At 50.5% G+C, this 108,108-nt stretch overlaps 3 protein-coding genes and 1 long non-coding RNA gene across 5 annotated transcripts; 3 read left to right on the top strand and 1 right to left on the bottom strand.

Moving 5' to 3' along the window:
- The first annotated feature begins 2,666 nt into the window (after window positions 1-2,666).
- ALDH3A1 (aldehyde dehydrogenase 3 family member A1) lies at window positions 2,667-11,363 on the top strand. Its single transcript, XM_042915978.1, has 11 exons — window positions 2,667-2,683; window positions 5,024-5,190; window positions 6,610-6,841; window positions 7,271-7,356; window positions 7,576-7,784; window positions 8,367-8,484; window positions 9,201-9,342; window positions 9,940-10,106; window positions 10,404-10,503; window positions 10,944-11,074; window positions 11,177-11,363. The coding sequence occupies exons 2-11, from the start codon at window positions 5,029-5,031 to the stop codon at window positions 11,189-11,191; spliced, it is 1,362 nt and encodes a 453-aa protein (XP_042771912.1). The 5' UTR covers window positions 2,667-2,683; window positions 5,024-5,028; the 3' UTR covers window positions 11,192-11,363.
- A 21,368-nt stretch (window positions 11,364-32,731) lies between these two features.
- Window positions 32,732-52,030, top strand: LOC122206770 (multidrug and toxin extrusion protein 2-like). Its single transcript, XM_042916257.1, has 17 exons — window positions 32,732-32,926; window positions 33,880-33,981; window positions 34,251-34,319; window positions 35,064-35,212; window positions 35,940-35,982; window positions 39,427-39,471; window positions 39,705-39,802; window positions 40,230-40,327; window positions 41,302-41,415; window positions 42,145-42,212; window positions 43,725-43,833; window positions 44,778-44,853; window positions 45,284-45,353; window positions 49,464-49,596; window positions 49,669-49,763; window positions 50,427-50,529; window positions 51,494-52,030. The coding sequence occupies exons 1-17, from the start codon at window positions 32,732-32,734 to the stop codon at window positions 51,712-51,714; spliced, it is 1,788 nt and encodes a 595-aa protein (XP_042772191.1). The 3' UTR covers window positions 51,715-52,030.
- Window positions 52,031-54,676: 2,646 nt separating this feature from the next.
- On the bottom strand, window positions 54,677-77,384 carry ALDH3A2 (aldehyde dehydrogenase 3 family member A2). Of its 2 annotated transcripts, none has more exons than XM_042915213.1 (11): window positions 77,295-77,384; window positions 77,007-77,168; window positions 74,453-74,684; window positions 72,830-72,915; window positions 70,833-71,041; window positions 69,110-69,227; window positions 67,127-67,268; window positions 64,988-65,154; window positions 62,362-62,461; window positions 58,307-58,542; window positions 54,677-55,043 (listed from the first exon to the last, which is right to left on the bottom strand). In XM_042915213.1, the coding sequence occupies exons 2-11, from the start codon at window positions 77,157-77,159 to the stop codon at window positions 55,029-55,031; spliced, it is 1,458 nt and encodes a 485-aa protein (XP_042771147.1). In that variant the 5' UTR covers window positions 77,160-77,168; window positions 77,295-77,384; the 3' UTR covers window positions 54,677-55,028. The 2 variants fall into 2 exon arrangements, with proteins under 2 accessions (XP_042771147.1, XP_042771148.1); XM_042915214.1 differs by having other exon boundaries at window positions 77,304-77,352.
- Window positions 64,132-65,202, top strand: LOC122206228. Its single transcript, XR_006196389.1, has 2 exons — window positions 64,132-64,285; window positions 64,383-65,202. It is a non-coding gene; the product is annotated as an uncharacterized LOC122206228 (long non-coding RNA).
- Window positions 77,385-108,108: the final 30,724 nt, after the last annotated feature.

The following is a 108,108-nucleotide window of genomic DNA, read 5'->3' on the forward strand; positions in this document are numbered from 1 at the left end:
GAGGGAGAGAGAATCCCAAGCAGGCTCCACACTGTCAGCACAGAGCCGGACGCAGGGCTGGAACTCACGAACCGTGAGATCAGGACCTGAGCCGAAATCAAGAGTCTGAGCCACCCAGGCGCCCCAAGAGCTGCTACTTCCGACAAAAGCAACAGCTTCCAGCATTTACACGAAACTTTCCGTGTGCCAGGCCCCGTTCCCGTCGTGCCACACGGTCATGGTTGTCTGCACTCGCTTTTTCCAGTCGCTTCCATGACTCTCCTCGGGGAGGTCAATTTCATGCTAAGAGATGAAGGAGGAAATGAGACGGATGAAGGCGGCTTAGGGGCAACGAAAGCCGCAGAAGAGCCTCACGGAAGGCGGGTGGAGCCAAGGACCAGGAAGGGGGCGACCCGGGGGTGGGAGGGTACTGGTGTCTCTGTTTCTTTTCCCCGCACCCGTTTGCAGATGAGGAAACTGAGGCCCAGAGACATTGAATCACTTGTCTAAGGACATGCCGCTGGTGGTCAGCAATCCGGTGAACAGTGGAGCTGAAAAGCAGAGCTCGCCAGGGTGGGGGCCAGGGCGGTCAGGGAACTGGCGAGTGGACAAGCGGGCTGTCCCTCCGGGGAGCTGCTGTCATGATGAATCACCTCCAGCAGTCTTGGGCCTCGAAGCCTGCCCTCCACTCAGTATCCAGTTCCCGGGAGAGGCTGGGGGGACCCACGCTCCCCCTGGCGAGGCTGCAGCAGAGGGAGAAGGTGTCACCTGTAAAGATGATCTGGCATCACCGCTGGAAAAGCAAGGGGAGGGTTCCGGGTCGGCACAAGAGGCCTGATGTGCCCCCCCGGCCCTCCCCATCTCGGAGCACGCCCAACTTCTGCCCACCGCCCAATGCAGGCTCCCCAGGCACCTGATCCGACTGGTGTTTCCTCCTGCCATTCTGGAAGGTTTCCCATTCTGTCAGTCTAGTTCGGGGTCTTGGAATTCCTTGCCTGCGTCCCTCCCGCACACTGTGGCCTTCGGTCCGGACCTCATCGAGACTGTGCCTTATCCAGACGGATTCTCGGAAAACAAGGTCTGATTTTGATAAGCTGTGATGAGCTCCTTCGTGCCCACCGAACCCACAGCCTTCCCACAGCCCACAGGCCTCCACGAGTCCCCTGCCCCTGGAGCCCCGTCCATCCCCTCACCTCCTGGGGCAGCACCATACACATCACCACTGCTTATTATTAGCTGCAGGGGATGCATGACCTTGTTGACTGCCTCTGTGCCTTCGCTTTGGCTGTTCCATGCCCTTTTGTTGTTCCTTGCTTGAATAGCCCTCATTCAGCACAGATGCCATTTCCCTCCTGCGTCAACTTCGTCTGAGTCACGGTCAATGTCTTTTGCATCCAGTTGCTACAGTTGCCATACGGTTTTGAAATTTCCTGTTTTGCCCCATCATTCGGCAGGTATCTCTTGACCACCTACTGGGTGCCAGACATCATTCTAAGGTGCGAGGATGACGGCAGGGAGCAAACCAAATTCCAGCCGGAGGGCGGCAGGTAGCAAACGAAATAAGCGACAAATGAGTAGCATGTCCGTGGGCAATAAACGCCCGGGAGAAAAATGAAATGGAGGAAGAAGACAGAAAGTGATAGGCTGGGCTGGTTACCGTTTTCCATGACACTTGAGCGGAGCTGTGTGTGGATGTCAAGGGAAGGGCCTCCTAGAGAGGGATGGGAGAGGAGCAGGACACCCTCAGGCCACCGTGGAGACCTCGTGTTTTCCTCTGAGCGAAAGGGGAAGCCGGGGCACCCGAATGCTGGCTGGAAAGGGGCCTGCAGGTGGGGAAGTTTGGCAGGAAGTGTGGTAGGGAGAGACCAAGAGTCTGCAGCAGCGGGAGAGGTAAGAGACGCGACAGTAGGTGACATCCACCTGATAAAGGTGCCCCTTTAGGTGGCACAGAGGACATGCCCAGCAAACGTCTGGCAAATGGCTGAGGGAGGGGCTTCTAGATTCCTTCCTTCGCAAGCGTCTCTGGTTTCCTGGGCGACCACATGGTCATGATGGGTTCTTGGCATAAGCTCTGCTCTTCAACAGGAGGGCAGATGCGCGCATCAGTGGGGCCTCACGGAGAAAGTCCCCAGCCTGCGGTTCCTCGGGTGGGACACCTCTACCTCGAAGGGGCCCTGACACCTGTGCGCATGGGCGGAGAGGTGAGGGGGACAAGAACGTGCCCATGCACTGGTGCGTGTGGGGGTGGCTGCGTGCACGCACACTCACCATGACTCGTAGCTCACCCTCTGCTGACCTTACATAACAGGGCAATTGGGACAATAGCCTCTGGCAAGTGAATTTCGGAAATCTGGAAGAGGTACATGCCAGGCTGAATCAATCATGGCCCCCTTGCCCAGGGCAAACACAGAGGCTCCTTTTGAAGCTTGGATGTGCGCCCCACCCAAGCCTTCACAGACGCATTCTTGCATTTCAGAACAGAAAAAAAATAAACAACCCAAGGCCTAATCCCCAAAGCTGGGGCTCATAGGAAGGAGAGGTCCGTTAGCTACAACCCCTATTTGAATACTGTTTTGTTCTTGTTACACAAACTTCCTGGGCAGGGACTCCCAGACCACGTGGGCTGGAAGAAGGGTCCTTAAAAGTGTCCCCTCTAGGCTGCTCATTCCAGAAGCTCAAGGCGCTGGGAAAGGCTGTGTCAAAGGTAATCTTCTCCCCTCCCTTCCTCCCACCCCGTGCTTTTTTTTTTTTTTTTTTTTTCCCCCTAGGTGAGAACACCTAGTGTCTTTCGGCCTCACTTTGCCCGGCTGTTAAATGGACTCCTAACAGTTCCTTCTTCCCCGGGGCGCTGCTGTGGAGTTTTTGTGAGGATCGAAAGGGAGGACTGAGGGGGAGCCATCCTCGGGGACGTCTGGGGGCAAAGGCGGCACAGGTGAGACGGTGGCAAGCGGAGATGTGGGAAGGCAGCTGGTCCCGGGAAAGGAGCTCCAGCTGCTTCCGGCTGTGCCAGGTGCAATGTTAGACGCCCTCCAGCTCCGTGAATCGCTAATAACTGAGAGGCAGCGCCATTATTAACTCTGTGCAGAGGGGGCTCCTTCCCAGAGACCACATGGTTCTGAGTGCTGGACCAAGTGCCCACCCCGTCTCACTCACCCACTCCGCCCTGGACCGCCCGGCCTTGGGGGCCGCTGGCCAGAGGCTGATGCTCTGGTTTGACTACCTGAGGCTGGGGAGGGAAGCAGGACCTTCCTGCGAGGCTGTGTGGCTGGGGTCGTGGTCAGCAGGAGCGCCCTGGATGCCAGCAGGGGCCCCTCCTCTCTGTGCAGAAGGCCTGGGGTGGGGCTCAGCACCATGGAGAGGGGAGGCAGTGGGAGATCCCAGAAACCACGGGCTGGAATTCAAGCAGGATTACACGCACACACACAGAGCTATTTCCACTTTGCCAAAAAAAAAAATTATATATACCATATATGCATATATTTACATGCATATATGTATATATGTCAAACATATGCATATATAATATATACGGCATATATATATATATATATATATATATATATATATATTTTTTGCAAAGTAGAAATAGTCTTATCGTGGTTTTCTTCCTGTTATTAGCAGTTATGCGGTGTCTGAAAGAGGTGGGGTGTCTCCGGGAAGACGGAAAGAAATTGCTGAGGGAGAAGGGAGAAGGGAGGCTTTTCTCTGTGCCCTTTTTGTATCTTTTACTTCTTCCACCACGAGCATGTGTTACCTAGTCAAAAAGTTACAAAGCATTTTTAAAAAATGCAAGCTCATTGCCAAAGAAGTCAAACACCGCGGAAGATGGAAGCGAAGGTCACCGCTGATGTCACCCCCGTCTGTGGTGGCCATGTTGGGAGCCACCCTTCTAGTCTTTTCTTGCGTGTTCAAGAGCACGCACACACACGCACACACACGCACACGTGCATACCTAGTGTTCCTGCTGCCCTGCTCCCGGTTTTCTTTCTTATGCCTCGTGCCTCGGATACATCCGGCACAGGCAGCCAGTGCCCTTATGAAGGTGCAGAAACATCCATTTTGCCTCCCTCCTAAATCCTGCACAAGGGGCCATCACCCAGGTGCTGTATGGCTCGTTTCAGTCGCTGATGGACGTTTCGGATGTTTCCAGTATTTCTCCGTTATATAAAGACTTGATGACCTTTCTCATTCATGCTTAGGAACGCTGTCATTTCCATAGGCTCCTGAATGTGGACCTACACTCTCAAAGGGAAATAACGTTTTAAAGGCTTTTGCTTAGATGCAGCCGAACGGCCCCCAGAAGAACCAGCCCAGTGTGCCAGGACGGTTTCTCGCCCTGGTAGCAGGGATCCCCTCCACACGTCCGTGTGCAACTCGGAGGCCCTGGGAGACGGGAGACTTCTGCTGGCGTGTGCCCTGTGTCTCACGGGTGTTGCGGGCACGCACTGGTTTAAAGGCCAAGGCTGGTTCCACCCGCAAAGCAGCTAATGCTTTTGCGAACAGAAAGGTGGTGCTGGTATGCTGATGCTGGGCTTTCTTTAATCAGCTCGGGCATGGAATCCCAACCCGGGCCAGCCAATCTAATCCGGAGTGTGGCCTGGCTGGGTGTGCGGAGCTCTTGGAGTGTGCGGGGGGGGGGGGGGGGGGGGGGGGGGGGGGAGTGTCTCCGGCTCTGCAAGCGGGTAGCGGTGGGGGCGGGGCTTGAGAGATGCTAGGAAGGGCCTCCCCCACCTCTGCACTCGCCTCCCTCCGCACACTGCCAGGATCTCACCGTGAGCAGTTAGGGTCGCATGCCATTGCTTCCTGGCCCTCCGTGCAGATGCTTTGTGATCAGTTCAGGGGCCAGGGGGCCCAGACGGCTGGGCTAGGGAGCTGAGAAGGCAAAAGAATGCCGTTTCCCCAGCTCTCCTGGGGGATCGTTCTCTTCTTACTAAAGAAACGCGGCGGAGGGGCAATGAGGATGCTGCCTCTGCAGCCCCCAGGTCCTGGTGATGAGGGAGGCGGCCGTCCTCCTCCCCGGCTCCAAGATGCTCTCTGTCCCCAGGCACCATGAGCAAAATCGGCGAAGTCGTGCAGCGGGCCAGGGCCGCCTTCAACTTGGGCAAGACGCGCCCGCTGCAGTTCCGGATCCAGCAGCTGGAGGCGCTGCGGCGCATGATCAAGGAGCACGAGAAGGACATCGCGGGCGCGCTGACAGCGGACCTCCACAGGGTGCGCCAGAGCGTGAGACCCCCCCCCCTTTGTAGCCCTGTCCTGGGGACACGACACCCCGAACGTCGGGTCTCCTCATTCTCCCAGCCCTCAGCCCCACGCAGGGCCACCTGGGTTCCCCTAACCAGAGAGCATCCCAGCTTGGCGTCCCAGAGGGCCCTCCCTCCCCGTCCATCCCTCACCCTGAGCGAAATCAGACACCTCCAAATTCTCAACCCCTTCGCCTTGCTGCCCCCAAGTCGCCTGGCCCTGCCTCCACCCGTTCCATTTTTGCCTTGGAGGAGAGCAGAGCGACGCTCGAGCTCATGCCCCTCCTGTTTCAGAGTCCTTTGCGGCTGTATTTTTTTTTTTAACTTCTTTTTCTTTAAGTTTATTTATTTATTTATTTATTTATTTATTTTGAGAGAGACAGAGAGAGCAAGCAGGGGAGGGGCAGGGAGAGAAAGGGACAGAAGATCCGAAGCGGGCTTTGTGGTGACAGCAGAGAGCCGGATGTGGGGCTCGAACTCACAAACCCTGAGATCATGACTTGAGCTGAAATCAAGAGTCCCAGGCTTCACGGACTGAGCCACCCGGGGGGCCCCGCTGCTGTATTTTTTAAATCTCTGGTTCCTCATCTGAAAACAAAAGCTTCACGACTTCTGCGTTGCTTCTCACAGCCAGAGTTCATGGAAGTGTTGTATTTTCCTGCTGTCTGCTCCTCCTTTCCCCTCAGCCCTGCAGCATGGCTTCCTCCCCACCCACTCCAGGAGGATCCCTTGAAGGCTTGGCCTGCTCCCTCCCTCCCCTGCTGAGAGGTTCTCCTGGATTTTTTCCTCTCTTTGGCAGCCTTTAACCTGTACCCATTTCTTCAAGGTGGCCTTCTTAGGGCTTGTCCTGAGTTCAAGTCTCATTTTAATCTATAAGCATTCCTGGACCCTCCTCAGCTCGCTCCCCCCCCCCCCCATTAATGACCTTCAAATCACCCAGGTCTGAGGTCCTTTTAGGCACCATGAATTTGGCATGTGCAAACTGCCCGGGGCCCTCCACACTGTCAGAAAGGGGCCCTCGCAGACCCACCACCCCAGCGGCAAATCCTCAGCTCTGCCCGCAGCCCCACTGTGCCTTCGGTGGCCCGGACCCCTGGCCTGGGGAGCGCACAGTGAACAGCCCCATCACCCTGGCAGCTGAACATGCCAGGCTGTGTCCAACGTGCCCACCCAGCATGTGAAGTACTAAAAATGCCCCCATTTTCGAGATCTGGAGACTGAGGTTAGGACAGGGTGGGCAGCTGGTTCAGGGTCACACGTCTAGGGCCCAGTGAGCCAGGACCACGGGCAGCCCCGGTGACTCCCTGAGCAGAGGCCTGGCTGCACGGCCCTGGATCTCTGACCGGGGAGCTCACACGGAGCCCCCCCCCGCCCCCCCTCGCCACCGCAGAACGAGTGGAACGCCTACTACGAGGAGGTGGTGTATGTCCTGGAAGAGATCGAACACGTGATCAAGAAGCTCCCTGAGTGGGCTGCGGACGAGCCCGCGGAGAAGACTCCGCAGACCCAGCAGGATGAGTGTTACATCCACTCGGAGCCCCTGGGCGTGGTCCTCATCATCGGCACATGGAACTGTCCCTTCACTGTCACGGTCCAGCCCATGGTGGGCGCCATCGCTGCAGGTACTCGGGCTCTGTCTCGGGAGGGCGTCAGGAGGGATCACTGCCCCAGCCCAGTGGAGCCAGAGATGGGGTGGGGCTCAGGGAGTGGTTTGATGGGTCTGAATTTCCCCAGAGGCTTCAGGGAGCAAACTCTTTAGCCGGCCCCCCTGGTGCCCGAAGCCCGGCCTGGGTGGCTCTCAGCTTGGATGCATCTGGGCTCACCAGTCCCACCAGTTGGGACCAGCTCTGCTCTCCCATCAGGGCCCAGGCCCTTCCCTCCCTTCTCTTCCCCCTCCTCCCGCATCTGAACCACCGCAGAGGGCGGGTGGTGCAGCTTCTGTGGGCGCCTGCCCTCCGCTCTTCTGTCCGTTCCGCCAAGGACGCAGAGAACGGAGGGGCTCCTGGCGTGGTCACTGGGAGGGCAGGGCCCTGACTCTGCGTGCTCTGCAGGGAACGCGGTGGTCATCAAGCCCTCGGAGCTGAGTGAGAATATGGCGAACCTGCTGGCCACCGTCATCCCTCAGTACCTGGACAGGGTGAGGTGCTCCCCAGGTCTTTGGGGGTTGGGAAATAGTGAATTTTTGCAGCAAGGGGCTAAGCCTTGGGTTGGGGCCAATGACAGCCGGCCTCTCCCATTGAGGTGAATGGAGTCCCGGGGTCAGGAGAGGGGGGTCTGTTTGGTGATGGCCGGGTGGGCGGGGCGAGGAGGAAGTGCTGTGGTCTTTTCTGAGCCCCGCCTTCTCCTTGCACGGAAGGATCTGTACCCGGTGATCAATGGGGGCATCTCTGAGACCACAGAGGTCCTCAAGGAGAGATTTGACCACATCCTGTACACCGGGAACACCGCTGTGGGCAAGATCATCATGATGGCCGCAGCCAAGCACCTGACCCCCGTCACCCTGGAGCTAGGGGGCAAGAACCCTTGCTACGTGGACAAGGACTGTGATCTGGATGTCGCCTGCAGGTGAGTGGCCATTCTGGCTGCCGTCCAGCTCACGCAGACCACAGTTCTGCCGTGAGGGACACAGACATCGTCCCTGCCCTCACGGTGTCTGCGGTCTTGGGTGGGAGCTGGGGGTGGGGGTGGGGTACCATACCCACAAAAGAGGTGCAAGGCAGTCTGGGAAGGCTTCCAGCAGGAAAGAGGCCGAGCCAGAATCCTTTCACATCCCACGTGCGTGGCCTTCCAGGGTGTGGGGACCCCGAGCAGAGATAACACCTGGCCATGCAGGGCTCAAGGGCATGGACAGAGAGGCACCAAGGTTGCCCACCCCAGACGTCTCCCAGAAACCCCCCACCAGTCATTGATGAGGTCAGCACGTGTGATGCCATCGGCCCCTGTAAACACGTTCAGGGACATGCGTCTGCTCAGTCCAGTGTCTAGAAACCAGTGGGACCTTAGGGAGCCTCTGGCTTCTGGGTACCTGAGAGCTCTCCCCCAGTGCTCAGCCCCTCCTACCTTGACCCTGAGATAATGGAGTAAGATGTTTGTCCGAGGGAGCCTCCCATGCCTCGCGGGATGCAACCTAATCTGGAATTTTCACAGACGCATCGCCTGGGGGAAATTCATGAACAGTGGCCAGACCTGTGTGGCCCCGGACTACATCCTCTGTGACCCCTCCATCCAGAACCAAATTGTGGAGAAGCTCAAAAAGTCCCTGAAAGTGAGTGTTGGTCCCTGGGGCTGAGTGAGAAGCTGCAAGGCAGTGAGGTGGGTCTAGACTTTAGAACACACTGGATTTTTTTTTTTTTTTTTCCTGGTCATCAAAATAATCCACACTCACTGTAAATAATTTGGAAAAGGTTATAAAAGGGGGCGCCTGGGTGGCTCAGTCGGTTAAGCGTCCACCTTCGGCTCAGGTCACGATCTTGAGGTTCGTGGGTTCAAGGCCCGCGTCAGGCTCTGCGCTGACAGCTCGGAGCCTGGAGCCTGCTTGGGATTCTGTGTCTCCCTCTCCGTCTGCCCCTCCCACGCTCACGTTCTGTGTGTCTCTCTCTGAAAAAGAAACATTAAAAGAAAGTTTTCAGAAAAGGTTATAAAGGAATAAAACGTAAAGAAACAGAAGCTCCAGCTAGAAACCCACCGCCTCGACAATCACTGCTGCCTTCCTCGTACGTCCCACACTCTTCCTTTCCGTGAAGACACACATTCGATCTTCTGACAACGTCCACACAACTGTGCACAGATTTCTTTCAAATAATGCTGTCTCGCAGCTGTTCATACGCTGTGAAAGTTTGGAGCACTGCAGGTGTCATGACAGCTCAGCAGTCCTGGGCTAGATGGTGCCCCTGGGTGCTCCCAGGCCAAGGTCGCCCCTCAGCCAATGGCCATGATGAGGGTCCACGTCCTCACCTGAAACCTGTCACCTCTTGTCCGCAGGAGTTCTACGGGGAGGATGCCAAGAAGTCCCGTGACTACGGAAGGATCATTAACTCCCGGCACTTCCAGAGGGTGATGGGCCTGATGGAGGGTCAGAAAGTCGCCTACGGAGGCACTGGGGACGCGGCCACCCGATACATCGGTGTGTGTGCTCGCCCTTGGTGTGTGTGTGCGTGCCCGCTGCCAGGGTCCCCGCAGGTGGACAGCTATCCCTGAGGGGCAGACGCGATCCAGTGGGCCTGGCGGGGGAGGGGGTCGGGGGATGCTCCGGGGGTCTCGGCAGGCAGGGACTGGGCACGACTCCCGGGAAGCCTCTCCCCAGCCCAGAAGCCCTCTGCCCACCAGGCCCAGGCGGCATCAGCAGGGGGTCTGAACGGCAAGGCCCCGAGTAACGAGTGCCCAGCTGGAGGGGCCCCCCCCAGTGCCCAGGCTTGAAGGTCACCCGATGCGACCCCACTCGGCCCCCAGCTTGTCGGAGACTGAAGGGCTCTGGCAGGGGCTCAGGTGGCCAGCGGGGCACAGTGCCCGCCCGCTCCAGATGTGGACCCTGGGTTTCCCCCACGTGTAGGTTAATCCACAGTTCTCTCCTTGGTCTGCTGTGATGGAGCCCAGGCGGGGGGCGGGGGGGGGCTCACCCGCGCCCCACCCGAATCCTGTACAGGAATTGAAGGAAGAAGCTAGGTGCCTGGGCTTGCAGAGGCCTCTGCACCCGCTGACTCTCGCTTGTTTCCCGTCCCAGCCCCCACCATCCTCACAGACGTGGACCCCCAGTCCCAGGTGATGCAGGAGGAGATCTTTGGGCCCGTGATGCCCATTGTGTGTGTGCGCAGCCTGGAGGAGGCCATCCAGTTCATCAACCAACGGGAGAAGCCCCTGGCCCTCTATGTGTTCTCTCTAAATGACAAGGTAGGCCTGGGGTGCCCTCCTCCCAGGGTCCTGCGGGGGGGGGGGGTCCCGACACAGCACTCGCGTGAACAGGATCCAGGGGTCCACGGGCCCAGGTTCAAATCCCAGCGTCACTGCTTACCGCTGTGTGATCTTGGGCAAGTCACTTAACCTTTGGGAGCCTCTTTGTCCTCCGCTCTGAAACCAGTCCATCGACTTGACCCCCAAGGCTCTGGGATGTGCCCAGACAGAGTGGGGAGGGGCCTGGGGGGTCGGGGAAGGAGACTGAGGCGGGGGTGGGGCCGGCTGCTGTTGCAGGTGATTAAGAAGATGATTTCGGAGACCTCGAGCGGTGGCGTGACGGCCAACGACGTCATTGTCCACAACTCTGTGCACTCCCTGCCTTACGGGGGTGTGGGTGAGTCTGGGGCTGAGCTCGCTGCCTGCCTGCCCCCTCCAGGTGTCCCCCCTCCACAGCCCTGGGTTGGGAGTTCAGGAGGGACCAGAGCAGCCCTGGGCCTCAGACCCCCACTAACCTCTCCTGTGTGGGCCTCTGGCTCCGGCCGGCACATCTATCAGCCATGTTCGACCTTGAGACCCTAGAGGGTCCTAAGGGTCACCTGGTACACCACCAGTCCTGCTTCAGGGAGGCCCTGAGAGAGGGGACATGGCCCGGAGATCCCACAGCTGAAACAACTCTTCTGAGCACCTTCTGTTGTCCCCAGCGTGGACGTGTCCCTTAGGGCATCCGCCAGGGATCGGCCACCCCTGGGAGGCTCAGAGAAAGGGCACGTGAGGCTTGTCGGCAGGGTCTGGGGGTCTCGAGCCACCGGGGGCTGAGCCAGCTCCTCCCCGCAGGGAACAGCGGCATGGGGTCCTACCACGGCAAGAAGAGCTTTGAGACCTTTTCCCACCGACGCTCTTGCCTGGTGCGGCCTCTGCTGAACGATGAGTCCCTCAAAGCCAGATACCCCCCAAGCCTGGCCAAGGTGAGAGGTGGGGGCGGAGACCGTCGGGGAGACTCGGCTGCTGGGAGCCCCTGGGCCCGCGCAGGACACGGGCCTCACTGCCCCCTTGTGTCCTCTTCGCAGATGACCCGTCACTGAAGTGCTGCTCCTGGCTGGCCTCGCCGCGCCGCACCCCTGCCCCTCTGTCCAGCCCTGGGAGAACTGCTCCCGGAGCCCCCCTCTTGCTCCCCTGAGGATCACTGCATGCCCCCCCTCCCATCTGGGCCCCGGGCCTCACTTCCCCAAGTCCCCGCCCCCTCGCTGGACACGTAGAGACCAATAAAAGTTCCCCAGCCGGACCAAGGAGTGTGTGCGCCTCCTTCCTTCGCAGCCCCCGCATCCTCCCCGGTCCCGTGCCCCTGCCCCAGCCAGTTCTCATCCCGACTTGCACTGAAGGCCTCCCCAAAGTCCCGCGTTGGCCCCCAGAGCCCCGAGGCAGGAGCCACTGGTGTCCTGGAGCCATTTATCCTACATCTCGACTTTGGGAGTGAGCTCCGTTTCTGGTGTATCCAGCGAAGGGGTGACCGAGGGGGCTGTCTTGATGGCAAGTGGCTCGGAAACTGGAGGCCAAAGTGCTCCTCTCACATTGGGTTTGGCACCCAGGGCAGGGGTCCCTCGGTGAGACCATGCAGGGGTCAACACGAAACCTTGGGTGATTTCCGAGCGCAGCTCCTGGGCGGAAGCCCCCTAACCCTGTTCCCCCCCCGCCCCGCCCCAGGACCCACAGTGCCTGACAGTTCTTGGTCAGGGAGCGCCTGGGCCCGGGGGTCTGGCCTCGGAGGCCTGAAGAGCTGGGACAGGGTCCGGGGAGGATGGTCTGAAGCAAGAGCCAAGAATCAGCCCAACCTGGCCAGCAGGTGGACAGGGGTAGGTGGGGGAGAAACCTGCTGAAGCGAACTGGGTTCATGGCAGGCTGGCGCCCCCTCCTGGCGGCAGGTCGCAATGACTGGGGCTGGCCCCTCTCTGGGATGAAGGTGGTGATGCTCACAGGAGCCTTGACTGTAAAAGCATGGCCGTCCTCCCCGCACCACCCCACCCCCCACCCCCCGCCTCCGGTGCCAGAACGTCCTCGCTCCCAACAAAGGCCAACCCTCCACTTGTCCCAGGGCCACCTGCCTCTCTCCACCTTGCCTGCTCCTGACCTTGACTCTCATCGTTATCCCCCTTGGAGCTCCCCTCCATCACTGGTCCCCTTTCTGTGCTGGATCATTCCCAGCCTCTGATATCTCACATCTTATTTCTCCTCCCCCCCCCCAAACCCAAATACAACCTCAAATAAAAGCCCTTAAGCTGTTACCTGGGCTTCATCCCCTCCACTTGAGGGAAGCGGAGGGGGACCAGGCAGAGCGTGAAGTTTTGTACTGCTTGGATGTTCACTGGGTGCACCATTTCCTTATTTTTCAAATATCCAAACAATTTACTCATGCAGCCCAAATCCTCCCCGGAACCTCTGCCCCTCTAATTAGTGCCTCCTTTCCCCACTCTCCTGGGTTATCTGCTCTCGGACAGCCCAATGCTTCCACAGAGCCAGCCAGGTGAGCCTCTGTCACCTCCACTCCACCGAAACTGCTCTCGTCTGGGCACCGCCAACTCCCAAGTGGGCAGACTCACCGTCCCACTGCCCAGCCAGCCTTCCCAGCCCCGCTGCCCGGTCACCCCTCCTTCCAACACCCCTCACCTCCAGGGTCCTGGGACTCCATGCCTCGACTCCCCTCCTACCCTCTTTCCAAATTAAAGCCTCCAGTTCTGGCTCTGAGCTCCTAATCCATATATCCAGCTGCCTACTGACATACGAACTTGGAGTCTTTTTTTTCCCCCCATGTTTATTTATTTATTTTGAGAGGTGGGAAGGAGAGACTCCCCAGCAGGCTCTGCTCTGTCACCACACGGCCCGACGCAGGGCTCCATTCCAGGAACAGGGAGCTCATGACCGACCCGAGCTGAAATCAAGGGTCGGCCACTTAACTGGCTGAGCCACCCAGGCGCCCCTGAACTTGGATTCTTAACACAAACGTATTGCTAGCAGGCCTAGGACAGAGCTCTTGATTTTCCTCTCTAAGCCAACATGGCCTCGTCCCTCAGAGGACGGCTCAAGCCTAAACCTGGGAGGCATGCAGACTCCCTGCTTTTCTTTAGGGCCAAGACCTCAGCAAGGCCCCCCGGGGGGTGGGGAGGTGGGTGACCTCCAGGTACCGCCCAGGTAAGTCCTGCTCTGCCTTCTCACCATCACACTCCTGGTCTGGGTACTGCAGAGAGCCTCCCGAGTGGTGTCCTTTCTTTTGGTCTTGCTCCCCTCCGGTTCATTCTTCCCTGAGCACCCAGAGGAGATTCCTAGACCAAAAATCAGACCATGCCGCTGCCAGGGCAGATAATTAAAAATAAGAGGCTTCATCCCCTCCTGTCAAAAATAAAGGAACAGGTTTTTCTCCCTTCCGTTTGCTTACTTCCGAAAACTTGTCAGGGTATGTTCTTTCTCGGTCTCTTTGAAACCTGCGTAAGTCTTTTTAAAAGCTAAGAAAGCCTCCAGCCAGCCTCATAAGCGGGGCGCTCTTCTTCCTTCCCAAGGACCTGGGAGCGACCTTTTTGAAAGGGGAACAGCCAGCGAAACAGCGCCCCCTGTCTCCCAACGTAGGAGCCGCACTTTGCCAGCACCTGGCTCCAAGGCGCAGAACTACCTTCCTGTCGTGAAGATAGACGTTTGTCCTCCGGATGAAGCCAATTAGTTAACACAGATAGTGTCCCCGAATACCAGCCGAAGTTAGGATGACCCTTGTGAGACGAATGGTGCTGTGAAGTCCTCTTACTGGAGGCCTAGTCATCCTTCATCTTGAGAACGTGTGTGATGGAATGTTCCACCCGGCAGCGTAAGGGGGGTGGGATTCCTTTTCGTCTTGGCCACGTCCTAGCGGATCGCCTGTGGGGTGCCTCACATTCTGCTTTATTTTTTTTTTTAACTTTATTAATTTTGAGAGAGCGAGACAGAGGGAGCACAAGGTGGGGAGGAGCAGAGAGCGAGGGAGAGAGACAGAATCCCAAGCAGCCTCCGCACTGTCAGCACAGAGCCCGGCGCAGGGCTCGAACTCCCGAACCGTGAGATCATGACCTGAGTCGAAATCAAAGAGTCAATCAAAGAGTCTGTTTGCCTCTCAAAAATAAAGAAAACTAAAAAAAAACCTTTTTTTTTTTTTTTTTTTTTTAATGCGAGCACTGACCTTTGTTGTAGTCACCGTATATCCCTGGAGGCTAAGTCAGTGACTAGCTCATAGTAGGTGCTCAACAAATATTTCCGTGAATGAATTTAAATGACGTCATTGGGGTTTGGTTGCTCCAAATTCCCATTCTTCCTGCCATCTTCTCATCTGAAATTACCTTACTTTAGGTGACTATAAGCTCACATGAGCCAACTGTAGAGTAAAACAGCCAGAAACTGAAAACATCTTAACAGTAGAGACAACACCCTGGGGGCGCCTGGGTGGCTCAGTCCATTAAGCAACTTATTCTCGATTTCCGCCCAGGTCACCATCTCAGGGTTTGTGAATTCGAGCCCCACGACGGGTTCTGCGCTGACCGCGCGGAGCCTGCTTGGGAATCCTCTCTCTCTGCCCCTCCCCTGCTCATTCTCTCTCTCTCAAAATAAATAAATAAACTTTTTAAAAAATGTTTATTTATTTTTGAGACAGAGAGAGACAGAGCATGAACGGGGGAGAGACAGAGAGAGAGGGAGACACAGAATCGGAAGCAGGCTCCAGGCTCTGAGCTGTCGGCACAGAGCCCAACGCAGGGCTGGAACCCACGGACTTGGAGATCATGACCTGAGCTGAAGTCGGACGCTTAACCGACTGAGCCACCCAGGCGCCCCTATAAATAAATAAACTTAAAAAAAATAATAATCAAAGACCGATCAAAGACCTGATCAAAGACTTCGGGTCCCTTGTCTTCCCGGAGGCATCGCTCTGATAAGTGAGAGAGCAGAGCCAGGGGTGGGGGGAAGGAGGAAGCCCACTTCCTTCTCTCCTTCACCAGCACCCACTGGCAGCCCCACGCAGTAAGGCTTGTGAGCCCGTTTATAGGTTAGGAAACCGAGGTTCAGGAAGCATTGTCACTTGGTCTCACTTCACTGTGCCCAGCCACAGGTACCGCGTCCCCAGGCACCTGCTCTTTCCTGATACTACAGAAATGTCACCTGCAGTGACATTTTGAGTGGCTCCCTAAAACCCTTGCAGCAGGAGCTGTGGAAAGAGCTGGAAATACCCAACTCAGACAAGAGAAGCCTCGGGGCTTCCAAAGACTTGATCCGTGTTATTCCAGAAGGAAGCTTTACAGCAGACAGGAAAAACCCGGATTCTCTTTCTCCTTCCTCTCCCTTTTCTCTCCATTCTCCTTCTCCCCTTCTTTTTTGCTATCATTACAAAACTTACCACGGACCATGTAACCTGTCTTATTCCAAATGTCCCAAACCCAACCCATACTGGTCGAATTTGAACCCAAGAGAAAAACAATTGGAAAAAAAAAAACCCACAAAAACCTGATCTTGTCCCAACACCATGATTCAATCTATTGTTGTTCTTTCTCCTGGTTTTCTTGGATGAAGAAATGAGCTGGAAAATAATATTTGCACAATTACAATTCAACCTTCCCAAACAATTGCCATTGTCCCGAACACAAATGGCCAAGAATCGTCTCAACGCACATGTTACCAAGGAAAATCAGGTGACATTTCCAGCTTACTGGTCGCAATGGGCACCTGTCACCTCCCAATTCCTGGCCCCGTAGCCACATTAGCAAAATGATCCTTTGGTTCCCTTGTTTGGCTGCTTCTAGCGTTTAGAGTCTCAGATCAGAAAATCATTGTGTTCTAGCCATAGCCTCTTCCAAATGATAAAGTTTTGTTGTTATAAAACGGGAAGAGTTCCTTCATGCGTTCATTCATTCAACGAACATTGAGCGGGCGGTGTTGGGTGGTGAAAGAAACAGATGAGGTCTGTGCTCTTGACCTTACGGTTGATTGGAGTGTCTTAGTCAGGGTGGGCTGGGTTATGCTGGGGTAACAAGTTAACTGCCGAACTTGTGGTTAACACATCACCTCCACTCACATGCTGTTGGCCAGAACCACTCACACGGTTCTGCCAGGGTGAAGAGTCGTCTCTGTTTGTTGAGCCGCCAACGGTCGGCCACGTGGCTGGGGACAGACAATAAATGCATGAAGCAACAGACAAGGAAAACACCTGGGAAAAGGCGGCGCTGCGCAGATAATGGAGAACCTTCTGGGCCTTTTAAGGGTGACCGGTTAAGGGCGCATCGCACACCCCTTGTCATGGACCCCAGGGACCTAACCGTGACCTGCGGTGGTTCTTGTCCCTCTCCCTACCCCCAGGTTGGCCCTGTGTCATCCTGGGCCTTCCCCCTCCCCACACCATCTCCAGGGCCCTGCACGCCATGGCCAGGGCTCCCCTCTGGGTCTCCTGCCACGTCTGAGGTCAGGCGATGGGGAAACCCACCATAGTTCCCTCAGGGAGTCTGGGAGGACGGCAGACGGCGGTGGTGGGCGCCCGTCTCCAGCTCTGATTCTGAGGTCCCCTGGGCCCTGCCATTTCTGGGGGCCAGCGTCACCCTTGGGCCAGCCCCTTCTCGGAGTGCCCTGCTTCTTCAGGAACTGCTTCTCTGCAGTCACCGTGACTGGTTTGGACCGACGGTGCAGACCGCGGTGACCCCAGCAGACTCACTGTCGCCTGGGGAAAGTCCACCCCTCCCTCTTTGTAACAGAATCCCTGTTTCATTCAGATGTTTGCCGCCTCCCCCCCCCCCCCCCCCCGGGACAGGTGACTTTGTCCTCAACTCAGAGACAAATACCAAATAGTTGAAGCCAATAGTTCTCCAACTCTGGGGGCATGCTAGAATATTACAATTTTCGGGACTTCTGAAAAGATAGTAACGCCTGGGATCGTGAACTTAAAAAAAATTTTTTTAATTCTTTCTTTTTTCCTTTTTTCCCCCAAGTTTATTTATTTTTGAAAGAGAGTACACAAGCAGGGGAGGGTCAGAGAGAGAGGGAGAGACCCAGAATCCGAAGCAGGCTCCAGGCTCCGAGCTGTCAGCAGAGAGCCCGACGCAGGGTTTGAACCCACAAACCATGAGATCACAACCTGAGCAGAAGTTGGACATTCAACTGACTGAGCCACCCAGCGCCCCTTTTTATTATTTTTTTTAAGTGTTTATTTTATTTTTGAGAGACAAGTGATCAGGGAAGGGGCAGAGAGGGAGGGAGAGAGAAGATCCAAATCGGACTCTGAGCTGACAGCAGAGAGCCCAATGGGGGGCTCAAACGCATGAACCTCGAAATCACGACTTGGGTGGAAGTCAGCCACTCAACCAACTGAGCCACCCAGGTGCTCCCTAATTCTTTATTTTTCAATATTTGCTACTGTTTATTTTATTTATTTTGAGAAAGAGAGGGAGTGGGGGAGAGACAGAGAGAGAGAGAAGAATCCCAAGCAGGCTCTGCACTGTCAGCACAGAGCCTGACACGGGGCTCGATCCCATGAACCATAAGACCACAACCTGAGCCGAAATCAAGAGTCGGATGCTCAACCGACTGAGCCACCCAGGGGCCCCGTTTTCTTCCTTCCTTTCTTTCTTTTTCTTTCTTCTCTTTCTTTCTTTCTTTCTTTCTCTTTCTTTCTTTCTTTCTCCCTTTCTTTCTTTCTCCCTTTCTTTCTTTCTTTCTTTCTTTCTCCCTTTCTTTCTTTCTTTCTTTCTCCCTTTCTTTCTTTCTTTCTTTCAAAAAAAGCAGTGTGAGGTTCACATCACATGGAGTATATAGTACAGAGATTTCCCATAAGCCCCCTGCCTCCACCCATACACAGCCTCCCCTGTATCAATATATGCATTTGTTATGACTGATGAACCTGCACAGGCATACCATTATCATGGATCCTGAGCTTTGATTCATGTTCCAGGGTGCAGCCTGGGCATTAATATGTTTGGGGGGTTTTTTTGTTTGAGTTCCCCAACTGATTCTAATATACTGTCAGGGTTGAGAGCCCCGACGTAAGCCAATAATGAAGTGTGTTTTCCCAGCCGATGACTGATTCAGGATGAACATGGGATCCAGTTGTGGGCGAGAGGGTCTGAGAGGAGGTCTACTGGGGGATTCTGGGAATAGTTTCTTCCCTGATAAAAATAGAAGCACACGAAGGAATGGCTTCTCTTCTTAGAGGTTGGTGTGTCTGGATGTGACATTTGGAATAGTGCAGCCATCTTGTGACCAGGAGGACAGCCCCCTCCCCCACCCCCCCCCATCCCCCGAGGCTAAGCAGACCTACCAAGAAGGATATGGCAGAAGGATGGGAACAACTTGGCTTTTCAAAGACATCATTAGGCTACTCTAGATACCCTGTTGTTGGAGTCTGTGTTATATGTGATAGCAAATTGTCCTTAAAACAATTTTTTTGAAGAGTATTTGCACTTATTCACATTTGAAAGCTTGGAGGGAATCAACCATTTTCCCCACAACAGTCTCCAATCACTTCCCCTCCCCTCAGCTGGTGTCCATCTCTCTCCTCTTGGCTCTCTGTCCACTCCTTGTTCCAGTGTCTTCCAACCGGGTCTGGCTTGTTCCCCTACCTGAGACTCCTGCTTGTAATTTCCAGCAATTTGTCCCTCCCTCATCACCCCTCCCTAGCCCTACAAGCAGGTGCCAGCGGAGCCTCCCGATTCTAAACACCCATCCCCACTGGCCGCTCACTTAGGCTGCTGCCCCCAAACTCTGTATCCTGTGGGGTGCCTGAGTGGCTCGGTCGGTTAAGCGTCTGACTTCAGCTCAGGTCATGATCTTGCGGTTCGCGAGTTCGAGCCCCACGCCGGGCTCTGTGCTGACAGCTCGGAGCCTAGAGCCTGCTTGGGATTCTCTGTCTCTCTCTCTCTGCTCCTGCCCTTCTCTCTCTCTCTCTCTCTCTCTCTCAAAAATAAACATTAAAAAAAAGAAAGAAAGAAAGCTGCCAGCAGGAAGCAGAAATGGATGCTGAGAGCCAGCTGACCTTGGGCAGCACTGGGAACTTGGGGCAGATGACTGAGCCCCTGCAGCCTGTTTCTTGGGGTTAGCACTTAACTCGTAGGATTAGTGTGAGGGTAGGATGAGTGATTGCAGGGAAAGCACCGGGCCGGCTGCCTTGTGAGGGGCTGATTAATTTTAGTTATTACTTTTGCTGCTTTCTCCTGGGGTTCCCCGAGCCTGGGCCAGTCCCTTTATTCGCGAATAGGCACTGGAGATCACTGGCACGGTGGAGTTTGCAGGGAGGAGAGACAGAATGGCCCTGAGAGGGTGGCCCAGCAGTAGCCTTGGACAACCAAGGCCCTCGTTCAGCACTAGCCTCTCCCAACGCCCTGCCCTCCCGGCTCCTGCTGGCCGCACGCCAGGCCAGCAACTGTTGTCTCTCAGGCCAGGGGTGTGATATAACCCGCATCTTTGACTTTGTTTGTACAAAATCTTGAAAACACCGGTTGGGTGTGGCTTTCACTGCCGAATTCCTTAGAGGCGATATGGGTTGTTTGGGCAGGCAAAGCAGCCACGTGTGCAGCAGCTGGCCAGGCTCAGAGCCAGAAGAGGACAGGCAGATGCTGGCAGTCTCTCGCCGGCCACTCCCTTCTGCGAGATCCAGAATGCGGAGTGCCTGGGGGCAGCCCCGCGCCCTCCCGACCCCCCCACCCATCCCCATGCACATCTTCCAACCATGCTCACTATCAGACAGGACCCTCTGCCCCTGGTTCCTGCCTGGCCCTCAAGTTCTCTACCCCTCTGCCAGAGGCCAAGTGATCTGGGAGCTTGCTCTAGGCCTCTGTCCATTCTTCAGACTGGCTTCAGCCTCTTGGCAAAGCAGAAGGAGAGAGAGAGAGAGAGACAGAGCATGAGTGGGCGAGGGGCAGAGAGAGAGGGAGACAGAATCGGAGCTGTCAGCACAGTGCCCGACGCAAGGCTCGAACTCATGAGCCGCGAGATCATGACCTGAGCCGAAGCTTAACCGACTGAGCCACCCAGGCGCCCCTGACCCAGGCTTTTAAATAGCAAGATGGGGAGAAAGATCACACCCCCTGTTCCCTCATATGACAATGGTGCCCCACAGGTGCCAAGCTTCTGGAACAACTGCCTCATCCATGCTGGGAATGCTGCCCAGGCCTGGTCCCAGGGTGCTACGTTCACAGAACATCTTCCCTTTGAGTCAGGGCCAGACATGAGCTCACAAGTCCTCATGTGATCTTCTGATAAATAAATGTTCGTGCTGGTGGCTCTTTCGTTTGAAAGACAACAGCTCTCTGTTCCCCTGAAGCTTGTCTGCCTAGTAGGAGTTTACAGGGTCGGGGACTGGAAGAAACTAGGATAACAACTTCTCTGTGTCGGGAGGGCGAAGGAGTGAGACCACAGAAGGCCCAGCACCCACTCCAGCTGTGCCCTGGCTGGAGGAACATTCCAACACTGAGTTCTTTTTCAGAGAACAGGCCAAACAGCTGCTAGACAGAAAAAAGTTTTCTCCCCTTTTCTGCTCCAAAGCCGTGCCCAGTGTGACGAGGTTTGGAAGGTGACCGCAGGACAGACGAACCATGACTCCTGTATCCCAGGCCCAGGGCAGACATCACGAGTTAATCGGAGCACTGTTTTCCGCTGAACCGTCTGTGGTTCTCCGTGCAGCCGGGAGCAGGCCGGAGAAAAGCTCTCACCCCGGATGTAGTAGAAAGTCATATACTTCAGTATAAAACAGATCCAGCCTCCCATTCCGGCCCTGCCACTTTATTTGAGCAAGGACTTGGCTTTCGTGTTCTTATCTGTAAATCAGAAATAAGCCTATCTACCTGGCAAGGTCGGTAGAAGATCAAATTCGGTAACGGGTCCAGTGCTGCTCGACCGTGCACGCATGTTCCAACATGGGACGCCTGTTTCTACACGCACCCTGACATCGACACATACGCTCCTACACTCCACACAAACATAGTCTGCGTGAAATCTGTAGGGATGAAAGGCCACACGCACAGCTCACGTTTTCTCTCTCGGATCTTCCTCTCCTCCTCCGCTTCTCCTTCTCCAAAAAGTGTGTACCGCCCATCACAACATTTGTTATGCAGATTATGCAACCTACTTAAGAAACCCGAGAAGGGCTCTGGGCTGTCAGCACAGAACCCAAGGCAGGGCTTGAACTCACGAACTGTGAGATCATGACCTGAGAGATCATGACCTGTGAGATCATGACCTGAGAGATCAGACGCTTAACCGACTGAGCCACCCAGGCGCCCCACCAGAGTCTATGTTTTTGTGTTTTTTTTTACCATATTACGAGTCAAGGACCAGATTTTAAGAAAGAAAGAAAAAAGTCCCTAATATCTATTAAATGTCTACTATGTTCCAGGCACTTCTGTGTACGTTAGCTCGTTGACTTCTTGTAGCAACACTTTCTGTGAGGTTTAGATTTTTTTCATTTTTAATTTGTGGCAAAAAAAATACACACAACATAAAATTAGTCATCTTCAAGGTTTTAAGGTGTTTCGTTCAGTAGGGTTACGTATTACGTATTTTTGTGCAACCGATCTCCAGAACCTTTTTTTTAGCTTTGCCAAACTGAAACTCTATCCCCACTAAACGACTTCCCATCCTCCCCTGCCCCCAGCCCCCGGCACCCACCATTTTTTTTTTAATTTTTTTTAACGTTTATTTATTTTTGAGACAGAGAGAGAGAGACACAGCATGAACGGGGGAGGGGCAGAGAGAGAGGGAGACACAGAATCGGAAGCAAGCTCCAGGCTCTGAGCCATCAGCCCAGAGCCCGACACGGGGCTCGAACTCACGGACCGCGAGATCGTGACCTGAGCTGAAGTCAGACGCTTAACCGACTGAGCCACCCAGGCGCCCCCGGCACCCACCATTTTACTTTGTGTGACTTTGACTCTGCTAGGTAGCTCGTAGAGGTGTATCATTTATTTTTTTTAATTTTTTTAATGCTTATTTTTTTTATTTTTGAGAGAGAGATAGAGTGTGTGCGGGGGAGGGACAGAGAGAGAGAGAGACAGAGAGGGAGACACAGAATCTGAAGCAGGCTCCAGGCTCTGAGCCGTCGGCACAGACCCTGACGTGGGGCTCGAACCCACGAACCGTGAGATCACGACCTGAGCTGAAGTCAGACGCTCAACCGACTGAGCCACCCAGGCGCCCCAAGGTATCTCGTTCATGTTTTTGAGACTGACTTGCTTCATCTAACATGGTGTGTGTTCAACATTTGTAACGTTCACCTGTGTCGTGTGGTCTGTGTCAGAATTTCCTTCCTTTTTAAGGATGAATGACTGCCCATCGTAGGTGTAGACTGCGTTTTGTTTGATCCTTTATCCCTCAGCGGACACGTGGGTTGTCTCCTCTTCGGGCCATGATGAGTAACGCTGCTGTAAACAAGGACCGTATAAGCATGTTTGAGTCCCTGCTTTCAATTCATTCGGGTCTACACCCAGAAGTGGAATGGCTGGACCGGGGGGTCATTCCGTTTATGTCACACCTTGTCAGGAAGAACAAACCTGACGAGAATCAGTGCCTTGCCCACATTCTGCGGACGTGGCAGAATCAGGATTTAACCCGCCTGATGTAACTGAGCTGCCCTTACAGACTTCCCTGTCTCCGGTTGAAAGACAAAATGAGGCCCGATTAAAAACTGGGAAGAGTGTAGTTGAGTCGAAATCTACTCGAATCAGGCAGGGCCAGACCCGAAATGCTTAGGAACACTCCAGACGGGAGCCCCGGGGAGAGCCTCGTCCTTAGGTTTTGACTTCTTAACCTTGAAGCATGTATAGGCTTGGGGTTTGGTTTGCTTAAATGGGCTACGAAGACATTAGACTTAGGTCTAATGTTGTGCTCGTTTCGTTGAAGTGACGCTGCCCTGAGCAAACAGTGGGGTTCAACGAACTACGTCATGAAAGGGGGACGGGAGTGAGGGAAAAGTAGGGATGCACTCTTCCCTCCCAGGCTGGCATGCGACCTGACGGGTCAGGAAAGGTCTTGCTAGGTGGTTGGGGAGCCTCCTTGGCCCTTCATGGGCAAGACCCATGTCTCTGCCTCATTGGGTCTGCTCTTCTCTTTGCTCCTTCCAAATCGGCTGCCTCTGCCGCCTAGGGCTCCGGTGACCCTCTTAGCTTGGGATTTCACACAGCGGTGCCCAGGCCTAGCAGGTGCCAGCTTCTCCAAACTTACAGGTCTCCGGCCACCTTCTTCACCAGGAACCTTCGGTCAGGCCCAAGTGCAAAGTCCCAGGAGAGTGAATCTGAGTGGCCCAGCCTGGAGGCGATCACGTGGCACACAGGACCACCCCCTTCCGGGCACTGTGAGGGGGTAGGGGCCTGGTGTCCCCTGGGTGGCCTCTCTCTGGGCGAGGTCCACGAGCTGCCCCTGCCCACCAGCGTGACCGGGCAGTGTCCCCCGGGCTCAGTAATCCGGGCCATCTGCGCACAGGCTGGGCTGAATTACGGCTTGTTTTTACATAAAGCCAAGTTTATTCCCACCATTCGGCCGCCTGGAGCCAGGGCCCAGCTTCCTGTTTGCGCTCCCGGCTGGGTCACGCTCTAGCGCCCGAGGCAGGTGCACTGGCTCGGCCTTGCTTTGACCTCAGAGAGCCCCTTGCGTGAGGCCAGTCCCAGTCACTCCCTGCTTGTGGACAACAGTGGTCCCTAGTCCCCCGGCAGCCCTTGGGAGGGATCTCCGCAGCCCTGCGCCCAAGCCTTCAGGCCCTGCTCCCTGGATGGCTCCTGCTGGTGGCCAGACAGACCCCGTCCGGCAAGGCCGAGGAAGTCCCTGGGCTCCTACAGCACAAACAGCTGCTTCCTGACCATGAGGTTCCCCCTAGGATAAGCCTTTCTGGGAGCTGAGATCTCTGAGCCCACCAAATCCTCCAACGGGGGGATCCCTCCCTCCCTCGCTCTCTCCTGTTCCAGGGATTCGGCACATTTCAAAGGTGTGGGTGCTTCTGTGATTCCTTAAGTTCGAAGCTGAGGAGGGATCTGGGGCAGAGCAGACACGTCCTGGGGGAGAGGGAAGTGGTGGGGAGCAAGGGGGAGGCCCAGGGGCTCCAGCGCCCGGCCCCTCACCCACGAGCAGCCCCCCAGCTGTCCCTTCTGATGCCTCAGGGTACGGAAGGTCTGACGCCACTTCCCAGACACGGGGGCGTGGGCCTTTCGACCTCCTACCCCTTTTCTTCACATACCAGGAAGAGGCCTTGACTTCACCCAGGGCAGGTGCTAGAACAGTCCCTGGCATGTAGAAGAACTCAAGGGGAAAAAAAACGTGCTTGTCAATGAACGTGCCTCTGGGACGTTCTGTGCCTCTGTGCCTTTGCACAGAACAGCTCCCGGGGCTTGTCTCCCCGAGACGGGAATTTTAAAAAGCACAACTCCTGAGGGTTAGATTCGGAAATTGTGGAAATTTCTAAACAAGGAGGACCCAGGTGAGTGAAGGGCAAAGGAGAAATCTTGATTCACACCAGCACCGCCACCAAGGGCCTGGAATATTGAGGAAGGAAAGGGTGGTCCTGGCCTGGGAGACGTGAATAGCCCTCTCTCCACCTCCCTCTCTCTTCTCTGCCCTCTGGAAGCCTTGTGACAGCCCTGGACTGGTCTCACCCCTCCGCTCTCTCTCTCCGAGGAGTTGCTCATCCTGACAGGCAGAGGACTCTGGTATCCTGGCTCGGGATCCTGCAGTGGCACCAGGAACGTCCAGATGTCTGGGGCTGATGTTCTGGAGGGCCTCCCGCCAGCGAAGCACCTCGCTGCGCCCCACAAATGGGGCCGCTCGCCACCCCTCCTTCCCTCCGCCCCCTCCGAGTGCCCGCTTCTGCTCCTTCTGGTCCTGGGCTCCTGGTGAGCTGGCCTGGCCTGGCCCTACCTGCTGTCTCTCCGTCCTTCAGGACCTCCGAATGCACCTGCTGGGCCTGGTGGCACCAGGCGGACCTGGGGTTTGAATCGGGTTCAGCCCGGCCCCAGTGTGGACTTTGCCTGGTTCACACAATCTGTCAGAGCCTCTGGCCCCGCGCCAGGCATGGGGTCAACCCCCCTGGGGCTGTCAGTCCATTCAGCAGCTGACTCTTGATTTCGGCTCAGGTCATTATCTGGTTTTGTGGATCATGGTTTGTGGGTTCGAGTCTTGTGTTGGGCTCTGTGCTGAGAGCCTGGAGTCTGCTTCAGATTCTGTGTCTCCCTCTCTGCCCCTTCCCCGCTCTCACTCTGTCTCTCTCTGGCTCTCAAAAATAAATAAACATTGAACAAAACTAATAAAGAATAAACAGCTTTATTGAGCTATAGCTCACCCCTTTCGAGTGTATAATTCAATAACTTTGAGTGTAGTCACATTATATTCACAACTGGAGAACGCTGTCATCACCCCCTAAAGAAGCCCTGGACTCCTTAGCTGTCACCTCCCCTTCCCCCCTCCCCTCCCCCAGCCCCTGGAAATCGCTTCCTCTTCTGGATATTTCATCTAAGTGGAACGGTATACTATTTGGTCTTTTGTGACTGACTTCTTTCACTTTGCCTGTTTTCAAGGCTCATCCACAATGTAACAGGTGTCTGTACTCCATGCGTTTTTATGGCGGAATAAAATTCCAGTGTTGGCTGGACCTCTCTTTGTTCCTCCCTTTATCAGCTGATGCACGCCCGAGTGTCTCCACTTTTCGGTGGCTGTGAAGGATGCCACCACTGTGTTCTTAAACTAAAGGTGCATGGCGGGGGGAGGGCATTTTCCTTAGAAATCTCAGCAAATATTACCTTTTTAAAAATTTTATTTATTTTATTTCTTATTTTTTGAGAGAGAGAGAGAGAGTGCCCAAGCGGGGGCAGGGGAGGGGCAGAGGGGGAGGGAGAGAATCCCAAGCAGGCTCCACACTCATAGAGCCCGACACGGGGCTTGATCCCACGACCACAAGATCATGACCTAAGCCAAAATCCAGAATGGGATGCTTAACCGACTGAGCCACCCAGGCGCCCCTTGTCTACTGTTTTTCATAGACTTAAAAAAATTTTTTTTGATGTTTTATTTTATTTATTTATTTTTAGTTTAATGTATTTAATTTAATTTTTTTTAATTTCTTTTTAAACGTCTATTTATTTTTGAGACAGAGAGAGACAGAGCATGAACGGGGGAGGGGCAGAGAGAGAGGGAGACACAGAATCAGAAGCAGGCTCCAAGCCATCAGCCCAGAGCCCGACGCAGGGCTCGAACTCACGGACCGCGAGATCGTGACCTGAGTTGAAGTCGGGCGCTTAACCGACTGAGCCACCCAGGCGCCCCTAGCTTAATGTATTTTAATAGCAAACTTACAGGAACAGCACAGAAGACAGACAACATTAAAAACATGTACTTGCATGTAGGACAACTCAGAAAGGTATAGTGAATGGATGGCATCTGCCGTATGATAAAAATGCTACAAACACCATTTAGGTGCCGTCAATAAGAAATTTACTTGTTTTAAAAAAAAAAAAAAAATCCAACTGCTGGCATTGTCCAGAAAAATGTAACAGGTTTATTTATAATTGTTATAAAGTTGAACTGCTGAAACGTGTTCACTGAAGCATTCCGACTTGCATTCATGCTTTATGTCCCCGCATTTGTATTAAAAATTCACAGACAGGGGCGCCTGGGTGGCTCCGTCGGTTAAGCGTCCGAGTTCAGCTCAGGTCATGATCTCACAGTCTGTGAGTTCGAGCCCCGTGTCGGGCTCTGTGCTGACAGCTCAGACCCTAGAGCCTGTTTCACATTCTGTGTCTCCCTCTCTCTCTGCCCCTCCCCTGTTCATGCTCTGTCTCTGTCTCAAAAATAAACGTTTAAAAAAAATTTTTTTTAAATAAAAATTCACAGACAAATGAAAATGGAAAAACTGCCAATACCTGATTTCTGTCCCCAATTTTTCCATTTGTAATCACATACTTCGGTACCTTCTGACCCCATGGGGGGAAAAAAAAATAGATCTAACGTTCAGAACTACCAACAATGGGAAGAAGAGAAAAAAAATTTTTTTGTTTTTCAAAGAATGAAATGTTTTCCATCGGAGTGGATTCTTAAGCACGTTCTCCGCGTATGCCGCGCGCTGGCTGGATGTCTTTTGGCATAACTGTCACACGTTTGGCACGGATGGGCACACAGGTTGGTGTCTTCCAAGAGGCCCAACGGGTAGGCCTCCCTTGCCTCCTGCAAAGCACCGATAGCCGCGTTCTGGAAGCGCAGGTCTGTTTTGAAGTCCTGAGCAATCTCTCGCACCAGACGCTGGAAAGGAAGTTTGCGGATCGGAAGTTTGTCTAATTTCGCGGAGTGCCGCGGTACCAGGCCCGTAACGATGAGGTTTCTTCACCCCTCCAGTAGAGGGCGCACTCTTGCGAGCGGCTTTTGCAGCCAGTTGCTTCTACGGTGCTTTACCCCCCGGGTCCATTTGCGGGCAGTCTGAGCCGTGGCGCTGATACCTCCTCACTTAGCCCCCTTCTCCTTCGGCTGGAGCTCGGCGAGCTAGAGGCGGCGCTGGCGTTTTATTTATTTTTTTGGGGGGGAGAGACAGAATGGGAGCAGGGAAGGGGCAGAGAGAGAGGGGGAGACACAGAATCCAAAGCAGGCTCCAGGCTCCAAGCTGTCAGCACAGAGCCCAGCTCGGGGCTCGAACCCACGAACCGTGAGATCCTGACCTGAGCCGAAGTCGGTCGCTCAACCGACTGAGCCACCCAGGCGGCCATAATAGACTTTACTTTTTACAACATTTTTATGTGTATATAAAAATTATACAGAACATGTAGAGTTTTATTTCCACTCTCCATCTCCCCCAGTTTCCCCTATTATTGATTCTTTGCAGGAGGACAATACATTTATTATAACTAAGGAACCAATGTTAGTACATACTATTAATTAAAGTCTGTAACTTACATTAGGGTTCACTCCTGATGTGTGTTCTGGGGGGTTGGACAAATATACAAGAACATGGATCCACAATTCTACTATCATACAGAATAGTTTCACTGCCCTAAAAGTCCTCCTTCCCTGCCGTTCATTCCTCCCTCTCCCCTAAGCCCTGGCAACCACAGATCCTTCTACTGTCGCCATAGTTTTGCCTTTTCCGGAATGTCCTATAGTTGGAATCTTACAGTAGACAGCTTTTCCGGATTGGCTTCTTTCACCTAGCAACCTGCATTTAAGGTTGCTCGGTGTCCTTTCATGGCTTGAGAGCTCATTTCTGTCTAGTGCCGAATAATGTTCGTTTTTATTCCTGCAAACGTTTTCCCAGTCGGAAATGTCCCCACCATCGTTGGCTCCTGGAGCCTGGCCCTTGGCAGGGCCTAGGTGGGGGCCTCGCTGTGCCTGCTGGGGCTTTGACAGCTGGCTGTGTCCCTCTCCCTTACCTGTCAGGACTGGGCTCTAGGCGTTTCTGTGGGGAAGATGCCCCGTGAAGCTTTATGGGAGGAGGGAGGGGGGAAAGAAGGAAGGGGTGAGGCCTGGAGGGAAAAGGTGCTGGGTGGAGGCAGAGAGAGAAGGAGGCAGCTGCCTTGGGGGTGCCGGGGTGACCTCAGGCATTTTGGTCAGGCAGATGTTGGTCACCGCTCAGCTGGAGGCCTGGGGACAGGCAGGAGGCTGACCTTATCCTTCCCAGCTGTCCTTTGTTCTGAAGATGTGTGGAGCTGAGGGACCAGAAGGCCAGAGTCCCCACTCTTCCCAGTGGATAAGTGGGAGTCCTCCAGTCACAGGGCAGTGAGAAGGGGTCAGAGAGAGAAACTCTGGTTCCCCGGCCTGGGGGGTGCGGGGCTCCGGGCAGCCAAAGGGCAAATAACAGGTTCAGGCCTGGTAAAGTGTAACCAAGTGAAGAAAGGTTAACAGAGGCTCCAACATCCACGGTATCTGGCAGGACCCCCCCCCCCCCCCGCCCCCGGCCAATCAGTTACCCGACGGCAGATCCAGGGACCGGGCCCACCCCCAACAGGACTCGTCCTCCAAGTGCTGTGCTGGCATTTGCTGCTGCTGGCCTGTGGCAGGTGCGGGGGCCTGAGCCGCCCCCCCCCCCCCCGAGTTTTCTGGGCCATGTGCGTTGTCCGGGCCAGTGGCTTCTAGTGCAGTTCTAGACGTGTCTCCTTACCCCATGGCTGTGAGTTGAGCCCTTCTTGTGAGCCCTCCAGGTGCCTTGCGAACAGTGGAAACCAACTTCAGGCCCCCCACTCCTTGGTTGAAAGCCTCCTTAACCTCGGGGGTGTGTTGCAATGTCTCCCCCTTCCCCTTCTTCCTTTTCCCGCCTCCTACTGTTCCCAGGACTTTGTGAGCTTAGGTCCTTCCTCCCTGTGGGGGGTCCTGGGCAGGCCTGAGCCCCCCTCCCCACTGTGTGCAGGAGACTTTAATCTGTTCCACGCTTGCGGTGGCGGGGGGGGGGGGTCGGGGGGAATGGGCTGGACAGGGGAGAGGAGACAGGAAGAGCAGAGACGGGAGGGGGGAGGGAGCGAGTGTGCCTTTGGAGAGTCACAGCGGCGACAGCTGGTCTGCCATTCTTCCCATCGGGGAGCAGAAGCCGTTAGGTCTGGGCAAGCCCTGTGATTAGCTCTGGCCAACGGGCAGAAGTGACCCGTGTAACTTCCCAGGCTGTGTCTTGACATGAGCGTACTTTCCTCCAGGCACTTCTGGAATGTTCTCTGCTCAAGCCAACCCCATGTGGTGAGAAGCCCAGGCTGCCCAGGGAGGCCCTGTGAAGGAAGATGCAAGTGGGCAGTATGCCAGCCTCAGCAGAGCGGGCTACCGACAGCAGGCACCCCCTTCTGGAACTGTCCAGGCTGGGCCGGGCCGGCCCTACCAACTTGTAACCAAAAGAGCCAGCTGATCCCAGCAGCCTAGTAGACTCGTCATACAAATGGTGGCTGACTTAAGATGGTAAGTGTGGGGCTCATTTCCTATGCAGGACATGCGGGTGATTTATCTGTACAGCAGCCTGTCTTTGGGGGAGCCCCCTGCCCCATCCAGGGGGCACAGCTCACCCCTTGCCACCCGCTCCTCTTCCCTTCCCAGCACTGGCTGGCTCCTGCTCCTGTTTCCCAGAAATTGGCCTCTGGGACTGAAGGTGTTGGAGTTGAGTCATCTCAGGGGCTTGTCTTAAAAGCCCTGGGTCCAAAGATGCCCTGATTCTCTTGTTTTCACGGCTGGCTGCTCAGCTTTCTTCAGCCAATCATCACAGGCCAATAATTATTCCCTGCGCATTCCCTCCCTCCCCCTCCCCACCTCCTCACTCTTCGGGCATTATCTCAAGTCAGCTCCTCCTGTTTCCACCAGAGAACTGTGATTGACCCCGAAACTGAAATTGATGCGAGGGAGGACATTGTAGGTCACCACGCCCCTGGGAGGAAGGTCACCAGGGAAGTAACAGGCTCCGCGAGGTCACCAGGGATTCATGGTCCTGATACCGGGAACTGAACTGCTGATCGATGTGGTGTCTGCTTATCTGAGGCCGCAGGGGATGCGGGACAGGAGGGTGGCACACTGATCCCCGTGGTGCTGGACAACTTGGCGGGGGGGCGCCGACACCCCTGGGCTCTCACCTCCCTGGGGGATGGCGCTCCACATTGGCTGTCGCAGCTGGAGTCCCAGAAAACCAGACTGGGAGGCTGAGTCTGCAGGTGGCTGAACAGACACGCAGCAGAATTTATGGGAGGCGGTGGGGGGGGGTTAATAGTGGGGTGTAGGGTGTTCCTTGAAAAAGTCTGGAAGCACAGTCACGTGGGAGCATTTGGAGGACTCTTCCTGGAGGAAGCAGTTCCCACCGTGCCCCTGGGCCTGAGGCAGCGACCCTGCAATGCCACCGGGGCCCTAATGCCTTGTTCCTAACCACCCCCCCACCCCGGCCTGGACACCCACCCAGGGCCTGAAAGGAGTGTGAGAAAGAATAGCTTTATCCAGAAGGAAATGTAGGAATTATTAGCTTATGCAAAAATGCTGGGGAATATTGTGGGAAATGCTTTGGGGACGCCCCACCAAGGAGCTGCCTTCTGGAGAACGAGCTGGCCCTGACCTGCTGCGGCTTAGTGCCCCACTGGTCTGCACGGATAAAGCCTGACCGGAAGCAGTCGGAAGGTGCTGGACGCAGGCCATTTGCACCAAATACCTTCCATCCTGGTGGGGGCGGGTTTGCCTTCATTAAACCAGACTTTGGATTTAGATTTGCTCGCCTGCCCCACACCCACGGGGTTCACGGAGGGCACCCCCACCCCCATCGCTGGGGACTCCCACAAAACATGGATCTGACCACAGAAGTCACTTTGCTGCTGCAGGAGTAAGGCAGTGGACTTAGGCTGGCGGGGTCACTGCTCCCGCCACATGGCTCCCTGTCTGGGGACAGCAGGTGTCAGAAGAGACTCCTGAGGCCCAGGTGCCCTGAAGGAAGGTTTTTGGCCGCCCTCTCAGAAGCGGAAGCCAAACCAGCCAAGAAGGGGCCAAAGGTGAGGAGAACCAGAAAAGGCACTCGAGGATCAACAATATAAATACCGGTGATGAGTTTATTACTAGGGCGTTGTGGTGGCTTTTACCCGTTGCCCTGCCTTTTTTGGGTCGTATCCTAATAATTACAATGGTAATAAAACGTCTTCTCTTTCCCCTTTGTCCGTGGCAGCTAACTTTACTGTTTAGTGTGCAGGTTGTAGAAATTTGCGCTAGGAGCTCGACAGAATGAGGGAAGGAATATCCATCACGCAGCAGGTGCACAAGCCAGGGGAGCATTTGGGATTCTGCGCGAAGACCAGGTCTGTGTGTGCATGTGGGGAACGGCGAGTGCGCAGGGTGTGTGCGACGTGGGTTGGAATGCACATCTTTGGTTTGTTTTCATCCTCACTCCTCTCCTTCGGCGGGGGGCGGGGGGGGGTCTGCTCCTCCCTCCCTCCCTCCCTCCCTCTGTGCAGCTCGCACATCCTGAAGCCTGATCCAGGACTGGGCCAAGTACGGTGGTAGTTATGAGCCTCCCATGGTCTGGTCTGCCCTGCTTGTCCTTGGTAGGTCGTAGGCCACCCCTGCGTGGAAGAGAAAGAAGGTGAACTGGTCGGGCCAGAGAGGAACCTGGAAAAAATGGAGGGTGAGAGGGGTGAGCGGTTTGCCCAAGTGGGGTCACCCTGGCTCTCGGGGATTCTGCCCAAAGGGATGGTGGGCAGAGGCAGGGCTGGGGGTCCCTCCCCAGGTATCCTAGCTCCTGGTTCCAGGCCGCTGCCCCCTCCCACCATACGACTCCCGGGGCAGAGCTCTGGACGCTGCCCACCTGGACGGAATCCAGGTTCTGCTCCCTGCCTTTCTGAGTCTCCACTGTTTCATCTGTGAAATGGGAGTCGTCACGGGCACCATCATGCCGAGGGGTAGCATGCCCAGTGCCTTAGCGCAGCCCATCCGGGCCCCGTGTGCCCCCACACTGCCCCAAACCTCCTCCTCCCGGGGCTTTGCAGCTGACCGCCCTGGGACCGCCCTGGGACCGCGGACACAAGGCCCCCACAGGCACCAGCCTGGGTGACTCCCAGGTGCCCAGGACTCTATCCTGTCCCCCTCTGGTGGCAGAACCCAGGGACGCTGGGCTTGTGTGATAGGCTGCCGCAGCGGCCCCTCCTCCTGCCCCTTACTCATTAGCCAGGCTGCAAAGTAGCATGGGCTTGGCTGGGCAAGGCTGGCTGCAGGAGCGCTCAGGCATGCAGGGTGGCCGGCAGCCCAGTCTTGAACTGGACAGCGTTCGGGACACGGTCCCCCCAGACCGAGGGGGCTGTTGCCCTGCCCTCCGCAGGCTGGTCCCTGTCGGCTTTGGGGCCGAGGTGTGGACGCTCTTTGCCCTTTCCGGACCCCTGGTAAGTAGACGATGTGAGGGGCAGGCAGTAAGGCCGGCGGCAGCTGCCGTCCAGGTGTGACAGGGCTATGCCAGGAGCCGCTCACACCTGTCCCCAGGAACTGCCCACATTGACCATGTCCAGGCTGCACCAGAGGTCACCGCCCACAGCAGGTGACTACAGGACAGCCGTCCGTGGACAGGTGCATGGTGTGGCAGTGGGGCCTGACCTCGCTCAGCAGCCCCACTCAAGGAGGGACAGGTGTGTCCTCCTTAGGAAACAAATGGGAAGGCTGGGCTAAAATCCCTAGGGTGACGAATGAGACCCATTCATGCAGGAGTCCAGGGGCCTCTGCTACAGGGGGAAGAAGGGAGCCTCTGCCCATTTTATGTCCCACGGGAAAATTGCTTTAGCTACCCTTTTTTTTTTTCTGACCACAAAGACGAATCAATATGGGCACCCCATAAAAGCTGCAGATACAATGCGGGGCGCCTGTGTGGCTCAGTCAGCCAAGCGTCCGACTTCGGCTCGGGTTGTGATCGCACGGTTCGGGAGTTCAAGCCCCGCATCGGGCTCACCTTTTTGCGTGTATGTGACCTGACCAAATGATCGGTAGAGGGTTGGATGCTTGAATCAAGCTCTCTGGGCTCCAGGCTCTGTGTGTTGCTGAGTGCTTCTTGTGCATTCCTGCACTTTCAGGCAGGGAAACCGGAGCCTGGAGGTTAACCACAGAGGTTAACACAGCTGCTGACTCCAGGACGGGAGCAAGACTCGGGTCACCTGACTTCCAGCCCCGATCCCTGTGTCTGGCTCAGCCACAACGCCAGCTTCCTTGGGGCGGGGGATTGGCCCCAGGGCCCTGTGGTTTTCTGTTTTGTTTCGTTTGCAGGGTGTGAGGCCCCCACAGGACCTGGAGACGCCTCTGTGTGGGGCTGGGCTGTACAGGGCCCTTGAGCCTGGCTGCTTTTCTCTAGTTCTTGTTCCAGGTGCTGACTTTCATGATCCACATTGTGAGCTCGGTGTTTTGTGGGCACCTGGGCAAGGTGGAGCTGGCGTCAGTGACCCTCTCCGTGGCCGTGAGTATAGCTCCCTGCTCCGTTCCGCCCCCAGAAGACAGCACGAGGGCTGACAGCTGCATTCAGAGCTGGGACCTGGGGTGGGGGGGGCCTCGCTCAACGGCACATGGCACGCGCAGGCCGGGCCTGGCCAGGAGGGGGCAGTGTCTCTGACTCAGCTGCAGGTCAGATCTGCTGGTGGGTGGCCTCCCCCAGATGGAGGGTCCCCTCCTAGGGTCCCCTCCTTGGGCCCTGACAAGCCCTGTGTTTTCTCCTGTGCGTGGCTCCAGTTTGTCAATGTCTGTGGAATTTCCATAGGAATAGGCTTGTCTTCAGCCTGTGACACCTTGATGTCCCAGGTAGGTGTGCCTTTTGGAGTCGGGCGATGGGGTGCCCATCAAACAGGCGGGGGTTGGGGGGGACACGGCTGGTCCCGGCCTGCCTGCAAGGATTGTGTGCCATCAGGGAATTAGACCCTTCATTTTGAAAGAGTCTGAGCAGATGGGCTAGAGAGCCATGGAGGGAATGGGGCAGAAGCAGTTCCCTGACCTCACGTGTCAAATGCTGAGGGTGCACAGAGTGGACCCTCCTGCCCCCGGGGTGGGGGTGGGGGGGTGCCACAGCCCAGCGGGGCTCAGCTTTCCTCGGGGGTGGGGGGGTCTGGACTCATAGTGGGCCCGGGGACCTGGGCTTGGTCCTGGCTGCCCCTTATCAGCATGGAGACTTGACAATGCTCTCAGAGCTTCCCTGAGAATAACGCCTTCCTACTTAGGCGCTTTTGAAGAACCGGGGACAACGGGTAGACAGAGCCTGGCGTGGAGCTAGTGTTCAGCAAGTAACCGCTATTATGATTCTACGAGCGGGCTGAGCCCCTGCAGAGGAAGCCCCTCCCCGCCCCCCCCCCCCCCCCCCCGCCAACCATGCTGCAAAGGGGGCCAAATGCCTGCTACCGAGGCGTTGACAGGTGCCTGTTGTGTCCTGGGTCCGTCCCCACGGCACCAGCACTGGCTAGGAGGTTGATGCCCTGGCTGGGCTCACCCAGGGGACAGACAGAAGGCACTGAAGGTGTGAGCAGCTTGACCCAGGGATGGGCTCTTTTGCAGAGCTTCGGGAGCCCCAACAAGAAGCACGTGGGGGTCATCCTGCAAAGGAGCACCCTGGTGATGCTTCTCTGCTGCCTCCCCTGCTGGGCACTCTTCCTCAACACCCACAACATCCTGCTTCTCTTCAGGCAGGACCCAGCCGTGTCCAGGTACTGCTTGGCTTCTGCCGAGAACCCGGGGAGGGACCCCACCTCCCCCCCCCAACCATGCTGCCAAAGAAGCCATGCCCTAGGCCCCCGTGCTTCTCTGGGTCACAAGCCGTCACAAGTGCAGCTCCTATGGGGAAGGTTCTTGGTTTTTGGACTCTCCCGCCCGGCATGCGATTCCAGCTGTGACCAGCAGGGGGAGGATACAGGGCCAGTTTTAATTCAGGAGGAAAGGCAGAAAAATGGATGGGATTTGCCTGTCCCAGCAGGTAGCTGGGGCTTCCCAGATGCTTTTGGAGACTTGAAGTGTGCACTATACCGTCTTCCAAAAAAGAGACAGAAGGGCTGAACCAAGTTCAGATGAATCACACCGTTTATTAGTAATCTTAGAAATGTCCCCTCGTGGGAATAGTGTTCATTTTATAGGACGGGCAAGTCATTTGCTTATTTTTTTTTAAGTTTATTTCTATTTATTATTTATTTTGAGAGAGAGAGAGAGAGAGAGAGAGAGAGAGAGAGAGAGAGAGGAGAGAGCACAGGAGGGGGCAGAGAGAAAGAATCCCAAGCAGGCTCCACACTGGCAGCATGGAGCCCCCACACGGGGCTCGAACTCACAAACTGTGAGATCATGACCTGAGTTGAAACCAAGAGTTGGACGTTTAACCAAGTGAGCCACCCAGATGCCCCGGGCACAGCCTGGTCAGTCCCGGAGCTTCTGTTTCCTTCGCAGGTTAACTCAAGAGTACGTGCTCATCTTCATCCCGGCACTTCCGGTAAGTGTCACTGTCCACGGAGCTGGGAGGACGGTGGACTTCCACCCCCCTAAACTCTGGCTTTTTCTTTGCCGCCCCACGTGCTGGGGAAGCCCGTGAGCCCGCAGCGACTTTCCGCTGTGCCACTGAGGCTGGCCGAAGGGACAGCAGAATTGCAGTCCCATTCCGTCCACGCAGATTGGACTTTCAAGACGTAGCATGGCATGTTTTTTGATGAGAAAACCATTCACTGGAGAAACTGTGGGAAAGAAAACATTTTAATCGCTTCTAATCCTGCCACCCAGAGAGACTCTAGGGTCAGATCCCTTCCCGGGATTATTTCTGCGCGTGGACGCGTGGGTTCAAACACACATACACGTGTACAGTTTGAAAGAGGGTCAATGTGCGTAATATTGTGTTATTACCTGCTTTCCCCCTGATATTAGTCTCTTGATACGATTAAATTGCCTCCCACAGTATCCATTTCAGAGGCTATGCACTATCCTACAGTGTCATGATTTATCAACCAATCCTAATTTGTCAGGTATTCAGGTTGTTTCCAATATTCACTATCGGAAAGAAGATTGTGCTAAGCGTTCTTATAGAAAAATCTTTGGGGGCGCCTGGGTGGCGCAGTCGGTTAAGCGTCCGACTTCAGCCAGGTCACGGTCTCGCGGTCCGTGAGTTCGAGCCCCGCGTCGGGCTCTGGGCTGATGGCTCGGAGCCTGGAGCCTATTTCCGATTCTGTGTCTCCCTCTCTCTCTGCCCCTCCCCCGTTCATGCTCTGTCTCTCTCTGTCCCAAAAATAAAAAAAAAAAAAAAAACGTTGAAAAAAAAAATTAAAAAAAGAAAAAAAGAAAAATCTTTGTATCTGTAACGATTTCCTTCAGGTGCATCATGGGAATTGGTGTTGTTCTGTCAATGGCTTCTGATACCAATTTGTATCAGAAATTTTTACCCCCACTAGCAACACTCTTGTCAGTGTACTATTATTCAAATATTTTTCGCGGGGCGCTTGGGTGGCTCAGTTGGTTGAATGTCCGACTTCGGCTCAGGTCGTGATCTCACATTTGTGGATTCAAACCCCACTTGGGGCTCTTTGCTGACAGCTTGGAACCTGGAGCCTGCTTCAGGTTCTGTGTCTCCCTCTCTCTGCCCCTCCCTCACTTGCTCTGTTTCTCTCTCTCTCAAATATAAACATTAGAAAAAAAAATTTTTTTTTTAAATTTTTTCCCAACTAGGAACAGTTTTCACATGCGTGTTATTGCTAATGAACATTTTTTCATGTATTTTTTTCATCATTTTGTTTTTCTTCTGAGAACTGTCCAGACCCTTTTTTAGTGGGTTAATCTTTTCCTAATTATTATAACTCTTGTTAACTAGTATCTTAACCCTTTGCCTGTTAATTTTTTTTTTTAAGTTGGTCACTTGCCTTCTAATTTTTTGATATTTTTGACCTAAAGAATTAAAAAAAAATTTTTTTTTTAAAGTTTATTTATTTGAGAGAGACAGAGCAAGCAGGGCAGGGGCAGAGACAGAATCCCGAGGAGGCGCCACACGGTCAGCTCAGAGCCCCATGTGGGGCTCGAACCCATGAACCGTGAGATCATGCCCCGGGCGGAAACCAAGAATCTGATGTTTATCCGACTGAGCCCCCCAGGCACACCCTTGACCTCAGGAATTTTTAATGTATATGTAACAGACCCATAAATCCCATTCTTTAGGAAGTCTTTGATGAACTTAAAACCACTTAACCCATTGCAAGATTATATAAACATTTTGCCCATATTTTCTTTGAGCCCTCTCGTGGCTTTTATTTTACACTTCAGATTCTAATCTACCTAACACACTTATAACTAAGACTAATTGTTGCCTGTTCTCCCCATTCTCCACTAATTCGTTAAATCCCAGCTAAGCAATGCATCTAGTCAGGTCGGTTTCTGAGATTTCTCACCTGACCCCGTGGCCTGTATGTCTGCTCTGGAATCCATTGCTACTCTATTTGATTTATTGAATCAGTGACACGTGTCACTCAGTGACACGCGTCACTAGCTGGCAGTGTTGTGTCTTTGGAACAACAGCTCCCCTTTACCCTCTATGACACCAGGGGGTGGGGTGCTTGAGGACCGATCAGGGAAGGGTGAAGGTGGGGTGCTTTAAAGCATGCCAAGGCCTGGCAGGAGGAACCCCGGCTGCACCCGCCTGCCTGAGAGGCCAGTGCCATGACCCCTCTGGGGTCTGGTCAGGTCCAGATTGCCGTTGTATTATGGAAACCACCTGCAAAGGCCAGTCTGTCTCCTCCAAGGGTTTGCTAGAGCACATACTTCAGCCCTTCAGACCAAGGTGATGGTGTCTTGCCAAACAGGGCCACCTGGGCTGGGTCAGGGGAGAAACCTCCTAGAGCGTCAAAACTGTGGCAACGCCTTTACCAACTGAAGCAAGTCCCTGCCTTAAAATGCTGCTGTAAAACTTACCAGTAAAGTAATAATAAAAATGACAAACGGGATTTACATAACGCTTACCTAACATTTGGAATGCTTAAATGGGCCATATACTGTTTTATAGGTATTTTCTAATATTAACTTTAAATATATATGGATACATAGCATACACACATTATCATCCCCGTTATAGATGAGGACACTGAGGCACAGAGAGGTTAAGTGACTTGCCTAAGATCACACAGCTCGTAAAAAGCAGAGCCAACCCTTGAACGCAGGCAGTCTGTTCCAGCTCATGCTCTTAAGCCCCGTGCTATACTGAGGAGAAGCAGAAGGGAAAGGGAAGCAAAGGGAAGGGGTGGGGTAGCAGGGCGCAGGCCCCGGGACAGGCTTTGGCAGAGGACAGAAAGGGCAGGGGCAGCACCCCTGACATGCACACACTGACACGCAGGCCCTCTCTGTCCTCCCCGGACAGGAAAGGTCCTGCCACCCCACGGGGGCTTGAACGCCCTCAGCAGGGCCTACCGGTGGCCACACTGCCGGGTCCCCATCTCCCTGCCCAGCCCAAGGCCTCTCCCTCCAGATTCTTGGTTCCAGCAGCCAGAGCCAGGCTCAAGGGCAGTCACAACCCGCGGATTTGGACTCTGATGGGCCCTTCTGTGCACGGGCCCCTGGGTGGCCTTCCTGAGCTGATGCAAGGTCCCAGCCGGCAGCAAGGAGGCCTGTTAGGCGCTGGGCCTCTTACACAAGCCTTGTGAGAGCCAACGCTGCTTGCGTATCTCGTCTGCGGTGGAGCCCGAGCCTTGAGGGGGCCTCTCCCCATAGGCAGGGCCAGAGCGCACCTGAGATGCTAAGTGGGCTTCTGCCCACCTGTGGGGTCCCAGACCTATTTTGGTGAAATAACTGCCCCTCACTCAGGTACCAGGGAAATACCTCCTGATGTTCATCATGTGCTTGTTTGTTTTGCTTTTTTGGTAGTCGTTGTTTATGCGCGTGTCTGGTTTTTTGTTTTTATTTCACACAGGCGATTTTTCTTTACAGCCTGCTGGCAAAGTATTTGCAAAATCAGGTACGGGTCCCTGGCCAGAGGGGCGACCCCTGCCCCAACACACTGCCCCATTCCAGTGAGAAGGGGTGCCTGGGGCTTTTCCCCTTTCGGCACCCTCTGTGAACCTACTGACCAAGGCCCAGTAACGAGCCGCGTGTCCCCAGCCTCTTGCCAACCCCTGGACGTCCCCGGGCTTGTCCACACCCCCTGGCCCTGCCCCCCGCCCCAGCAAGGCCAGTGGTTGTTTATTTCAGGGAATCGTCTGGCCCCAAGTCCTCAGTGGCATTGTGGGCAACTGCATCAATGGCTTGGGCAACTACATCCTGGTTTCCGTGCTGAGCCTGGGGGTCAGGTGAGCACCGGGACCACTGGGCTGCAGGGGCCCACCAGGCACCCCACCCTTGACGGGGGCAGGTCAGTTGCCATCCCTGCCTTGCCAAAAGGGCAGAGGCTGCCCCTGCCGTCCAGAAGTGGGGTGTCATGAGGAAATGGGGGGCTGGTCCCTCAAGTTCTGGGGGACTCCCCACCAAGGAGACAAGGAGAGGAGCCCTCCTCATCCCTGCCCCAGCCCCCCAGGAGAAGCCGAGCGTTGGGACTTGGCAGGGGGACTCAGGGACACTGTACTAAGGTTCCTGGGTGTGGCTGATCTCTGGATGGGGGTGCTGGCTGCGCCATGCCTGGGCCCCCTTCCCTTCCATGCTGGCTTCAGGGGAGAAGTCCCCTGCCCCCAGGGCCAGAGTCGGCCCCTGGCCCCAGCTCGGCTCTCTCTCCTTTCCCAGGGGCTCTGCTTACGCCAACACTATCTCCCACATCCTGCAGACCATCTTCCTCTTTCTCTACATTGTGCTGAAGAAGCTACACCTGGAGACGTGGGCAGGTGTGGGGGACACCCTGCCTTTGGGGGGCTGAGCAGACCAGCAGCAGGCAGGACCCCGGCTCGGGCATGGGGTGTTCACTTGGCAGGTGGACGGAAGGCCCGGTGGGAGCCCCTTTGGAGGAGCCTTGTCTCGGGCTTGCCTCCACTTCCCTTCAGGGGCTCCTTCCCCTTTGCTCTACCCCTCAGCACCCCTACCCCCAAAGGCCCAGGTGCCCCCCATCCAATGTGATACGGTGCAGAGCCCTGCTGGGGACAGCCCCCAGGGGGCTCTCTGGCCAGCTCCCTGATCGCAGGTAAAACCCTAGGTGTCAGCAGTGGGCTGAGTGCTCGACATTTCTGACCCCCAGTTACTCCACACCACCTTATAATCCCCATTTTACTTACCTGGAGGAGATGGAGTGAGGGTAAACAATTTGCTCAAAACGCCAGAGGCGGCGCCCGGTGAGGCTGGACTCAAACCCGTGCCCCTGCACTCCCGGTTCTGAGCTTTCCTGCCTCCTGAAAGCTAACTCTGTAGACTGTGGGGTCCGCTTTCGGGCATTTGCGGACCAGCCCCTCCGGACGGGGCCTCATTCACAGGGCAGGGAGTCCTGTGTGGCCACTCTGCTCTCCCTGTCCGCACGGCCCTATCTGCCCCGAGAATCCAATCCTTTGACCTTGACCTCATGCCATCCTCCCAGCAACCCCTCTGGGGCGTCTGGGCAAAGAACTCAGATTTTCAGAGGAGGGAATGGAGGCCAGAAAGAGCAGGGTAGTTGCCCAAGATCTCGTGGTGTCACGGGTGGAGCGGGCGACCTTCACCCACGCCTGAGGCTCCCATCCCGAGCCACCCGGTGGCAAAACACAGGAGGCCTGGGCGTGCGGAGCTGAGCCCGGGAGTGGGCGGAGCCAAGGGCTGGCAGGGGCTCGGGCCAGTGGGTGCGCATGCGCGATGGGCTCCCTGCTCAGCGCTCCAGCGGGGCTTCTGTTCCTAGGCTGGTCCGGCCAGTGCCTGCAGGACTGGGGCCCCTTCTTCTCTCTGGCTATTCCCAGCATGCTCATGGTGTGCATGGAGTGGTGGGCCTACGAGATCGGGAGCTTCCTCATGGGTATGTAGGGGAGCGCGGCTCGGGGAACCGTGTGGGCAGCCCGGAAGCCCCCTCTCCGGATGGGTGGTTTGGCGGCCTCGGCCAGGTCGGGGCTGTTGCTCTCTCCAGGTTGTGCGCTCCCAGAAGGTAGGCCTGGGCTTTTCATGTCAGGAACCCAGCATGGCCCTGGGCCTGGCCCTGGGCAGGTGTTGGAGTCAGTGGGGGAAGCGAGGGACGGAACCAACGTGGGTGTGAGCGTGCAGGGGCCAGGCAGGCGTGGGGGGCTCTCCCCTGACGCGCCTGTGCTCCCCGGAGCACCTCGTGCAGAGTCCACGCAGCCCAGGAATCGCAAGGCCCTGTGAGAGAATGGCCCTGAGAGAGCACCTGGTCCAACCCTTGCCCCTCATTTACAGATAGGTAAACTGAGCCCCAAGAACAAGAGACTGCCCGGAGTCCCAGTGGCAGCGCTGGGACCCAAACTTGGGTCTCCTGATCTTGGTCCAGGTCTCTTTTCTCTCCATATGCCATGTACACCAAGGACTTTCAACTTGAAAGTCAAACCATACCGGGAACGAACAGCCCGTAAGAAATTCCACCACAGCTGGGTGGGATTTTCCTGCCAGGCTGAAGGCCAAAACGGGAACATTTTCTGTTGCAAAGCTGCCCTTGGAAGTCATTTGCTCCTTGGCCTCCAAAGCAGAGGGGAGTCCTGTTCCGTGTCCGTGAGCTCACCGCGTGTCTCTTCCGCAGGCCTGCTCAGCGTGCTGGACCTCTCCGGCCAGGCCATCATCTACGAATTGGCCACCACAGTCTACATGGTGAGTATCTTATGGCGGTAACTTCCGCACGCCCTCCATGCCGGCCCGGCCCCGCTGACGGCCTGGGGTGTCACAGAAGAGGGGCAGGCTGTCCCCCTAAAGGCCATCTCTCTCTCAGATGACCTCCTTGTGCCCATTAGGTCCGGGCCCTGCCAGACACACACAGGTGGCCCCCAGCTGCTCCACCGAGAGCAATACTGAACTCCCATGATGTTAGAATTTTTAAATTAATCAGTGCCACTTAAAAACGGGAATATTTCAGGGGCGCCTGGGTGGCGCAGTCGGTTAAGCGTCCGACTTCAGCCAGGTCACGATCTCGCGGTCCGTGAGTTCGAGCCCCGCGTCAGGCTCTGGGCTGATGGCTCGGAGCCTGGAGCCTGTTTCCGATTCTGTGTCTCCCTCTCTCTCTGCCCCTCCCCCGTTCATGCTCTGTCTCTCTCTGTCCCAAAAATAAATAAAAAAAAAAAAAAAAAAAAAAAAACGTTGAAAAAAAAAAAAACGGGAATATTTCACATCATAATCTGAAGTTTTGCATTTTCTTGGAAAACGGGACATTCCGTTTAGCAGCAGGCCCACATTCCTGCAAACCCGAGTCAGCGAGAGCTCGGTGACCACGTCCCTGGCTGGGGGGGTTCACTGCTGTCCCCCCCCCCCCCCCCCCCCCCGCAGCCCCATAGCTCCCTCCTCTTCTTACAGAGACATGAGTTGTCCCATGTGACTGCGTATGCCTCTGCCAGCTTCCTGGGGACATGCAGACTGCGACCCCTTGGGGACATGCAGTCTGAGTTTAAGGAAATGATTCACAAAAGTCTACACTTACAGCACTAAGGTATAAGGTGCTTAATTTTACAAAGGGTTTTCCCAGAATTTTGTTTTTCTAACAGGGAGCTTTTCTGGCATACTTAAGACCACATTCAACTCTTAAAAATGCACTTACTTACGAGGTTTTGGCAACACATTGATTCTGGTTGCAGGGCCAGTCTGGCTGTGATTTGTTTTTTAATTTTTTTTTTTAATGTTTATTTATTTTTGAGAGAGACAGAGACAGAATATGAGTGGGTTAGGGGCAGAGAGAGAGGGAGACACAGAATCGGAAGCAGGCTCCAGGCTCTGTCAGCACAGAGCCCGACGCGGGGCTCGAACTCATGAGCCGTGAGGTCATGACCTGAGCCGACGACGGACGCTCAACCAACTGAGCCACCCAGGCGCCCCTGCCTGTGATGTCTGATGGTGCCGGTGGGGGCAGGACTGACGGGCTTGCTGAGGGTGCCCCCACCCCATCTCCCAACCTCAGCTGTGAATGCCCTCTCTCCTCACGCTGCCTTCCTGGGATCCATCCTGTCTTCCTGCTTTCCTCCAGCTGGCCCCCTGATGGAGGGTTAGAGGGCTGTTCCCCCTGGCCCCCTCTGCCGCCCCCGGCACAAGCCTCTTCCTGGCTCAGGATCCAGCCCCCCAGCCCCTTCCAGGGGCAGGAGGTTGATTCTACTGATGGTCCCTTATCTCTGATCGCAGATTCCCCTGGGGCTCAGCAACGCCGTCTGTGTCCGTGTGGGGATGGCCCTGGGAGCTGCAGATACAGTGCAAGCCAAGCGGTGGGCCCAGTCAGGCATGCTTTGCACAGGTGGGTGGAATCCTCCGGGGGTGGGGGCGGGGCTTGGGAAGTTGGAGCCTGGGGCAGGGGACAAATCTGCAATACCTGGCCCAGAGGAGCCCCAGCTGAATTGACGCCACCCTCCTACCCTCCCCCCGTCCCCACCCCCACTCCCTCCTCTTCCCCCCCACCAGCAAACCTCTCTTGTCCTGCATTCCTTCCCTGCTGCTGTTCTTGGGTTCTCCCAGGGACAGGTCACCAGTTTCCACCTTCATGTGACCCTGTGAAGTCCCCTCCTCCCCAGACTTCTGCCTCCATGTCCAGGGGCCTTCTGCAAATTTGCCTTCCCAGCATCCCCAAGGATCTCAGGACCTGCCCCATCCCACCCCTCAGGACCAACCGATCTTGTGTCCCCTTCCCGGGCTCTGCTTTCTGAGGCTGACAGATTCAGATCAGCTGTGGACACCAGTGGTTCTCAGGCTTTAGACTATCAGAATCAGCTGGAAAGATTAGAATCAGATTGGCAGGCCTCCCCCCCCCATGGAGTTTCTGATTCAGTAGGTCTGAGATGGGGTCTGAGAACCTCCATTTCTCTTTTTTTTATGTTTATTTATTTTTGAGAGAGAGAGACAGAGCGTGAGTGGGGGAGGGGCAGAGAGAGGGGGAGACACAGAGTCCGAAGCAGGCTCCAGGCTCCGAGCTGTCAGCACGGAGCCCGACGCGGGGCTCGAACTCACAGACGGCGAGATCATGACCGGAGCCAAAGTCGGATGCTTAACCGACTGAGCCACCCAGGCGCCCCTGAGAACCTCCATTTCTAACAAGTTACTAGGTGATGCTGTTGCTGCTGGTCCCGGAACCCCACTTTGAGAACCACAGGGGGAAAGGCATTTCCTATGCCTTCCTGCCTTGCACTGGCCTAAGCTGCTCCTCCAGGGGTTGGGGGCAAATGCTCTTCCTTTGGTCTCTTCCAGGCGGCACCTCGCTGGTTGTGGGCATCGTGCTGAGCACCCTGAAAAATAAACTGGGGCGTATTTTTACAAATGATGAGTAGGTAATCAGTTTTCTTCACTGACTTCTGGGAAATGTCAGAGTGGCTTGCAGCTGGTCCTCAGAGATTCGTCACCTGGCTGGCTCAGCACCAGGTCCAGAGGAAGCAGGACCAGCCGCGACTTTGCTCTTGCTGGGAAGAAGCTAGCATTGATGCTTCTCCCCCCGGACCACGGCCTCTGTCACTTGCTGGTCCGTAGACAGGATGCCGAGGTTAGGCAGTACAACATTGCGGGGCTCTCCTGGAGCTTAGGGCTCCATGCAGAAACTTAGGGCTGGGAGTGTCAGGTTTGTGTGTGTGTGTGTGGGGGGGTAACTACTTCCGTTCCAATCATTTTTAGGAGGAGGCACAACAGGGAGGGCGTGGGTCTCAAGAACGCAGTGATGTCTTAATGCTCCAAATGAATGTTCTTTCCGGTTTCTCCCGCAGACAAGTCATTGCCCTGGTGAACAAGGTCTTGCCAATTTACACCGTCTTTCAGCTCTTTGAGGCCATCTGTGTGAGTACTGCCCTGATGTGAAGCCTGACTCTCCTGTACGAGTCCATGCTCACGGGCCCTCCCTGAGGCCTCGTCGGGCTGCGAGGATTAACCCATTCAAACATGTAAAGGGGGATGGGGCGCCTGGGTGGCTCCGTCGGTTAAATGTCCGACTTCAGCTCAGGCCATGATCTCACAGAGGGTTCGAGCCCCGAGTCCAGCTCTGTGCTGACAGCTCAAAACCTGGAGCCTGCTTCCGATTCTGTGTCTCCCTCTCTCTCTGCCTCTCCCCTGCTCATGCTCTGTCTCTCTCTCTCTCTCTCTCTCAAAGATAGATAAACATTAAAAAATAAATAAAAGTTAAAAAACTTGTAAAGGGCTAACTCTGTAGTAAGTGCCCAAGGTGTCTGCTTGGATTAATTCTATTATTATTCAAAACAATGAATCCCCTTCTCTTCTGCAATTCCAACAAGCCAAAAGACGCATGCGGATTGGCAAAAAAAACAAAAACAAAACAAAAAAAACACCTGAAAAATTACACCCACATAAACTCACAAATGTGGATGATGTGAATTTTAAAGAGCATGACATAAAACGAGAAAACACTGAAGTCTCCTTTTATTATTTTTTTAATTCATTTATTATTTTGAAAGAATGTGCATGTGCACAAGCGGGGGAGGGGCAGAGAGAGCGATGGGGAGAGAATCCCAAGTGGGGTCCACATTGTCAGTACGCGGCCTGATGTGGGGCTCAAACTCACGAACCTCAGGATCATGACCTGAGCTGAAATCGGATGCTTAACCGACTGAGCCACCCAGGTGCCCCCAAATCCTCATTTTATTTTTATTTTTTTTAATTTTTGAAATTATGTGTGTTTATTTGGAGAGAGAGTACAAGTGGGGGAGGGGCAGAGAGAAAGGGAGACACAAAATCCGAAGCAGGCTTCAGGCTCTGGGCTCTGAGCTGCCAGCACAGAGCCCAATTCAGGACTTGAACCCACGAGCCGTGAGATCATGACCTGAGCGAAGTCGGACGCTTAACTGACTGAGGCACTCAGGCACCCCTCCCCTTTAAATATTGGACAGAATTCACCAGTGAAGCCATCTGGGCCTGGGTTTCTGTCAGAAGATTTTTAAATTAATTCAATTTATTTATTTGTCTCTTCACTTTCTATTTCTTGAGTTACTTTCAGTAATCTGTGTCTTTCAAGTAACTTATTTACTTCAACTAAATTTGTCTAATTCTCTGGCACCAAGTTGCTAATAGTATTTTCTTATAATCTTTTTCTGTATGGTCAGTAGTAATGTCTCTTCTTTCACACCTGACTTTGGTCATTTGGGTCTTCGCTTTCTTATTTTCTTGGTCTTATTTTACCAAGGTCAAATCCTTGGCAAATGTTCATCCTTTTTGTGGATATTATCAAAGACCTAAAATTTTGGGTTTCGTTGATTTTCTGTGGTTTTTTTCTGTCATCGATTTCAGTAATTTCCCCTGTCATCATTATCCCCATCCTTCTGTTTTATTTGGGTAGAGTTTGCTCTTCCTTGTTTCTTAATGTGGGGTATTAGGCTCTGGATTTGAGGCCTTTCTTCTTTTTGGATATAAGCATTTACGGCTGTGCATTTCTAAGCACCGTGGTAGTGGCACGTACTAAATTTGATATGTCGTTTTATTCTTCGTTCAAAATATTTAAAACTTTCTCCTGCTACTTATTCTTTGTGTTAACCAAATGTTGGGGGCATGCCCATTTTTCTTTCTTGTCGGCGTCTCTAATTGAATTCTCTTGTGTGGCCTTGCACAGCCCCATCCCAGAGAACGTCAAAGCGTGTGTGACCTTTCTCTGAGGCCTCTTGTCGTATTTAGGAATTTGCCTGGACTATTTATTTCTGTGAATCCTGCCTCCTCTACAGCCTGGAGCTGCGATCTCTACTCAGTTTTGTTTTCTGGGTTTTTCTCTATGCTTATTTTAGGCTTAGCTTCCTAGGGGTCACACCCTTTTGTCTGCACAGCTCGGTGTTGAGGCAGTTGTTGGTCGGAGGTTGTGTTCAAACACCTGACAGCTCGTGAGGCTTCCGTTCTCTGCCGAAGGATCTGAATGTGCATGGGGGCTGTTTTCGAGTCTGCCCGGCTCTTACTTCCTTCTGGGTTCTCGCGTGTCTCTTCCGTCCACATGCACAGGCTCCATTGTCCACGACGTGTGGGAGGCTGGGGCCTGCCCTGGTCTCCGCTGTGTGCACACACAGCCTGCAGTCAACTTGGAATATGTGTGGAACGTATCGAGCTCCCTCTCCCCGCCACCCGGTTGTTTCGCCTCCCTGTTAAATCCCTGCCTAGCGCACCGGTCCGCTGCCTCTCCCAAACAGACCCAAACCTTCTCAACCGCACAGACTGGTGGGGCCACTGGCCCTTCCTGGGTGCTTGCCTCTGACGTTGTCACCGTGACTCAAAATGCTTTAAAGGGCTTCTCAACCTTGGCACTGTGACATTTCGGGATGGAGAATCCTTGGTTGTAAGGGGGCCGCCCTGTGCCCTGTAAGGTGTTTAACAGCATTCAGGGCTTCAACCCTATGCAGGTAGCACTCCTCGGGTTGTGACAACCCAAACCATCCCCCGACACTTGCCAAGTGTCCCCTGGAGGGCGAAAGTCGCCCCCGGGGTTGAGATATACTTGTTTAGAGCTCATCAATCATAATTTGGGAGAAGTCTTCTTCTAACCAAAAGATATCTTTTATGTCAAAATATATAACAATGGGAAACGAACATGCCACATTCAGAGTTCAAGAGGCACACACCTCCCATCCCGAATGCATTACCTCTTTGCTCAAAAGTGTGAAAGCAAACCACAAAATACTCCACATCCTTCGTCTTTTTTTTTTTTTTTTTAAGCTTATTTATTTTGAGAGAGAGAGAGAGAGAGCGGGGAAGAGGCAGGGAGAGGGGGAGAGAGAGAGAGAGAGAATCCCAAGCAGGCTCTGTGCTGCCAGCACGGATCCCAGTGTGGGACTTGAACCCACTAACCGCGAGATCATGACCTGAGCCGAAACCAAGAGCCGGATGCTCAGCTGACTTGAGGCCCCCCAGGCGCCCCGCTCCACATCCTTTATCTTAACAAAATGAAAATAACCGAATAGCTATTCGTCAGTAGCACTGCCCAAGCATGAGCTGTGCCTGTCGCTCTTTAGTTCATCAGCGCTGAGATCAGGCTGGGAGGATGACCCTAGGAAAATAAAGCAGGGTTAGTGCTTTCTCCAAAGTCGTTCTTGTCCGTGAGCATTACGGGGACAGGAGCAAGCAAGGACTGCGTGTCTCATCTGGAGCAGATGACGCCTTTGTTTGCCACGTGCAGTATCCAGAATGATGGCCCCCCCCAAAGATCTCCACATCCTGATCCCCAGACCTGTGAATGTCGGGTGGCAAAAGGGGACTTTGTAGATGTGACTAAGTGAAAGGTCTTGAGATGGGGAGATTATCGTGGATTATCCAGATGACCCAAAGTAATCGCAAGGGTTCTCACAGGCGAGAGAGGGGAGGGAGACAGAAGGAGATGGAAACACCACGACAGCCGCAGAGGGTGGACCGATGCCACCACTGTCTGGGGGCCGGGAATGCAGGGCGGCCTATAGAGGCCAGAAAAGGCAAAGACACACAAATTCTCCGCAGGGGCCTCCAGAAGGAACCCGCCCTGACTAGAGGGCGGTGAGACCCATTTCAGACTCGTAACCTCCAGGACCAGAAACCAGTGCACGTGTCTTGTTCCAAGCCACTAATCTACAGTAATTTGCCACAGCAGCACTGCCAAGGCAACACAACTCTGTGTGACGTCAGTCCAGCCTCCGGGGCCAGCTGGTGGTCGGTTTCCAATTTTACCTTGAGTTTCTAGAGAGGCAGTCCTAGTGTGGAGGGGAAGACGGGGCCTCTGGAGTTGTGTTCAAGACACAACCACTCTTGTGCAGCCGTGGGCAAGTGACTTGCCCCGACTCGGTCTCCCCACGGATGGGGACAAGAGCACCATCGTTGGGCTTAGAGTGAAATCAGGCCGTGCGACATGAGTGGCTTAGAAGGGAGCCCGCTGCAGGATCCCTGCCGTCAGGCTCACGCCCACCTCTCGCCCCTTTCTGCCTCCCCTCCCAGTGCGTCTATAGCGGAGTTCTGAGAGGAAGCGGCAAGCAGGCCTTTGGAGCCGTCGTGAACACAGTCATGTATTATGTCATCGGCCTCCCGCTGGGCATTGTTCTGACCTTTGTGGTCAGAATGGGAATCATGGGTATGTGCTGCGAGGGAAAGTGGAGGGAGGCCTGGGAGGACGCTGTCCCCATTTGTCACTTGTCTCCCCCAGGCCTCTGGCTGGGCATGCTGGCCTGCGGCCTCCTGGGAGCTGCTGCGTTTGCTGTCTACACCACCCGGATGGACTGGAAGCTAGCTGCAGAGGAGGTGAGCGTGCAGAGATGCTCAGAGCACGTCAGGCCTCAGCAGCAGTGACCTGTGGGATGAGCTGGGAGGGCGGGGGGTCACGGAGGGGCCCCCTCAGCCTCAACATCTCCGGGCACCGTAACTGGACCCCAGACAGTGCCAGGATACGGTCTAATTTCAAGGAGAGGCACACACACCAAAAAGCTTCCACAGCCAGCCCAAGCTGCTTGAAACCAAAGCAAAGAGCTCAAACTAGTCTGAACCCGGATGAGCCCCCAAGAGTGTGTGCCCGACTTTGGAAGGGGGGGAACACCATCACTCTGTCCAACATCCTCTTGGCCAAACATTTTTTTTTCTTTTTAATGTTTATTTTTGAGAGATAGAGCACGAGCAGGGGAGGGGCAGAGAGAGGGAGACACGGAATCCAAAACAGGCTCCAGGCTCTGAGCTGTCAACACAGAGCCCGACGCGGGGCTCGAACCCACAAACTGTGAGATCCTGAACTGAGCCGAAATCAGACGCTTAATTGACTGAGCCACCCAGGCGCCCCTTGGCCGAACTTTTTAAACAGGGGAGGCCCACGCCTGCTTCTCAGACACAGTAACGGTGACAGCTCGGTCTGAAGGCAGAGACGGAGGGGGCGGGGGGGGTGCACTCTCACAGACCCCGAATCTGCTCTTTTAGGCCCAGAAACATGCCGGACTGCTGCCGCAGAGCACTGACAGCACGGTGGCCACGGTGGCCACGGTCCCCCGACCCGGGCCTGCAGAAGCCGTCACCTCTTCAGGTAACGTCGCAGTGCTTCAGCCAGGTGGGCCCCACTGCCAGTGGCAGCCTCTTCCTCGTGTGCCCCGGACAAGTACAAGTCCAAGCCTCCGGTCCTCCTCTTGGCACAAACATGGTGTTCTAAGCGCCAGGAAGACGACACCACTCCCTGTGACTCAGAGGCCCCACGTGAAGCACGTCACGTCCTTAGCCTCGTGAGGCAGCCAGCTGTAGCCCCATCCTCGGGTGAGGGAGCCAGGCTGAGAGCTTAGGTCTCTCCCCCGACAATGGTCCCGCAACTGGAAAAGGTGAGACGATCCCAGTGTGGGCCCGTCAGACTCAAGGGCACGTGCTCACCACGGAAGCCCAGCCCGGGCCAGAAGGCCACATCCCGGCCTACGGCAGCTGGGTCTCGGCCGGTCCGCCTGGCTGGACCGGCTGGTGGGGGGGCACTTCCCCTGCCTGCCTCTCTGTACCCCATCAGACAGGCGGGCACCTCTGGTGTATATCCAGCGTGTCTGTGATGCAGCGATGGCCTCGGCCCGAGGCGCAGGGGCCCTCCCGTCCCGGGCTGGTGAGGGGCGCCAGGTCTGGGTATCCGCAGCCCAGAGCCCTCACTTATCCGGTGACCTCATCTCCCCCGGGGCCCTGCCATCGTCAGCGCAGCAGCGAGCTAGCTGACAAACACTCCGGGAGCCTAGAGCGTCACGAGAGACAAAGGTGAGGTCCAACCGTCTGAGCGTTTAAGACGTGCTCCGAAGGCACGTGTGGGAGTGACACCCCATCGCGTGTCATCACAAGGCTCAGACGGGAACGCGCCTCACGTGATCTTACGAGCAGCTCTCTCTGCGTCACGCTCACGTGTTGAGGTGTTTTCCCACATCATTGCACCCAGCGTGACAAAGGCAGCCGGGCTTCCTGGTTCCAAGGCCACAGCTGTCTCCCAGGCCCCCGGCGCCGCTGACTGCTCCCGTTTGCCTCCGCAGTGGCCACGGGTGCCTCTCCTGGCGTCACCCTGACAACGTATTCAAGGCCCGAGAGCCACCTGGACCTCTTCAGGGCTCCGGAGGCAGCCCAGGCCCTTCCAGCTCCGGCCAGCAGACTGTCAGCCAGACAGCTGGCCATCCGCCGCGGGGCCGCCCTGGGGATGGCGTCAGGCACGCTGACGGCCGGGCTGGTCGTCCGGGTCCTGACTGCCAGACACTAGCCGAGCGGCTCGGAGACGGAAAGGAGGCCAAGGGTGGCCGCACCCACAGGCCTCCACACCGGTCCCCCTACAACAGCACCCTGGAGATCCAGTGCGGGTGGATGGACACTTTGGACCGCATCTCAAAAACAAAACCTTCGGCCGGCGCCTCGTGTGACGTGACGGTTCTGTCGACCTGGCCTGCTCTGCTCTGCTCTTTAAGAGGACGTCAGCCGACCGCAGAGGGACAATCCTGGGGTTGCTTCAAATCGGGAGATTTCAAATCAAGACACAATGTAAAAAACCAGTTACCCAATTAAAAGCTACATATTTCCTAGGTGAGTCTGCCGCCCCCCCGTCTGTTCACAAAGCCTTTGAGAAGCTTGGACAAGGGGGCCCACGGGCCCTGCATGGGCAGCCCGGTTCGCCACGCCTCCCATGTGCCCTGTGCCCCGTGCCCCACGGGCCCCTGCAGATCCAGGCACTGGCAACCCCGAAGGGGCAGGTGGCCGTCCACAGACCCTTCATTCCATCAGCATTGTGCCGATCACAGACCTTGAGAAACCCTTGTTTTTACAGCAGCGATGGGGTAGAAACAAGAGTAGCAAAACCAGATCGATCGCTTGGCCATGCAGCCTGGGGGTGAATGCAACGCAGACCCAGATTTCAGGCTGCTTGTCTTTGTGGCCTGGGACTGCCGAATATTTTCAGGCTGCACGCTGTCATCCAAAGTGGAGGCAGTCTGGCCTCCGCTGCCACAGTCCCTTAGGCATCAGTGGCTCTACACACGTTCACAAACAAAATGATCAAAGCCAATTAAAAAAAAAAAAAAAAGTACACACAGGATGTAATCCCTGTTTGAAGAGTCAACGTGAATTCATGTTGTTTTCGGTACCTGGTGACAGTCCAGGCCTCCCGCTCACAGGGAGGAAGAAGCTGATACCCTCGTCCGTGACACAGACACCTTAGCTTCTGGCAACCAAACAAAACGACTGAGGACGGGGAACAGAGAAGCAATGCCGTCGTTTCCCCAGAGGTGCTCTAGGGTTGAAAAAGGATCGCGAGAAAAGGGTTCCACGGTCAAGGAAGTTTGGGAAACGACCCCCACTAAACGCCACACGGGTTCTACAGGACTCGGATCCTTTGAGATGCTAGTGTGCTTTACAAATGCTGACACACAGGATGGGTGGTGGGATCAGTGTTTGTGTAAAACCTTATGGAATTAGTGTTCCTGGAGTACTCTTACGGAAACACTTGGTTTAGACTGGCAAATGGGGATAGGAGGGCTTAGCTGGAAAAACCCTAAACTCCACAGGTGCTTTAAAAAATAAAAACCTGTAAGGGACAGAGAAAGCAGAGCTGGAGAAAATCTTCTTGGCTAAGAATTTCAGGGAGAAAGGACTTAAAGTTGATGAATACCACCTCTGAACAGATGAAGGCCAAAAATGGATTTATCGTTGGGGCAAAATTTCCGGCCAAAGAATGGTCTCTATCGGGACATAAGAGGTTCCCCACTAGGAATCTTAAAATTCATGCCACTTTTATCAAATATGACGTATTTATTTTGCAGCAGAACATAGTAGCAGACAAGCCAGTGATTTAGCGTAACTAGAAATCACAGGGCACAATTTAATGTGCTAAACGAAAGCTCCGTATTGAAATTTTGTCTAAGGTATTTCGTGACCGATTATCCTGACATCTTAAACTAGCCTAGTGATTGACACGGCATCCTGTGATGAAGACAGTGAACTTCAGACAGCCTCCCTGGGACAGATTCATTCAAGGCAGCTGATTACACATTCTCTAAAGTGAATTACCTTCTCTCACTTGTGGGGGGCGGGCAGGGAGAGTGAAGGCACCGTAGCCAGGAGTCACCAGTGCTTGGCAGGGAGGCTGCATTCCACAGGGCTCCTTCCCACCCTGGCTGAAGTCCCTCAGGTCCCAGCCATGCTCAGGAGATCCCCTTCCTGTGTCCTCTGTCCCCTTCTCTTCCAGCGGGACGCCGTGGCTTACACAGTCCTTCTCCAAATGTTCCACCGTCAGCCCCCCTGAGGCTCTCAAGCTCCACAGTCCAGAATATCCAAGGCCTCTGGCCCGTGACAGGAAATGGCTTTCCACATTAAGTCCAGAAAGCTGAATTTATTCAAAAAGGGATCTCTCTGAAGTTTAAAAAAGTGAAATTTATTTGCATTGTGCTACGGAAATAAGAAACTTAAAAGATCTGTCCTTGAAGATCCACTGACTTGAAACTTTTAAGATCCTGAGAGTGTTTTGGTTTTTTTTTCAACATTTATTTATTTTTGAGAGAGCGTGAGTTGGGGAGGGACAGAGAGGGAGACACAGAATGTGAAGTAGGCTCCGGGCTCTGAGCTGTCAGCACGGGGCCCAACACGGGGCTCGAACTCACAAACTGCGAGATTGTGACCTGTGCTGCAGTCAGACGCCCAACCGACTGAGCCACCCAGGCGCCCCTGAGAATAAGTGTTGTTGTAAGTAATTTTATTACAGCATAATAAAAGTGCCAGTTAGGTTTTATAAGATGCAGAATTCTACAACTCCTGCCCAGTAAGAATGACGGGTGATACTTGCATGGAAATTGGCAACTGTCTTCCCTGGAAGCCCTGGGATCTGCGGGAAGTCTTGTGTGGCGTTAGTTACAGAAGGCATCTGCGGATGGCCACAAAAGACTGTCACAAACCAAATACAAGAGAGGGTGGAGAATGGACGGGAAAGGAGGAAGACCACTGGTCAGACAGCACGTTTGACAGGAGGGCTGGCTCCGGAAGGTCAAGTCCTCAAGTCCCAGTGGGTGAGGGACAGGGACCTCCCCCCATCCCCAACACACAGATCCGGTGCCTCAAACCTCAGGCAGGGCTGGGAAGATCTTTTCTCACCTCTGCGGGCTGCAGAGGGCTGTTGATACCCCGGGCAGGGAGGAGCCCCCTGGAAGCTTCACAGAGTGATGGCAGAAGGCGGAGGGGGGGGGGGGGGGAGTAACAAGTCACTCAACAGGTTCAGAGACTCCTTTTACATCTCCCTGGGAGTCAGCCTAGTACCTTCTCCGCCCCCACCCCGCCCCCCACCGCAAGCTGAGGAACACAACGTAAAAGACGTTCTCTGAGTGTACCCCCACAGTGGGGGAAGGCTGGGGGGGGGGGTCAGATGAAACGGGAAGTTTTATTAATGGCGAGTGGCAATGACTTGCAGGCTTGATTAGGGTGCATTTGCATATTTCCTTCCTATTTTTGGCAGGATTTCAAAATGACTGGTTCGTTAACTATTTAAGAGAGGAATAATTCAGTACAGGCAACTAGGAGGTTGAACAGGATCTTTCTTCAGTAGTATCCCGCCTAGAGAGAGGAGAAAGGAAGCCAGGTTACTCTGCTGCTGGTTTAAAACCCCCACGCAACCGGCCCTGGAACACGAACTCAGTATCGGGACTCTATCAAATGCCTGCTATTTTAAGAGATGCTTGAATGTGCCGTATACAAAAGGTCCCTGTGTCCCTAAGAAGGTGAGTGCAGTCTGGGCTGATAAAAGATTAGGGCCTTCCCTGCAAAGCGACAGTAACAAGGTGGCGACGGAGGCAGTGTTGTCTGTTATCAGCGAGACAACAGCAGGGTTGACACAGGAGTGGAAAATACTCATTTACTATCCTCCTGTTGTGCGTGGGGAGCTGAAGTCTCTACGTGAAGTCTGAAAATGGATCAACACTTTTGTTTCTAAAGTCCAAAGTAGTAGTGAATAGAATCCATACCGACTGAGCCCAAAGGAGTTCCGGCAGCCGTCTCAAGAGTTTGTCATATTTCATTTTCAAGGGCCTAATGACATCTATCAATTTTAAACCTTCTATGCTTTTCAACGTTTTAACACCCATACCTCCTGCAAGGCTTTTGGTGGCTTAAGCTTTATAGGAACTTTGTGTAGACGTGTAGACACACACACACACACACACACACCTTTTAAATGTTTTCGGAACACTCCTTTCCACTCTGAGACTGACCTGTTCCCTTTAGACTAATAATCACTACTTTCAATTTCCCATTTAAAAATGTTCCAAGACCATCCTCACTGTGGTAAAGAGAGTCAATGAAATCACATCCAAGCATGTAACAGAATCACCAAGTGCAGAAAAGCCGTTTCAGAAAAAAAATGACTGCAGTTGGAATAAATAAAGACTCCTCAAACAAAAGCACAATTTGAGCTTAGAATCACTTACTTAAAATAAGAGGTGATTTGAGAAAGAGGACAGAGAGGCTCAGAGACAAGCAGCAAAGAGGGAAAGAAAGCCAGATCCTGAGCGGTCTCACACTGAATCCAAAGCGGTGTGGACCACGAACACGGCAGCTGACGGTAACGGGAACCGAGGAGCGCCCTGGGAGATCGCCGTAGACTGCCCTTGTCCTAGAGACGAGCAAGCCAAGCGAGGCCCCAAGGCGGGCTCAGAAAAGGCCTTGCTCAGAGTCAGAAATCTGCTGATCTCAGAACCAGGAATTAAAGCCACATTTTGTTGTTACCAGGTTCCATGTTTTTACACACTGCTGCCTCTCGAGATCTTATCAGAGAGAGGCTTGCCCGCCACACCCTTTTGGGAGTTCACGCGCGGGCTACCCGGCCTGCCCCCGCCTGCCTGGCCCAGCGCCCTGCGGCAGTGGGAACCTTCCTGGGTTAGAGGGGGAGCGCAGCCAGCCTCCGAATTTGCCACGGCGCTACAAAGTTCCATCCCCGGGAAGAAGGTGTGTGTCAGGCTGGGGACTGATGTCCTGGGATCGGAGATGACAGGCAGGTAAGGGCCAGAGAGCCGAGCACACCTGGGACCTCAGGACGATGCGGAGGCAGGAACAGAAAGCCTCCCAGCTGCAATGTTTTGATTCGCTCAGTCTGCCACCATGAATTCTAAAGCCAAACTTCTTGTTAAACACCGAAACAACGCAGAACCAAACGGGACTCGGAGAGTTTTAGAAGACAGGCCTCAAATTATAAAACAGAGCGTTCACTGTGTCCGTGTGCTTCTTACAGATCTGAGCTGGTCAGTGGGCACGTCCTCTGGGAGGGCTGAGTAGACGGGGAGGAGGGGGGAGGAGCTCACGTGACTCCTCTTCTAGAAACGACGCATGCTTCGTCTAGACCCAGCAGGGCCATGTTACCTCCACCTGCACACGTTTTTTAAGATCCCCGCAAACCACCCCCGCCCTTTCAACGGTATGGGTAAGTTTTGATGCCCTGGGATGCTGGGCCAGGCTCCAAAAGGTCTGGAGACAGAGAGGTGAAACGCTGGTTCGATAACCCCTAAGCCTCTAGCTATACAGAAACCACTAAAAGAAAACACACCCCCGCCCGGCCCACTTTACAGAGACAGAAAACAAGCGGGTCCCACCTCACTCTTAGCAGACAGAGCTGGGTCCCGAGTCCTGCTGCTCCCATCACTGCTTACTGGACGACAGAGTCTGAACTGCCAGAAAAATCAACAGGGCCTTTCTCCTCAGCACAGCTTGGTGTTTCTGAGAAAACCCAAACGAGTTCAAATGCAACTGGTATTTCCAGTTCCACCAAAGCTGTGACGCTCGCTTAAGACAGGCCACCCCCCTTTTTGACCTTGAAACAAGAACACAGACGTGAACAAGCCATCTTCATTCAGCGCTCGAATCTCGCCTCTTTTCCGAGGCTGCTGACCACGAGTGTTGCCGCTATTTTCAACGCATCCCGTCAGCTGGCTGGCCGAGGGCTCCAGGGACACGGTCGCCCTGCCCTACTCCACCTTAACCTCCAAAATCCTGGCTCTGTTCCCTCAGCCCAAGGATATGCAGACCGCCTCGGGACGCCAGCTCTCAGGAGGGCCGGGCGGTGAGCCCGTGTCTACGATAACTAATCGCCAAAGACAGAACGTACGTGGCAGAGTTAACTTTGGAGGAAACACATTCCACGCCTCGCTCGCCAAAGTTGTCCTACCACTGCTATTGCCCGCCGTGCAATTCTCTCCTTCGTCTCCACGGCCTGCTGACCCCAGGCACACTCGAGAACACGACTGACACGGACATACGGGAGGGAGGCAGAAGGATCAGAGGGCTGAACAGCTCAGAGTGTGACAAGTTCTACGGGGCCTTAAACTTTTTCTTTTTATTATTATTATTAATTTATCTTTGAGAGGCAGAGCACGAGCAGGGGAGGGGCAGAGACAGAGAGACAGAGAGACAGAATCAGAAACAGGCTCCAGGCTCTGAGCTGTCAGCACAGAGCCTGACGCGGGGCTCAAACTCACGAACTGCGAGATCGTGACCCAAGCCGAAGTCAGACACTCAACCGACTGAGCCACCCAGGTGCCCCCACGGGGCCTTACACTCTTAAACCAGAGGTCGGCACACTTCTGGAATCGTTTAGGTTCTGCGAGCCACACGGCCACCTGTCCCAAGGACTCAACTCTCGCTACAACGAGTCAGTGAGGGGTTGTGGCTGTTCTTCTGGCAAGACGGGCCGGCAGGCTGCGAGTTCGCGGACCCTGTCCCAGACTCGAGGTTAATTTAAGAGACGGAGTCGGATTTCTACAATCAGAGGAACTCCTGGACAGAAGACGCGCATCCGGCAGCCACGTGGGACCAGAGAGGCGGGGACTTACCTTGACAAGCACAGCCGCCACGATGCCCAGGAAAGCAAGTAACAGGAGACCGAGCTTTCCTTTGTTGAAGCGTTTCAGGAGGAAAAATTTGGCCCAATCCACCTTTGACTGGCTGTTGGGAGGGTACCTGAGCTTGTTAGGACCTTCCCTCTTTAAAGTTTTCAGTAAGCAGGGACGTTGATGCGAGAAAGTATCAAAACTATGTTTGCCGTGGTAAGCGCCCATCCCACTGGAACCTGAAAGAGAGGAAGGCAAAACAGGCTCTGCTGGAGGTGACACAAGCCACAAGAAAGCCACAAAGCTCCTGCCGCCGGGGACGCCCCCCGCTCGCTTCTCAGCGTGAGTGGCTCTTCCGGGAAATTGCTCCCAGCGCCCCCAGGACCCCCGGCAAGGTGAACCTCCCTGTCAGGCCGCTTTCCGGGGCGCCTGGGTGGCTCAGCCGGTTGAGCGTCCGACTCGGTTTCGGCTCAGGTTATGATGTCGCGGTTCGTGGGATCGAGCCCGGCGTCGGGCTCTGTGCTGATGGTACAGAGCCCACTTGGGGTTCTCCCTCTGTCCCCCTCTCTCTGTTCCGACCCCCCTCACGCTCTCTCTCTCAAAACAAAATAAACATTAACAACAAGACAAAACAGGACGCTTCCCAGGAGTCGAGCCAGGACCCGCTGCTCTCCGGCAGTGGCTGTCACTGATACCAAAGACCACACTGTGTTCGCTCCCGCCACAACCCCACTGTACAAAGTCACCATCGCCCCCAGTTCCAGGCAGGGAAAGGGAGCTTGGCCGCTCAGGTAACCTGCCCAAGGTGGGGAGTGCAAAGCCAGAACGCTCAGTCCAGGTCGGCTGGACTCCTCGGCACTGTGTCCTCTCTTCCTTCTGTTCCATGTGGCTCTGCGTACCCACAGTCCTTATCCACCCACTAATGTCCTCAAAGATGCGACAAAGTAACAAAGGCAGGATGACAGGGTTCCCGCTGCCGGGTGAGAGCTAATACGCAAGTATAAACCTCTGCCTTCTTTTTTTTTTTTTTTTTAACGTTGATTTATTTTTGAGACAGAGAGAGACAGAGCATGAACGGGGGAGGGTCAGAGAGAGGGAGACACAGAATCTGAAACAGGCTCCGGGCTCTGAGCTGTCAGCACAGAGCCCGACGCGGGGCTCGAACCCACGGACCGTGAGATCATGACCTGGGCCGAAGTCGGACGCTTAACCGACCGAGCCACCCAGGCGCCCCAACCTCTGCCTTCTTAAAAAGCCATGCCCTGTGACAGTTTTCACGTCCTTATCGTGGGTGCTACGTGGCAGCTACATACGTATGCCACGAGGGTATAAGGCACAGACGAATGGGGCCACGAAGCACTTTACTGGTACTTTACAGGCTGCTGGGACGTCATTTAGGGGCAACCAAAGGTGCGGAGAAATCTGGCAATATACGTCAAACGAGATGCATTTTTAAGGAAAACTCGAAACTGTCAATATGTTAATAGTGTTTGTGCCTGGGGGGCGCCTGGGGGGCTCAGTCGGTTCAGCATCTGACTCTGAGTTTCAGCTCAGGTCATGATCTCGCGGTTTGTGACAACACCGTGTGACATTTTCTCACATCGGTATGCTTGTGCGTCACGAGTTTAGTAACTGCACGCTGTTCCAGCCTACGAATGCCGCCTTAGGGTCTCAGGATTCCACACTTTTTGTGGGATGATTCTGATGTATTTTTGTGCAGTTTCTCATTATTTCCTTAGGGAAGAGGTCTAAGAGTGTAACTGCTGTGTTACAAAGGCTTGTAAAGTGAAATGCTTTTTTCTCCCAATTCTAAAAGTAATACAGGTTTTAAGGGGAAAAGGGCCAAAACAAATAAAACACTACAGAATGGGCATAAACATACAGGCATAAACACTATTTTTTTTTTAAGTTTGTTTTGAGAGAAAGAGATTGCGCTTGTGGGGGTACGAGTGGGGGAGGGGCAGAGAGAGAGAGAGAGAGAATCCCAAGCAGGATCTGTGAGGCAAGTGCAGAGCTGGATGTGGGACTTGAACTCATGAAACTGTGAGATCAAGACCCGAGCTGAAACTAAGAGTCGGACGCTTAACCCACTGAGCCACCCAGGCGCCCCAAAGGTTATCTCTAAATAGTGGGGTATGGAAAATCTGAGTATTTATTCTTTGGGGTCTTCTCTCTTTTCTTAAGAAGCCTATATTCCTGGGGATCGGGACATGATCTTGCGGTTCGTGAGTTCAAGCCCCACAAGGGGCTCCGTGCTGACAATGTGGAGCCTCCTTGGGATTCTCTCTCCCTCCCTCTCTCTCTGCCCCCCTCCTCCTCTCACTCTGTCTCTCTCTCAAAAATAAATAAACTTTAAAAAAAATTAAAAATTTAAAAATTAAAAAAAAAAAAAACGAGCGAAGCCTGTATTCCTTTTGTATTTAACAGGAGAAAGAGTTTGTTTCGTTGTAAAGAAGAAGAGGGTACGATCAATGACACTGAATGCCACCTAGTCAAGTCAAGTTGGGACTGAACAGACGTCACTCGACTTGCACTCGGGAGGCATCAGTGACTCCGGGTGGAACAATGAGAGTCTTCGGTGGGAACCGGGACCCCGTGGGGCCCTGAGGAACGGGAGACTGGAGTCGGAGTGAATCCTCTAAGAATCTGGGCAGTAAAACTCGAATCACGGCAGCCCCGGTCCTCCAGGCTACCCTTCCTTTCCTTCACCACCTCCCCACTACGACATACTCAATCCATCAGGCAAATCCTGTTGCCCGACTCCCCGGATCCACTCAGCCCCCTTCCCCAACCACCCAAGTCCAAGCCACCACTCGCGCCAGCCCGGACCCCTGACCCGCCCTCTGCCCACTCGCCCCTCGCGTACGCCGGCCCTGCGCTGGGTACTGCCGATTCCTTCGCCTCCTAGGAAGGGACACGTGGCCCGCGGCGGAAGCAGGCCACGGGAGGAGCTGGCCTCGACTGGGAACAGGTAGTCCGGCTAAAATGAGCCATTTCATTCCCAGGGACGACTTCACTTCTGCTCTTACAGAGGGACAGAACACAGCAGAGCTTTCGAGACGGCAGCTTTTGTTGTCTGCTTTTTATTACGAGAGTTCCTCCGATGCGCTCGTTATTTGTGATTCTTCGATGACCTATTAGAGAGGCCTACCACCTAGCTCCTGAAGGAAAGATACAGAGTTGAGCCGTCATCTCTGGCATCAAAGAGGCAGGCGGGTCGCAGCCCAAAGGGCATGTGTCCACGGAGCTTCACTGAGAATACTTCCTGCCCGTCTTCTCTAGAACACAGGACATCTCGTGCTCTTCTCAAATCACGAGACAATTTGAGGACAGGCTAGTCCCCACACCAGGGGCTTGGGGAGCAGTGCAGGTGGGGACTGAGGACTACTTAATGCCACCCTGAGCAGACAGCAAACGGACATCAGAGACCCCAGAATGCTGCCTGCCCTTGGCATTCTGAACCTGTCATTCACGACCTCATCTTGAAAAAGACAGATGGAGGGGCGCCTGGATGGCTCAGTCGGTTAAGCGTCCGACTTGGGCTCAGGTCATGATGTCGCCATCCAGGAGTTCGAGCCCCGCGTCGGGCTCTGTGCTGACAGCTCGGAGCCTGGAGCCTGCTTTGGATTCTGTGTCTCCCTCTCCCTCTGCCCCTCCCCCATTCACACTCTGTCTCTCTCTCTCAAAAATAAATAAAAACACTAAAAATTTTTTTTTAATTTAAATAAACATTAAAAAAAAAAAAAAGACAGGGGAACCTTATCAATTAATTTGAGACCTGACTTCCGGCCAAAAAAAAATCCCCTAAGTCTAGGGAAAGGACAATAACTGAGTAAGAACCAACATACAAGTAAGTCAACAAAAGGAGCAGAACAGTTCCAGACTGTGGTGAGTGCTAAGGGTGGAAAGTGGGTGACAGGACACACAGTCACCCCTCGGCAGGGGGCCTGGCAGGGTGGCGTCCCCCGGGAGAACACCGTCGAGCGGGGACCCCAGACCGCCAGGGCAGATGATGCGATTTGCCGTCTACGCCACGGAGGGCAGAGAGGAACACTCACCCACTCCTCCAAAGGGTAAAGAACTGAGCATGAAGTGCATGACGACGTCGTTGGCCGTGACGCCACCGCTGGACGTGCTGTCAATCATCCGTCTGATGAGCTGCGGAACAGAACAAAGGCTCCGGGTCAGCAGCATCTGGGGGACCTGCACTTGCTGACTTCACACGCTGGCACGACTACTCGGGTTTGGGACACTGTGCCAAACGTTCCCGAAGATGTAAACAACTTAACGGGCTGTTCAATTTAGCAAACGTGTCATCAGTATCTTAACTTCTTAGATGCACGTCTCGTCCTTCGAGGGAGGCGGCACTGAACCAGTCCTGCTCACTCCATCACGGCCCAGAGCAGGACTACCCAATGTAGCCACAAAAGTCTTCGTTTAGAAGGGACAGTGCGGGGGCGCCCGGGGGGCTCAGCTGGTTAAGCGGCCGACTCTTAATTTCGGCCTGGGTCGCGATCTCACGGTTCGTGGGTTCGGGCCCTGCGTCGGGCTCTGTGCTCACAGCGCGGAGCCTGCTTTGGATCCTGTCTCCCTCTCCCTGTCCCTCCCCTCCCTTCAAAAATAAATAAATTTAAAGACATCCGGATGGCCAACAGGCACATGAAAAGATGTTCAACGTCGCTCCTTATCAGGGAAATACAAATCAAAACCACACTCAGATATCACCTCACGCCAGTCAGAGTGGCCAAAATGAACAAATCAGGAGACTATAGATGCTGGAGAGGATGTGGACAAACGGGAACCCTCTTGCACTGTTGGTGGGAATGCAAATTGCTGCAGCCGCTCTGGAAAGCAGTGTGGAGGTTCCTCAGAAAATTAAAAATAGACCTACCCTATGACCCAGCAATAGCACTGCTAGGAATTTACCCAAGGGATACAGGAGTACTGATGCATAGGGGCACTTGTACCCCAATGTTTAGAGCAGCACTCTCAACAATAGCCAAATTGTGGAAAGAGCCTAAATGTCCATCAACTGATGAATGGATAAAGAAATTGTGGTTAATATACACAACGGGGTACTACGTGGCAATGAGAAAGAATGAAATATGGCCTTTTGTAGCAACGTGGATGGAACTGGAGAGTGTGATGCTAAGTGAAATAAGCCATACAGAGAAAGACAGATACCATATGGTTTCACTCTTATGTGGATCCTGAGAAACTTAACAGAAACCCATGGGGGAGGGGAAGGGAAAAAAAAAAAAAAAGAGGTTAGAATGGGAGAGAGCCAAAGCATAAGAGACTCTTAAAAACTGAGAACAAACTGAGGGTTGATGGGGGGTGGGAGGGAGGGGAGGGTGGGTGATGGGTATTGGGGACGGCACCTTTTGGGATGAGCACTGGGTGTTGTATGGAAACCAATTTGACAATAAATTTCATATATTGAAAAAAATAAAAAATTAAAAAATTAAAAAAAAAAATTAAATTAAATTAAAAAAATAAATATTTTTTTTTTTTTTAAATGAAAAAAAAGAAAGGACCGTTCAGACTACATATCTGGTTGTTAAACATTGGTAAGATTTCCCTATCTCTGTTCTAAATCATGGCATACAATTAATAGATGCTGTTCAGTTTTTGGGAACTGCAAAGAGCTGACATTCTAGTTTTGAAGAAATGGTTGGCCTGAGACCAGAACAGGCATGATGACACCTGACTGGGAAATTTTGCCTCGCTGCCTAGGTGAAACTCACCAACAAGCGCTTGAGAGTTCTAGAATGAATGTCACAATGGCCTGTGGTCAGCACAATCCCATTGTGGGAAGAGCACCTCACTGACCTGCACCCTGACCGGCAGACTTTCTGCTTCAAGGTTCCTATCCACGTTACCTACGGTCCTTTAAAACGTCATGACCGTCGTCAATAACCCATTTTGTATTGAGCCCCATGCATCTGATCTCACTTCACAAAGCTTCATCTCCGCGGCACAGTAAGTAGGCTCTAGAAGCTGCCATGAGAGGCTCTCCTGAAAACGTGTGGTCTGTGAACTCCTCAGACCTTGACCGATCCACATCTCCCCTTTCTAGATTTCCCTCTTCTCCAGAGGGCTCGAACCTACTTGCCCACCTTGAAGCCACTGTCCCTCTGCAAGAGCCAGTCCCCTTCCGATGCAAACGAACAGGCCCCGCAGCAAAGCGGCTGCCCAGTGCCTGCCCTGGCTACAGTATGACGCGCTCCCTGGGCTGGTATGGTTGCATCGCTCAAACAACAAAGGGATACCGCTGGAAAGACGGAAGTGTGAGGTTTTGCAACCATTTCCACGGCCGCGCCAGAGATCGTGGTGCCACATGGCCCACTTCAGTGGCTGCAAATGCCATCGGGGTGAGAGACAAAGCTCTTACACAGGAAAGCGCTGTGGGTTAACGGCAGAACACGCAAGTCTTCCAATTCCAGGGGAGATGTTTGCGAGTCAAAGAACTTGTGACACAACCCTGAAGACTCCTGCTGAACCCCAGAGAGTATAGGAAAGGTTACAGCAACAACCCCAGAGCCTCATTACCCAAGACGGCAAGCTGCGACTACAGCCTCACTTGGTGGAACTCTGCTGGAAACCGTCGTTGCTTTGTGGCAAAGAAGGGACACGGCCTGTGGTGGCGGCTTCTGCCAGGGAGCCGTTCTCCGCAAAGTTTACCTTCTCGTTGTGAGAAAAGATGTAGAAGGCCAGAGGCTTTTCACGGTTGTTTATGAACTTTATGGCTTCATCGGCATTCCGCACAGGCACTATTGGAAGAATTGGTCCGAAAATTTCTTCCTGCATCACCTTGGTTTCGGGATCGACGTCGGTAAGGATCGTTGGTGCTGAGAAAAGAAATAAGCAAAATGAAATCCTAAAGTAGAAGACAGGAATGCCAAACTCTCATCCTCTGTTTCGCTGGGTCACCTATCCATCCCCTTCCCATTCCTGCCCAAGTATTAGCTATTGAGGAAAGAGTCCCGAGGACGCATGTGGATGAACCGTGCATGTGTCTCCGAGCGTGTGCATCAGGGGATCCCCATGCAAACCGAGAGAAAGATCCACACACCTGAGTATATTCATACTTAACCCTGTTCATAGCCATATTCCTATGTACCAGGAGGTTATGTTTCCACCTTTCTGTGGACAGGTCTTTTTGGGAGTGTAGACAGCCCCTCTGTGGATCAAATCAACACCGCTTCTTAATTCAAGTGCTTTCACACATATGATCTCGTTGACCTTATTTCAACTCCGTTAGAGAGGTTAGGAGAATGTATTTAAAATGGCCAAGGCTCCCTTAGTTCAGTGTTCTATCTGCTGTGGGGAAGGGACGCAAGGAGGGAGGGCAACATGGATGCTGACGAAGCTTTGCAGAGTGTCCGGGCGTCCACACGAGGTCAGTCCCCAACGAGCAGTGCTCCAAAAGACGCTGTAAACAAGCTGGGTCACCAATGAAAAGGGAAGACACTCGACAATGACAAGCTTGCTCTCTTCGCTTCCCCCTAATTTCCTGCCAGGATACCCTGGCAATGCGGCAGAAGATGGCTGCTGCCAGCACCTTCCGGGGGGACCTATGCGGCTACCCCAAATCCACTGCCCGCTGCTGCCCGGGCTCAGAGAACCGTTTCGGTTTGGGTATCTATACTCTCCACATACCCATGTGCTCAGGTAAGGTGACCCTGACGCCAGGTCAGGGGGTGGTTCCTAACTGGTTGAGCGAATCACAATAGACCTTTCCTCCTGCCACTGATTGGCCTGGGAGTGGGCAAAAGCAATGGCTGATGGGAGAACAGAAAGACGAAAGAATTGGGGGTTTTGAGGCCATTACTGGGCCACCAAATGAACAGGCCAGAAGTGCCTTGGGATGGCTCATGACCAGAGAATGTACTTTTCCTTATTGTTTTAAGTCCTTTAAGGTTTTAGGGTTTTCTGGTGACGTGCAGCATCCGACCTACTAAGAAGGGATAAGTAAAGCTATTTGGGGCAGCTTTTTTTTTTTTTGCCAAGTAAGTATCTCCGTAATCCCCAACATCTTATGTTATTTTAGAGCAACATGTTTAAAATTCGATAGCAACGGGGTGCCTGGGTGGCTCAGTCGGTTAAGCGTCCGACTTCAGCGCAGGTCACGATCTCGCAGTTCATGAGTTCGAGTCCTGCATCGGGCTCTGCGCTGACAGCTCAGAGACGGGAGCCTGCTTCGGATTCTGTGTCTCCCTCTGTCTCTGCCCCTCCCCCACTTGTGCTCTGAATTTCTCAAAAATAAACATTAAAAATAAATTAAAAATAAAATTCAACAAGACATATTCATGGCAAAGAATAAAAGAACACAAAAACAGAGTACACAAGTAATAAGGTCCAGCACAACAGATCAACACATTATTTCTGCACTTGATCTTAGCCAAAAGAAAGCAATTCAACACATTATTTCTGGAAGCGAACCGTGACTGGTTACTTGTAAAATTGCAGTTAAGTGATTTCCTTCTTTGTGCTGTTGTTTTCCCAGCCAGAATCCAGAAATAATCACACGGAGTTCTATTTTGCTTCTCAGGGTTGTTAGGTTACAGGTTGTAGGAGGAAAACAAACCAACAAAAAAACAGATGAAACGTGTAGAGGCAAAAAGCCAGTGCATCACAGGTGGTGTTATTTATAAAGACGTAAAACCCTCTTGAAATGGGTTAGGAAGCAGTATACCAGACCACAGTCTATAATCTTTGATTAAACGTTATGTATCTAAGGGCTTATTTAGTATGGGTAAAGAGCGTCAATAAAAACCATCAAACTGCACATCCCCACAGCAAAAGGTGAATTTCCATTACCTATATAGCGTGTGGCCTCGTCGGTCTCGCCACCAAAGGCTATCTTTTGTCCTTCAAGCAAACTCTGTATCCTCTTAAAATGGCGAAGATTGATGATCCTTTCGTAATCAGGGGATTCTTTTATATTTTCTCCATAAAATTCCTATTGAAAACAACAGCATTTAATTGCCACAAAAGACCCATGTGTCAATTTCCTTAATAACTATAAAACCCGCTCATGCCCCCAAAACTGATCTGGGGGGCCTGATCTGATATCCTCACCCTCCTCCCTCAAGTAATAGTGCCTAAGCTTTCTGGCAGGTCAAGGACACGTGCACAGACCTAGGACTCTCCATAGTTTTGGGGCTTCATGGTGATCCCTCGCAGACCCCCGGGGGGCTGTCCTGGGGGATGAATGTGGGTGTAGGGGGAGGTCTGGCTCTGAGTCAGGGCCACCCATTCGTTTACAATGCGACTGTGGCCGCCCTCCTCCTGCTTATTGTAACAGAAACCCGTGGCCTGCTGCAAAGCCTAAAATATTTACTATTTAGCCCTTTACGGAAAAAAGTTTGCTGAACTTTCTGCTACTGCACTATTTTATATCTTCTCTGGACTGGTATTGCCAGCAGTCACAGGTGCCATATGAAAACAAAATCACATGACTGGCACCAATTACGTAAAACAAACACAAAATTACTGAATTGCCACATCACTTCGAGGCTTTGTGAACGCTCTCGATGTGCTCTCCAATCACAACAAGCGTTCACCCACCCTCCAACCAAATGCCCTCAAGCCTGGGTGGCAGCCTGCTGGTGCCAGTTCCTGTGCCCCAACTCCGGAGCCACCAATGATGCTGTCAATGCTGGCTGTACCTGAGGGTCACGTCGACGAGACCCCAGACCAACTGAGTCACAGTCTTTGCAAGGTGAGGAGCAGAAACTTTTCGTTAATTAAACGGCTCCCTGGTGAACCTCAGTTACGAACCGCTTAAGAATACAAAGCCCGCAAGGCAGGCAGAGGGGAGATCTTTCTTATTCCTCTGAAACCGAGTTCATTTCCACCCTCAGCTAAGCACGTCTTCAACCTCCAAGGGCTTTCTGTGCCATAGGTATCCTGAACCCCACGCTGCCGCCCCACATTCCATGTTCTCCTTGTCTGGCCCCATCTCCAGTCCTAGCTCTCACATCCAATTCCCCCATCGACACCTTCCACCCCTCGTGCCTGGATCACCATTCTTCTTCTAAACTTCCCGGCATATACGCTTTCCATTGTCTGATCGTGTGTGTTACCCTTCAGTGTTCCTGATCCTTCCTTCCAGTGCTCAGTTAGCATCTGTTGAGTGAACAATGACTGTCCCAATAATTTCTTCCACTCAGGGGGCTTAACGACCCCTTCCGACGGGTGAGCTCGGTCACCCCAAGCCTTGCTTCCAATCCAAATCCTACATTTCTCTGATGCTTAGCTCAGATCACTACCATACAGCATTCCCTGATTCCCTCTACAGAGAGCTTGAGTTTCAACACCCCGAAAGACTGATAACCAAGTCAAGAGTATTCTACCAACAGGTACTGGATAAACTATCCCCTCTAAACTACTGGTCTTCCTACGCCCCCTCACGCACAAGAACGGATAACCTTAATCAGCAATGGCCAATATGCCGAAGGACCTCTGGGTGCACTTCAAAGAACTGGCAACATTCTCTCAAAACCACAAAACACAGTTATTTACTCTTTTTTTCAAAGCATGTGCCACAGCTAACCCGTGGTTTCGTCAACAAAACTAGCCAGTTGATGTGGGTTAAATGCCAACTTAACCTGGCTACTAGCAGACCCTTCTGTGAAAGGTGCACGGGGCGTTTTTCATAAGCCCACAAATGAATGCAGCCACATGTGCTACTGGAATTTTCCTGGGGGGGAGGGGAAACAGGGGTGCTGCCTGCAAAGAGCTGATTTGACTCCATTATCTTAACGGAACCAATGAGATCAGATGTGTTAAAACACAAACCTTCACGGTTTCCTTAATCTTCTGCACAATTTGATCCTGGAGGGATGGTTCGCAGAGAACGTAGTCAGGAGCAATGCAGGTCTGACCACAGTTCATGTACTTCCCCCACGCTATGCGCCTGGGGGGAGGTGGGGAAACCAGAACATCCATAAAATCCAGCCTACTATGCATTTGACACACTTTTGTATTGTTTGAGTATTTTGCAACTAGCATGCACTCACAGATTTACTTAATACTCTTTATAAAGAATCAAAATGCTGGGGCGCCTGGGTGGCTCAGTCAGTTGAGCATCTGACTTCGGCTCAGGTCATGATCTCGCGGTTTGTGAGTTCGAGCCCCGCATCGGGCTCTGTGCTGACAGCTCGGAGCCTGGAGCCTGCTTCGGATTCTGCGTCTCCCTCTCTCTCTCTGCCCCTCCCCTGCTCTCACTCTGTCTCTCTCTCAAAAATAAATTAACATTAACAAAAATTTAGAGAACGAAAATGTTGTAAAACTCATCTCTAAATCAGTTGGTTGGAACTTAGAATGCATTTTCCAACTGACACAGAACATTCTACGGAGGAAGGGAATTCTCGTGCCAGCTCATGGGAAACCGCACTTTACGAGCAGTGACGCCACGGCCTGCTTCCAGAAAAGAAAGCCCCCCCACACCCTCCTTTTCTCCCACTTCAGCCAACGGGACATCAGGGATGACAGGAGTTCCACACAGACTCCACTTCTGGTTGTGGCTCTAAATGCGGTGGCAAGATGTTCCGGTACAGGCAGGACAACAGCCAGCCTCCAAGACACCCGCATCTCTGTGGAGCCCCCTCCCCACTTTGGAAAGCTGTGCCCAGACACGGATCAAAACCTTCACTGGGGGCCTCACGTCCTGGCAAGGAGACTTCTATTTACAAAGCCAACCTGGACGCGGCCTGATTGCCTACAAACCGTCCTCGTCCATCTCTGAAGGGGAGAAAAGAGCCACACCACCCCAAACACGCAGTCTGTTGTAGGTCTGGGTGCTTCCTGGTAGATGAACCTGATTTAGCAGAGCGAATCTGCAACCTTTTGTTTTCTGGTTCCCAGCCTGACAAGATGGTATTCCTTTTTTCTCTATTAGAGAGAGAGAGAGAGAGAGAGAGAGAGAGAACACGCCCAAGTGGGAGAGAGGGCAGAGACAGAGGGGGAGAAAGAATCCCAAGCAGGCTCTATGCTGTCAGCGCAGAGCCCTGCATGGGGCGCGATCCCACGACCGTGAGACCATGACCTGAGGCAAAATCCAGAGTTAGACGCTTAACCGACTGAGCCACCCAGGCGCCCCTGCAAGATGTTACTCTGTTAAAACTAAAATGGGAGTCTGAGTAATCCTGAGTTTGTCAACAAAGGGACTTGTTAAAGAGTCAACAACCTTTCTTTTGGGAATTGAAGGATTTTATTAGGTACACGCGAGACTTCATCTACTTCCTGGATCATCTGCCAGCAAAACAGTTAAATCTCCTGCCACAGCCAGACAAAACTTTTTTCCTAACTCCTAAGGACAACCACGCGACGTCCAGAAACGCTGCTCTTCCGGCAGTGGCACCAGAGTCAGCTTGGGAACAAGTCCCAGTGCCCTTGAGGACGTCAACCACTGTAGGCTCATGATGTCTCTCAGAGCTGGGGGGCCCAGGGTCTCAGTGCCAAGAGGAACCATCAGCCCGTCAGGTTGTCGGGAACCCCCCGGGGAACCAGACAGCCTCACCTGCAGGCGACATCCAGGTCACAGTCTCTGTCCACGTAACACGGACTCTTCCCTCCTAGTTCAAGAGTCACAGGGGTCAGATGCTTGGCGGCGGCCTCCATGACGATTTTTCCCACCGCCGTGCTTCCCGTATAGAGGATGTGGTCAAATCGCTGCTTCAGCAGCTCTGTAGTTTCCTCCACGCCACCATTGACAACGACATACAGGTCCTTCAAGAAGGAGAAACGCAAGCGCTTGTGTGGGTACGTTAACCCTATCCTCGGACGAGCAATTTCTTCAGCATAAACCTGTCGCCTTCGGAGACCGCGCCCCCTGTGAAGACAGACGAGGGAACGGACAGAGGACAAGTGGAGAACACAGTCCGATGGCATCTGAGAACCATCAGCCTGCGGTGGAACTGACCAGAGAGTCCACTGTTTTCCACCTGAGCTCAGCAGGGTAGACGCCAACGAGAAAGAGTCTGCCGTCAGAGACCGCAGGACGGGTCCCGGCTGAATGTCTTAACCTGAACCTTCTCGCCCGACCAACAGTGCAGGGCTTAGCCCGTGGCGGGAACCAAGTAAAGGTCTGCTGAATGAGGGGCGTGCGAAGCAGCGGCGGGTGAGAGCGCTCGCTTTTGAAGTCAGATCCGGACCGAACCTGGGCTCCGTCACTCACTAGCTCGTGTGACCCCGGGCAACCTGCTGAACATCTCTGGGCCTCAGTTTCCTCACTTGTTACCGGGGAGAAGTCACACAGCTTTGGACCGAGCCCTTACGTGCACTGTGCTGTTACTAAGAGCTATTGTGATTGGGGCGCCTGGGTGGCGCAGTCGGTTAAGCGTCCGACTTCAGCCAGGTCACGATCTCGCGGTCTGTGAGTTCGAGCCCCGAGTCGGGCTCTGGGCTGATGGCTCGGAGCCTGGAGCCTGCTTCGGATTCTGTGTCTCCCTCTCTCTCTGCCCCTCCCCCGTTCATGCTCTGTCTCTCTCTGTCCCAAAAATAAATAAAAAAAAAAAGTTGAAAAAAAAATAAATAAATAAAATTAAAATAAATAAATTAAAAAAAAAAGAGCTATTGTGAAAGAGAGTATCTGGCATAACAGCAGCCGGGAGAGAAATGACAAGAGAACGGACGGCAAGGAAGGAACACGGACTCACATACTCAAAGGATTCTGAGATACGGCCCTAAAACGAAAGGTGGCTTGTGGGGGCGCCTGGGGGGCTCAGTTGGTTAAGCGTCCGACTCTTGATTTCAGCTCAGGTCACGATCTCACGGTTTGTGAGTTCGAGCCCTGCGTCAGGCTCTGCAGTGGCAGCACAGAGCCTGCTTGGGATTCTCTCTCTCCCTCTCTCTCTGCCCCTCCCCCTGCCTGTGCTGGCTTACTCTCAAAACAAATAATTCTTTTCTTCCTTTTAAAGGTGGTGGGGCGCCTGGGTGGCTCAGTTGGTTAAGCGTCCGACTCCAGCTCAGGTCGTGATCCTACAGCCCTTGAGTTTGAGCCCGGAGTCAGGTTCTAAGCCTGCTTCGGATTCTGTGTCTCCCTCTCTCTCTCTCTGCCCCTCCCCTGCTGGTGCTCTGTCCCTGTCTCTCAAAAATGAATAAACATTTTTTAAAAATGTTTTTCTTAAATAAATAAATAATTTTTAACCAAAAAAAATGTTTTTAATTTTTTTAATGTTTAGATGTATTTATTTTGAGAGAGGGAGAGGGGGAGAGAGAGAATCCCAAGCAGCCTCCACACCCAGCACAGAGCTTGGTGCAGAGCTCGAACCCACGAACCTCGAAATCGACCTGAGCAGAAATCAAGAGTCAAAGGCTTAACAGACTGAGCCACCCAGGTGGCCCTGCAGCTCTGACATTTTGAAGCTGCCTTTCCGTGGAAGCTGGACGAGGGCTCCTCTCCACAGTGATTCCACGTCGACAGGCATCCATGACACGTGCCAGCAGGAAGATCCGATGTGCAACCCACCCCCCTCCGCGAGCAGACACATTGAAGGTGGGTGAAGACAATGTTACCTGGTCTAAATACTGTGGCAGGAGTTGGGCCAAGATCGTGGCTGTTTTTTCACATAGTTCAGAAGGCTTGATAATGACAGCGTTTCCTAAACAAGGCAAAAAAAAGCAGGACAGTGCCATTTAATACCCGAGTAACCTTAATACCTACGAAAACGGTGCCCGTGGGAGGCGGGGAGGGGGATCCAGGCTAGGTGCTCCAGTTGGCCTCCAAATCTGCTGTTCCTCAGTGAGTATCAGAACTTGTCTGACTTCCTCAGATGCAAACTCCTTGGTTCTCATTCCCTTCACGGGCTCTACCATCCTCCCCGACTGCTTCAGCTCTTCTCTCCGTTTCCTCCCCCTCTCACGACTAGACTTTCCTGTTTGCCTTGGAATTATTGGGCAAACAGGCCTCATCAATTAAAGCTGTCACTCCGGATCCAGCTGAAGTGAGAAAGCAACCTCTTGGCATTTGCTGTATACTCAAGCCAGCAATACTTCCGGGGCCCATGTCTGAAGGAGGAAACTGATCAGACTGAATCCGATGGTTCATCCGAGGCCATGGCCGGCAACTGAAACCACTGGAATATGGATGGCTAACTCCAAACTCATGGGCCCGTCAACTCACGACTTTAGAACCTCACAGGTTCACTTTCCGGGTATTAAGAAACGAAACAAAACAAAACAAAACAAAAAACAGTCACCATGCAAATCTCTGGAGCCCATTTAAAAAATAATAACAAAAGGGTGCCTGGCTGGCTCAGTCGATAGAGTGTGCGACTCTTGATCTTGGGGTTGTGAGCCTGAGCCCCAAGTTGGGTGTAGAGATTACTTAAAAAAAAAAATTCCTGGGGCACCTGGGTGGCTCAGTCGGTTAGGCAGCCGACTTTGGCTCAGGTCACCATCTCGCGGTCCGTGAGTTCGAGGCCCGCGTCGGGCTCTGGGCTGACAGCTCAGAGCCTGGAGCCTGTTTCGGATTCTGTGTCTCCCTCTCTCTCTGACCCTCCCCCGTTCATGCTCTGTCTCTCTCTGTCTCAAAAATAAATAAATGTTTAAAAAAAATAAAAAAAAAAAAAATTCCTTCAGGGCACCTGGGTGGCTCAGTCAGTTAAGCGTCGACTTTGGCTCAGGTCATGATCTCATGGTTCGTGAGTTCGAGCCCCACATTAGGCTCTGTGCTGACAGCTCAGAGCCTGGAGCCTGTTTCAGATTCTGTCTCCCTCTCTCTGCCCCGCCACCTCTCGCATTCTGTGTCTGTCTCTCTCTCAAAAGTAAATAAACATTTAAAAAAAATTTATTTTTTAAGTCTTAAAAATAATAAAATCCTTTTGTGTACAATATGGCTCATCTCAGCCCAGAGAGACCCAATAATACCCAATCCCAAACAGCCCAGGGCTCGTTCCACCTCACGGGACCTGCCTGCTCTCCCACCTTGAGAGTTGTAATTTCACTTTAAGAAACTGTTTGGAACTTGCTAAGAAATACGTGATAATATCTTCTAATTCTCGGTTCACTGCTGGTGTAAACAAAGGCAAACCACCAGGGCAAACACGTGTATTCAATTGGACACTATCCTTAATTTACAACCCACGTGAGAGGATGAGCCCGTCCCCAAGGTCATGAAGAGAGAAACTGACACCAGACCTGCCGCAATGGCTCCTATCAGAGGCTGAATGGTGAGAACGAAAGGGTAGTTCCAGGCTCCGATAATCAGTACGACTCCCAGGGGCTCAGAGTGAATGTAGGCCTCATCCAGCATGGTGAACAGATTCTTCTTAGCTGGCTTAGCAGCGACCCATTCAGGAAGATTCTCCAGCACGAGATCAAGTTCTCCAAGAACGGTAATGACCTCCTGACTGTATGCATTGAGTTCACTCTGTTATAAGAGGATCACAGTTAATCTTGCCCGAGCACGACACACCCGGCCGTGAAGAGCTAGGCCAGATACACCTGCTGTGACAAACGGCATTATCAGACTAGCTGGTTTGCCATTCAGATCCCTTTCGTAACCTTCAGGGTCTGAGGATTTGCTAACTCCCTCACGAATATATTCAATCCCTTTAAATCCTGCTTTACTGATCCAAGCCTTTTAAAGTCAGGATTAAACACTGTCTCATTCAGAAACATTTCCATGATCAATATTAGCCTGCCTTGATCAACCTTCATAAACCAATTATGCTCCTGATGTATATCTTGGTATTACACCCTTGGACACTGATTTAGAACCGTACTCACATCGTATCTGTGTTTGTTCTGTCTACCAAATTGAAATCCCTCAAGGGCAAGGAACTTCTGTATATGTCTTCAGTACTCTTACGTATATACATACGTAAGTATCTCATGCTTACAGAAAGACTGATTGATCCTTTTTGAAATCTTAATTATGTCACCTTGTTCATTTGCTATCACAGCCTCCTCTCTCTGTCAAAAGTCCGAGAAAGGAAATTTTATATAGTTACTGTTGTTACTGCTACTCCTGATGTTACTACCCCTCAAAATAATCTTTGGGGGTTAAGATCTTTGGGGGAAGTGAGAGAGACCCACAGAGCCAGAGCGTGGTCTGGCTGCCCCTAGAATTCAAAATGAATTGAAATGTTCCAAAAACAAAATGAAAACAGTATTAGAAAATATAGACTGATATATCTGCACCCTAAAGGCTACTCCAAACCTTGCAGAGGAGGATCCTGAGATCTAACTCCTCCCATGGACACTCCCTGGCTACAAGTGCATATACAGTAACTGTCTGAGAATGACCTAAGGACCCACAGGACACGTCGTCCACAGCTAAAGTCCTAAAGAAAAAAGCAACACGGAGAGGGGTAGGAGGGGCAGAGATGCGGTCCAGATGGAACCCACACCCTGGCACGGGGCCCCACAAACAGCAAGGATATCACAGGTATGGACATCCTCCCTGAAAAGGGAGGGCTTCAAGCTGCACATCAGGTGTCCTCGCCCTGGGAACCTGCACCAGCAAGAGGGGCCTCTAGAACTCGGGCTTTAAAGATCAGCGGGACTTAACTGGGACGGGCTTAGTTAACAACCGCAGGGCTACAGGGGACTCAGCTCTTACACTGCCTGCATGCAAACTGACTCCCTCTGAGACCCAGCACAGAGGTAGCAGTCTGGAAAGCGCCTGGGCCAAACGTGGCAGAGATTTATGAACTAATCTTAGGGTGTGTCTGCTATTAAAAACAGAAATACCACAAAATCCAGGAATTCCACTTCTGGGTATTTAGCCAAAGAAAATGAAAACACGAACTCAAAAAGATCTGCGCATGCCTGTGTTCACAGCATTAGTTACAACAGCCACATCATGAAAGTGACCTAAGTGTCTGATAGATGAATGGATAAAGGAAATGTGGCATACACACACACACACATGTATTTATTATGGAGTGCTACTCAGCCATTAAAAAAAAAAAAAAAAAAAAAAAAACACATGAAATCTTGCCATTTGTGACAATATGGATGGACCTAGAGAATATTATGCTAAATGAAATAAGCTGTACTGTGCACCTGTGTTGTACCCCAAACTAATATATTGTATACCAACTAAACTGCAATTAAAAAACAGTAAAATTTTAAAAAAGGGTAGTTCCCAAACAGGAAGCATGGTATCACCTGGGAGCTTGTTAGACTCTCAGGTGCCCTCCAAGACGTGCTGAACCATAACTTACATTTTAACAAGATCCCCAAGTGACTCATCAAGACACCGGAGTTTGAGGAACACTGGCCTAACACAAAGTCAAGGAGGAAAATTTCAGTGCAACAACGACAGCCGAAAAACCTCTGTCTACGAAAGAAATCGTAAAAAGACACAAGCAAATAGACCCGAGGAAAAACAATGTACTAAGCTGACAAATTAGCAAAATCCACACTATACAAAAGATTCGTACAAATAATAAAGCAAAGAACCATAAATGCAACAGAAAAACAGGCAAAAATATAAAAGGTAATTCACAAAAGAGCAACAGAGGCCAGAAGACACATGTGTCTTTATTTCTCTGTATCTGCAAGGCAAGAAGATCGGGAAAGTCCATGGAAATTTGCCTTATCACGACTGCTGGAGGCAATACTCCCACAGTGCTTGCATAATCAAAAATAAATTTAAAAAAAAAAAAAAGGCAGCAAAAGCTCGGGTGGAATGCGGTTCCCCAGAGGTAGACGGCTGTCCTGGCTCCGCCCGCGGGGCGCGTACCTTGCACAGGTCGGCGGCGATGGCCTCCAGGATGTCCTTCTCGCGCTCCTGCACCATCCTGCGCAGGGCCTCGAGCTGCTGCAGCCGGAACCTCAGGGGGCGCGACCGGCCGGACGCGAACGCGTCGCGAACCCGCTGGATCTTGCTGTCCATGGCCTTGTCCTAAGGGGAAAGAGGAGGTCGGGCAGCGCCGCGGAGGCGTGGCGGGCCGGAGGGATGCAGCTGCGGGCGGGCGCCGTCCCCCTCCCCGCCCACCCGGCGACCCTCTGCGACGGCCCGGAGCCCTACCTCGCTCACCCGCCCGCCGGCTCGCTCGCTCCGCCGCGTTCTCCGCGCCCGCCGCGTCCCACTGCCCGACAGCGGCCGGGCGGAGCTGGGCTGGACCCGCCGCCGCGCGCCGATTGGCCGACGCGCCCCACGTGACCTCGGCGGGCCGGACGCCGCTCCGGGGATCTAGCCCGGGGGTGGGGGCTGCGGCCGCCGGGGGCCGGGGGAGGGGCGCGGCGTCGGGGTGCGGGTGCTGGCGAGGTGGCTTCAGACAGGGGACGGGGAGTGGCCGGGAAGTGGGCCGAGACGCGGAGGGCGAGGGGCTGGGCGCCCGAGAGAGCCCGGCGCGGGGCAGGAAGCTCCCTGACAGCCGGCGGAATGCGGCCCGTGCGCCCCGGCGCTTTCGCCATCGCTTTTCCCTCCCGCCTCCATTTTGTGGCTCTCAGAGGTGGCCGAGCGGACCGAGGCGGGGCGGGGAGCCCGGCGCCGCGCAATGCCGGGCCCGGCCTCTCGGCGTCCGTGGAGAGCGGGCGCCAGCACCCCGCGCGCCGCCTTAGCGCTCTGGGCCCCGAGGCCGCCGCCGGGGGAGGTGGCGCAGCACCCTCGTCCTCGGCCCTCGCTGTTCGCTGCCCCGACTGCGAGCTGCGAGGACGGGTTGGCAGAAGGCCCTCCGACGAACGTCCCCGGAGGGCAGGAAGCCAGGACCTCATCCACGCCTTTGCTGGCCGTGCCGTTGCTGGCCGTGCCATTGCTGGCCGTGCAGTTGCTGGCCGTGCAGCCGTCCAGTTCGCCGGCGCTGTGCAAACGTCATCATCGCCCATCCCCTAAGAGCAATGTCCCTCGGCTGCTTATCAGCCGCCAGCCACCTTCCCGTTTTTCCGTTCCCCTCTGCGGCCGATCTCCCCAGAGAGGGAACCCACGCCACCCAGTGTGCCTCCCCACCGGCTGGGTGCCAAATCCAATGTGTAATCCTCAGGTCCCGTCTCGTTCTGCTCAGCGACGGCTGGCACAACCGAGCATGGCCATCTTCTGGAGACCCTGGCTTGGCTTGTTTTCCGTCTCCCTGCACTCTGCTGGTTTTCTTTTCACCTTCCTGGCTGAGCCCTCTGGGTTTTTGTTTTGTTTTGTTGTTGTTTTGGGTTTTTTTGCTGAACCAGTCCTTGGACTTCTTCCCTTTCCAGAGTTCCAACTTCCTCCTCTAAGCCCATGGGTGGTCATCAGAGGCTTTCATTCCATCTCTGGTCCCACCCTTTCCTCCAGACCCGAATGGCTGCGTTCAGCTACATCCTGTTCGTCTCTATGAATGTATAAAGGGCATTTTCAGTCAACTTTAATTAGAACTTTTCATTTACCCTCATCCACCAAACACAGTGCACATCCCCCTCTAGTGTTCCCTGTCTCATAAATGGTACACCCTTTATCCCGTTTCCTGGGGCCAAAGTCCTTGCAATCATTTTCCACTCCTCTTTGACCCTGTCTTCCAAAAATATGTTGACTCCAACCACTTTTACCCTAGTCCAAGCCATATCATGTCACCTGCATCATGTATTTAGCACCAGCATCCTCCTGGGTTCCCTGCTTCCACTCTTGATTCTTGGTATAGATGTGATTTCTCGTGTCTACATTTGCCCATTTATACTGCACTGCAGGGGCCCAGAGTGTATGAAAATCTGTTCCCCTGAAAATTCCCTCTGCCTGAAATAAGTGGAGTGCTTTCTCCCTCTCCGTGACTAGACCCTTACTGAGACACTTGGCTACATGCAGCCTTTTCTCCACCGAGCGGTTCACGATCCTTTCAGAAGGTATCTTGAGCGTGTTAACTTCCTGCTCAAAACTTTCTAACGGCTTACCGTGACATTTAGAGTAAAATCCAAACTCACAGCTACATTCTACGATCCCTGTATGTTCTGGCTTCTGGCCTCTTCTCCAGCCTCGCTGTGGAGGATTCTCTCATTTAATGGGAGTGGATTCCTCACTGTCCACGGAACACGAACCACTTCCCCACCCCGGGGCTTTTCCGGCCTGCTGTTTTCCTTGCCTGGAGTGCTCAGCTAACTTTCTCCCTTAATTTAATCTCTGCTTAAAAGTTACCTCCTTAGGGGCACCTGGGTGGCTCAGTCAGTTGAGCGTCCGACTTCAGCTCAGGTCACGATCTCGCGGTCCGTGAGTTCGAGCCCCGCGTCGGGCTCTGGGCTGATGGCTCAGAGCCTGGAGCCTGCTTCCGATTCTGTGTCTCCCTCTCTCTCTGCCCCTGCCCCGTTCATGCTGTGTCTTTCTCTGTCTCAAAAATAAAATAAAACGTTAAAAAAAATTAAAAAAAAAAAAGTTACCTCCTTAAAGAAGCCTTCATTGACCGCCATGTTTAAAATAGCAGGCTATACTTCCCTGTCCCTTATCCTGTTTTAGTTTATGTCTGTTGTCCCCCCTGGAATGTCTTAAAACGTCAGGGACTTTGTCTTTTGTGCTCGCGGTAATATTAGCGTCTAGTGTAGACCATGGCCATGAGTTGGTATTCAATAAACATTCATTGAATGGATGAAGGACACACTGTGAAATACTCTAGTCTCTGTGTCTTGGCAATGTCCACATTTGCGACTTTCTCAACAGCTTGTAAAAATTGGGGCTTATTTAGGGGCGCCTGGGTAGCTCGGTTAAGTATCTGACTCTTGATCTCTGCTCAGGTCATGATCTCTGGGTTCGTGGGATCGAGCCCCGCATCGGGCTCTGTGCTGACTGTGTGGAGCCCGCTTGGGATTCTCTCTCTCCCTCTCTCTCTCTGCCCACTCCCCTCCTCTCCCTCAAAATCAATAAACTTGAAAAAAATGGAAGCTTATTGATAGAGATTTGTAGGGGAGGAAGAAAGTTGACATGACCATCAAACTCTTCTCCTCTACTTCTCCCTTGCCTTGTTTTGGCAAAAAACAAAAGAAAAAAAGAAAGGAAAAAAAGGGGAGGGAGAGATACCATGGTTAAAGGGGAGATCGCAGGTGAGCAGGCTTCTTACATTCAGGGAAAAGCTATAGTCTCTTAACACACACCAAGTCTTTAAACCAACTCCATAGCTAACAGAGTTGCTGGTGAATAGGAGGCCAACCATCTAATGTCAATATTTAGAATTGTGGAGCAATGTTTGAATTAGCTCAAAGTTCACCACAGAGTATACCCGACTATCTTTTTGATCATATCTGAGTGGCCATTTTTAAACTCTCAGCTAGTAATCTTTACGTAAGGGACTAGGTAAGCTGAAATGCAAATCTTGCCACGGTCCAAAAAAATGCAAATAAAGAACATAATTCCACCATGAAAATAGAATAGGAACCAGTAGCATCTAAGGCCAATTCATCTCTAAGTATGGAGCTGCTTCTGCTGAGGATAAGAGGTGAGGGTTTCTTTAAAAGAATCTATTCTCATGATTCTAACGGCACAGTCGCGAGAGCTTGACCCTTTACCAACGCTTGAGCACTTTATTAGCTGGAGAAATCGATGGCGTTTTGTTGGGCCCACTTAAAAATCACACCCAAATGCTTTCGCAGAACAAGGTGATATATGTGTGGAACCAAAGAGACACTGGGAATTCTTTCACCACGCTCCCAGGGTGATAAACGCTTTCAGCTTTTAAATGTGATAAATGCATTGATTCAAGGAGCTATGGGCCAGCGCAATCACCCCTGCAGGACACAAGACTAGGACATGAGTACGTACAAGCTATTTCTCTCAGGAAATGTAGTCGACTGTGGTAATTTTAGTTTGCCTGCCCACCATACTTTTCCTAACCCCCCTCTTTTTGTTGTAAAAGAACGTTCCTTTATTGTGGGTGATGCACTCCACAACCCCTCTTTATCACCTCACGTTTCCATGTGACCCGTGCCTGTCTAGTCAGAGTATCAAACCCTCCTGGCCGTAAGAACTGTGATTGATTCAGGAACATCCAAGTGACTCATGCCTGACCATTCAGCCCTCCCAGGAGCTTTTGTTAGAACTAGGAGGCATGCCTGCCTGCGCGCCTGCCTGCCTGCCTGCCTTCCTTCCTCCCTTCCTCCCTCCCTTCCTTCCAATCTCTACACCCAATGTGGGGTTCGAACTCACAACCCCAAGATCAAGGGTCACATGCTCTACTGACTAGGCCAGCCAGGCGGCCCCCACTCCCTCCTCGAACATGCTTTTCCCCGTGGGATCACCGGCTAATCAGTTGGCACTCCGAGGGAAACCACTTGCTGAGAAGACAGCTAATACAGAGAAAGGCAGACCTCGGAGACCGTGTCTTGATAAGATTATTTGTATCTAGTAAGGCTTGAAGCGAAAACTACATCTGTGGACTTCATCTTCCCAGTTTCATAAGCCGATAAATTTCCACGTGTTACAGACCCGAAGTCTGAACTGAATTTTTGCCACTTGCTACCCAAAAGAGAATTCTTATAGGAACACTTGCTACACTTAATTCTGTTGTCTACATCCTCCGATTAATTCCACTATGGGGTAAAAGGAGTTAAAAGATCTTAAAAGCGTGAAAATATACGTGAGCAGTCAATGTACTCCTTGCAGGAGAGCATAAGGTATACCAAATCATCCAACTTTCTAGGAATCCAAATTGGAGCCAGAAGGAAGAAGTCCTGGGCACACACACTCACAACCTTAGTCGCCCTGAGGCTGAGAGATTAAGGGTGTCTATTTCACTTCTGCCTTTATGAAAACTCTCCCTGGGGCTCGTGGGTGGCTCAATCAATGAAGGGTCCGACTCTTGATTTTGGCTCAGGTCACGATCTCATGGTTCGTGAGATCAAGCCTTGCGTCAGACTCCGCACTTACAGCTTGGGATTCTCTCTCTCTCCCTCTCTCTCTCTCTGGTCCCTCCCCAGCTTGTGCACTCTCTCTCAAAATAAATAAATTACTTAAAAAAAAAAAAAGAAAAATGAACTATTCTGGTGGATGTGTAGTTGGTATCTCATTGTGAAGAAGATTTTCGGAGAGGCATTTAAGACAACAAATCTCAACTGAAGCCTCACTGTCCGACCTGTCCTAACACCACACTCTTCTTCAGCAAACGCTTGCCTGGTACAGCTGTTTGTGTCCACAGATCAGTCATAGGAAAGAACATAGGACCCATCCGTAGACACCACTCACCTGCGTGCGCGCACACACACACACACACACCCCTCTAAGGAAGTAGAGATAAAAACCTTATACAAAAGAAGTATCCACATGTGTAGTTCTCACAGTCTCTTGAGAAATAGATACAACCTTTGAAAAGAAAAAGAGCCAGAAGAAATAGATTAGCGATAGATTACATAGAAAAAAAGACGTAGGACAGTAGGAGAAGGCAAACACCAGTAATTAAAACTCCGGAAAGAAATGGAAGGGAAAAGAAACGCTTTCAGAGAGCTGAAAGCCAACTGGAAAAACAAAAGGCAGAATAAGCAAGAGATACAAAGGGAAGTGTGGCAAAATTACATAAGATGAAATGGAGACAAATATTGCATGACTCCAGTTATATGTGTTACCTAGAGTAGTCAAACTCATAGAGACAGAAACAGAATGGTGTTACCAAGGTCCCTGGAGGCTGGTGGTGGAGTTTTGATAGGTACATGGTTTCCATCTGGAATAATGAAAAAGTTCTCGAGACAGATGGTGGTGAAGGCACTTAATGCCACTGAATTATACACTTTAAAAGAGTTAAAATGGTGAATCTGTGTTATGTACATTTTACCAAGGGGCACCTGGCCAACTCAGTCAGTAGAGCGTGCAACTCTTGATCTCAGGGTCATGAGTTCAAGCCCCGCATTGGGAGTGGAGCCTACTTAAAAAAAAAGTTTTTAAAAGATAAAATGGGAGAGAAAATATAAAAGTTATTAAAACAAGAAAAGATTCTTCAACATGAGAAAGGTCATCAAGGAAAAGCTAACGGCTAACATCGTACTCAATAGTGAAAGGCAGAGGGGCACCTGTGTGGCTCAGTCAGTTAGGCATCCGACTTCGGCTCAGGTCATGATCTCACTGCTCCTGGGTTCGAGCCCCGTGTCGGGCTCTGTGCTGACAGCTCAGAGCTTGGAGCCTGCTTTGGATTCTGTGTCTCCCTCTCTCTCTGCCCCTCCCATGCCTGTGCTCTGTCTCTCAATAATGAATGAACGTTAAAAAAAAATTAAGATTAAAAAAGTTTTTTTTAAGTTTATTTATTTTGAGAGAGAGAGAGAGGGAGTGGGGGAGGGGCAGAGAGAGGGAGAGAGAGAAAATCCCAAGCAGGCTCCGCACTGTCAGCACAAAGCCTGATGCGGGGCTCCTACTCACGAACTGTGAGATCATGACCTGAGCCCAAACCAAGAGTTGGACACTTAACAGACTGAGCCACCCAGGCGCCCCAAGATTTTTTTTTTATTTTTAAGTAATCTCGACACCAAATGTGGGGCTCAAACTCACAAAACCAAGATCGAGAGTTGCATGCTCTACGGACTGAGCCAGCCAGGTGCCCCTACACTTTTCTTTGTTATTACCTCAGTCCAAGACCTGGAGGCCATCTGTGTTTTCATAAAAGGAGCACTTCTCTGCCATTCTCAGCTTTTATGTTCATGTACCTGATGAACATTTTGGAAATGCTAGCTTCTGCTCGGGCATGCTTTTATCCTTTTCCTTGTGGAGCTTTTACACATTTCTTGTTAAATTTCCCTCTGGCCGTTTCATCTTTCTGTTGCCATTGTAGGTAAGGCCTTCCTTTTCGTTACATGATCCAAGTGGCTATTGTTGGTATGTAGGAAGGTTGTTAATTACTATGTGTGAATTTTGTGTCTTGTTAAAAATTTGAATTCCCCTTACCATTTACGATTTCTCACGGGTTTTCCAAGGATACAATCCTATCATCTGCTAATAAGCTTAATTTTATATTCTCCTTTCCAGAGTGATACCACTGATTTCTTCTCCTATGTTCAAGACTTCAGAGATAACATTCTCAATGTTTCTCTGCTAATAGTATGCTGGCTTTGGGCTGACGTGCACACACATGCAAACACACACACACACACACACACATAAATAAATTTGTGTGTTCATGTGTTTTAAAATCATGTACAGGAAGTATTCAGGGAGTCTGTTTTATTGAATGTTTCCAACAAGAATGATTGAGCATTCTGTCCAATGACTTCATAGTGTTTATAAATAATCCTATAGATTTTCTCCTTAGATCTATTATGATGGTAAGTGATATTAATTGGTTTCTTCATATTGAACTATTCTGGTTACTATGTGTGAGTTTATTAAGTTGCTGGACTCTGTTAATATTGTATTTAAGAATTTTTCAGTGATATTTATAAGTAAGATTAGTCTTTAGTTTTGTGTGTAATCTTTCTTAGGTTTTGATATTAATGCTATCAATATTATGATATCAATATCAATTATCAAATATTCAAAAAAAGAAGAATTAATGTTGTTTTTTTTTTTCCTTTTTGCATGCCCTGGAACAATTTACACAGAATAGGAATGGGATGTTTTATAAAGGTTTCGTGGAGTTTTTTTATGAAACTGTTGTGACCTGGTGTTTTGGAGAAGTTTATTCTTACAGATTTCATGATTTCTGCTCAGAAAATCAGTGTTTAGACCTATCCTTTGTTGGGTCAACTTTAGCAAATCATATATTTTTAAATAAAATTACCCATTCAATCAAGATTCTAAATGTATGGAATTGTGCAAAATAATCAATCACGTGCTTTGGAGGTAAATTGTTATATATGTATTTGTGGTTTTATGCACACTTGCAAATCTCTATGTATTTCCTTCAGTAACAATGATTGTATTATTTTTAGAAACAATGGACTGGATGCTATAGTAGGTATCCAAACATGTATTCAAATATGTAGTATACAGGGGCGCCTGGGTGGCGCAGTCGGTTAAGCGTCCGACTTCAGCCAGGTCACGATCTCGCGGTCCGTGAGTTCGAGCCCCGCGTCAGGCTCTGGGCTGATGGCTCGGAGCCTGGAGCCTGTTTCCGATTCTGTGTCTCCCTCTCTCTCTGCCCCTCCCCCGTTCATGCTCTGTCTCTCTCTGTCCCAAAAATAAAAATAAAAAACGTTGAAAAAAAATTAAAAAAAAAAAAAATATGTAGTATACAGTCAAACAGCTCCTTTTTTCCTGTATCCAATTAGTACATTTTTACCATGGAAAAATTTTGAACCGGCCCCCATTTCTCTGAAACTTTAATCTTGCTGCTGTCAGAAGAGCCTCCCCTGTGTCCACACAAACAGGTGATTAGTTTCTTATCTTTTTTGGAAAAATGTTACTTGGTGGCTTAATGAGTAACTGTCTTCGATGTCATCTCTCTTTTTAGAGACTGGAACAGAACGGGGGGCCGATGGGGCATTCGATTGATGTCCAGCTGGACTTTCTCGTTCTCTATTTGGGACACACAACTGCCAAATATTTATTACTATCTCATCTCTACCAAGCACCATCCTAAACATCGGGGACATGCCATTTAACCACATTGCAAGAGCCCCTACCTTTAATAAGCTGTTGGGGTTTTATAATTCGACTTTACTTTTTTTTTTAAATTTTTTTTTAACGTTTATTTATTTTTGAGACAGAGAGAGACAGAGCATGAACGGGGAAGGGTCAGAGAGAGGGAGACACAGAATCCGAAACAGGCTCCAGGCTCCAAGCTGTCAGCACAGAGCCCGACGCGGGGCCCGAACCCATGGACCGTGAGATCATGACCTGAGCCGAAGCCGGCCGCTCAACCGACTGAGCCACCCAGGCGCCCCTCGACTTTACTTTAAAAAAACAAAAACGGGGAGCACTTGGGTGACTCAGTTGGTTAAGCATTCGACTGTGGCTCAGGACATGATCTTGCAGTTATAGTGAGTTTGAGCCCTGCATTGGGCTCTGTGCTGATGGCTCAGAGCCTGGAGCCTGCTTTGGATTCTGTGTCTCCCTCTCTCTCTGCCCCTCCCCTGCTTGGGCTCTGTCTCTCTCTCTCTCTCTCAATAAATAAATAAACATTAAAAAGATTTAAAAAAATAAAAAAGCAAACACTATAAAACCTCTTCCTGTTAGGCTCTAAGCTTCTTTAGAATAAAGACATGTCAGATTTCTCTCTTTGTCCACAAAAGCACTTCTGTAGTGTGTAGAATCTATAGGTATTCAGATTTCTTAAATAGCCCTTTTAAATTATTAAAGTTATACTTTAACAGTATGGAATATTTGTGAAAGTGCAACAAAATGTAAAGAAGAAAATTTAAGTTACCTACTCCTCAAATATAAAAACTGAGGCATTTTGGGGCACCTGGGTGGCTCAGTCAGTTAAGCGGCCGACTTCAGCTCAGGTCATGACTTCACAGTCCGTGAGTTCGAGCCCCGCGTCGGGCTCTGTGCTGACAGCTCAGAGCCTGGAGCCTGTTTCAGATTCTGTGTCTCCCTCTCTCTGACCCTCCCCTATTCATGCTCTGTCTCTCCCTGTCTCAAAAATTAAAAAAAAAAAAAAAAAAAAAAAAAACGTTAAAAAAATATTTTTTTAAAAAAACTGAGGCATTTCAATGTCTTCTATTTCAGTATTTAAAAACTGTCTTATCCAGTATTTTTCCACTTAGTCACAAATGTAGGATTATACTGAATATGTAATCCTATCTCATGTTAAAGACCTGGTTTTTAGTACCGCTATAATATTTCCTTATATCGTCTCTTTAATGCTTCCCTAACAGTGGACATTTAAATTGCTTCTCTCTCTCTCTCTCTCTCTCTTTTTGAGGGGGGTGGGTAGGGCAGAGAGAGAGAGGGAGAGAGAGAGAGTCCCAAGCAGGCTGTCTGCCCACTATCAAAGCCCAATGAACTGTGAGATCATGACCTGAGCCGAAATCAAGAGTTGAACACTTAACGGACTGAGCCACTTGAGTGCCCCAAATTGTTACTCTTTGAAAAAAAGATTGTGATGACCATCTTGAATGATTTACGAACATTCCTGACTCTTTCCTTAGGAATGGAATTCCTAGGAACGGAATCACTCAATCGAAGTGTGTAAACTGTCCATCCACCTACTTCTCAACGGAAGAGAAGTTGGATTTAATTATCAGGAGACTTGTTTAATTCCAGTTTTGTGTAATCAGCAAGAGCCTACAGAGGACTAGTCTCAGTGTGCCTCAGTGAGGCCCCAGACATGTCATGAACGAATTCATGGACTAATTCTCAATTTATGCCATATTCCATCTGTAATCAAAGCAGCCTGCTTTGTAGTGAAATTGTTGATATACAAGTGGATATTTTATATCCACTTTGATATATGATGTTATTTAAGTGGTTTAAATAGTTTCTTCTCATAAGTAGACAGGCATTGTTTATGTCATTTTTTAATGGACCCTTTATGTTCTCAATAAGGCATTGGAGATAGCTTTTTTTTCTTTTTTTTTTTTTTTTTGTTGTTTATTTATTTTTGAAAGAGACAGAGGGGCGCCTGAGTGGCTCAGTCGGTTAAACGTCCGACTTCAGCTCAGGTCACGATCTCGCGGCCCGTGAGTTCGAGCCCCGTGTCGGGCTCTGGGCTGATGGCTCAGAGCCTGGAGCCTGCTTCCGATTCTGGGTCTCCCTCTCTCTCTGCCCCTCCCCCGTTCATGCTCTGTCTCTCTCTGTCTCAAAAATAAATTAAAAAAAAAAAAAGAAAGAGACAGAGACAGAATGTGAGTAGGTTGGGGCAGGGAGAGAGGGAGACACAGAAATTGAAGCAGACTCCAGACTGAGCTGTCAGCACAGAGCCCAACGTGGGGCTCGAACTCACGAGCTGCGAGATCATGACCTGAGCCGCAGACAGACGCTCCACTGACTGAGCCACCCCAGCACCCCAGAGATAGCATTTTAAAGTGGGCTTTTGAGGGGCACCTGGGTGGCTAAGTCGGTTAAGCACCCAACTCTTGATCACAGCTCAAGTCTTGGTCTCAACGTCATGGGTTCAAACCCCACACTGGGCTCCACGCTGGGCATGAAGCTCACTTGAAAACAACAACAAAATGGGGCACCTGGGTGGCTCAGTCAGTTAAGCGTCTGACTTCAGCCTAGGTCATGATCTCGCTGTTCCCGAGTTCAAGCCCCACATTGGGCTCTGTGCTGACAGCTCAGAGTCTGGAGTCTGCTTCAATTTCTGTGTCTCCCCCTCTACCTGCCCCTCCCCCACTCGTGCTCGGTCTCTCTCAAAAATAAATAAACATCAAAAAAATTAAACAAAGTGGGCTTCTGAAAACCTCAGGTCTCACATCCACAGATGCACACACCAGTCTTAAGCCCTTCAGTGGTTCCCATTAGAGTTGGAATCAAACCCCGATCTTTCCGGGCCCAGACGCCCATCATCATGTCCTGCTTCCCTGACCTTCTCCCCTCCACTCCCTGGCTCCCCTGCTCCTTCCCAACTGGCCTTCCTGCTCCTGGGACTTGCGGGCCAGTTTCCCCTGGGCCAGGCCTGCTCTTCCCTCCGCCTGCAGGGCCTGTCCTGTCACTGTCACAGAGGGCTCCTCGCCCTCGAGGCCACCTGCCCGTCTCCCTGCCTCTGGGCCGCAGGCCACCCCTCCAGCGCTCTGCCCAGCGTCTCCCACGGCCCTCACCACCCTGCCAGCCGTCACGCTTGCTTCCTTGTTTGCCCTGTGTCTCCCCCAGCGGCACAGAAGCTCCACGAGGGCAGTGATCCCGTCAGCCTGTTCGGTTCTGTGTTAGACACAGCACTTCAGGCAGCGCCCGGCACAAACAAAGCCAGTAAATGCTTGTTAAACAGTCAACGTATGAAGCGGCGAACAGGCTCGTGCCGTTTTCACTCTTCGTGGGTCCGTTGCTTGCCACCGATCCACCCGCGGTGAGCTTGAGTCTAATCCTGGCCCGTAATTATCTCCGTTTCGGGGGAGTTATTTTCACCGCAGCTTATCGTGCAGATCCAGAAGTTTGGGAAGCACGTTAATGACGACGGGAGCGGAACTGGAGGACCTCTGAGCCGTGACTCTCACCCTCCATCCCTAGGTCTCTGGTCTGGATTGATAGTCTGTGTCTTCTTTCAAGCCCTGTTCTACCTGGTGCTCGTCTGGAGGACAGACTGGGAGAGAGTTGCGGAGCAGGTAAGAGCGTGTCCTTGGAGAAGCGTGGCTCTTGCCCGGTCGCGCGGCACCGGAAGGACTCTTCGCGGGTCAGAATGCCGAGAATGCCACGGGCGGCGTGACTCCCTTTGACCCGTGAAGACGGTCTAAGGTGACAGTTAGGGGCCACGAACATCACATCTCCGCGCATTTTCCTCTGAGTGTAGGGCCGGTGCAGGATCCGCTGACTAGGGCTCAACAACAACAGCAAGGAATTAGCTTAGGAAATACTTTGCTGTTTTCGTATCACAGTCCTTAGGAGAGTAGTCGTCTCTTCCCCCTACTTACACTGAGTTGTTGCGCGTTTTTAGGCCTCTTTCTACCGACATTTTTGGTCCGTGTTTTCCATTTGCTGAGCGTCTGTGATCGGTGGGAAGTAGGTGGGGCAGAGCCGTACCCCGCACGGAGAGGACAGGCTCTTGACCCAGTGGGCATCGCCGTGTCGAACTGTGAGCCCCGTTTATTCTGTCGAGGCCTGAGATGGGATGGACGGGGGGGCCGGCTTCGGGGCGGTGTCACCGATGAGGAGACGGGAGGATGAGCTCGGGTGCGCCAAGCGTCCCTGCTTACCTCTTGTCCCCCCTCCAGGTTTCTCCCGGCTTTGGCTTTCCTCATCGTGATGTGTGATGTCTTCCGTAGCGCAGTGTGATTCGTGGAGGAAGTAAAGTGTACAGGGTATTAAGTTGGGCCCTAAACTACCCTCTATGTGATAGCACCGTTTGCCTTTAGACTTTCTTCCTCACATCAGTGCTTAGGAACACTGACGTGCACGGTGCAAAAAATGTTACATTTGCAACTAAAGCAGCGGGTAGCTTTTCATTATAGAAACCCTGAGCTTTCCCTGTTCTTCTAGCATAAATTCTAAGTAGAGTTTTCAAAGACCAGGACCGAAACAGAAGAAGATTCACCAGCCTACAAACTAGAAATTTTAATCAAGTGCCACATATGAAGCATGGAGACTGACCTTATCATGGTTTTCTCTCAACTCTGGGTGCACAGGGTATCAGTGGTGTTTTCTTAATTTTTCAGAGGATCTGGATTATCCTAGTGGAGATCAAGAAGGGAGTTACAATTTTAAGTAAAATTTTCTCCCAAACGTTAACTATCATGTATACATTTGATTTTCCTTTTTACAAAATTCTTACGCTTTCTTTTTGTTAATGTTTATTCATTTTTTGAGAGAGAGAGAGAGAGAGAGAGAGAGCGTGCGCGCATGAGTGGGGGAGGGGCAGAGAGAGAGGAGACACAGAATCTGAAGCAGGCTCCAGGCTCTGAGCTGTCAGCACAGAACTCGATGTGGGGCTCGAACTCACCAACCACGAGATCATGACCTGAGCCCAGATGCTCAACCGACTGAGCCACCCAGGTGCCCCTTCTTAAGCTTTCTTATACTGAATATATTCTTCCATGGAAGCAGTTCATTTTCCTATAAAATAATTACTTGCTGACCTAGTTTTGCTTGTATTCCCCATTAATGTGTTAAATATTGTCAGTGAGTGCCTTTTGTCAGGAGATTTTGGTTACTGATTAACTAGTAACTAGACCTAACTAGTTGTAGGTCTACTCAGAATATTTCTTTGATTTAATCTTGTGAGTTTTGTGTTTAGGAATTTGTCCATTTCATCTAGGTTATCCAATTTATTTATTTAAAAAAATTTTTTTAATGTTATTTATTTTTGATGTGGGGCTCAAACCCATGAGCTGTGAGGTCATGACCTGAGACGAGGTTGGATGCTTAACCAACCGACTAAGCCAACCAGACGCCCCTAGGTTATCCAATTTATTACCATACAATTGTTATAATAGTCTTTTATGATCTTATTTTTTTATTTAAAAAGAAATTTTTTTTTTTAATGTTTATTCTTGAGACAGAGATAGAGCGTGAACAGGGGAGGGGCAGAGAGAGAGGGAGAGACAGAATCTGAAACAGGTTCCAGGCTCCGAGCCATCAGCACAGAGCCCTGCGTGGGGCTCGAACTCATGAGCCGTGAGATCATGACCTGAGCGGAAGTCGGAGGCTCAACCGACTGAGCCACGCGGGCGGCCCTCTGCCTATTTTTAATTGTTTTTTGCTATTGAGTATTGGCACAGAAGTTTTTAACTGTTTTTGATGAAGTCCAGTTTATTTATTTTGTTGTTGTTGCCCGTGCTTTTGGTGTCATATCTGGGGATCCATCGCCAAATTGTGAAAAAACAATTGGGCGCTGTTGGGATAGAAAAATATTATAGAAAAAAAAAAGAAAAATATTATAGAAACAAATTAAAAGCTAAATAGAAGACTTTGAGTTTCAAGTCTGATATGTAAGTAGCTCAGAAGTCATCACCCCTGAAGGGGAGGCAAAATTTTACCCCTACCCTCTTAGGGTAGGTTTTTCAGTTGGGCCTGAGAATTAAACTGATAGGAAGACAAACTGACAGGAGAAAAATATACAAATCTGCAGAAATTTCATGGGACTCGGGAGCTCTCATAAGGAAATGAAGATGTGAAGAAGCAGCGAAACCTACATGCTGTTACAAAAGGTTGAACAAAGACAGGCAATCGTGTGAAAGTAACTACACCGGGCACCTGGGTGGCTCAGTCGGTTGAGCGTCTGACCTCTTGGTTTCGGCTCAGGTCATGATCTCACGGTTCGTGGGCTCGAGCCCCACATCAGGCTCTGTGCTGTGAGTGCGGAGACTGCTTGGGATTCACACTCCCTCACTCCCTCGCTCTGCCCTTCCCTTGCTTGCGTGTGCGTGTATGTGTGCCCTCTCTCAAAAATTAAAAAAAAAAAAAAGTAAGTAAACCATGTGGAGAGGCTGAAGGAAGATAAGGATTAAAAAGGTCTGTATAGAATTCTCTCAGCTTTGACTCCCCATCAAAGACTGTTTCTTTTCCTCTGGTATAGGGAGGGCTTCTTTCACATGTGAGTTTTTTTTTTTTTTTTTCACATGTGAGTTTTTATGTCCTCTTTTTGGGATGAAAGCCAGAGATTAAAATATTCTTCTAATTTATCTTTCTTTCTTTCTTTCTCTTTCTTTCTTTCCTTCTTTCCTTTCCTTCCTTCCTTTCTTTTTTCTTTCTTTCTCTCTTTCTTTTTACGTTTATTTATTTTTTAGACAGAGAGAGGCAAAGGGAGAGAGAGAATCCCACGCAGACTCCGTGCTGTCAGCCTGACATTAGTTTGAGAAGAGGTCAATTCATTAACGCCTGGGTGGCTCAGTCGGTTAAGCGTCCGACTTCAGCTCAGGTCATGATCTCGTGATTCATGAGTTCGGGCACCGCGTCGGGCTCTGTGCTGATAGCTCGGAGCCTGGAGCCTTCTTCGGATTCTGTGTCTCCCTCTCTCTCTGCACCTCCCCCACTTGCACTCTTTCTCAAAAAAAATAAACATTAAAAAAATAAAAAGAATTGGGATTATTCCTGAGTATGTAGACCATAAGGACATCACCAGATTGATAGTTCTTTTGCTCTGCAAAAGAACCCTGTTGATGAAATGAAAGGAAAAGCCGAGGACTAGGAGAAAACCTTTGTAAGAACATCCTGAAAAAGGACGAAACCCAAACAAAATATACCCAAGCCAAACCAAACACAAACCACGTAAAATTCAACAAGAGCAAAACAATCCAATTAAAAAAATGAGTGAAAGATCTAAAAAAGACCTCAGCACAGAATATATACACATGACAAACAAGCAGGTAAGTCATCACTGAATGGCAGTTCACAACAGTGAGATACCACTCTGCACCTGTTAGAACGGCCAACATTCGGAATGATGAAAACACCAAATGCTGTCGAGGATATGGAACAACAGGAACGCTCACACATCACTGGGAGGAACCAAAGCGGTGCAGCCACTTTGAAAGAGTTTGGCGGCTGCCTACAAAGCGAAGCATCGGCTTACCACGTGATCGAATACTCACGGTGCATGTCTCCACCCAAATGAGTCGAAAACTTACGTCCACGCAAAATAACTTGCGCACGATGTGAACGGCAGCTGTATTCATAATTGCCCAAACTTGGATGCCCAAACCAAGATGTCCTTCAACCAGCGAGTAGATAAGCAAACCGTACCAAATCTATACGATGGAGTCTTATTCGGTGGTAAGACGAAATGAGCTATCAAGCTCTGAAAAGACATGGAGAAACCTTATGTATGTATTACTAAGTGAACGAAGCCAGTCTGAAAAAATTACGTATTCTAGGATTGCAGTTATAGGACATTCTGGAGTAGGCGAAACCATAGAGACTTTATAAAGATCGGTGGCTGCCAGGGGTTTGGGTGTGGGAGAGATGAATACATAGAGCAAAGGGCATTTTTAGGCCAGTTAAGCTACTCTGCCTGATAGATAGAGTAGATACATGACATTGCACATTTGCCAAAACCCATAGAACTGGGTGATACAAAGAGTCAACCCCAATCTAAAGTACAGACTTTCATTAATGATAAGCTATCAGTGTTCATGCATCAATTATAACAAATTTATTACTCAAATGCACAATGTTAATAATGGGAGAAACTGCGCAGGGCTGTGGGTGGGTGGCAGCATTTATGGGAACGCTATACGTTCTGTGAAACTTCTCTGTAAACCTAAAACTGCTCTGGAAAATAAAGTCTATTTTTCAAATGGGCAAAGGATCTATCTGCATCAGCGTTCCTCCAAAGATAATATAAAAGTGGACAATGAGCCCACTAAGGCGCTCAACATCTCAGTCATTAGACTCATGCAAACGAAAACACAGGTGATATGACATGTACTAGGTGGCAATAATGAAACTCACAGACGTAGGTGTAGGTGTGGAGAAATGTGGAGTCCCTGTGGAACACAATTTTGCAGTTCCTCAGACAGTTGAATATAAAGTTTCATTTGACCCAGCAAATTGTATTCCTGGGTATATACCCAAGAGAACTGAAAATGTATGCCCACACAGAAACTTCTACATGAATGTTCCCGGCTTCACTAGCCCAAACCTGTTTAAGGAAATCTCTGTCTAATCACTGGATGACCACCGAGGTAATGGAACTGGGACTCAGTGGCTACACACAATAAAGAATGTTGTTTTGGGGCGCTTGGGTGGCTCAGTCAGTTAAGCAACCGACTTTGGCTCAGGTCATGATCTTGCAGTTCCTGAGTTCGAGCCCCGCGTCGGGCTCCGTGCTGACAGCTCGGAGCCTGCTTCGGATTTTGTGTCTCCCTCTCTCACTCTCTGTCCCTCCCCTGCTCACACTCTGTCTCTCTCACTTTCTCTCAAAAATAAATAAACATTAAAAAAAATTTTTTTAAGAATTTTTTTTTCTTTTTTTTTTTTTTAATTTTTTTTTTTTAACGTTTATTTATTTTTGAGACAGAGAGAGAGCATGAACGGGGGAGGGGCAGAGAGAGAGGGAGACACAGAATTGGAAGCAGGCTCCAGGCTCTGAGCCGTCAGCCCAGAGCCCGACGCGGGGCTCGAACTCACGGACCATGAGATCGTGACCTGAGCTGAAGTCGGACGCTTAACCGACTGAGCCACCCAGGCGCCCCAAGAATATTTTTTAACAAAGATATTTCAAGAAAGTAACAAAACACACTAAAATCCTTCTCAAGCAGCACGAATGCAAAGAATCTGACTTCCAGAGTTGCCAGATTATAATGATAACACCCCCTAATTTTCAATACAAAATCACTAGGCATGCAAGAATCAAGAATGTAAGTAAGGCCCATTTATGGGAAGAAAAGATTAATAGATACTGTCTCTGTAGAAGCCCAGGTAATGTACCTATCTGGGAAATAATTTAAATTGGTCTTAAATATGCTCTAAGTGCTAAAGAAACCATTGACAAAGAATTAAAGGAGACCAAGAGCACGGCGCCTCAACGAATAAAGAATACCAATAAAGAAATAGAAAGCACAGGAACCAAATAGAAATCCTAGAGCCAAATAATACGGTAACAAATGAAAATTTCACTAGCAAGGTTTAGCAGCAGACTGGAGCATGCAGAAGAAAGAGTCAACGAACCTGAAGACAGGACTATTGTGATGACGATCATCTGACAACAGCTGCGTGTTGTACAATTCAATTCAACCTAATTCTGACACCAAGTACCTGGAGTTAGCATCCGATTCCACAGGCCAAAGGACAAGGTCCTCAACAGACTGCACTTTCTTCAGGCGCCAGCCACAGGTGGGATCCCCAGGATACCCGTATCCCTGCCCAGCCAACTATAAATTTGGAGTTTTCCACAACTATGTGGAGTTTTTCTTCCATTCTATAATTTACTACAACATGGCCCAGAGCTCACTGAAAATTTTATACTTATCTTACAATTTTTATAAGGGATACAACTCAGGAATTACCAGATGAAGCAGATACATAAGGCAAAGACGGGGGGGTCAAAAGATGATGCAGGGCTTCCGGGCTCTCTCCTTTTGGAATCTGGACCCATTACCCTCCCAGCACATCAAGTGTTCACCAACCAGGAAGCTCCCCTGAGTTTTATACCCAAGTGTTTTTATATTGGGTTTCATTACATGGGCATGGTTGATCACATCATTTGGCAACATGTTTGAACTCAGTTCTAGCCAGGGCTGAAATTTCCAACCCTCTAAATATGTGGTTGGTTTTCCTGGTGACCAGCCCCCATCTCGAAGCTAACTGGGGCCCTGTCATCTGTCACCCCATGGTTCAGACATTATTATCACTCAGGACATTCCAAAGGTTTTTAAAGCTCTGTGCCAGGAACTGGGGACAAAGTCCAGATAGCTTCTTTATTATATAAAAATAGGTCAGTTGAGCTTATCCAGTATGAGTAGCAGAAAGGAAAAAAAGATTGAAGTGGTGCTTGGGTGGCTCAATCAGTTAAGCATCCAACTTCAGCTCAGGTCACGATCTCATGGTTTGTGGGGTCAAGCCCCACGTTGGGATCTGCACTGACAGCTTGGAGCCTGAAGGCTGCTTCAGATTCTGTCTCCCTCTCTCTGCCCTTCCCCTGCTTGTGCTCTCTCTCTCTCTCTCCCTCAAAAATAAATAAACATTGAAAAAAAAAGATTAAAAAAATAATAAACAGAGCCTAGGACCTATTAGACACCATCAAGCATAGCAATATATTCAAATGAGAGTGCCAGAAGGAGATGAAAGGGACAGAAGTAATATTTGGAGAAAGGTCAAAAACTTCCCAAACTTGATGAAATACATTTACACATCCAAGAACCTCGGTGAACCCAAAGCAAGTGAAATTCAAAGACAATGAGGCATATTATCATCATACTGTTCAAAGACAAAAAGAATTTTGAAAGTATCAAGAGAGAAATGACTCGTCATGTAGAAGGGAATCCTCAATAAGACTGACAACCGATTTCCTATCAGACACCATGGAGGACAGAAGATAGATGATGTATTTAAAGTGCTGAAAGAAAAGAATTGGCAGCCAAGAATTCCAAATTCAGCAGAACTATCCAGATGGCAGGAATATTCTTGCCTAAAATATTTCCGGATAAAGCTGAAAAAAATGTGTTCCTATAAGAAATGCTAAGAGGAATCTTTAGGTTGAAATGAAAGGACACTAGAGAAAAATGCAAAAACAATATGAAAAAATGAAAAACACTGGTAAAGGTAACTATGTAGCTAATTATAAAAGTCAATATTATTATATCTTTGGTTTGTAATGCCTCTTTTTTTCCTGTGTAATTTATAAGACAAATGCATACAACTATCATTTATAAATGTATGTTAATGGGTACACTATGTATAAAGTTGCAATTTGTGGGGCACCAGGGTGGCTCGGTCAGTTAAGTGTCCAACTCTTGATTTTGGCTCAGCTCATGATCTCATGTTTCATGAGATCAAGCCCTGCATTCGGGTTTGGCACTATGTCTGTCTGGGATTCTCTCTCTCTCAAAATAGATAAAGATTTAAAATAATAATACAGGTGTAATTTGTGACAATATCATAAAGAGGGACTCAGATCTATTTAGGAGTAGAGTTCTTGTATACTATTAAAGCTAAGTTGTTATTAATTCAAACTATATTGCTGTAAGTTTAAGATGTTAATCATAAGCCCCAATGTAACCATTAAGAAAAAACTAAAAAATCTGCAGAAAAAGGAAATGGATTGGGAATCAAACTTTACTAGAAAAAAAAAAATCAATACAAAAGAAGGCAGTAATGGATGAACTGAGAGACAAAAACATATTGAACAGGGAAAACAAATAGCAAAAGTCCTTCATTATCAGTAACTACTTTAAATGTAAATGGATTAAATTCTCCAATTTAAAGCCAATACTGGCAGAATGGATAAAGAAAATATGATCCAATTATATACAGCCTATTAGAAACTCACTTTAGATACAAAGAGATGGAAAGTGAAAGGACGGAATATTTCATACAGATTGTAACCAAGAGAGACTGGAGTGGCTATGCTAATAGCAGTATATTACAATATATACAAAATAGACAGTCAAATTGTTACAAGAGTCAATGAAGGACATTTATATCAAAAAAGGGTCAATCCATCAAGAAGATATAATGATTATGAACACACACTCACCTAACAACAAAAACCCAATATGTAGTAATCAAAACAGATACAACTGGAGACAGAAATAGACAGTTCCACAATACTAGTTGGAGACTGCAATACTCCACTTCCTGTAATGATTAGAACAACTAAATGAAAGATCAATAAGGAAATAGAGATTTTGAACATTGCTATAAATCTCACATACGTATACTGAACACTCCACCTAAGAGTGGCACAATATACACTCTTTAGGTTTACATAAAATATTCTCCTAGATAGACCACAAAGCCATTCTTAATAGATGCAAATGAATTTGAAATCATAGAAAGTATATTCTCTGACCACAATGAAATTAACAGAAGGAAATCAATAACAGAAGGAAAATCTGGGGGCGCCTGGTTGGCTCAGTTGATTAAGTGTCCAGCTCTTGATTTCAGCACAGGTCATGATCTCATGGTTTGTGGGACTGAGCCCCGATTCGGGCTCCACGCTGACAGTGCTTGGGATTCTCTCTCTCTCTGCTGCTCCCCCATTCGCTCATGTACATATGCTCTCTTTTCCTCTCTCAAAAATAAATAAATAAACATTTTTTAAAGAAGAAGGAAAATGTGAAAATTCACAAAGATGGGGAAATTACACAAAACCATCTTAAACACGTAAATCTCAAGGGAACTCAGAAAACAGTTTGAGACAGATTAAACAACATACCCAAACTTCTGGCATGTAGTGGAAGCAGTTCTGAGGGGGAAGTCTGTAACTTAAATATCTATTTAAGAAAAAAACCCAGACCTCAAATCAACAACCTAACTTTATGCCTTAAGGAATCAGAAAAAGAAAATCAAACTAAACCCAAAGCCAGAAGCAGGAAGGAAATTATAATAAAGACTGGAGCCAAGATAGACAAACAGAGAATAGAAAAAATGGTAGAGAGTCAACAAAACCCAAAGTTGGTTCTTTGAAAAGATCAAGGAAACTGACAAACCTTTAGGTAGACTGACAGTGGAAAAAAGAGAAAAGACACAAATTAATAAATCAGATATAAACAAGGAGACATCACTACTGACTTTACAGAAATATAAGAGAATACTATGAACATATGCCAACAAATAATATCACTTAGATGAATTAGAAAAATTTGTAGAAACAGAGCGAGTACCAAAACAGACTCAAGAAGAATAGAAGACCTTAAGAGACCTATCACAATTGAAGAGATGAAATCAGCAAGGAAACAAACCTCGCATCTGGAGGGAAAAAAGCAGGACTAGATGGCTCCACTGGCAAATTCTATCAAACGTTTAAAGAATTGGCGTCAATCCTTCTCAACGTCATTCAAAGGAAGAGAAGAGGATGGAACCCTTCCTAACTCACTCTCTGAGGCCAGCCTTACCCTAGTATCAAAACCAAAGACATCACAAGAAAACTACAGACCAATATTCCTTATGAATATTGACACAAAAGTTCTCAACAGAATACTAGCAAACCAAATCCAGTAGCATGTGGGATGTATATACACCATTACCAAGTGAGATTTATCCCAGAAATGCAATATTAAAAAATCAATTAAAACAATACACCACACTCTCAAAAATAAATAAACATTAAAAACTTAAAAAAAAAAAAAGGGGGGGGGTGCCTGGGTAGCTCAGTCAATTAAATGTCCAACTTTGGCTCGAGTCATGATTTCATGGTATGTGAGTTCGAGCCCTGCGTCGGGCTCTGTGCTGACAGCTCAGAGCCTGCAGCCTGCTTCAGATTCTGTGTCTGCTTCTCTCTCTGCCCTTCCCATACTCACGCTCTGTCTCTCTCGCTCAAAAATAAATAAACATTAAAAAAAACCTTTTTTTAAATACACATTAATCGAACAATGGGAAAAAAAACCACATGACCATCTCAACCGATGCAGAAAATGCATTTGGCAAAACCCAATACTCTGTTATGATAAAAACACTCAACAAACTAGGACTAGAAGGGAGCTTCCTCAACCTGGTAAAGGGCTTCTATTTAACCCTAAAGGTACCATCATTCTCGGTGTTGAAAGACTGAAAGCTCTCACCTGAAGGTCACAAATAAGCCATGGATGCCTGCTTTTGCTACTTCTGTTTGACATCGTGCCAGAAGTTCTAGCCTTTATTAGGGCTTTTCAGGGACACTTTCCTTTGTATTAGCACAATTTTGTCATTTTCTCCTCTTGGACCTTTTTTTTTTTTTTTTTTTTTAATTTTTTTTTTTTAACGTTTTTATTTATTTTTGAGACAGAGCATGAACGGGGGAGGGGCAGAGAGAGAGGGAGACACAGAATCAGAAGCAGGCTCCAGGCTCTGAGCCGTCAGCCCAGAGCCCGACGCGGGGCTCGAACTCACGGACCGCGAGATCGTGACCTGAGCTGAAGTCGGCCGCTTAACCAACTGAGCCACCCAGGCGCCCCTTGGACCTTTTTTTTTTTACAGCTTTATTGAGGTCCTCTTGTCACAGAACTGCACATATATTGAGTAAGGGTACAATTCGGTAAGTTTTGACCTATGTACACATTCATGAAACCATCATCACAATCATAACGAACATTTACCCCAAATATTTCTTTGTCCTCCTTTAGAATTTTTCCCTCACTGTTCTCACCCAAATGCAACCAGTGAGCTGCTTTCTATGTCTGTCATTGAGTTGACCATTTCTGGAATTTTATATAAATGGAATTATACGATATATAGTCATTTTCACCCAGCTTACTCGGCATTTACTCACGTTGTTGCATGCATCAATAGTCCTTTCCTTTTTTATTGCTGAGTAGTATTGCTTTGTATGGACATACCACAATGTGTTTATCCATTGCTGATGCACATCTGAATTGTTAAGTTTGGGGTTATTACCAATAAACCTTCCATGAACATTCACACGGAGGTCATTTTGTGGACACATTCTCCCATCTCTCTGGTGTAAACACTTAGAAATGGAAGGCAGGTGGGTATGGGATGGGGTGAGGCCACAGACTACTGACAGGGTTGACAGATGTGTCTCCCATTGTCTGGGAATGTCTTTACTCTTTTGCAAAACTGAAGAGTTCAGGTTACTCATCTGCATAAATACCTGACTGAGCTCTGGGGAGTGTGAATGTGCATTTTGCCCATTCTACCCCAGGATTATCCTGTTTCGCCGTAGATGCTGTGTGTTCCTTCCCAGGATTCATGCTAATCCTATGCTTCAAGCACAGATTAATGCAAATATCAAAAAATTAAATAAACCATATGAAACGTACACCAATAAATATAAGCTACGTAAGCAGAGAGAACATAATTTATCTTTTTATCATCTTTTACCTTTTTTTTTCTTAAATGTTTATTGTTGAGACAGACAGAACGTGATCAGAGGAGGGGCATAGAGGGAGACACAGAATCCAGAGCAGGCTCCAGGCTCTGAGCTGTCAGCACAGAGCCTGACACTGGGCTTGAACTCACGAGCTGTGAGATCATGACCTGAGCCGAAGTTGGACGCTTCATCGACTGAGCCACCCAGGTGCCCCTTAATTAAAATTTCTAATTGATAATTGATGATGTGGAAAGCTTTTGGCTTTTGAAAGCTGACCTCGTATCTTACAAGTTTTCTAAGACTAATAATTTTTCAGCTCTTTTGTATTTTCTAGATGGGTCATCTTATCACATACAATTAACTGCACTCTTTGTCTATTTCTTTCCACATTTGCATCTCACCGGTTGTACCTGTCCTATTGCCCCGGTTGGGTTGAAGAGCTTGAGTTCCAGCAGGCTTTCTTGTATTTGCAGTTACCATGAGCTTTGCTCTGCTGCCATTTCCAGTCCCAGCACGTACTCTGTGAGCTCTCCTTGGGTGGACTGTTTATCCAGGAAGTAGTTTTCAGGGCTTTGTCCCAGGGCAAATGTGGCTGCCACCAGCAACTTAGCATATTGAGGGAGAGGGCCTGTTTGTCCCCAGTTCTCCAGAGAGCATAGTGGAATTACCCTGGGGCGCCTGGGTGGCTCAGGTGATTAAGCATCTGACTCTTGATTTTGGCTCAGGTCGTGATCTCACAATCTGTGAGTTCGATCCCCACATCGGGCTCTGGGCTGAAACACGGAGCATGCTTGGGATTCTCTTTGCCCCTCCCCCACTTACTCTCACTCTCTCTCTCTCATAAATAATCTTTTTTTAAAAAGTTGTTTGAATTACCCTGATGATGCCGAGAGCCCCCCTGCTGTTCTCTGCATTTAACTCGAAGCTTGTTGATTCTCTGGCATTTTGTTGGAAACTGCTATTCTAGTACTCTCCTACTTATGATTTGGACCACATTTTCTCTTACTCTAATTCTCTGTCAATCTGATCTCATCAGTTTTTTATCACCTAGGAGTTCCCCCAGATGTCTAGCTTAGAAATGGTATTTTCACCATTTCAGGGGGCGCCTGGGTCGCTCCGTTGGTTAAGCGTCTCTTGATCTCAGCTCAGGTCTTATCTCAGGGTCCTGAGTTCAAACCCTGCATTGGGCTCCCTGCTGGGCACGAAGGCTACTTAAAACACCTACCATTTCAATGGGATTTGGAGCAGGAAGAAGAGTGATATACGTTTCTAGTCTCCATTTTTATTCATTCATTTTTTTTAAGTTTATTCTTGAGAAGGATAAGGAGAGCACAAGCAGGGGAGGGGCAGAGACAGAGGCGGGCAGCGGATCTGAAGCGGGCTCTGTGCTGAAAGCAGAGAGCCCGATGTGGGGCTCGAACCCACGAACCGTGAGATCATGACCTGAGCCGAAGTTGGAAGCTTAACCGACTGAGCCACCTAGATGCCCCTAGTCTACACTTTAATCTAACCTTCTCTGCCACTGATGTTTTAACCTTTCTTCTTCGATTGTTTCTTGAACACAGCACATGTTATTGGAACCGTATCTGAGACATGAGATGAAGCAAAAGCTCCCACTCTTCTTCCACCTTTTCATGTAGCTCCTCACCAACAGGAATCATTGTTCATCTGAAGTGGGCTGGATTCCAGGGCCCTGATGAAGCCATATTTATTAGCGGATTAAGAGCTTCTGAAAATTAAGGGGGGAAAAAAAAGACCGCACCCTAATAGAAAAAAAATGGGCGAAGGACATGAACAGTTTCTAGAAAAAAAATTCAAATGGCCCTTGAATGTATAAAATGAGGCTCAATGTCACTCCTAGTAAGACACATGCAACTTAAAAGCACCCCGAGATGTGGCCTCTTCCTACCAAAGTCAGCTAAAATCCAGAAGTTTCTCAACATACTCTGTTGGCAAGGCTATGGGAAGATAGTGATTCTTGTATGCTGCTCATGGAGTGTAAAAGGGCATTTTGGTTATCTTATGAAAATTACCAATTCAATTTGACCCAGCAAATCTTGTTATGAGAATTATATCCCTGAATGTATGGGTGCCCACATGAGAAATACCACACAGGAAATGAAATGGGTGACACTGTTTATACATAAGAAACAGAGACATTTGTTAGACTTGCCTATTCTTTGCTTCATCAAGGGTGGTGCCATAAATACTTCCAACGTGACTCGAATCACAAGCAGTGGAGAAAACCAGAAAAGTAGGTAACACAGGGATACTGGCTGTGGACTACAGGAGGGTGCCGCTCATTCCCTTATGCGTGCACACAGCAAACAGTTATTATGCACTTACTGTATGTCAGGCTGTTCTAGGCTTTAGAGTTGTTAACAGTGACTAAGACCAGTATCTCACCCTGAAGGGTAATTTTAATGAGACAAATGATAAACACATAAGCACATATATAATGTCAGCACTGTCTATAACAGCAAAAGACTAGAAATAACCTAAGGGTTTACCTCTAGGGTGCTGGTTAAATAAACCCTACAGAACAGCCACACAGTGGGATATCATGTGACTCTAAAATTTAAAAAAAAAGGAAAGAAGAAAAGAAGAAAGCTTTCAGAGTAGAAATGGAAATACCTCTAGAATATATCATTAAGTGAAAAAAAAAAAAAGCAAGATGATACACGGTGTATGCTACCATTTGTGTAAGAAATGGTGGGGATAAAAATATGTTCATATTTCCTTATTGTTGCATGAAGAAAAAACTGGAAGGCCGCAGAGAAAACTAGTGAAAGTTTCCTATGGGCAAGTGTGGTCGGGGGTAAGGATGCCGTGTGGTGACTGAGCGGAAGCCTGATTTAGCGATGTTCAGCTATTCACAGAGGCTTGCTTTTCTCAAAACAAAATATAAAACCTTACTTTTTAAAAAAGTTTTTATTTAAATTGCAGTTAGTTGACATAGAGTGTAATACAGGTTGCAGGTGCACAATATAGTGACTCAACACTTCGGCACATCACCCAGTGCTCATCACCCCAAGGGCCCTCCTTAATCCCCATCACCTCTTTCACCCGTCCTCTCGCCCACCTCCCCTCTGGTAACCATCAGTCTGTTCTCTAGAGTTAAGAGTCTGTTTCTTGGTTTTCCTCTCTTTTTTTACCCATATGACCGTTTGTTTTGTTTCTGAAATTCCACTCGAGTGAAATCATATGGTGTTTTTCTCTTCTGGTTGGCATAATACACACTAGCTGCCTCCACGTCGCTGCCAATGGCACGATTTCATTCTTTTTGACGGCTCAATGATATTCCATGGTACGTATATACCACATCTTCTTTATCCATTCATCAGTCAATGGACACTTGGGCTGTTTCCATAATTTGGCTAGTGTTGATAATGCTGCTATAAACCTCAAGGTGCGTGTATCCCTTCAAATTAGGATTTATGTATTCTTTGGGTAAACACTTAGTAGTGGAATTGCCCTAAAACCTTATTTTTTTTGTGGCGACTGTTTATATGAGTCAGTCTGCATCCAGGAGAAAAACCCCGAACTCTGCTGTTTTCATTTAAAGTTCATGACTTCGAACCTCAGGTGGCCCTTAATGCCACCTGGTAATCACACTATATTTTCCAATCCATTAACACCCCTACTCCTCTTCTCCACAGTTTCACGCCTTCTCCTCTGACCTCAAACTTCCTCCAACCCCCCTTCATTATCTTACCCTCAGTTAGGACCTCGCTTCCTACTTCCCTGCGAGAGCTGGCAGTTTCCAGATTCCCACAACCACATTCCCTTGCAAAGTTGAAGATGAATGGATCCCACGTTCCTTTACTTCCTCTCCTTCCCTGAATCAACCTACCTCATGCTTTGTTTTATTTAGTTCCCATAAACTATTCTGTATTTTGGTTTCTCATGTTCTCTAGTCTCTTCTAAATGGAGGCATTCTTACACGTTCTTTTGTTCCTTTCTTTAGCTTAGCTTTACATTAGTAATGAATGTGTATTCCAATTATTTTCTCATCCGCGGAGTAGCTCATTGAATGCATAATATGCACAATTATCTATTCCATAGGCAAGCATTTGGGTTATTTCTATTTGGGGCTATTACAAACAATGCTGCAATGAATTCTTGCAATGCTGCAAGAATACTCTTGTGCAGGTACCATGGCACATATGGGGACTACTTAGAGTTTGTAACTAATAATGGAAATAGTGAATCATAGGTTTTATTTATAATTATTAAAATTTTTAAGTAGGCTTCATGCTCAGCATGGAGCCCAACGCAGGCCTTGAATACATGACCCTGAGATCAAAACGTGAGCTGAGATCAGGAGTTGGATGCTCAACTGACTGAGCCACCCAGGCACCCTGGACTTTTATTTCTTTACTTTCAATTTTACTAGATAACACAAACTGTTTTCCAAAATGGTTGTACAAGTTAACGTTCTCACCAGTAGTGTATGAGTTCCTGTTATTTCAAATCCTTGACAACACTTGCTTTTCCTTTAATTCTTAATTTTTGGGAATCTGCCTCATTGTTCGCTTCTCCTGACTATAAAAGTAATGCAAATTCACTGTAATTTTTTTTCAGCAAATACAGAAAAGTATAGAGAAGTAAAAACTATCTGTAATACCAGCACTTAGAAGCATCCACTGTTAACGTGGTATCTTCTTCCAGACTTTTTTCTCCGTATGTACTCGTGGTTCTTAAATTCCCCAAGGTGCCTAGGGAAGTGGCAGTGAATTCATAGGTGTGGTAAGAGACTTTCAATTTTCAAGGGAAACAATGATATTTGACATCTGTCAGACTCCAAGCAAGCTATTAGCTGAAGGCGCTTCACAATTCCAGCATTAGATTGCATGGTATACTTTCTCAACAATGTCACATTCTTGCAAAACTGGGTTTTCAGCAGTTGCAATGTTCCTGGCTGAAAATCAGTGTGAAATAGATAACGAGGGTGACAGTATCTAGCCTGACTTCAATGTTTGGGAAGTTGTGCAGTGCCCAGCAGGTACAAATATCCCATTAGTAAGGAACAGTGCCTTTTTAAATAATGAAACAAAAAAATCCTAATTTTTTTCAATTTGTATTATTTTCTTTAAATAGCTATGAACTTGTTAGGAGGTAAGTGATTATGAAGCTGCTTAGACCTAATTGGTAAGAACTACTAGGTATTTTTTTTGGACCAGCGGTGCCATGAAAAAAAGGATTGAAATACTAAGGGTACCATGAGCCAAAAAAAGCTTGGGAACCCCGGTCGCATACGCTTAAAGAGTAAGACCTAGGACCACACTGTGACACACTAGCTTTCAAAGGGTCAGGGAATCTTCATCAAGCTGTGAATGAAACCTTTGTTGGGGCATCAACAGAAGATAGAGGTCCTTGGTATCATCTTTGTGTTTGCCTAAATTCGTGTTTCTGTTACAATTTCTTTTCTTTTTTTGTCTATTACAATTCCTGCCTTGAAAAGTTCTTCAGTATTTCATGGCCTTCTACTATGTTCTCTTAGTGCAAAGAAGGGGTCAAATTAAAAAAAAAAATTTTTTTTAATGTTTATTTATTTTTAAGAGAGAGAGAGAGAGAGAAGGCAGGGGAGGGGCAGAGAGACAGGGAGCCAGAATCTGAAGCAGGCTCCAGGATCTGAGCTGTCAGCACAGAGCCTGAGTCAGGGCTCGAACTCTGAACTGCGAGATCATGACCTGAGCTGAAGTCAGACGCTTAACCAAATGAGCTACCCAGGCGCCCCTCACTGTGGTTTTGATTTGCATTTCCTTGATGATGAGTGATGTTGAGCATCTTTTCATGTGTCTGTCGGCCATCTGTAGGTCTTCTTTGGAAAAATGTCTACTCAGGTCCTCTGCCCATTTTTGGTGCTTTGGTGGTGTTATATTAAGTTCTTCATATATTTTAACCCCTTATTGGATATGTCATTTGCAAATATCTTCTCCCATTCAGTAGGCTCTTTTTCTGTTGTTGATCATTTCCTTTGCTGTGCAAAAGCTTTTTATTTTGGTGCAGTCCCAACAGTTTATTTTCGCTTTTGTTTCCATTGCGCAAAGAGACACATCCATAAATACATTGCTAAGTGTCAAGGAGATTACTGCCTATGTTTTCTTCTAGGCTTTTTATGGTTTCAGGTCTCACATTTGGTCTTTAATCCATTTTGGCTTTATTTTTGTCTATGGTATAAGAAAATGGTCCTTTTCACATATGACTTATTTCCCTTAGAATCGTGTTATCCAGATTCACCCAAGTTATAGCATGTATCCAAATTTCATTCCTTATTGGCTGAATAATATTCCACTGTATGTATATACAATATTTTGTTTATCCATTTACCTGTTGCTCGACCCTTGGGTTGTTGCTCGACCTTTGGGTTGCTTCCACCTTGGCTATTGTGAAAAATGCTGCTGTGAACAGTGCTGTACAAGTATTTGACTCCCCGGCTTTCAATTCCTTTGGGCATATAACTAGAAGTGGAAATGTTGCATCATATGGTAATTTACATTTAATTGATAAACATCACACATACTGTCACAGCGGCTACACCATTTTACTTTCCTATCAGCAACGCACAATTTCCATTCAGTCTACATCCTTGCCAACACCTGTCGTTTTCCATTATCTTGTTATAATGGCCATTGTAATTGGCGTGAAGGGAAGTCTCATGGTGTTATGAATTGGCCTCTTCCTAATGACTAGTGAGTGACGTACGTAAAGAATGTTTTCTTGTGTTGACCGGCCATTTGTTCACTTTTCATGGAGAAATGTCTATTCAAGTCCTTTGACCATTTTTGAATTGTTTTTTTCTTATTGATCTGTAGAAGTTCTTTATATATTCTAGACACTAGACATTAATCCCCTTCATATAAAGGATTTGCAAATATTTCCATCCATTCATTGTGTTGCCTTTTCACACTCTTGAAAAGTATCTTCTGATGCACAGGAGTTTTTAATTTTGATGAAACCCAAACCATCTAT

The sequence above is a fragment of the Panthera leo genome, chromosome E1 (assembly GCF_018350215.1).
Source record: "Panthera leo isolate Ple1 chromosome E1, P.leo_Ple1_pat1.1, whole genome shotgun sequence".
In the NCBI taxonomy this organism is placed as follows: domain Eukaryota; kingdom Metazoa; phylum Chordata; class Mammalia; order Carnivora; family Felidae; genus Panthera; species Panthera leo.

Bases quoted from the DNA above. Each gene is read 5' to 3' on its own strand.
- ALDH3A1 (XM_042915978.1), top strand. From the start codon at position 5,029: ATGAGCAAAATCGGCGAAGTCGTGCAGCGGGCCAGGGCCGCCTTCAAC. The intron at 5,191-6,609 runs GTGCGCCAGAGC...TCGCCACCGCAG, and splicing joins TGACAGCGGACCTCCACAGG to AACGAGTGGAACGCCTACTA. The intron at 10,107-10,403 runs GTAGGCCTGGGG...CTGCTGTTGCAG, and splicing joins TGTTCTCTCTAAATGACAAG to GTGATTAAGAAGATGATTTC.
- LOC122206770 (XM_042916257.1), top strand. From the start codon at position 32,732: ATGGGCTTGGCTGGGCAAGGCTGGCTGCAGGAGCGCTCAGGCATGCAG. The intron at 43,834-44,777 runs GTGGGTGGAATC...GGTCTCTTCCAG, and splicing joins GTCAGGCATGCTTTGCACAG to GCGGCACCTCGCTGGTTGTG. The intron at 49,764-50,426 runs GTGAGCGTGCAG...CTGCTCTTTTAG, and splicing joins GGAAGCTAGCTGCAGAGGAG to GCCCAGAAACATGCCGGACT.
- ALDH3A2 (XM_042915213.1), bottom strand. From the start codon at position 77,159: ATGGACAGCAAGATCCAGCGGGTTCGCGACGCGTTCGCGTCCGGCCGG. The intron at 67,269-69,109 runs GTTTGTGTTTTA...TGTTTTCAATAG, and splicing joins AGATTAAGGAAACCGTGAAG to GAATTTTATGGAGAAAATAT. The intron at 58,543-62,361 runs GTGAGTGTTCCT...CCTCTCTTTCAG, and splicing joins TTTACCCTTTGGAGGAGTGG to GTTCCAGTGGGATGGGCGCT.